Raw genomic sequence first — 144,179 nt, forward strand, 5'->3', positions numbered from 1 at the left:
AATCATCTGATATCAGAACCAGGGACTCTCTTCCTGGACAAGTATGATTGGTCCTGAAGAGGATAACAAGTGTTTTGCTCTGGGTATGAAGCACCCAACAGGAAACTGAAGACTTTGTGTGTGACAAAGAATGACACAGGCAACATAACCTAAGTAAATGCTAGATAAGTGGTATCATCCCCAGGAAATGTCAGAACATTCTAACCCCTCAAAGAAAATGCCAGAATACTGGTTTAAGTACAGACCATAGAGGAGCCAGTGGGGAATGCTACATAAGAAAAAAAAACATCCACAGTGAAAATGCCAGGGCACAGACATTTATCACACCACACGCATCAAACTCTGGTAAAATACGAGGTTATCTGTTATATTACAGATGCCATCCTCTGAGGAAATGTCAGAGCAGAGGCATCAACCCCTGGGCAAGTGTTAGATCAGCTGCTATAAACCCAGAGGAAATGCCAGATCACAGACTTTTCCTCAGAGGCTAAAGTCTGTGATCTGACATTTCCTCAGGGGAAGGAGTATAAGCTCTGACATTTCCTCAGGGGAAGGAGTATATGTGCTGACATTTCCTCAGATGCTAATGTCAGAACTTATACTCCTTCCCCTGAGGAAATGTCAGAACTTATACTCCTTCCCCTGAGGAAATGTCAGAACTTATACTCCTTCCCCTGAGGAAATGTCAGAACTTGTCTGTGATCTGACATTTCCTCAGAGGCTAATGTCAGAACTTATACTCCTTCCCCTGAGGAAATGTCAGAACTTATACTCCTTCCCCTGAGGAAATGTCAGAACTTGTCTGTGATCTGACATTTCCTCAGAGGAAGGAGTATAAGTTCTGACATTTCCTCAGGGGAAGGAGTATAAGTGCTGACATTTCCTCAGGGGAAGGTGTATAAGTTCTGACATTTCCTCAGGGGAAGGAGTATATGTTCTGACATTTCCTCAGAGGCTACTGTCAGAACTTATACTCCATCCCCTGAGGAAATGTCAGAACTTATACTCCTTCCTCTGAGGAAATGTCAGATCACAGACTCCAACCCCTGAGGAAATGTCAGAACTTATACTCCTTCCCCTGAGAAAATGTCAGATCACAGACTCCCACCCCTGATGAAATGTCAGAACTTATACTCCTTCCCCTGAGGAAATGTCAGAACTTATACTCCTTCCCCTGAGGAAATGTCAGAACTTGTCTGTGATCTGACATTTCCTCAGAGGAAGGAGTATAAGTTCTGACATTTCCTCAGGGGAAGGAGTATAAGTGCTGACATTTCCTCAGGGGAAGGTGTATAAGTTCTGACATTTCCTCAGGGGAAGGAGTATATGTTCTGACATTTCCTCAGAGGCTACTGTCAGAACTTATACTCCATCCCCTGAGGAAATGTCAGAACTTATACTCCTTCCTCTGAGGAAATGTCTGGTCACAGACTCCAGCCCCTGAGGAAATGTCAGAACGTATACTCCTTCCCCTGAGGAAATGTCAGATCACAGACTCCAGCCCCTGATGAAATGTCAGAATTTATAATCCTTCCTCTGAGGAAATGTCAGATCACAGACTCCTGCCCCTGAGGAAATGTCAGAACTTATACTCCTTCCCCTGAGGAAATGTCAGATCACAAACTCCAGCCCCTAAGGAAACATCAAAACGTATACTCCTTCCCCTGAAGTAATGTCAGATCACAGACTCCAACCCCTGAGGAAATGTCAGAACTTATACTCCTTCCCCTGAGGAAAAGTCAGATCACAGACTCCCGTCCCTGATGAAATGTCAGAACTTATACACCTTCCCCTGAGGAAATGTCAGATCACAGACTCCAGCCCCTGAGGAAACATCAAAACTTATACTCCTTCTCCTGAGGAAATGTCAGATCACAGACTCCTTCCCCTGAGAAAATGTCAGAACTTATACTCCTGCCCCTGATGAAATGTCAGAACTTATACTCCAGCCCCTGAGGAAATGTCAGAATTTATACTCCTACCCCTGAGGAAATGTCAGAATTTATACTCCTACCCCTGAGGAAATGTCAGAATTTATACTCCTGCCCCTGAGGAAATGTCAGATCACAGACTCCAACCCCTGAGGAAATGTCAGAACTTATACTCCTTCCCCTGAGAAAATGTCAGATCACAGACTCCCACCCCTGATGAAATGTCAGAACTTATACTCCTTCCCCTGAGGAAATGTCAGAACTTATACTCCATCCCCTGATAAAATGTCAGAACTTATACTCCTTCCCCTGAGGAAATGTCAGATCACAGACTCCAGCCCCTGAGGAAACATCAAAACTTATACTCCTTCTCCTGAGGAAATGTCAGATCACAGACTCCTTCCCCTGAGAAAATGTCAGAACTTATACTCCTGCCCCTGATGAAATGTCAGAACTTATACTCCAGCCCCTGAGGAAATGTCAGAATTTATACTCCTACCCCTGAGGAAATGTCAGAATTTATACTCCTACCCCTGAGGAAATATCAGAATTTATACTCCTGCCCCTGAGGAAATGTCAGATCACAGACTCCAACCCCTGAGGAAATGTCAGAACTTATACTCCTTCCCCTGAGAAAATGTCAGATCACAGACTCCCACCCCTGATGAAATGTCAGAACTTATACTCCTTCCCCTGAGGAAATGTCAGAACTTATACTCCATCCCCTGATAAAATGTCAGAACTTATACTCCTTCCCCTGAGGAAATGTCAGATCACAGACTCCAGCCCCTGAGGAAATGTCAGATCACAGACTCCAGCCCTTGAGGAAACGTCAGAACTTATACTCCTTCCCCTGAGGAAATGTCAGAACTTATACTCCTGCCCCTGAGGAAATGTCAGATCACAGACTCTAGCCCCTGATAAAATGTCAGAACTTATACTCCTGCCCCTGAGGAAATGTCAGATCACAGACTCCAGCCCCTGAGGAAATGTCACAACTTATACTCCTTCCCCTGAGGAAATGTCAGAGCACAGACTCCTTCCCCTGAGGAAATGTCACAACTTATACTCCTTCCCCTGAGGAAATGTCAGATCAGACTCCAGCCCCTGAGGAAATTTCAGCACTTATACTCCTACCCCCAAGGAAATGTCAGAACTTATACTCCAACGTATACTCCTTCCCCTGAGGAAATGTCCGACCACAGACTTCAGCCAGAAAAGGAACATCAACCCATAGGGAAGTGCCAGATCAGCTGCTATAAACCAAATGAAGATGCCAGATCACAGCTTACTCACCCAAGAGAAATGCCATTTTTACCTGCCCCAGTAGGGAACATACTGACGATTTACCAGGAAATGAATCACTAGATTTCTCTGAGTTACTTTCTGTTTTGTGATATATTTGAGCCGGTATCAGAACCGTCTGTATTTATTCTACTTGATATGACTGTTGCGCTATTAGGACATAAACCTTCCCAGCTTCTCTCTGCACTGCCCTGGGTAACTGATGGACAATAACTGGAGATTATTTGTATAAAAACTGTTAAACTCACATTTGTAGAAATGTTCTAAATACTAAACTCTCATGGCCTTAAAATGTGATGCTACCCCCCAAACCATCTTGTTGTTTAAGCAGTGATCAGGGTGGAATTAAAGCTTCTTTTATCCTGTCCCTGGCGGAATGTGACGCTATGATCGCTTCTTCTTAAAAGGCGGCTGCATTCTCTAGTTCAAAGATTCTGTCAAAATAACAAATAGCATTTATCACAGTGGCTTGTATGGTAATAGTATAAGGATAGGCCGCTCTTAATACAGAGGGACATGATATAATACAGAGGGAAGTAATGTATACAGGGGATAATAATGTAATATAAGGAGAGGCTGCACCTAATACAGAGGGATGTAATGTATACAGGGGATAATATAATATAAGGAGAGGCTACACCTAATACAGAGGGATATAATGTATACAGGGATAATAATATAATATAAGGAGTGGCTGCACCTAATACAGAGGGATGTAATGTATACAGGGGATAATAATATAATATAAGGAGAGGCTGCACCTAATACAGAGGGATGTAATGTATACAGGGGTTCACTTAAAACTGTAATTAGTCAGTTTCAGGGTCCAGGTGAATGACCATAAGTCCTCAAACTTGTTTAGGTTTCTGGAAATAGTATAAATGACTTCCATAGCTGAATTCATTTGGCACACACTGGGTTAAGTGTGTCACGTTAATGACTGATACTATGGTGATAGTTTGGGGACAATTTGTGATTTCCAGGTGTAATAAGCAGCTAAAAATCCCCTTTGTGATGTGAGGGAAACTTATTTTATTGTGAAAAAAAGTAATGTGCCTTTAACACGAATGAGTTATTGTGTTGTGTGAAAAGTGCAATAAATGTGTCATTTTTTAAATTAAATTGTTATATTTATCTCTTCCAAACACTTCTTGTAACACCAAAGATCAAGTTCTCAAATATTGAAAAAAAAAACAGAAATGTCAAAATTTCACTCTCTCTATATTAGAAAAAAAATCTCACTTTAGTTCACTATTGAAGGGAAAAAAGTTAATAGTTTAATATTAAATATAATATAGATGGGACTACAAGTCCCACAGTCCTCTGCTGCCAAATTGCTACAGAGCACGTTCTTGGTTTATTTTTTCAGCCGTTTGCTTCTACTGAGCATGCTCAATATATATATATTCATCTAAGGATATCTCAGCAACCACTTATTTTTTTCACCATTTTTTCTTTAGATTTGAATAATTGTTTATCTCATTACATAGTAAAGTCCAGAGGACTTGAAAAACAGCATTTAACATTGAACAGGCAATTGGACGGTATTATTTTAGACTTCTTTTTTAGAGATTGGTTTTAAGAATAAATACACAAAATAGAAACTTGTTTTATTGCACTTTATTCTTTATTGCCAACACTAAAACTGTAAAGTAATCAGACATGGACTGCTGGCATTTAAACACATACTGACAAATTTAATGTACAAGAAAACAAATAGGCAGCAGTTAGAACATTTACCACTAGGAGGAGACATTTTACCGTTTCAAAATGAAATGCCATAATAGAATTTTCGTGTGTGTTTAGCAAGCGCTCTTCTAGTCACCTCTGATTCGGTATTTTACCACCTATAATTAGTAATGAGATTTTATCATTCAAGGCTGGAAAAGCAGTATATCTGAGTTATAGATTTTGTTTTTAAAGCGTCTTCTAAAACTAAACAATTAGTAGATTTGAGATCTGCTAGAAATTTATTTTCCCATTGAAAATGACCATTGTTTTTCCAATATTAGATGTACTTGGGTGTGTGAGATGTTAAATTTTTGCTCTGGTTCTGCGTCCTACTAAAACAGCACTAGAGTGCTCACCTACATCAGGCAGAGAGATAAACCCTGGCATGTGTCACTACCTGCCCAGAGATCGTCATGCATTGCTACACGCGACAGCTGAAGCGATAAGCCCTGGCATGCATCGCTACCTACGATAATCACAGAAATAGGCCCCCGGCATGAACTGCTACATGAGACAGCTGAAGAGATATGCGTGGGCATGCATCACTACCTGAGACAGTCACAGAAATAAGCCCCCAGCATGAATTGCTACACACGACAGCTGAAGAGATAAGCCCGGCATACATCGCCACCTACGATAATCACAGAAATAGGCCCCCAGCATGAACTGATACGAGACAGATGCAGAGATGGGCGTGGGTATGCATCACTACTTGAGACAGTCACAGAAATAGGCCCCAAGCATGAATTGCGACACACAACAGCTGCAGAGATAAGCCCCGGCATGCATCGCTACCTACAATAATCACAGAAATAGGTCCCCGGCATGAATTATGACACACAACAGCTGCAGAGATAAGCCCCAGCATGCATCACAACCTACAATAATCAAAGAAATAGGCCCCCGGCATGAACTGCTACATGAGACAGCTGCAGAGATGGGTGTGGGCATGCATCACTACCTGAGACAGTCACAAAAATAAGCCCCCAGCATGAATTGCTACACACGACAGATGCAGAGATAAGCCCTGGCATGCATCGCTACCTACCATAGTCACAGAAATAAGCCCCCAGCATGAACTGCTACATGAGACAGCAACAGAGATGGGCGTGGGCATGCATCGCTACCTACCATAAGCATGAACTGCTACATGAAACACATCTACTACCCGAGACAGTCACAGAGATAGTCACCGAAATAAGCTTCCAGCATGAATTGCTACAAACAAAAGCTGCAGAGATGGGCCTGGGCATGCATCACTACCTGAGATAGTCACAGGAAAAAGCCTCCAGCATGAACTGCTACATGACACAACTGTAGACAAGGGCTTGGGCATGCATCACTACCTGAGTCACATGAATAAGCCTACAGCATGAATTGCTACATGCGAAAGCTGCAGGCATGGGCATGCATTACTACATACGACATGCATCCCTACCAGCAACAGCCACTGAGGTAGGCCCCAGTTGTGCAGCTCTACCTGCAACAGCCACAAAAACAGCATGCAACACTATCTGTGACAGCTGCAGAGAAAGGCCTCAAATATGCATCACTACCTGAAACAAATGCAGCGATAGGCTACTGGCATGCACTGCTACCTGTGACAGTTGCATGGATATGTTCTTTACCTACATGCAAAAGATATACATCTATCCTGCATCTCTAGCTGCGACAGCCACAGGTGTATACACCGGCATGCATTATTACCTTCAAAAGCCACAGCTATACACACCGGCATGCATCATATTTACCTATAACAGCCTCAGCTATACACATCGGCATGCATCATGACATTTACCTATAACAGCCTCAGCTATACACATCGGCATGCATCATGACATTTATCTATAACTCCCAGCTATACACACCGACATGCATAAGTTACGTATGATAGCTGAAAATATACGCATCTGCATATTTATCATTTACCCACAACAGCCAGACATATGCGCAGACATGCATCATTTACCTGGAACAGCTGCAGATATACACAGCATCTGAATGATTTACCTGTAACAGCTGCTGCTATACACACTGTCATGCTGCAGATATAAGCAGTGGCATGCATCATTACCGCTGACAGCCATAGAGACACCCCCCAGTATGCACAGAGAATGGCTGGGGCCTGCAAAATACAGTGGGAATGCAGTATTCCTGACGCCAGCACTCTACAAAGGATTTAATATACAACTATAGTGCTATTTAATACTCTGGCCTTGTCTGAAACAAAAGCAACATTGCACCTCTGTCTGACGCTGAAGTAGTTTGTCAATGTCACTCTCTGATCAGCAGCATTAACTATTAATGTGCTACTTTACTCTGTATAATTGTGCTTTTAACTCCAAAACCCGTACAATCTCATCTTAAAAAGATATATATATATATATATTTATATTTATTTATTTCATACATACCCTGACTTTCCTCTTTTAAGCAATAAATAAAAAGAGAGAAGCGCTCAACCTGGGAACGAACAATAGCATAATAGCTTGTTCTATGGCTAGTTAACACCCAAGAAGCAGTCTCTTTTTGCTCAACATGTGCCTTTCACAGAGAAGAACTTTCCTGAAGCATATCAGTCTGATCCTGACTTCACAGTACAGTCCAGCCCCGAAATACCAGGCAATCCCTTTCTGAACGAGAGAAACAGCAATGCCTTGCGTTTGGAATTGACACAAATAAGGGCTATACACGGTTAATATGCATTATTTCTCAAATGACACATATCTGTAAATGACACATAACAATGGGATCTCCAAGACAAAAGCACTGGGTTTGTGGCACATTCTAGGGCTGATACGGTTATGGAATGAGAGGAGACAAAAGGGGGGAGTGGGGACCCTAGAAATCTAGTCTCTGAGTCACAACGTATCCACCAAACACTGTCTTGTTCTACCAATTCACCAGCCACAAACAGATCTAAAAGTCTCTTTAGATGAGACAGTCACTGGCTTATGACAACGGAACTCAGACAACAATTAGAAATTATTCTGCTCTTTATCTTAAAGGGAAATACAATGGTAACAGTAAAATGTGTTATTGGTCAGCAATGCTGCAATAGGAAAATGTTCAGTGAGTTTAACGCATGCAAACAAATTACTTTGTAGCGTAAGTGTGACATAACTCATGGCCGGGTCATGTGACGGCCTCTGCTGATTGGCTCCTTGTCATGTCTGCTCATCACCAACTGTTCTCCGTGTACATTAAAGGGATATGAAACCCAACATGTTATGTTTATGATTCAGATGGAGCATGTGACTTTAAATAAGTTTCCAATTTACTCCTATTATCTAATTTGAGTTGGTCACTTGGTGTCAGTGAATCAGCGTACATTGGGGTCAGCTTTATGTCACTTTAACTGTTTGTTTAATCCTTTGCAAGGGTTAAATACATAGACTTGCAGGGTCAGTAGTGCTCTAATGACTTAGATATTGTAATGCTAAAATGACATGTCAGCTAAAGGCCGCCGGCAATGCGCTACTAGCCCAGATCTAAGACAGAGGTGGCATATGTGCATATTCACCAATCAGCAGCTGTAACAGAGGGGGCATATGTGAATATCCACCAATAAGCTGCTGCGACAGAGGGGGCATATGTGAATATCCACCAATCAGTAGCTGTGACAGAGGCGGCATATGTGAATATCCACCAATCAGTAGCTGTGACAGAGGCGGCATATGTGCATATCCACCAATCAGTAGCTGTGACAGAGGGGGCATATGTGAATATCCACCAATCAGCCGCTGTGACAAGGGGCATATGTGAATATCCACCAATCAGTAGCTGTGACAGAGGCGGCATATGTGCATATCCACCAATCAGCAGTGTGCTTAGCTCTGTGCTAGTAATGCAGACAGAACACCGGAGCTGACTTCAGCACATAAACGTATTATCACTTGGTTATGTCTTTTTAATTCCAGCTTAAGCTGAAGTGGCTGCACATTTTATAAATTGCCTTTAGGTTAATTCTATGATTAATACATTTCTGCATAGGTTTTGCAACAAGGCGACGTCACAGCTTTTCCAAAAACATGATGTAGAATTAACATTTATATTGCAAAGCGTCTGCAAATACAAAGCCGCTCTCTGCTCCACGGAGAAAACCGTGTGAGAGCACAGCGCAGGAAATAAAAACACAAAAGTTTTATATAAAATGTGAATTCTATATTGTAATCGTGCGCAGCAACTCCCCTATACCAGCGGTTTCTTCATCTAAAATCTGGCTGAGTATTTAGATATTTATGATACCAAATCTTCTGCTCAATATATTTAAATATCAGAGACGCCTAACACAAGAACAATATATGACTGTTCTGTAAGTGGATTTGTGTAATCTTGTGACGTTTATATATTTATTATTGCGTTTTGTAACTAATCCCAAGAAAAAAGTTCTGGGGAGAAATCTCTAGCACATAAAGCAGCAGAAGCTCAGATGGACAGTTCATAAGCTCACAGTATTTTATTTGACCCATAATGCTTGAAAAAAAATAAAAACAAATGATAGATCCACGTAAGTTGGGCAATAGAAAATGCCACTTTATATCAGTAAGCCACATATATGCATTTTGGATTGACGGGTATAAAAAATAGCCATAGAAAGAACTTGGCATCTGTCATTGAGTTAAACTAAAATCTTAGAAAACACCAATTCATGGACATTTCTGCTAAAAGACAGAATTGAAACCAAAAAAAAAAAAAAGAAAGGACCCCTGTGGAACCATGGAGAACGGCTTCTATCTGCCATGCCCCCAGCCTGGATGCCCTATGTCTGCAGAATTTGCTTGCCCAATGCCAGATCACAAGATGTTGGTGGCCGTACTGATGACACAGCTAGCAAACAGCTCCAGATCTTTCGGACAGCTTGAACCAGCCCATAGCTTCCTCTTCCTTCCTCTGGTGGGACATAATACCGAGAACAATCTTTAGAAATACCTCAACCAGAAACTGGCTCAACCTCTCCAGAAGATCTGGTGCCATTGTGGTAACTATAGACGCTGGGTCAGCACGGCAGTTTTGTGCATCCTTTGGTCCCCACCACCTGCCAACATATTGGGCGCTTCCTAGGAGCTGATCATTTGTCCTGACCATGTCTCGTGTTTTGTGTGAGGCGACAGGTGAGTGAGGACAACATCCACGGCTTGGAATTTCTGGTTCTTGGGTGGTATTGGACACATTTTGTATGTGACCTCGTCTCCCTCCACTGGTACATACTCCCCCTCGATGCTGAAAGAAGAAAACAATTTAAAACATTAGAAATAAAACAAAAACTAAAATCTTCCACAGTTTATGGAGGTCGAAGATGTCAGATGAGCAAATGCTTAAGAAATTAGTACCTGGAAACTTAGTGCATACCCCTTCCCCTGGTACAGACGGCTACCGCAGGGCAGACTGGGCACAAAACCAGCAAGGAGTTAACCAAACAACTGACACTTCTGTGCAGCTGGCACTAATCCTTACAACTGGTAAATCTAGTTAAAGCTTCTGGACAAGAAATGGTTATGTTTATTTAACAGCGGTGCTCTCCCCAGGACCTTTTTAGAGGATGCACCACCCAGCGGATTTCACTGACCACTCGGCTAACATTTTAGCCAATATTAAACTAAAATTAGCTAATATTTAAAATGAACAATTTTTATTGCACAAAGTATAATTAAATACAATTATGTTAAATTATGCAATTCATTTGTGCTTTGTATACCTGAAAATGATAAAATAGTAGAAAATATTACACTGCCCCCACACACTTCATAATGCCACCCAGCTACTTCATAATGCCACCCAGCTACTTCATAATGCCACCCAGCTACTTCATAATGCCACCCGGCTACTTCATAATACCACCCGGCTACTTCATAATACCACCCGGCTGGCAAAATTTTCTGTGGAAAACACTGAACAGTTACTACATTTATTGGTAACTATAACCATCCTGTATGTGTGTCTGGGAAAATGAAGAGCTGTTAATTGTAAAACTATATTATGACGAGGGACGTGCAATCGTTTTAATGAAATAAAAATTGGCTGTGGTCGGCAGCAGTGTTCCCTCCAAGGACACATTTTGTGAGCGGCCCAGCAGTGAAACAATTAGGGAACCGCACCCTGCAGTTAGCAAACACTACACAAAGCAGACAGTAAGATATGGTTCCCTTATTACCTGTTTCACTGCTGGGCCGCTCACAAAATGTGGTCTTAGAGGGAACAATGGTCTGCAGCATTTTGATGTGAGATTTATTAGCGCACGTACAGTGGATTTATTAGCGCACCTACAATGATTTATTAGCGCACCTACAGAGATTTATTAGCGCACCTACAGAGATTTATCAGCGCACCTACAGAGATTTATCAGCGCACCTACAATGATTTATCAGCGCACCTACAGAGATTTATTAGTGCACCTACAGAGATTTATTAGCGCACCTACAGAGATTTATTCGTGCATGTACAGAGATTTATTAGCGCACCTACAGAGATTTATTCATGCATGTACAGAGATTTATTAGCGCACCTACAGAGATTTATTCGTGCATGTACAGAGATTTATTAGTGCACCTACAGAGATTTATTAGCGCACCTACAGAGATTTATTCGTGCATGTACAGAGATTTATTAGCGCACCTACAGAGATTTATTCGTGCATGTACAGAGATTTATTAGCGCACCTACAGAGATTTATTCGTGCATGTACAGAGATTTATTAGTGCATGTACAGAGATTTATTAGCGCACCTACAGATTTATTAGCGCACTTACAGAGATTTATTAGCGCACCTACAGAGATTTATTAGCGTACCTACAGAGATTTATTAGCGTACCTACAGAGATTTATTAGCGTACCTACAGAGATTTATTAGCGCACCTACAGAGATTTATTCGTGCATGTACAGAGATTTATTAGCGCACCTACAGAGATTTATTCGTGCATGTACAGAGATTTATTAGTGCATGTACAGAGATTTATTAGCGCACCTACAGATTTATTAGCGCACTTACAGAGATTTATTAGCGCACCTACAGAGATTTATTAGCGCACCTACAGAGATTTATTAGCGCACCTACAGAGATTTATTAGCGTACCTACAGAGATTTATTAGCGTACCTACAGAGATTTATTAGCGTACCTACAATGATTTATCAGCGCACCTACAGAGATTTATTCGTGCATGTACAGAGATTTATTAGTGCATGTACAGAGATTTATTAGCGCACCTACAGATTTATTAGCGCACTTACAGAGATTTATTAGCGCACCTACAGAGATTTATTAGCCCACTTAGAGATTTATTAGCGCACCTACAGAGATTTATTAGCGTACCTACAGAGATTTATTAGCGTACCTACAGAGATTTATTAGCGTACCTACAGAGATTTATTAGCGCACTTACAGAGATTTATTAGCGCACTTACAGAGATTTATTAGCGCACCTACAGAGATTTATTAGCGTACCTACAGAGATTTATTAGCGTACCTACAGAGATTTATTAGCGCACCTACAGAGATTTATTAGCGCACCTACAGAGATTTATTAGCGTACCTACAGAGATTTATTAGCGCACCTACAGAGATTTATTAGCGTACCTACAGAGATTTATTAGCGCACCTACAGAGATTTATTAGCGTACCTACAGAGATTTATTAGCGTACCTACAGAGATTTATTAGCGCACCTACAGAGATTTATTAGCGTACCTACAGAGATTTATTAGCGCACCTACAGAGATTTATTAGCGTACCTACAGAGATTTATTAGCGTACCTACAGAGATTTATTAGCGCACCTACAGAGATTTATTAGCGTACCTACAGAGATTTATTAGCGCACCTACAGAGATTTATTAGCGTACCTACAGAGATTTATTAGCGTACCTACAGAGATTTATTAGCGCACCTACAGAGATTTATTAGCGTACCTACAGAGATTTATTAGCGCACCTACAGAGATTTATTAGCGTACCTACAGAGATTTATTAGCGTACCTACAGAGATTTATTAGTGTACCTACAGAGATTTATTCGTGCATGTAGAGATTTATACGCGCACAGAGATTTATTTGCGCATGTACAGAGATTTATTAGCGCCCAAATCTGTAAAACACACAAGCGCAAACAGACTCAAGTGTAGGTAAGTACTTGAGTCTGTTTGCGCTTGTGTGTTTTACAGATCTGGGATTCTATTTTACTCCGGGAGGCACGAAGAACACCCTTGGTCAATTTGCTGCAGCAGGTCTCGTATAAATATTATTATATATTTGCACTTGATTGCATAGTTTTTTTATTTTAGGATATTTGTTTGCCACATATAGTATAGGTGTAATATTTCTTTTACATTTTTGTATTTCTATCTGCAAACTTTTCAGTACCTGATTATTATATGTGCCCTACATATACGTTTTTGAATATATGCTTGTTAAGATAGACATTTATTTTAGGTGGTGCTATAAACAAAATATATATATATTTTTTATCTTTACACTCACATTTTACTTTGTGTTTATTGATCTATATTATAGAGATAGTGAATCATCCCTGGTAGTTAGCGCTGTCTAATCAGTGTGTTTAGTAGATTTATTCGTGCACGTACAGAGATTTAGTCGCGCACGTACAGAGATTTAGTCGCGCACGTACAGAGATTTCTGGCACCAAAATGATCTGACCAGCAGCCATTTTCAGTATTTGTTACACTAATAAATGCTGAATTATAAAATGTTGCACATCCCTAATAATGACTAACACGCTGTTATTTACGGTTTGCACAGCCCATGTCCCTGTCTGAAGTGTCAGTACAGCCTTATGTATGCCCCGGGCAATCTGTTACATTACCACCTCTACCGGACGTATGTTCTGTGCACCGACCACCCCTTTTGTAAAGAAGCGTTTCTGCACAAAACAACTTAACCTGCTGCCCTCCTGTCTCAGGGCCTCTTGTTCTGGTGCTGCTGTGACAAACACTTTCAGTGTCAGCTTTATTATATCCCTTAATACACACAACAGTTTCTATCACATCCCCTTTTAGTTATGCATTGTTTTAAATGTTATTTGCATTCTGGGTGGTGGAAACCCCACAATAAAATGTACAATTATAAAGAGACAGCACGGAATTATAGAAACTGCTTAGCAATGCAAGGGTTAATACCCCATGATGCAGCAGACTACACAGGCCGTCTGGAGAAATCAGCGTTTCTAAAAGGGAGGATTTTCAGGTTTCCAATGAAATCCATGATTTATAGAAATGATTTTCTGCTCATATCAGACCTATTTATAGCAATTAAAGCAACAAGTACTAAGGGATAATTGATACGTCCAACTCACTCAGAAATGTGCACAAAAATGTCCTCTGATCCATTTTCAGGGGTGATAAATCCATGACCCTGCGAGCGGCAGAACTGTTTGCAAACCCCTTTGTAGCAAGGACCTGCAGTGGCTCGTGCAGTGCTGTAACACAAAACACAGAGAGCACTCAGTGTGTTTACAGAGGATTCCAATACAGCCTATAGCAGGTGTAACAGGAGACACAATACAGCGTATAGCAGGTGTAACAGGAGACACAATACAGTGTATAGCAGGTGTAACCGGAGACACAATACAGTGTATAGCAGGTGTAACCGGAGACACAATACAGTGTATAGCAGGTGTAACCGGAGACACAATACAGTGTATAGCAGGTGTAACCGGCAACACAATATAGCGTATAGCAGGTGTAACAGGAGACACAATACAGTGTATAGCAGGTGTAACAGGAGACACAATACAGCCTATAGCAGGTGTAGCAAGAGACAATACAGTGTATAGCAGGTGTAACAGGAGACACAATATAGCCTATAGCAGGTGTAACGGGAGACACAATACAGTGTATAACAGGTGTAACAGGAGACACAATACAGCCTATAGCAGGTGTAACAGGAGACACAATACAGTGTATAGCAGGTGTAACAGCAGACACAATACAGCCTATAGCAGGTGTAACAGGAGACACAATACAGTGTATAGCAGGTGTAACAGGAAACACAATACAGTGTATAGCAGGTGTAACAGGAGACACAATACAGCCTATAGCAGGTGTAACAGGAGACACAATACAGTGTATAACAGGTGTAACAGGAGACACAATACAGCCTATAGCAGGTGTAACAGGAGACACAATAGAGTGTATAGCAGGTGTAACAGGAAACACAATACAGTGTATAGCAGGTGTAACAGGAGACACAATACAGCCTATAGCAGGTGTAACAGTAGACACAATACAGTGTATAGCAGGTGTAACAGGATACACAATACAGTCTATATCAGGTGTAACAGATGGGTATTTTAGGGGGTCCTAATACAGCATATATATAACTTGCTTCCAGTGTATAGGGCATGTAAGAAGGGAAGCAATTTATTTTACATGCTGTGCAAGAGGCCAGTCCGTTACAAGTATATAGGGATGTAAGGATTCACATTACACTTACGCTGAATAAGTTCGTGTCCTCTTGGTTGGGAGGGGGCTGGGCAAATCCCCCAATAGGAGGTGGTTCCTCTCCCACAGCCGGCTGCCCTCTCTGTGGAAAGGATATGAGGGGGTCACCGGGGATTTTGGGGACTGTAACGGCTGAGTGGGGGTTGTGGGATTTGACGACATCTTTGCACGTAAGGTGAGTAGCGGCCCAATCGTCCGCCGTCACTGGTCTCTCACAGGGAATTTCCTGGGGACAAAAATGACAACACAGAGCATTATAAATGTCAGAGTTACTAGAAATCTATCTGCAACGCGTTGCAATCACTGGCCACGTGACGTCAAACTCATTTTATTTATATGTTCACAGATTATATCAGCAAATACCCACTGCACTGCAAGAAATACATATGCATAGTATATATCGGTAATTAAGTGCTGCATTACATAAGGTCTGCACACACAATAAATGTTTATATATGCACAGTATATATCGGTAATTAAATGCTGCATTACAAAAGGTCTGCACACACAATAAATGTTTATGCACAGTATATATCAGTAATTAAGTGCTACATTACAAAAGGTCTGCACACACAATAAATGTTTATATATGCACAATATATATCAGTAATTAAGTGCTGCATTACATAAGGTCTGCACACACAATAAATGTTTATATATGCACAGTATATATCAGTAATTAAGTGCTGCATTACATAAGGTCTGCACACACAATAAATGTTTATATATGAACAGTATATATCAGTAATTAAGTGCAGCATTACATAAGGTCTGCACACACAATAAATTTTTATATATGCACAGTATATATCAGTAATTAAATGCTGCATTACATAAGGTCTGTGCACACAAACGTTTATATATGCACAGTATATATCAGTAATTAAATGATGCATTACAAAGGGTCTGCACATGCAATAAATGTTTTATTATGCACAGTATATATCAGTAATTAAGTGCCACATTACAAAAGGTCTAAACACACAATATATGTTTATATATGCACAGTATATATCAATAATTAAGTACCACATTACAAAAGGTCTGCACACAATAAACATATTTAAATTGTAAATGTGTTTGCATAATGTGTATTGTTTCAGTCCAGAGACACACTCTTTAAAAACTTTTTGAGAATGTCTAACTTATCTCTTTTGCTGATGCCAGTTAGTGACAGATATAAATGATCTGCTGCACTGATCAAGCAATCTCAGTTTTACTAAACATGATTTAATATTTTATAGAAAAACATAATTTATGTAAGAACTTACCTGATAAATTCATTTCTTTCATATTGGCAAGAGTCCATGAGCTAGTGACATATGGGATATACAATCCTACCAGGAGGGGCAAAGTTTCCCAAACCTCAAAATGCCTATAAATACACCCCTCACCACACCCACAATTCAGTTTAACGAATAGCCAAGCAGTGGGGTGATAAGAAAGGAGTAGAAAGCATCAACAAAGGAAATTTGGAAATAATTGTGCTTTATACAAAAAGTCATAACCACCATAAAAAAGGGTGGGCCTCATGGACTCTTGCCAATATGAAAGAAATTAATTTATCAGGTAAGTTCTTACATAACTTATGTTTTCTTTCATGTAATTGGCAAGAGTCCAAGAGCTAGTGACATATGGGATATCAATACCCAAGATGTGGATCTTCCACTCAAGAGTCACTAGAGAGGGAGGGAATAAAAATAAAAACAGCCATATTCCGCTGAAAAAAATTAATCTACAACCCAAAAAAACATAATTTATGCTTACCTGATAAATTTATTTCTCTTGTAGTGTATCCAGTCCACGGATCATCCATTACTTGTGGGATATTCTCCTTCCCAACAGGAAGTTGCAAGAGGATCACCCACAGCAGAGCTGCTATATAGCTCCTCCCCTCACTGCCATATCCAGTCATTCGACCGAAACAAGACGAGAAAGGAGAAACCATAGGGTGCAGTGGTGACTGTAGTTCAATTAAAATTTAGACCTGCCTTAAAAGGACAGGGCGGGCCGTGGACTGGATACACTACAAGAGAAATAAATTTATCAGGTAAGCATAAATTATGTTTTCTCTTGTTAAGTGTATCCAGTCCACGGATCATCCATTACTTGTGGGATACCAATACCAAAGCTAAAGTACACGGATGATGGGAGGGACAAGGCAGGAACTTAAACGGAAGGAACCACTGCCTGTAGAACCTCTCTCCCAAAAACAGCCTCCAAAGAAGCAAAAGTGTCAAATTTGTAAAATTTTGAAAAGGTGTGAAGCGAAGACCAAGTCGCAGCCTTGCAAATCTGTTCAACAGAGGCCTCATTTTTAAAGGCCCAGGTGGAAGCCACAGCTCTAGTAGAATGAGCTGTAATCCTTTCAGGGGGCTGCTGTCCAGCAGTCTCATAGGCTAAGTGTATTATGCTCCGAAGCCAAAAGGAGAGAGAGGTTGCCGAAGCTTTTTGACCTCTCCTCTGTCCAGAGTAAACGACAAACAGGGCAGATGTTTGACGAAAATCTTTAGTAGCCTGTAAGTAAAACTTCAAGGCACGGACTACTTCCAGATTATGCAAAAGACGTTCCTTCTTTGAAGAAGGATTAGGACACAATGATGGAACAACAATCTCTTGATTGATATTCCTGTTAGAAACCACCTTAGGTAAAAACCCAGGTTTGGTACGCAGAACTACCTTGTCTGAATGAAAAATCAGATAAGGAGAATCACAATGTAAGGCAGATAACTCAGAGACTCTTCGAGCCGAGGAAATAGCCATCAAAAACAGAACTTTCCAAGATAAAAGTTTAATATCAATGGAATGAAGGGGTTCAAACGGAACTCCCTGAAGAACTTTAAGAACCAAGTTTAAGCTCCACGGGGGAGCAACAGTTTTAAACACAGGCTTAATCCTAACCAAAGCCTGAGAAAATGCCTGGACATCTGGAACTTCTGCCAGACGCTTGTGCAAAAGAATAGACAGAGCAGAGATCTGTCCTTTTAAAGAACTAGCTGATAAGCCTTTGTCCAAACCCTCTTGGAGAAAGGACAATATCCTAGGAATCCTAACCTTACTCCATGAGTAACTCTTGGAATTCACACCAATAAAGATATTTACGCCATATCTTATGGTAGATTTTCCTGGTGACAGGCTTCCGAGCCTGTATTAAGGTATCAATGACTGACTCGGAGAAGCCACGCCTTGATAGAATCAAGCGTTCAATCTCCATGCAGTCAGTCTCAGAGAAATTAGATTTGGATGATTGAAAGGACCTTGTATTAGAAGGTCCTGCCTCAGAGGCAGAGTCCATGGTGGAAGAGATGACATGTCCACTAGGTCTGCATACCAGGTTCTGCGTGGCCACGCAGGCACTATCAGAATCACCAATGCTCTCTCCTGTTTGATTTTGGCAATCAGTCGAGGGAGCAGAGGAAACGGTGGAAACACATAGGCCAGGTTGAAGAACCAAGGAGCTGCTAGAGCATCTATCAGCGTTGCTCCCGGGTCCCTGGACCTGGATCCGTAGCAAGGAAGCTTGGCGTTCTGGCGAGAAGCCATGAGATCCAGTTCTGGTTTGCCCCAACGATGGACCAGTTGAGCAAACACCTCCGGATGGAGTTCCCACTCCCCCGGATGAAAAGTCTGACGACTCCTCCTTCTCTACGCCTGGGATGTGGATCGCTGACAGGTGGCAAGAGTGAGACTCTGCCCAGCGAATTATCTTTGAGACTTCTAACATCGCTAGGGAACTCCTGGTTCCCCCTTGATGGTTGATGTAAGCCACAGTCGTGATGTTGTCCGACTGAAATCTGATGAACCTCAGTGTTGCTAACTGAGGCCAAGCTAGAAGAGCATTAAATATTGCTCTTAACTCCAGAATATTTATTGGGAGGAGTTTCTCCTCCTGAGTCCACGATCCCTGAGCCTTCAGGGATTTCCAGACTGCTCCCCAACCTAGAAGGCTGGCATCTGTTGTTACAATCGTCCAATCTGGCCTGCGAAAGGTCATACCCTTGGACAGATGGACCAGAGAAAGCCACCAGAGAAGAGAATCTCTGGTCTCTTGATCCAGATTTAGTAGAGGGGACAAATCTGAGTAATCCCCATTCCACTGACTTAGCATGCATAATTGCAGCGGTCTGAGATGCAGGCGCGCAAATGGCACTATGTCCATTGCCGCTACCATTAAGCCGATTACTTCCATGCACTGAGCCACTGACGGGCGTGGAATGGAATGAAGGACACGGCAAGCATTTAGAAGTTTTGATAACCTGGACTCCGTCAGGTAAATTTTCATCTCTACAGAATCTATAAGAGTCCCTAGGAAGGAGACTCTTGTGAGTGGTGATAGAGAACTCATTTCCACGTTCACTTTCCACCCATGCGACCTCAGAAATGCCAGAACTATCTCTGTATGAGACTTGGCAATTTGAAAGCTTGACGCCTGTATCAGGATGTCGTCTAGATACGGAGCCACCGCTATGCCTCGCGGTCTTAGAACCGCCAGAAGTGAGCCCAGAACCTTTGTAAAAATTCTCGGGGCAGTGGCCAACCCGAAGGGAAGAGCTACAAATTGGTAATGCCTGTCTAGAAAGGCAAACCTTAGGAACCGATGATGATCTTTGCGAATCGGTATGTGAAGGTAGGCATCCTTTAAGTCCACTGTGGTCATGTACTGACCCTCTTGGATCATGGGTAGGATGGTCCGAATACTTTCCATTTTGAATGATGGAACTCTGAGGAATTTGTTTAAGATCTTTAGATCCAAGATTGGTCTGAAAGTTCCCTCTTTCTTGGGAACCACAAACAGATTTGAATAAAATCCCTGTCCTTGTTCTGTCTGCGGAACTGGATGGATCACTCCCATTACTAGGAGGTCTTGCACACAGCTTAGGAATGCCTCTCTCTTTATCTGGTTTGATGATAACCTTGAAAGATGAAATCTCCCTTGTGGAGGAGAAGCTTTGAAGTCCAGAAGATATCCCTGAGATATGATCTCCAACGCCCAGGGATCCTGAACATCTCTTGCCCACGCCTGGGCGAAGAGAGAAAGTCTGCCCCCCACTAGATCTGTTTCTGGATAGGGGGCCGTTCCTTCATGTTGTCTTGGGGGCAGCAGCAGGCTTCCTGGCCTGTTTGCCCTTGTTCCAGGACTGGTTAGGTTTCCAGGCCTGTCTGGAATGAGCAACAGTTCCCTCTTGTTTTGAAGAGGAGGAAGTTGATGCTGCTCCTGCCTTGAAATTTCGAAAGGCACAAAAATTAGACTGTTTGGCCTTTGATTTGGCCCTGTCCTGAGGAAGGGTATGACCCTTGCCTCCAGTAATGTCAGCAATAATTTCCTTCAAGCCAGGCCCGAATAAGGTCTGCCCCTTGAAAGGAATGTTGAGTAATTTAGACTTTGAAGTCACGTCAGCTGACCAGGATTTAAGCCATAGCGCCCTACACGCCTGGATGGCGAATCCGGAATTCTTAGCCGTTAGTTTAGTCAAATGAACAATGGCATCAGAAACAAATGAGTTAGCTAGCTTAAGCGTTCTAAGCTTGTCAATAATTTCATTCAATGGAGCTATCTGGATGGCCTCTTCCAGGGCCTCAAACCAGAATGCCGCCGCAGCAGTGACAGGCGCAATGCATGCAAGGGGCTGTAAAATAAAACCTTGTTGAATAAACATTTTCTTAAGGTAACCCTCCAATTTTTTATCCATTGGATCTGAAAAAGCACAACTGTCCTCAACCGGGATAGTGGTACGCTTTGCTAAAGTAGAAACTGCTCCCTCCACCTTAGGGACCGTCTGCCATAAGTCCAGTGTAGTGGCGTCTATTGGAAACGCCACTAATAATTGCTAATAATTTCTGTAAGCCTTTTAGGTATAGGAAAAACGTCAGTACACACCGGCACCGCATAGTATCTATCCAGCCTACACAATTTCTCTGGAATTGCAACTGTGTTACAGTCATTCAGAGCAGCTAATACCTCCCCAAGCAATACACGGAGGTTCTCAAGCTTAAATTTAAAATTAGAAATCTCTGAATCAGGTTTCCCTGAGTCAGAGATGTCACCCACAGACTGAAGCTCTCCGTCCTCATGTTCTGCATACTGTGAAGCAGTATCAGACATGGCACTTACAGCATTTGCGCGCTCTGTATCTCTCCTAACCCCAGAGCTATCGCGCTTGCCTCTTAATTCAGGCAATCTAGATAATACCTCTGACAGGGTATTATTCATGATTGCAGCCATGTCCTGCAAGGTAATCGCTATGGGCGTCCCTGATGTAATTGGCGCCATATTAGCGTGCGTCCCCTGAGCGGGAGGCGAAGGGTCTGACACGTGGGGAGAGTTAGTCGGCATTACTTCCCCCTCGACAGAACCCTCTGGTGATAATTCTTTTATAGATAAAGACTGATCTTTACTGTTTAAGGTGAAATCAATACATTTAGTACACATTGTCCTATGGGGCTCCACCATGGCTTTCAAACATAATGAACAAGTAGGTTCCTCTGTCTCAGACATGTTTAAACAGACTAGCAATGAGACTAGCAAGCTTGGAAAACACTTTAAAACAAGTTTACAAGCAATATAAAAAACGTTACTGCGCCTTTAAGAAACACAAATTTTCCCAAATTTTGAAATAACAGTGAAAAAATGCAGTTACACTAACAAAATTTTTACAGTGTATGTAATAAGTTAGCAGAGCATTGCACCCACTTGCAAATGGATGATTAACCCCTTAATACCAAAAACGGTTTTTAAACAGTCACAACAACTGCCACAGCTCTACTGTGGCTTTTTACCTCCCTCAATACGACTTTTGAAGCCTTTTGAGCCCTTCAGAGAAGTCCTGGATCATGCAGGAAGAAGCTGGATGTCTGTGTCTGTAATTTTTGCTGTGCAAAAAAAACCCCAAAATAGGCCCCTCCCACTCATATTACAACAGTGGGAAGCCTGTAAAAAACGATTAAACATGCCAGCAAACGTTTTAAAATACACTTTTATAAGAGTATGTATCTCTATTAATAAGCCTGATACCAGTCGCTATCACTGCATTTAAGGCTTTACTTACATTACTTCGGTATCAGCAGCATTTTCTAGCAAATTCCATCCCTAGAAAAATATTTTAACTGCACATACCTTATTGCAGGAAAACCTGCACGCTATTCCCCCTCTGAAGTTACCTCACTCCTCAGAATATGCGAGAATAGCAAAGGATCTTAGTTACTTCTGCTAAGATCATAGAAAACGCAGGCAGATTCTTCTTCTAAATACTGCCTGAGATAAACAGTATACTCCGGTACCATTTAAAAATAACAAACTTTTGATTGAAGAAATAAACTAAGTATAAAACACCACAGTCCTCTTACGACCTCCATCTTAGTTGAGAGTTGCAAGAGAATGACTGGATATGGCAGTGAGGGGAGGAGCTATATAGCAGCTCTGCTGTGGGTGATCCTCTTGAAACTTCCTGTTGGGAAGGAGAATATCCCACAAGTAATGGATGATCCGTGGACTGGATACACTTAACAAGAGAAAATAAGTTTATTTTCATTTTTGAAAGAAAAAAACTTAAATAAAAAGGCAGAAGAATCAAACTGAAACAGCTGCCTGAAGAACTTTTCTACCAAAAACTGCTTCCGAAGAAGCAAATACATCAAAACGGTAGAATTTAGTAAATGTATGCAAAGAGGACCAAGTTGCCGCTTTGCAAATCTGATCAACTGAAGTGGAGACCGATCTAGTAAAATGAGCTGTAATTCTCTGAGGCGGGGCCTGACCCGACTCCAAATAAACTTGATGAATCAAAAGTTTCAACCAAGAAGCCAAGGAAATAGCAGAAGCCTTCTGACCTTTTCTAGGACCAGAAAATAAAACAAATAGACTGGAAGTCTTCCTGAAATCTTTAGTAGCTTCCACATAATATTTCAAAGCTCTTACCACATCCAAAGAATGTAAGGATCTCTCCAAAGAATTCTTAGGATTAGGACATAAGGAAGGGACAACAATTTCTCTACTAATGTTGTTAGAATTCACAACCTTAGGTAAACATTTAAAAGAAGTCAGCAAAACTGCCTTATCCTGATGAAATATCAGAAAAGGAGACTCACAAGAAAGAGCAGATAACTCAGAAACTCTTCTAGCAGAAGAGATGGCTAAAAGAAACAACACTTTCCAAGAAAGTAGTTTAATGTCTAAAGAATGCATAGGTTCAAATGGAGGAGCCTGTAAAGCCTACAGAACCAAATTAAGACTCCAAGGAGGAGAAATTGACTTGATGACAGGCTTAATACGAATTAAAGCCTGTACAAAACAGTGCATATCAGGAAGTATAGCAATCTTTCTGTGAAATAAAACAGAAAGAGCGGAGATTTGTCCTTTCAAGGAACTAGCAGACAAACCCTTATCCAAACCATCCTGAAGAAACTGTAAAATTCTAGGAATTCTAAAAGAATGCCAGGAGAATTTATGAGAAGAACACCATAAAATGTAAGTCTTCCAAACTCTATAATAAATCTTTCTAGAGACAGATTTACGAGCTTGTAACATAGTATTAATCACAGAGTCAGAGAAACCTCTAATTTCCATACCTTTAAATTTAATGATTTGAGATCCTGATGGAAAAACGGACCTTGAGATAGTAGGTCTGGCCGTAACGGAAGTGGCCAAGGCGGGCAACTGGACATCCGAACCAGATCCGCATACCAAAACCTGTGTGGCCATGCTGGAGCCACCAGCAACACAAAAGACTGTTCCATGATGATCTTGGAGATCACTCTTGGAAGGAGAACTAGAGGCGGGAAGATGTAAGCAGGATGATAACACCAAGGAAGACCCCACATCTGAACAATCTGAGAAAACACATCCGGATGGAGAGACCACTCCCCTGGATGTAAAGTCTGGCGGCTGAGATAATCTGCCTCCCAATTGTCTACACCTGGGATATGCACCGCAGAGATTAGACAGGAGCTGGGGACTGCGAGTCCCACCCTGATTATTAACATAAGCCACAGTTGTGATATTGTCTGTCTGAAAACAAATGAACGGTTCTCTCATTAGCAGAGGCCAGAACTGAAGAGCCCTGAGAATTGCACGGAGTTCTAAAATATTTATTGGTAATCTCGCCTCTTGAGATTTCCAAACCCCTTATGCTGTCAGAGATCCCCATACAGCTCCCCAACCTGAAAGACTCGCATCTGTTGAGATCACAGTCCAGGTTGGCCGAACAAAAGAAGCCCCTTGAAATGATGGTGATCTATCCACCATGTCAGAGAGTGTCGTACATTGGGATTCAAGGATATTAATTGTGATATCTTTGTATAATCCCTGCACCATTGATTCAGCATATAAAGCTGCAGAGGTCTCATGTGAAAACGAGCAAAGGGGATCGCATCCGATGCTGCAGTCATGAGAACTAAAACTACCATGCACATAGCCACTGAAGGGAATGACCGAGACTGAAGGTGCCGGCATGCTGCGACCAATTTTAAACGTCTCTTGTCTGTTAGAGACAGAGTCATGGACACTGAATCTATCTGGAAGCCTAAAAAGGTGACCCTTGTCTGAGGAATCAAGAAACTTTTTGGTAAATTGATCCTCTAACCATGTTTCCGAAGAAACAACACTAGTTGATTCGTGTGAGATTCTGCAGAACGTAAAGACTAGTAGCAAGATATCGTCCAAATAAGGAAACACTGCAATACCCTGTTCTCTGATTACAGATAGTAGGGCACCCAGAACCTTTGAAAAGATTCTTGGAGCTGTTGCTAGGCCAAATGGAAGAGCAACAAATTGGTAATGCTTGTCTAGAAAAGAGAATCTCAGAAACTGATAGTGTTCTGGATGAATCGGAATATGAAGGTATGCATCCTGCAAGTCTATTGTGGACATATAATGTCCTTGCTGAACAAAAGGCAGAATAGTCCTTATAGTCACCATCTTGAAAGTTGGTACTCTTACATAACGATTCAAATTTTTCAGATCCAGAACTGGTCTGAATAAATTTTCATTCTTTGGTACAATGAATAGGTTTGAATAAAACCCCAAACCTTGTTCCTGAGGAGAAACTGGCATGATTACCCCTGAAGACTCCAGGTCTGAAACACACTTCAGAAAAGCCTGAGCTTTTACTGGATTTACAGGGATACGTGAGAGAAAAAAAATCTTCTCACAGGAGGTCTTACTCTGAATCCTATTCGATACCCTTGAGAGACAATGCTCTGAATCCAATGATTTTGGACAGATTTTTTCCAAAAATCCTTGAAAAACCTTAATCTGCCCCCTACCAGCTGAGCTGGAATGAGGGCCGCACATTCATGCAGACTTAGGGGCTGACTTTGGTTTCCTAAATGGCTTGGATTTATTCCAATTTGAGGAAGGCTTCCAATTGGAAGCAGATTCCTTGGGGGGAGGATTACGTTTTTGTTCCTTATTCTGACGAAAGGAACGAAAACGGTTAGAAGCCTTAGATTTACCCTTAGGTTTTTAATCCTGAGGCAGAAAAACTCCTTTTCCCCCAGTGATAGTTGAAATAATAGAATCCAACTGAGAACCAAATAAATTATTACCTTGGAAAGAAAGAGATAGTAATCTAGATTTAGATGTCATATCAGCATTCCAAGATTTAAGCCACAAAGCTCTTCTAGCTAATACAGCTAAAGACATGGATCTAACATCAATTTTGATAATATCAAAAATGGCATCACAAATAAAATGATTAGCATGCTGCAGTAAGCGAATAATGCTAGATATGTCAGAATCCAATTCATGTTGCGCTAAATTCTCCAACTAGAAAGTTGATGCAGCCGCAACATCAGCCAAAGAAATAGCAGGTCTGAGAAGATGACCTGAATATAAATAGGCCTTCCTTAGATAGGATTCAAGCTTCCTATCTAAAGGATCCTTAAAGGAAGTACTATCTTCCATAGGAATAGTGGTACGTTTAGCAAGAGTAGAAATAGCCCCATCAACTTTGGGGATTTTGTCCCCAAAACTCTATAGATTTTGCTGGTAAAGGATACAATTTTTTAAACCTTGAAGAAGGAATAAAAGAAGTACCTTGCTTATTCCATTCCTTAGAAATCATATCAGAAATAGCCTCAGGAATAGGAAAAACCCCTGGAGAAACCACAGGAGGTTTAAAAACAGCATTTAAACGTTTATTAGACTGAATGTCAATAGGACTGGTTACCTCACTATCCAAAGTAATTAACACTTCTTTTAATAAAGAACGCATATACTCTATTTTAAATAAATAAGTAGATTTGTCAGTGTCAATGTCTGAGGAAGGATCTTCTGAATCAGATAGATCCTCATCAGAAGAGGATAAATTATTATGTTGTTGGTCATTTGAAATTTCATCAGCTAAATGAGAAGTTTTAAAAGACCTTTTACGTTTATTACAAGGTGGAAATGCAGACAAAGCCTTCAGTCAGAAACAAATTCTTTAAAATTTACAGGTATATCATGCACATTAGTAGTTGAAGGAACTGCAACTGGCAATGTACTATTACTGATACAAACACTATCTGCATGTAAAAGTTTATCATGACAACTATTACAAATGACATTCAGTGGAATAATTTCTACAATTTTACAACAAATGCACTTAGCTTTGGTAGAACCGATGTCAGGCAGCAATGTTCCAGCAGAAACCTCTGAGACAGGATCAGATTGGGACATCTTGCACAAAAAACAACATATAAAGCAAAATTATCTATTTCCTTATATGACAGTTTCAGGAATGGGAAAAATGCAATAGCATAGGCCTCTGATAGAGAAAAAAAGCAAGAGGCAAACATACAAGGGGTTTTGAAATAATGAAAAAGTTTGGCGGCAAGTATGACGCACAACGTAATGTAAACTTTTTTGGCGCCAAAAATAACTGGAAATGACACACTTGCGTCACTGATGACGCCGCCGTGTGAAAAGTCTCGGCGTCACGTATGACACCGGAAATGACGAAATTGCGTCATAAACTTATTTTTTCGTGCCAAAAATATTTTCGCGCCAAGAATGACACAATAAAGTTTAGCATTTGACGCACCCGCGGGCCTAATACCCACAACTGCAAAAAGTAGTCCATTTGAAAAAAGGCTAAACCCCAGGTAAGAAATACATTTCTTAAAATGTTTATATTCCCAAATATGAAACTGACAGTATGCAGAAGGAAATACATGAACCTGACTCATGGCAAATATAACTACAATACATATATTTAAAACTTTATAAAAATGCATAAAGTGCCAAACCATAGCTGAGAGTGTCTTAAGTAATGAAAACATACTTACCAAAAGACACCCATCCACATATAGCAGATAGCCAAACCAGTACTAAAACAGTTATTAGTAGAGGTAATGGTAAATTGAGATTATATCGTCGATCTGAAAAGGGAGGTAGGAGATGAATCTCTACGACCGATAACAGAGAACCTATGAAATAGATCCCCGTTAGGGAAATCATCGTATTCAAATAAGTGATACTCCCTTCACGTCCCTCTGACATTCGCTGTACTCTGAGAGGAATCGGGCTTCAAAAATTTTGAGAAGCGTATATCAACATAGAAATCTTAGCACAAACTTACTTCACCACCTCCATAGGAGGCAAAGTTTGTAAACCTGAATTGTGGGTGTGGTGAGGGGTGTATTTATAGGCATTTTGAGGTTTGGGAAACTTTGCCCCTCCTGGTAGGATTGTATATCCCATATGTCACTAGCTCATGGACTCTTGCCAATTACATGAAAGAAATGTAATTTGCATTATTTAAAGGGGCAGGAAACTCAAACAAATTGTCATTGCAAGTTGTCCTGGTCTCTGACTTTTGCCTCTGTGGCAGGGAAGAGGTTAAGTGCAGTTATCTGGCTATGTTTAGACTTGTGTGATGTGCACAAGATTTGTCTCTGGCAGGGAAGAGGTTAAAAGTGCAGTTATCTGGCTATGTTTAGACTTGTGTGATGTGCACAAGATTTGTCTCTGGCAGGGAGGAGGTTAAGTGCAGTTATCTGGCTATGTTTAAACTTGTGTGATGTGCACAAGATTTGTCTCTGGCAGGGAAGAGGTTAAGTGCAGTTATCTGGCTATGTTTAGACTTGTGTGATGTGCACAAGATTTGTCTCTGGCAGGGAAGACGTTAAGTGAAGTTATCTGGCTATGTTTAAACTTGTGTTATTTGCACAAGATTTGTCTCTGGCAGGGAAGAGGTTAAGTGAAGTTATCTGGCTATGTTTAAACTTGTGTTATGTGCACAAGATTTGTCTCTGGAAGGAAGAGGTTAAGTGAAGTTATCTGGCTATGTTTAAACTTGTGTTATGTGCACAAGATGTGTCTGGCAGGGAAGAGTTAAAAGTGCAGCTATCTGGCTATGTTTAGACTTGTGTGATGTGCACAAGATGTCTCTGGCAGGGAAGAGGTTAAGTGCAGCTATGTTTAGACCTGTGTGATGTGCACAAGCTGACAGGTCGCATGTACATTGCTACCATTAATCACAACACAAACCCGCAGGCCACTGCTTCTGAGCATATCCCCGGACAAATATTACTATTACTACTAAACAAACCCTGGATCATGAAATGTTTATACATGCACAGTATATTTCAGTAATTAAGTGCTGCATTACAAAAAGGTCTGCACACACAATAAATGTTTATATATGTACAGTATATATCAGTAATTAATGCTGCATTACATAAGGTCTGCACACACAATAAATGTTTATATATGCACAGTATATATCAGTAATTAATGCTGCATTACATAAGGTCTGTACACAATAAATGTTTATATATGTACAGTATATATCAGTAATTAATGCTGCATTACATAAGGTCTGTACACAATAAATGTTTATATATGCACAGTATATATCAGTAATTAATGCTGCATTACATAAGGTCTGCACACACAATAAATGTTTATATATGCACAGTATATATCAGTAATTAATGCTGCATTACATAAGGTCTGTACACAATAAATGTTTACATATGCACAGTATATATCAGTAATTAATGCTGCATTACATAAGGTCTGTACACAATAAATGTTTATATATGCACAGTATATATCAGTAATTAATGCTGCATTACATAAGGTCTGTACACAATAAATGTTTATATATGCACAGTATATATCAGTAATTAAGTGCTGCATTGCAAAAGGTCTGTGCACACAATAAATGTTTATATATGCACAGTATATATCAGTAATTAAGTGCTGCATTACATAAGGTCTGCACACACAATAAATGTTTATATATGCACAGTATATATCAGTAATTAAGTGCTACATTACATAAGGTCTGTGCACACAATAAATGTTTATATATGCACAGTATATATCAGTAAGTGCTATGTTACAAAAGCTCTGAGCACACAATAAATGTTTATATATGCACATTATATAACAGCAAGTGCTGCGTTACAAAAGGTCTGTGCACACAACAGAAACAGAATTTATTTTAGGGTTAAGTTACAGGGTGAAAATTAAATTGTGTGTTTACTGTCTCTTTAATACACTTCCCAAATATGGACTGCTATGTGTTCCTCCTTATGTATCCAATAAGTTTACAGACACACACTGTTATCACACTGCCATCACATACCTACATGCAATTATATACCTAAACTGTAATCATATACCTACACTGTAATCACATACCCACATGCAATTATATACCTACACTATACCTACACTGTAATCACATACCCACATGCAATTATATACCTACACTATACCTACACTGTAATCACATACCCACATGCAATTATATACCTACACTATACCTACACTGTAATCACATACCCACATGCAATTATATACCTACACTATACCTACACTGTAATCACATACCCACATGCAATTATATACCTACACTATACCTACACTGTAATCACATACCCACATGCAATTATATACCTACACTGCAATCACATTCCCACATACAATCACATTCCCACACTGTAATCACATACCCACATGCAATGCCTACACTGCCATCACACTGCAATGTATATATATATATATATATATATATATATATATATATATATATATATATATATACAGATATATATATGTGTGTGTGTGTGTATCCAACAGAGATCACACACACCGGACTTGTTCCAAAACAAAAATCACCTAGTTAATGTGACGTTTTGGGTTCTCCCCCTTTATCAAACATATACATATATATTTGATAAAAGGGGGAGACCCCAAAACGTCCAAGTCCGGTGTGTGCAGTCTCTGTTGGATGTTTTGTATGTTTATATATATATATATATATATATATATATACACCTGCACCCCGGCAATACTGACAATAACGTGAGTGCTTGGTTCTGGACTTTTGAGATGTATGTGTGCGCGTGTATATATATATATATATATATATATATATAGAGGGGGGAAAAAAGGAGGCAAGTCCGAAGTTGTGAAAACCTTGGTCAATTGTGTAGTTTATTCAGCAATGTTGCAGTACACAGGTGAATAGGCAGATGAACAACTGACGCGTTTTGCGCATGCTCACATGTGCTTCATCAGAGCCCTGCCTCTGCTAAAACAAAGAGCCGCTTACACTTATCCTGCTTTGGGTACCTGTGGACCTTCTGTGTGACGGCGCGCAGACCTCTGATGACAGAGAGAGCAAACTTGCCATTGAGGACGGCGTGTGGTGACGACACGGCCATTTCCTGCTGACGGGACTGGCGGGTTACCTACCTGCCCAGGAACATCGGCAGAGGTTGTCCGTATCTGACACACACACGGAGCGGTCCAGTCCACGGCCTAAGAGAAGTTTTTGTGATAACTTTCTACACTTGGTTATCTGTGGCTCTTTTGGAAAGCAGCAGGAACAAGATAAGTATCGGCTTTATTTATTGCTTTACAGTAACTTTTTCTGGACATACTTTATGGACTCAGTTGGTTACTTGCTGATTTACACATTGCTCAGCATCTATTTGCGGGACTTATTCCAAGTCACTAGTCGGAGTTACCATCCTGCATATGAATACTCAGCACGACTCTAAGGAACTTTCCATTAAGCAATTTAGCTGATTTTACTTGCTTTATTCATCTGCTAACAGTTCTGTTCTTAATGCATCTCTCTCTCTCTCTCTATATATATATATATATATATATATATATATATATATATATATATATATATATATATATATATATATATATATATATACACACACACACACACTGTATAAATGTGTGTTAAACATCTACCTCACATAAACGATTTAAACGGAGTAATATGTAACCTGATAAGTCACACAGATGTACCAGATTTACACGCACTGTCTAACGCACTCACTTTGTACTAATTTTACTCACGTGATATTTAGCTTGAATTTCACAATACAGAGCGGGTGAGTGTGTTTAGTTCTGTAATTTAATAATCACACCATGCATCCCTATATAGTGCTGCATCTGGTATTGAGCAATATTTACATTGTTTATCCTAAGGGTACATTTGACCCCTTGGCTGCCAGAAGGTAAGGGGTTACCTGCTACACTCACGCCCTGTTCCCTCCCTCTTGTGCAATAACATGACAGGAAGGGTTGTTTTCCCTCTGGCTTGTAACGCTGTAACTTACAACACAACAGAGAGAGGTGCCCCTGTAGCACGGCTGTGACCCCTCGGATGTGCCAGCCGGTGCCCACTGGGCAGTCAGTGCTGCTATATAATGACTGCGATCATTGGGTACACAGCAGACCATGTGCATGGCAAAGAGACACGGCCCTACGTGTCTATGAAACAACCATTTAAACACATCAGAAACATTAAACACGTTTATATTGATTTTACATCTAAAGAGAAAAGTGCAGCTTTTTGTAATTCTGGTCTGAGAGCAGGAAGCTCACTGGCTGATAACAAAACCTCCCACTAGTGTATTGGTGGGCAGTGATACACCCCACAGGCAGAAAAACAGGTTTTGTTCAGTACAGGAACATCCATTTGAATTAAAAAAACAAAAACTAAAATACTATAATACAGCAAAATGGTGTTTTAGATGCAGAAAATGACTGGACGTGAAAGGGAAACGACAGTCAAAAATCAAACTTCCATCCATCAGATAAAGCAAGAATTTTAAGAGAATTTACTACTATTAAAATTCTCTTGCTATCTTTTGTTGAAAAGCATACCTAGGTAGGCTCAGGATCTTCATACATATATATGCCTCTTGTCATTGACTTACCTGATGTGCTCAGCTAGCTCCCAGCAGTATATTGCTGCTCTAGGCGGACTTTGCACACAAAAAAATAAATATATATATATATATATATATATATATATATATATATATATGTATATATACACACACACACACACACACATAATAATGCTCTAACACAAATTTGCATTTTGTTTTGCCCATTGCACACTAGAAGCAATGTTACATAATCACACAAAGCAACTCCCTTGTGTATTGCATAAGGCACCTTATAATAAAACACAAAGTATTACTGACAAACGACACAAAACTACTCTATACACAGTACAGGAGAGTAATAAACACTTCACACTACTGAGGTACAAACTTTATATAGGAAATTCATCATAAGTCATTTGTACTTATAGATGCACATTACATATATCAGCAATTAACCCATGCATTGCAAAACATCTGCACACACAATAAATGTTTATATATGCACAGTATATATCAGTAATTAAGTGCTGCATTACAGAAGGGCTGCACACACAATAAATGTTTATATATGCGCAGTATATATCAGTAATTAAGTGCTGCATTACATAAGGGCTGCACACACAATAAATGTTTATATATGCACAGTATATATCAGTAATTAAGTGCTGCATTACATAAGGTCTGCACACAATAAATGTTTATATATGCACAGTATATATCAGTAATTAAGGGCTGCATTACATAAGGGCTGCACACACAATAAATGTTTATATATGCACAGTATATATCAGTAATTAATGCTGCATTACATAAGGTCTGCACACACAAATGTTTATATATGCACAGTATACATCAGTAATTAAGTGCCTCATTACTTAAGGTCTGCACACCAAATGTTTATATATACACAGTATATATCAGTAATTAAGCTCTGCATTACAAAAGGTCTGCACACACAAATGTTTATATATGCACAGTATATATCAGTAATTAAGCGCTGCGTTACAAAAGGTCTGACAAAAAAAATAAATGTTTATATATGCACAGTATATATCAGTAATTAAGTGCTGCATTACATAAAGTCTGCACACAATACATGTTTATATATGCACAGTATATATCAGTAATTAAGTGCTGCATTTCATAAGGTCTGTACACACAATAAATGTTTATACATGCACAGTATATATCAGTAATTAAGTGCAGCATTACATAAGGTCTGTGCACACAATAAATGTTTATATATGCACAGTATATATCAGTAATTAAGTGCAGCATTACATAAGATCTGCAAACACAATAAATGTTTATATATGCACAGTATATATCAGTAATTAAGTGCTGCATTACATAAAGTCTGCACACAATACATGTTTATATATGCACAGTATATATCAGTAATTAAGTGCAGCATTACATAAGGTCTGCACACACAATAAATGTTTATACATGCACAGTATATATCAGTAATTAAGTGCTACATTACATAAGGTCTGTGCACACAATAAATGTTTATATATGCACAGTATATATCAGTAATTAAGTGCAGCATTACATAAGATCTGCAAACACAATAAATGTTTATACATGCACAGTATATATCAGTAATTAAGTGCTGCATTACATACGGTCGGCACACACAATAAAATGTTTATATACGCACAGTATATATCAGTAATTAAAGGGACATAAAACCCAATTTTTTTTCTTCCATGATTTAGAAAGAGCATACAATTATAAATAAACTTTCTAATTTGCTTCTATTATCTAATTTGCTTAATTCTCTTGATATTCTTTGCTGAAATGCATATCTAGATATGCTTAATAGCTGCTGATTGGTAGCTGCACATAGATGCCTCCTGTGATTGGCTCACCATGTGCATTGCTATTTCTTAAATAAAGGATATCTAAAGAATAAAGCAAATTAGATAATAGAAGTAAATTGGAATGTTGTTTAAAATTGTATTCTCTACCTTAATCATGAAATATTTTTTTTTAGGGTATAGTGTCCCTTTAAGTGCTGTATTACGAAGGGTTTGCACACACAATACATGTTTATAAATGCACAGTAAATATCAGTAATTAAGTGCCACATTACATAAGGTCTGCACACACAATAAATGTTTATATATGCACAGTATATATCAGTAATTAAGTGCCACATTACATAAGGTCTGCACACACAATAAATGTTTATATATGCACAGTATATATTAGTAATTAAGTGCCGCATTACATAAGGTCTGCACACACAATAAATGTTTATATATGGACAGTATATATCAGTAATTAAGTGCTGCATTACATAAGGTCTGCACACACAATAAATGTTTATATATGCACAGTATATATCAGTAATTAAGTGCTGCATTACATAAGGTCTGCACACACAATAAATGTTTATATATGCACAGTATATATCAGTAATTAAGTACTGCATTACATAAGGTCTGCACACACAATAAATGTTTATATATGCACAGTATATATCAGTAATTAAGTACTGCATTACATAAGGTCTGCACACACAATAAATGTTTATATATGCACAGTATATATCAGTAATTAAGTACTGCATTACATAAGGTCTGTACACAATACATTTCTTTCATGTAATTAGCAAGAGTCCATGAGCTAGTGACGTATGGGATATACATTCCTACCAGGAGGGGCAAAGTTTCCCAAACCTCAAAATGCCTATAAATACACCCCTCACCACACCCACAAATCAGTTTTTACAAACTTTGCCTCCTATGGAGGTGGTGAAGTAAGTTTGTGCTAGATTCTACGTTGATATGCGCTCCGCAGCAGGTTGGAGCCCGGTTTTCCTCTCAGCGTACAGTGAATGTCAGAGGGATGTGAGGAGAGTATTGCCTATTTGAATGCAGTGATCTCCTTCTATGGGGTCTATTTCATAGGTTCTCTGTTATCGGTCGTAGAGATTCATCTCTTACCTCCCTTTTCAGATCGACGATATACTCTTATATACCATTACCTCTACTGATTCTCGTTTCAGTACTGGTTTGGCTTTCTACTACATGTAGATGAGTGTCCTGGGGTAAGTAAGTCTTATTTTCTGTGACACTCTAAGCTATGGTTGGGCACTTTTATATAAAGTTCTAAATATATGTATTCAAACATTTATTTGCCTTGACTCAGGATGTTCAATGTTCCTTATTTCAGACAGTCAGTTTCATATTTGGGATAATGTATATGAATAAATCAATTTTTTTCTTACCTTAAAATTTGACTTTTTTTCCTGTGGTCTGTTAGGCTCGCGGGGGCTGAAAATGCTTCATTTTATTGCGTCATTCTTGGCACGGACTTTTTTGCCGCAAAATTTTTTTTCTGTTTCCGGCATCATACGTGTCGCCGGAAGTTGCGTCATTTTTGACGTTTTTTGCGCCAAAAGTGTCGGCGTTCCGGATGTGGCGTTATTTTTGGCGCCAAAAGCATTTAGGCGCCAAATAATGTGGGCGTCTTTTTTGGCGCTAAAAAATATGGGCGTCACTATTGTCTCCACATTATTTAAGTCTCATTATTTATTGCTTCTGGTTGCTAGAAGCTTGTTCACTGGCATTTTTTCCCCATTCCTGAAACTGTCATTTAAGGAATTTGATCAATTTTGCTTTATATGTTGTTTTTTCTATTGCATATTGCAAGATGTCCCAGATTGACACTGAGTCAGAAGATACTTCTGGAAAAACGCTGCATGGTGCTGGATCTACCAAAGTTAAGTGTATCTGCTGTAAACTTGTGGTATTTGTTCCTCCAGCTGTTGTTTGTAATGAATGTCATGACAAACTTGTTAATGCAGATAATATTTCCTTTAGTAATGTTACATTACATGTTGCTGTTCCGTCAACATCTAATACTCAGAGTGTTCCTGTTAACATAAGAGATTTTGGCCTAGATTTGGAGTTTGGCGGTAGCCGTGAAAACCAGCGTTAGAGGCTCCTAACGCTGGTTTTAGGCTACCTCCGGTATTTGGAGTCACTCAAAAAAGGGTCTAACGCTCACTTTTCAGCCGCGACTTTTCCATACCGCAGATCCCCTTACGTCAATTGCATATCCTATCTTTTCAATGGGATTTTTCTAACTCCGGTATTTAGAGTCGTGTCTGAAGTGAGCGTTAGAATTCTAACGACAAAACTCCAGCCGCAGAAAAAAGTCAGTAGTTAAGAGCTTTCTGGGCTAACGCCGGTTCATAAAGCTCTTAACTACTGTACTCTAAAGTACACTAACACCCATAAACTACCTATGTACCCCTAAACCGAGGCCCCCCCACATCGTCGCCACTCGATTACATTTTTTTAACCCCTAATCTGCCGACCGCCACCTACGTTATCCTTATGTACCCCTAATCTGCTGCCCCTAACACCGCCGACCCCAATATTATATTTATTAACCCCTAACCTGCCCCCCACAACGTTGCAGCCAGCTACCTACAATAATTAACCCCTAATCTGCCGACCGCAAAGCGCCGCTACTTAAGTTATCCTTATGTACCCCTAATCTGCTGCCCCTAACACCGCCGACCCCTATATTATATTTATTAACCCCTAATCTGCCCCCCTCAACGTCGCCTCCACCTGCCTACACTTATTAACCCCTAATCTGCCGAGCGGACCGCACCGCTACTATAATAAAGTTATTAACCCCTAATCCGCCTCACTAACCCTATAATAAATAGTATTAACCCCTAATCTGCCCTCCCTAACATCGCCGACACCTAACTTCAATTATTAACCCCTAATCTGCCGACCGGAGCTCACCGCTATTCTAATAAATGTATTAACCCCTAAAGCTAAGTCTAACCCTAACACTAACACCCCCCTAACTTAAATATAATTTAAATCTAACGAAATTAATTAACTCTTATTAAATAAATTATTCCTATTTAAAGCTAAATACTTACCTGTAAAATAAATCCTAATATAGCTACAATATAAATTATAATGATATTATAGCTATTTTAGGATTAATATTTATTTTACAGGTAACTTTGTATTTATTTTAACCAGGTACAATAGCTATTAAATAGTTAAGAACTATTTAATAGCTAAAATAGTTAAAATAATTACAAAATTACCTGTAAAATAAATCCTAACCTAAGTTACAATTAAACCTAACACTATACTATCATTAAATTAATTAAATAAAATACCTACAATTACCTACAATTGAACCTAACACTACACTATCAATACATTAATTAAATACAATACCTACAAATAACTACAATGAAATAAACTAACTAAAGTACAAAAAATAAAAAAGAACTAAGTTACAAAAAATAAAAAAATATTTACAAACATAAGAAAAATATTACAACAATTTTAAACTAATTACACCTACTCTAAGCCCCCTAATAAAATAACAAAGACCCCCAAAATAAAAAATGCCCTACCCTATTCTAAATTACTAAAGTTCAAAGCTCTTTTACCTTACCAGCCCTGAACAGGGCCCTTTGCGGGGCATGCCCCAAGAAGTTCAGCTCTTTTGCCTGTAAAAAAAAACACATACAATACCCCCCCCCAACATTACAACCCACCACCCACATACCCCTAATCTAACCCAAACCCCCCTTAAATAAACCTAACACTAAGCCCCTGAAGAACATCCTACCTTGTCTTCACCTCAGCCAATCGGAATTCGAGGGACGCCATCTTGGATGACGTCCCTTAAAGGAACCGTCATTCTTCAGTTGGACGTCGCCGGATGAAGATGGGTCCGCGGTGGAGGTCTTCAGGATGGAGCCGGTCCTCATAGGATGAAGATAGAAGATGCCGCTTGGAAGATGATGGTTGCCGGTCCGGATCTACTCTTCTTCCCGGATAGGATGAAGACTTTGGAGCCTCTTCTGGACCTCTTCAGCCACCGGATGATGGATCGCCAGCCCCCGCTTGGGTTGGATGAAGATTTTGGAGCCAGGACCGATCGGTGATACCCGGTGAGGTGAAGACAAGGTAGAATGCTCTTCAGGGGCTTAGTGTTAGGTTTATTTAAGGGGGGTTTGGGTTAGATTAGGGGTATGTGGGTGGTGGGTTGTAATGTTGGGGGGGGGGTATTGTATGTGTTTTTTTTTACAGGCAAAAGAGCTGAACTTCTTGGGGCATGCCCCGCAAAGGGCCCTGTTCAGGGCTGGTAAAGTAAAAGAACTTTGAACTTTAGTAATTTAGAATAGGGTAGGGCATTTTTTATTTTGGGGTCTTTGTTATTTTATTAGGGGGCTTAGAGTAGGTGTAATTAGTTTACAATTGTTGTAATATTTTTCTTATGTTTGTAAATATTTTTTAATTTTTTGTAACTTAGTTCTTTTTTATTTTTTGTACTTTAGTTAGTTTATTTCATTGTAGTTATTTGTAGGTATTGTATTTAATTAATGTATTGATAGTGTAGTGTTAGGTTTAATTGTAGGTAATTGTAGGTATTTTATTTAATTAATTTAATGATAGTATAGTGTTAGGTTTAATTGTAACTTAGGTTAGGATTTATTTTACAGGTAATTTTGTAATTATTTTAACTATTTTAGCTATTAAATAGTTCTTAACTATTTAATAGCTATTGTACCTGGTTAAAATAAATACAAAGTTACCTGTAAAATAAATATTAATCCTAAAATAGCTATAATATCATTATAATTTATATTGTAGCTATATTAGGATTTATTTTACAGGTAAGTATTTAGCTTTAAATAGGAATAATTTATTTAATAAGAGTTAATTAATTTCGTTAGATTTAAATTATATTTAAGTTAGGGGGGTGTTAGGGTTAGACTTAGCTTTAGGGGTTAATACATTTATTAGAATAGCGGTGAGCTCCGGTCGGCAGATTAGGGGTTAATAATTGAAGTTAGGTGTCGGCGATGTTAGGGAGGGCAGATTAGGGGTTAATACTATATATTATAGGGTTAGTGAGGCGGATTAGGGGTTAATAACTTTATTATGATAGCGGTGCGGTCCGCTTGGCAGATTAGGGGTTAATAAGTGTAGGCAGGTGGAGGCGACGTTGTGGGGGGCAGATTAGGGGTTAATAAATATAATATAGGGGTCGGAGGTGTTAGGGGCAGCAGATTAGGGGTACATAAGGATAATGTAAGTAGCGGCGGTTTACGGAGCGGCAGATTAGGGGTTAAAAATAATATGCAGGGGTCAGCGATAGCGGGGGCGGCAGATTAGGGGTTAATAAGTGTAAGGTTAGGGGTGTTTAGACTCGGGGTACATGTTAAAGTGTTAGGTGCAGACGTAGGAAGTGTTTCCCCATAGCAAACAATGGGGCTGCGTTAGGAGCTGAACGCGGCTTTTTTGCAGGTGTTAGTTTTTTTTTCCAGCTCAAACAGCCCCATTGTTTCCTATGGGGGAATCGTGCACGAGCACGTTTTTGAGGCTGGCCACGTCCGAAAGCAACTCTGGTATCGAGAGTTGAAGCTGCGTTAAATATGCTCTACTCTCCTTTTTTGCAGCCTTTATGTGGACTCTCAATACCAGAGTTATTTTTATGGTGCGGCCAGAAAAAAGCCAGCGTTAGCTACGCGGGTCCTTACCGACAAAACTCTAAATCTAGCCGTTAGTTTCTAAATCCATTAAGAAGGCTATGTCTGTTATTCCTCCTTCTAGTAAACGTAAAAGGTCTTTTAAAACTTCTCATTTTTCAGATGAATTTTTAAATGAACATCATCATTCTGATAATGGTTCCTCTGGTTCAGAGGATTCTGTCTCAGAGGTTGATGCTGATAAATCTTCATATTTATTCAAAATGGAATTTATTCGTTCTTTGCTTAAAGAAGTCTTAATTGCATTATAAATTGAGGATTCTGGTCCTCTTGATACTAAATCTAAACGTTTAAATAAGGTTTTTAAATCTCCTGTAGTTATTCCAGAAGTTTTTCCTGTCCCTGATGCTATTTCTGAAGTAATCTCCAGGGAATGGAATAATTTGGGTAATTCATTTACTCCTTCTAAACGTTTTAAGCAATTATATCCTGTGCCATCTGACAGATTACAGTTTTGGGACAAAATCCCTAAGGTTGATGGGGCTGTCTCTACTCTTGCTAAACATACTACTATTCCTACGGCAGATAGTACTTCCTTTAAGGATCCTTTAGATAGGAAGATTGAATCCTTTTAAGAAAAGCTTACTTATGTTCAGGTAATCTTCTTAGACCTGCTATATCTTTAGCGGATGTTGCTGCAGCTTCAACTTTTTGGTTAGAAGCTTTAGCGCAACAAGTAACAGATCATAATTCTCATAGCATTGTTAATCTTCTTCAACATGCTAATAACTTTATTTGTGATGCCATCTTTGATATCATTAGAGTTGATGTCAGGTATATGTCTCTAGCTATTTTAGCTAGAAGAGCTTTATGGCTTAAAACTTGGAATGCTGATCTGTCTTCTAAGTCAACTTTGCTTTCCCTTTCTTTCCAGGGTAATAAATTATTTGGTTCTCAGTTGGATTCTATTATCTCAACTGTTACTGGAGGGAAAGGAACTTTTTTACCACAGGATAAAAAATCTAAAGGTAAATTTAGGTCTAATAATCGTTTTCGTTCCTTTCGTCACAATAAGGAATAAAAGCCTGATCCTTCACCCACAGGAGCGGTATCAGTTTGGAAACCATCTCCAGTTTGGAATAAATCCAAGCCTTTTAGAAAACCAAAGCCAGCTCCCAAGTCCACATGAAGGTGCGGCCCTCATTCCAGCTCAGCTGGTAGGGGGCAGATTACGATTTTTCAAAAAAATTTGGATCAATTCAATTCACAATCTTTGGATTCAGAACATTGTTTCAGAAGGGTACAGAATTGGCTTCAAGATAAGGCCTCCTGCAAAGAGATTTTTTCTTTCCCGTGTCCCAGTAAATCCAGCGAAGGCTCTAGCATTTCTGAAATGTGTTTCAGATCGAGAGTTGGCTGGAGTAATTATGCCAGTTCCAGTTCTGGAACAGGGGCTGGGGTTTTATTCAAATCTCTTCATTGTACCAAAGAAGGAGAATTCCTTCAGACCAGTTCTGGATCTAAAAATATTGAATCGTTATGTAAGGATACCAACATTCAAAATGGTAACTATAAGGACTATCCTGCCTTTTGTTCAGCAAGGGCATTATATGTCCACAATAGATTTACAGGATGCATATCTGCATATTCTGATTCATCAAGATTACTATCAGTTTCTGAGATTCTCTTTCCTAGACAAGCATTACCAGTTTGTGGCTCTGCCGTTTGGCCTAGCAACAGCTCCAAGAATTTTTACAAAGGTTCTCGGTGCCCTTCTGTCTGTAATCAGAGAACAGGGTATTGTGGTATTTCCTTATTTGGACAATATCTTGGTACTTGCTCAGTCTTCACATTTAGCAGAATCTCATACGAATCGACTTGTGTTGTTTCTTCAAGATCATGGTTGGAGGATCAATTTACCGAAAAGTTCATTGATTCCTCAGACAAGGGTAACCTTTTTAGGTTTCCAGATAGATTCAGCGTCCATGACTCTGTCTCTGACAGACAAGAGACGTCTAAAATTGATCTCAGCTTGTCGAAATCTTCAATCACAATCATTCCCTTCGGTAGCCTAATGCATGGAAATTCTAGGTCTTATGACTGCTGCATCGGACGCGATCCCCTTTGCTCGTTTTCACATGCGACCTCTTCAGCTCTGTATGCTGAACCAGTGGTGTAGGGATTACACAAAGATATCTCAATTAATATCTTTAAAACCGATTGTACGACACTCTCTGACGTGGTGGACAGATCACCATCGTTTAGTTCAGGGGGCTTCTTTTGTTCTTCCGACCTGGACTGTAATTTCAACAGATGCAAGTCTGACAGGTTGGGGAGCTGTTTGGGGGTCTCTGACAGCACAAGGGATTTGGGAATCTCAGGAGGTGAGATTACCAATCAATATTTTGTAACTCCGTGCAATTTTCAGAGCTCTTCAGTCATGGCCTCTTCTAAAGAGAGAATCGTTCATTTGTTTTCAGACAGACAATGTCACAACTGTGGCATACATCAATCATCAAGGAGGGACTCACAGTCCTCTGGCTATGAAAGAAGTATCTCGAATACTGGTATGGGCGGAATCCAGCTCCTGTCTAGTTTCTGCAGTTCATATCCCAGGTATAGACAATTGGGAAGCGGATAATCTCAGTCGCCAAACGTTACATCCGGGCGAATGGTCTCTTCACCCAGAGGTATTTCTTCAGATTGTTCAAATGTGGGGACTTCCAGAAATAGATCTTATGGCTTCTCATCTAAACAAGAAACTTCCCAGGTATCTGTCCAGATCCAGGGATCCTCAGGCGGAAGCAGTGGATGCATTGTCACTTCCTTGGAAGTATCATCCTGCCTATATCTTTCCGCCTCTAGTTCTTCTTCCAAGAGTAATCTCCAAGATTCTGAAGGAATGCTAGTAATGGTGGCTCCAGCATGGCCTCACAGGTTTTGGTATGCGGATCTTGTCCGGATGGCCTCTTGCCAACCGTGGACTCTTCCGTTAAGACCAGGCCTTCTATCGCAAGGTCCTTTTTTCCCATCAGGATCTCAAATCCTTAAATTTAAAGGTATGGAGATTGAACGCTTGATTCTTAGTCAAAGAGGTTTCTCTGACTCTGTGATTAATACTATGTTACAGGCTCGTAAATCTGTATCTAGGAAGATATATTATCGAGTCTGGAAGACTTACATTTCTTGGTGTCTTTCTCATAATTTTTCCTGGCATTCTTTTAGAATTCCGAGAATTTTACAGTTTCTTCAGGATGGTTTGGATAAAGGTTTGTCTGCAAGTTCCTTGAAAGGACAAATCTCTGCTCTTTCTGTTCTTTTTCACAGAAAGATTGCTAATCTTCCTGATATTCATTGTTTTGTACAAGCTTTGGTTCGTATCAAACCTGTCATTAAGTCAATTTCTCCTCCTTGGAGTTTGAATTTGGTTCTGGGGGCTCTTCAAGCTCCTCCATTTGAACCTATGCATTCATTGGACATTAAATTCCTTTCTTGGAAAGTTTTGTTTCTTTTGGCCATCTCTTCTGCTAGAAGAGTTTCTGAATTATCTGCTCTTTCTTGTAAGTCTCCTTTTCTGATTTTTCATCAGGATAAGGCGGTGTTGCGAACTTCTTTTAAAGTTTTACCTAAGGTTGTGAATTCTAACAACATTAGTAGAGAAATTGTGGTTCCTTCATTATGTCCTAATCCTAAGAATTCTAAGGAGAGATCATTGCATTCTTTGGATGTAGTTAGAGCTTTGAAATATTATGTTGAAGCTACTAAGAATTTCCGAAAGACTTCTAGTCTATTCGTTATTTTTTCTGGTTCTAGGAAAGGTCAGAAGGCCTCTGCCATTTCTTTGGCATCTTGGTTAAAATCTTTAATTCATCATGCTTATGTCGAGTCAGGTAAGACTCCGCCTCAAAGGATTACAGCTCATTCTACTAGGTCAGTTTCTACTTCCTGGGCGTTTAGGAATGAAGCTTCGGTTGATCAGATTTGCAAAGCAGCAACTTGGTCCTCTTTGCATACTTTTACTAAATTCTACCATTTTGATGTGTTTTCTTCTTCTGAAGCAGTTTTTGGTAGAAAAGTACTTCAGGCAGCTGTTTCAGTTTGATTCTTCTGCTTATAATTTCAGTTTTTTTCATTATAAGATTTAAACTTTATTTTGGGTGTGGATTATTTTCAGCGGAATTGGCTGTCTTTATTTTATCCCTCCCTCTCTAGTGACTCTTGCATGGAAGATCCACATCTTGGGTAGTCATTATCCCATACGTCACTAGCTCATGGACTCTTGCTAATTACATGAAAGAAAACATAATTTATGTAAGAACTTACCTGATAAATTCATTTCTTTCATATTAGCCATGAGGCCCACCCTTTTTTGTGGTGGTTATGATTTTTTTGTATAAAGAACAATTATTCCAATTCCTTATTTTTTATGCTTTCGCACTTTTGTCTTATCACCCCACTTCTTGGCTATGCGTTAAACTGATTTGTGGGTGTGGTGAGGGGTGTATTTATAGGCATTTTGAGGTTTGGGAAACTTTGCCCCTCCTGGTAGGAATGTATATCCCATACGTCACTAGCTCATGGACTCTTGCTAATATGAAAGAAATGAATTTATCAGGTAAGTTCTTACATAAATTATGTTTTTTATATATGTACAGTATATATCAGTAAATAAGTGCTGCATTACATAAGGTCTGTGCACACAATAAATGTTTATATATGCACAGTATATATCAGTAATTAAGTGCTGCATTACAAAAGGTCTGTGCACACACAAATGTTTATATATGCACAGTATATATCAGTAATTAAGTGCTGCATTACGTAAGGTCTGCACACACAAATGTTTATACAGTATATGCACAGTATATATCAGTTATTGGATGCTGCATTACATAAGGTCTGCACACACAATAAATGTTTATATATGCACAGTATATATCAGTAATTAAGTACTGCATTACAAAAATTAATGTGCACACAATAAATGTTAATATATGCACAGTATATATCAGTAATTAAAGGGACAGTAAAGTCCAAAATAAACTTTCATTATTCAAATAGGGTGTGTCATTTTCAACAACTTTCCAATTTTATCACCAGTTGTGCTTTGTTCTCTTGGTATTCTTAGTTGAAATGCTAATTTCTTAAACCTTGAAGGCTGCCTCTAATCTGACAGTTTTTCACCACTAGAGGGCATTAGTTCATGTGTTTCATATAGATAATATTGAGCTCACACACGTGAAGTTTTACATAGGAGTGAGCACTGATTGGCTAAAATGCAAGTCTGTCGAAATAACTGAAATAAGGGGGCAGTTTGCTGAGGCTTAGATACAAGGTAATCAGGGGTAAAAAGTATATTAATATAAATAAGGAGCAGTCTGCAGAGGGTTAGATACAGGGTAATCACAGCGGTAAAAAGTATATTAATATAACTGAGATAAGGGACAGTCTGCAGAGGCTTAGATACAGGGTAATCACAGAGGTAAAAAGTATATTAATATAACTGAGATAAGGGGCAGTCTGCAGAGGCTTAGATACAGGGTAATCACAGAGGTAAAAAGTATATTAATATAACTGAGATAAGGAGCAGTCTGCAGTGGCTTAGATACAGGGTAATCACAGCGGTAAAAAGTATATTAATATAACTGAGATAAGGAGCAGTCTTCAGAGGCTTAGATACAAGGTAATCACAGAGGTAAAAAGTATATTAATATAACTGAGATAAGGGGCAGTCTGCAGAGGCTTAGATACAGAGTAATCACAGAGGTAAAAAGTATATTAATATAACCGAGATAATGAGCAGTCTGCAGAGGCTTAGATACAGGGTAATCACAGAGGTAAAAAGTATATTAATATAACAGTGTTGGTTATGCAAAACTGGGGAATGGGTAATAAAGGAATTATCTGTCTTTGTAAAGAACAAAAATTTTGGTGTTGACTGTCCCTTTAAGTGCTGCATTACAAAAGGTCTGTGCACACAATTAATGTTTATATATGCACATTATATTTCAGCAAGTGCTGCGTTAGAAAAGGTCTGTGCACACAATAAATGGTTTATATATGCACAGTATATATCAGCAAGTGCTGCGTTACAAAAGGTCTGTGCACACAACAGATGTTTATAAGCATTAAAAGTGTTACTTAAAAAAAAAATAATAATAATTTTTATCTTATCTCCTTAGCTTTTAGTTGTGGCTAATTAGGGACATATAAAGATGAGCCTCTGCGCTGATCAAGTGAACACTGTGTAGTATGTTGCAGGGTCAGTTTCTAGAACTTGCAAGGTACACTCTGGCCTTTCTGGAGGCAGCAGAATTTTTTTTAGGGTTAAGTTACAGGGTGAAAATTAAATTGTGCGTTTACTGTCTGTTTAATACACTTCCCAAATATTTACTGCAATGTATTCCTCCTTATGTATCCAATAAGTTCAGACACACACTGTTATCACACTGCCTACACTGCAGCCACACTGCAATCACATACCCACATGCAATTATATACCTACACTGCAATCACATACCTACACTGTAATCATATACCTACACTATACCTACACTGTAATCACATACCCACATGCAATTATATACCTACACTGCAATCACATACCTACAATATACCCACACTGCAATCACATACCCACACTGTAATAACATACCCACACTGTAATCACATACCCACACTGCAATCACACTGCCTACACTGTAATCACATACCCACACTGCCTACACTGTAATCACGTACCCACACTGTAATCACACTGCCTACACTGTAATCACATACCCACACTGCCTACACTGTAATCACATACCCACACTGCCTACACTGTAATCACGTACCCACACTGTAATCACACTGCCTACACTGTAATCACATACCCACACTGCCTACACTGTAATCACGTACCCACACTGTAATCACACTGCCTACAATGTAATCACATACACACATGCAATTATATACCTACACTGTAATCACATACCCACATGCAATTATATACCCACACTGTAATCACATACCCACATGCAATTATATACCCACACTGTAATCACATACCCACACTGTAATCACATACCCACACTGCAATCACGCAAAATTTTAAACTGCTCACTTGCAAAAAGAACCCTGTGCTAACACGCCCCATACAGTTCAATGGTATTTTTCTCTTACACAGCACCCAACGCTTGTACAAATGTCCCAAAAATAAATCACCATAGTAACCACAGATCTATGGCTCTGTCCGTCTACATTGATCACCAGTCAGGAATTCTAATACAGCCCTGGCACTGAACAGGTTAACCAAGCCTCTTCCCTCCCAGTCATCACATCAGAGACCAGCACTGCACCCCCAAATAGCCTACAGTAACCCCCAACCCAAACTAAATATAGAACAGAAGAAATAACCAGCAATAAGGAGGGTATCACCCCTCCCCTATTATCCCTGCAGGCACACCATTATTAGGGAGGGGTGAGGATTCTCTTCCATGGGAATTTACCCTTTCATCACCAATGCAAGATCTTCCCTTATCACTACACACAATCCCATTAAGATAGTGTAGTATCTGACACTAACTGGGGATACATATGTCACGCAGACAACTAAAGCTCTTTGTGTCTCATTATGGTTCAGCTGAGATGACCCTGCTCCCACTAATTGCCTTTAAATACAGCCAGGAGACAGTAGCTATTAGTCTTTACCAGCTGCTCACAAGGTGCATTCTGAAGCACTCACACCTCTTGCTCTGCTGGGAATCCGCCCATATCTGTAGGCTTACCAGAAGTCCCACTTTTACTGGGATTGTCCCGGTTTGGAGGCGCTGTCCCAGTGTCCCACCCAGTTGTTCATTCTGTCCCAGTAGGGTCGCCACCTCCAGGTTTCAAATCATGCGTCCGGGTTCCAGCCCACCTGAAACCCAGACACATTATTCAAAATGACTGGACTGTGGCTCTCCAGCATAGTTGGATGCTGGTACTTTGTTACATACAGCCCTGCTTTGCTTAACGTTCATGTCCTTCAAAGTTTACATTTAGTAATACAGGCTGAGTGAGCAGCATAGGTTTTTTTTATTTTGTAGTACTACTTGGTATATTTTTCTAAGAATTTAACACCCCCCGAACCCCTGGTGACATTGCCGGTAATACACCTTTAGGGGAATCATATGGGTATGACTAGGAAGTACAGACAGGCAGGATTTTTGGCGTGGATCTTGCTTTACTGCATGCAGGATAGCATTTTGGCTATAATCTTCCTGCATTATGGTATAGAGTAGCCTCTTAAACAGCTTTAGCAGGTATGTGTTTCTTTTTTACTTTCATTCAATGTTGTATTTATGCCTTATCAGTATTTGGCTCTGTTCCTTAGACACATAAAACACATATTACACTGCAGATATTAAATTGTGAAATTGATAATTATGAAAGTGATAATTATGCTTGATGTTTGGCATTATTTAGAATCTGAGATTTAGATTAATGATTTATTTGCCATGACAACATAATGGTGCCTTTTTCACTAGGGGGCGGTGTTATGGTCTATTTAAACTGTGTGATTCACTTGTTTGACTGAGGAAGGGTAGAGTATCCGCGAAACATTACACACATAAAAGCTACTACTTTAAAAGGACCGGTAATTGCCATGCCCCCTTGACCACGCTCCTGACCACACCCTCACTGGCACCGCACCAGGTGGTCCCAGTTTCACCTCTAAAAATGATGGTAAGCCTACATATCTGGCAAAACAGAAATATTTGCAGCCACACCACAAAACAAAAAAACTGGCTTCTCACTGTCTCCTAAATACAGATCTTATACTGTTGGGATTAATGCTGCTTTCTGCTCCCCAGATCCCTGATCATTTATAGCAGAAATCTATGTACAAAATACCCTAACCTGCAGCCACTGATATACTGGATATCACAGACAATATATGTTACTTCTCATTTCATGCCAGCTATAGATTTCTGTCACAGTATATTCCTTATCCCCAGGATGCCCCAACACCCCCACCCCTTTACTGGCAGCCCAATCTATCCCCCTCCTCACCTCCGAGAGCCACCTATAGGGTACGTATGTCTCCCAGTCTTAGCCTTCCTTGTTATTTTGCATATAAATTCCCCTTCACACCCCCAGCCTGACGTGCTGGGTAGGAGGGGTCAGTAGAAGGATGTCCCTCGGTTAAAGCTGCAGACGGAATAACAATGTGCCAGTGTGCATGGGGCATATGCTTATGCTGAAGGCAAGTGACGAGCTGCAGCCTATATCTGTCACTGGCTCACATCATGTCACCTTTATATAGAAGGTGCATCTGTCACTCCCATGCATGTATATTTATAAAATCACAATGCTGCAATGTCTAATGATATACAGTATGTGTCCTCGTCTCTCTCTGTACCAGTCTCTTCCCCAGTGTCTGTCTCTCTCTATGTGAATGTCTCTTCCCCAGTGCCTGTCTCTCTCTATGTGAGTGTCTCTTCCCCAGTGCCTGTCTCTCTCTATGTGAGTGTCTCTTCCCCAGTGCCTGTCTCTCTCTATGTGAGTGTCTCTTCCCCAGTGCCTGTCTCTCTATGTGAATGTCTCTTCCCCAGTGCCTGTCTCTCTCTATGTGAGTGTCTCTTCCCCAGTGCCTGTCTCTCTCTATGTGAGTGTCTCTTCCCCAGTGCCTGTCTCTCTCTATGTGAGTGTCTCTCCCCAGTGCCTGTCTCTATGTGAATGTCTCTCCCCAGTGCCTGTCTCTCTATGTAAGTGTTTCTTCCCCAGTGCCTGTCTCTCTCTATGTGAGTGTCTCTTCCCCAGTGCCTGTCTCTCTCTATGTGAGTGTCTCTCCCCAGTGCCTGTCTCTATGTGAATGTCTCTCCCCAGTGCCTGTCTCTCTATGTAAGTGTTTCTTCCCCAGTGCCTGTCTCTCTCTATGTGAGTGTCTCTTCCCCAGTGCCTGTCTCTCTCTATGTGAATGTCTCTCCCCAGTGCCTGTCTCTCTCTATGTAAGTGTCTCTTCCCCAGTGCCTGTCTCTCTCTATGTAAGTGTCTCTTCCCCAGTGCCTGTCTCTCTCTATGTAAGTGTCTCTTCCCCAGTGCCTATCTCTATCTATGTGAGTGTCTCTTCTCCAGTGCCCGTCTCTCTCTATGTGAGTGTCTCTTCCCCAGTGCCTGTCTCTCTCTATGTGAATGTCTCTCCCCAGTGCCTGTCTCTCTCTATGTAAGTGTCTCTTCCCCAGTGCCTGTCTCTCTCTATGTGAGTGTCTCTTCCCCAGTGCCTGTCTCTCTCTATGTGAGTGTCTCTTCCCCAGTGCCTGTCTCTCTCTATGTGAGTGTCTCTTCCCCAGTGCCTGTCTCTCTCTATGTGAGTGTCTCTTCCCCAGTGCCTGTCTCTCTCTATGTGAGTGTCTCTTCCCCAGTGCCTGTCTCTCTCTATGTGAGTGTCTCTTCCCCAGTGCCTGTCTCTCTCTATGTGAGAGTGTCTCTTCCCCAGTGCCTGTCTCTCTCTGTGAGTGTCTCTTCCCCAGTGCCTGTCTCTCTCTATGTGAGTGTCTCTTCCCCAGTGCCTGTCTCTATGTGAGTGTCTCTTCTCCAGTGCCTGTCTCTCTCTATGTGAGTGTCTCTTTCCCAGTGCCTGTCTCTATGTGAGTGTCTCTTCCCCAGTGCCTGTCTCTCTCCATGTGAGTGTCTCTTCCCAGTGCCTGTCTCTCTCCATGTGAGTGTCTCTTCCCCAGTGCCTGTCTCTCTCTATGTGAGTGTCTCTTCCCCAGTGCCTGACTCTATGTGAGTGTCTCTTCCCCAGTGCCTGTCTCTCTCTATGTGAGTGTCTCTTCCCCAGTGCCTGTCTCTATGTGAGTGTCTCTTCTCCAGTGCCTGTCTCTATGTGAGTGTCTCTTCCCCAGTGCCTGTCTCTCTCCATGTGAGTGTCTCTTCCCCAGTGCCTGTCTCTCTCTATGTGAGTGTCTCTTCCCCAGTGCCTGTCTCTATCTATGTGAGTGTCTCTTCCCCAGTGCCTGTCTCTATGTGAGTGTCTCTTCCCCAGTGCCTGTCTCTATGTGAGTGTCTCTTCCCCAGTGCCTGTCTCTATGTGAGTGTCTCTTCCCCAGTGCCTGTCTCTATGTGAGTGTCTCTTCCCCAGTGCCTGTCTCTATGTGAGTGTCTCTTCTCCAGTGCCTGTCTCTATGTGAGTGTCTCTTCCCCAGTGCCTGTCTCTCTCCATGTGAGTGTCTCTTCCCCAGTGCCTGTCTCTCTCCATGTGAGTGTCTCTTCCCCAGTGCCTGTCTCTCTCTATGTGAGTGTCTCTTCCCCAGTGCCTGTCTCTCTCTATGTGAGTGTCTCTTTCCCAGTGCCTGTCTCTATGTGAGTGTCTCTTCCCCAGTGCCTGTCTCTCTCCATGTGAGTGTCTCTTCCCAGTGCCTGTCTCTCTCCATGTGAGTGTCTCTTCCCCAGTGCCTGTCTCTCTCTATGTGAGTGTCTCTTCCCCAGTGCCTGTCTCTCTCTATGTGAGTGTCTCTTCTCCAGTGCCTGTCTCTCTCTATGTGAGTGTCTCTTCTCCAGTGTGTCTCTATGCAAGTCTCTTCTCCAGTGCCTGTCTGTCTCTCTCTATGCGAGTGTCTCTTCCCCAGTGCCTGTCTCTATGTGAGTGTCTCTTCCCCAGTGCCCGTCTCTATGTGAGAGTCTCTTCCCCAGTGCCTGTCTCTCTCTATGTGAGTCTCTTCCCCAGTGCCTGCCTGTCTCTCTCTATGTGAGTGTCTCTTCCCCAGTGCCTGTCTCTCTCTATGCGAGTATCTCCTCTCCAGTGCCTGTCTCTCTCTATGTGAGTGTCTCTTCTCCAGTGTGTCTCTATGCAAGTCTCTTCTCCAGTGCCTGTCTGTCTCTCTCTATGCGAGTGTCTCTTCCCCAGTGCCTGTCTCTATGTGAGTGTCTCTTCCCCAGTGCCCGTCTCTCTCTATGTGAGAGTCTCTTCCCCAGTGCCTGTCTCTCTCTATGTGAGTCTCTTCCCCAGTGCCTGCCTGTCTCTCTCTATGTGAGTGTCTCTTCCCCAGTGCCTGTCTCTCTCTATGCGAGTATCTCCTCTCCAGTGCCTGTCTCTCTCTATGCGAGTGTCTCCTCTCCAGTGCCTGTCTCTCTCTATGTGAGTGTTTCTTCTCCAGTGCCTGTCTCTCTCTATGTGAGTGTCTCCTCCAGTGCCCATCTATCTCTATGTGAGTGTCTATTCTCCAGTGCCTGCATTTCTCTATGGGAGTCTCTTCCCCAGTGCCTGTCTCTATGCGAGTGTCTCTTCCCCAGTGCCTGTCTCTATGCGAGTGTCTCTTCCCCAGTGCCTGTCTCTCTCTATGTGAGTCTCTTCCCCAAAGCCTGTCTCTCTCTTTGTGAGTGTCTATTCCCCAGTGCCTGTCTCTCTTTATGTGAGTGTCTCTTCTCCAGTACCTGTCTCTCTCTCAGTGAGTGTCTCCTCCAGTGCCTGTCTCTCTATGCGAGTGTCTCTTCCCCAGTGCCTGTCTCTGTGAGTGTCTTCTCCAGTGCCCATCTCTCTCTATGTGAGTGTCTCTTCTCCAGTGCCTCTTCTCCAGTGCCTGTCTCTCTCTATGTGAGTGTCTCCTCCAGTGCCTGTGTCTCTATGTGAGTGTCTCTTCTCCAGTGCCCATCTATCTCTATGTGAGTGTCTCTTCTCCAGTGCCTGCATCTCTCGATGCAAGTCTCTTCCCCAGTGCCTGTCTCTATGGGAGTGTCTCTTATCCAGTGCCCATCTCTCTCTATGTGAATGTCTCTTCTCCAGTGTCTGTCTCTCTCTATGCAAGTCTCTTCTCCAGTCCCTCTCTCTCTCTATGTGAGTGTCTTCTCCAGTGCCTGTCTCTCTCTATGTGAGTGTCTCTTTTTCCGTCTAATATATATATATATATATATATCCCCTTTCTTTTCTCTATCTGTACCTGTCTCTTCCCAATGCCTGTCTCTCTCTGAGTGTCTCTTTTTAGTCTAATATATAGATGTCCTCCCTTGTAACTATCTGTACCCGTCTCTTCCCCAGTGTCTTTCTCTATGTGGAGTGTCTCTTTTTCAGTCTAATATATATATATATGTCCTTTCTTTTCTCTATCTGTACCTGTCTCTTCCCAATGCCTGTCTCTCTCTGAGTGTCTCTTTTTCAGTCTAATATATATATATATATATATGTCCTCCCTTGTAACTATCTGAACCTGTCTCTTTCTTTGTCAGTCTAATATATATGTTCTCATCACTTGTCTCTCAGTGTCTCTGAGCGTCTTTGTCACTAATAATTTGTATCTGCCTCTCTCTTGCTTCTACTCTGTTCGTGTCTCTCTTTTTCAGTCAATATACATTTTCTTGCTTGTCTCTATCTCTACCTGTCTCTCTCCATGTGAGTGTCTCTTTGTCAGTCTAATATACTGTATGTCCTTTCTTTTCCCTCTGTTTCCCAGTGCCTGTCTGTCTCTTTTTCAGTCTAATAATATATATGTCCTCACTTATTTCTCTCTGTCTCTTTATCCCTATGTCCACGATATTCAAAGCATCGTCAGACCGAAGAGAAACTGCCTTTTTGGCCGTGTTGGCCTCGCAGTCCGAAGATCTTTCAATATTTTAAAAATGGAGCAAACCCGCAAAGTGCCGGCAGTGGTGATGTGTCTTCCATAGAATATAATGGGGAGCTCTAAATCAGCTAAACATCGCCACTTGTCGGCACTTTCAGTGGGCGGGGGGTGTATTTGAAGTGTTCCTACACAGCGCACTCACTGAAACCAAACACGTTTTCTGTGTCAGAATATTTCAGATAATGCCTGTGTAACCTAATTATAACTACACCACCTGCCTCAGACTGTAAAGTCTCACCACTGAAAAGGTGACGAGACAAACATGGCCGACGCCCTACTCACAACCTGTACTTTAGAGATTGGAATATACTGCACTGCTGGCGATGTATCCCAATCAAAGTGCAGGTTACTCCCCCTGGAACGCCAGGCTAACTCCATAATACTGCCTACACCCAAGTAATTTCTAATATACACTACCCAAAAACGTGAACCTAACTCCCACAGACAGTCTAAATCATGTCTTCCCTATACTCCTCATGGAACGCCTGGCTAACTACCACAGACAGCCTACATCTACATCATGTCTTATCAATACTCCTCATGAAACGACCGTCTAACTCCCACAGACCGCCTACATCTACATCATGTCTTCCCAATACTCCTGATGGAACACCGCCTGGTTAACTACCACAGACCGCCTACATCTACATCATGCCTTCCCAATACTCCTCATGGAATACCCGGCTAACTCCCACAGATTGCCTACATCTACATCATGTCTTCCCAATACTCCTCATGGAACGACCGACTAACTCCCACAGACCGCCTACATCTACATCATGTCTTCCCAATACTCCTCATGGAACGACCGACTAACTCCCACAGACCGTCTCCATCATGTCTTCCCAATACTCCTCATGGAACGACCGACTAACTCCCACAGACCGCCTACATCTACATCATGTCTTCACAATACTCCTCATGGAATGCCGCCTGATTAACTCCCACAGACCGCCTACATCTACATCATGTCTTCCCAATACTCCTGATGGAACGACCGACTAACTCCTACAGACCGCCTACATCTACATCCTGTCTTCCCTATACTCCTCATGGAGCGCCCGGCTAACTCCCACAGACCGCTTACATCTACATCATGTCTTCCCAATACTCCTGATGGAACGACCGACTAACTCCCACAGACCGTCTACATCATGTCTTCCCTATACTCCTCATGGAGCGCCCGGCTAACTCCCACAGACCGCCTAAATCTACATCATGTCTTTCCAATACTCCTGATGGAACGACCGACTAACTCCCACAGACCGCCTACATCTACATCATGTCTTCACAAAACTCCTCATGGAATGCCGCCTGATTAACTCCCACAGACCGCCTACATCTACATCATGTCTTCCCAATACTCCTGATGGAACGACCGACTAACTCCTACAGACCGCCTACATCTACATCCTGTCTTCCCTATACTCCTCATGGAGCGCCCGGCTAACTCCCACAGACCGCTTACATCTACATCATGTCTTCCCAATACTCCTGATGGAACGACCAACTAACTCCCACAGACCGCCTAAATCTACATCATGTCTTTCCAATACTCCTGATGGAACGCCGGCTGGTTAACTCCCACAGACCGCCTACATCTACATCATGCCTTCCCAATACTCCTCATGGAATACCCGGCTAACTCCTACAGACCGCCTACATCTACATCATGTCTTCCCAATACTCCTGATGGAACGACCGACTAACTCCTACAGACCGCCTACATCTACATCCTGTCTTCCCTATACTCCTCATGGAGCGCCCGGCTAACTCCCACAGACCGCTTACATCTACATCATGTCTTCCCAATACTCCTGATGGAACGACCGACTAACTCCCACAGACCACCTACATCTACATCATGTCTTCCCTATTCTCCTCATGGAGCGCCCGGCTAACTCCCACAGACCACCTACATCATGTCTTCCCAATACTCCTCATGGAACAACCGACTAACTCCCACAGACCGCCTACATCTACATCATGTCTTCCCTATTCTCCTCATGGAGCGCTCGGCTAACTCCCACAGACCACCTACATCTACATCATGTCTTCCCAATACTCCTCATGGAACGACCGACTAACTCCCACAGACCGTCTCCATCATGTCTTCCCAATACTCCTCATGGAATACCCGGCTAACTCCCACAGATCGCCTACATCTACATCATGTCTTCCCAATACTCCTCATGGAACGACCGACTAACTCCCACAGACCGCCTAAATCTACATCATGTCTTTCCAATACTCCTGATGGAACGCCGCCTGGTTAACTCCCACAGACCGCCTACATCTACATCATGCCTTCCCAATACTCCTCATGGAATACCCGGCTAACTCCCACAGATAGCCTACATCTACATCATGTCTTCCCAATACTCCTCATGGAACGACCGACTAACTCCTACAGACCGCCTACATCTACATCCTGTCTTCCCTATACTCCTCATGGAGCGCCCGGCTAACTCCCACAGACCGCTTACATCTACATCATGTCTTCCCAATACTCCTGATGGAACGACCGACTAACTCCCACAGACCGCCTACATCTACATCATGTCTTCACAATACTCCTCATGGAATGCCGCCTGATTAACTCCCACAGACCGCCTACATCTACATCATGTCTTCCCAATACTCCTGATGGAACGACCGACTAACTCCCACAGACCGCCTACATCTACATCATGTCTTCCCTATACTCCTCATGGAGCGCCCGGCTAACTCCCACAGACCGCCTACATCTACATCATGTCTTCCCAATACTCCTCATGGAACAACCGACTAACTCCCACAGACCGCCTATATCTACATCATGTCTTCCCAATACTCCTGATGGAACGCCGCCTGGTTAACTCCCACAAACCGCCTACATCTACATCATGCCTTTCCAATACTCCTCATGGAACACCCGGCTAACTCCCACAGACTGCCTACATCTACATCATGTCTTCCCAATACTCCTCATGGAAAGCCCGGCTAACTCCCACAGACCGCCTACATCTACATCATGTCTTCCCAATACTCCTCATGGAACGCACGGCTAACTCCCACAGACCGCCTATATCTACATCATGTCTTCCCAATACTCCTCATGGAACACCTACACTATTAACCCCTAATCTGACTTAACCTAAAGACCTAACCACCTCCTAAACCTATTAACCCCTACACCACCACAACCCCCCACGCAATAAGTCCCCTTACCTATTTATCCCAATGCCGCCACAACCCCTAACGCAAACTACCCCTACACTACTTAACTACCTAACCCCCCCAACATCTAAGCTAAAAAACCCTAAGCTACAAAAAATAAACACTAAATTTACAAAAAATAATAAAACCTAACATTACAGAAAACAAAAACAACACTACCAAAAAAAAACACACACACAGCTATGCCTATTACTAAAACTAAGGCCCCCTTTAAAAAAAAAAAAAAAAAACCACCCAAATTAAAAAACACTAAAAGGTACTATAAAACTAGGGCATTGTCCTAAAGTGTCACAGCTCTCTTTCAAATAAATACTACAACCCCATTCTACAATAAAAGTAACCCCCTCCTCAAAAAAAGGCCTAATCTAAAAAAAGTAAACTAAAAAAATACCCTATCCTAGAAAAAGATTGCCCTGATGCATTGTAACCTAAAGGTAATTTTATATAATGTTGAATACATTTGTATACATAGCACCCTCAGAAAGATACTTACAGTACTGTAATCACAAAAGGTAATAATTGTGGTTTTAAATAAAGACTATTTTTGCATTTTTAACAGTAAACCAGACCAAAGATACAGGTAGAGAAGATTTTGATTTACATGCAGGAAAAATAGTACTTTTTAAACATTTTAGTTCTTAAAAATATTAATTAAAAAGTTTAGATTTTGGAATTCCGGATTTGGACCTGTATAGAATATTTAATTATTTGTAGTAAAGAGCAAAATACCTGTGCAATACACTTTACTTTGTGCGGAATATAACAATGTTAAATGGATTTTAAAAATCGTATTTGTTTTTTTCCCCTTTCTTTCTTTTTTTTATTTTTATTTAAAGAAACACAGGTACGGATATTATAACCCACATTCACAAGCAAAGAATGATACCAATCTTATTTTCTTCACAATAATAATAATAATGTGCAACTTAATATGCATAAAAATAATATCGTATGCAAGTCAATAACAATTGTTTAAGTCTGGAAAATATATATATATATATATATATATATATATATATATATATATATATATATATATATAAACACAATAAACAACTAAATCAAATGATATAAAGAATTTATAGAATTGCATAGTGGATTCTACATAGAATATTCATTATACGTAATACTTATAAATATAACGGATCTGCTCCCTTCTGACTGAGCACGTATAACGTATAAATATCTCATGAGGAGTTTGAAAGATAAACACGGTCACACCTCACCTCAGGCCGTGTACATTTTTCCAATTTGTTTTATTACCACAAACAATACAAAGCGATATTACAAAAATGAGGCTCAGTAACAGTATCCACTATGCATAGAAATATAAATTGGCTGCCTTCCATTCAGTATATATCTAAAATCTATATTTCTTTATTTGTTAACCTCAAGTTGGAGAGTAAATCTACTGAACTGAATTTCCAAAAAAACAAACAAAAAAGGATAACTAGACTCCCCAGTCAGTCCCTTCCCCTATTCCCTCTGACTTTTTTTAAAAGTTCTCTCCATTTTTGACTAAACAATTATTACAGTAAAGCAGGGGAGTTTCTGAATTAGCTTATAATTTGTTTTTGTACCTCTGCTGGATAATATTTAAAGGGTCAGTCAAGTCCAAAATAAACGTTCATGATTTAAATAGGGCATGTAATTTTAAACAACTTTCCGATTTATTTCTATCACCAATTTTGCTTTGTTCTCTTGGTATTCTTTGTTGAAAGCTAAACCTTGGAGGTTCATATGATAATTTCTTAGACCTTGATGGCAGCCTCTAATCTGAAAGCATTTTAACAGTTGTTCACCACTAGAGGGTATAAGTTTATGTGTGTCCTATAGATAACATTGTGCTCATGCACGTGAAGTTACCTAGGAGTCAGCACTGATTGGCTAAAATGCAAGTCTCTCAAAAGAACAAATAAGGGGGCAGTCTGCCGAGGCTTACATACAAGGTAATCACAGAGGTAAAAAGTATATTAATATAACTGAGGTAAGGAGCAGTCTGCCGAGGCTTACATACAAGGTAATCACAGAGGTAAAAAGTATATTAATATAACTGAGATAAGGGGCAGTCTTCAGAGGGTTAGATACAAGGTAATCACAGAGGTAAAAAGTATATTAATATAACTGAGATAAGGGGCAGTCTGCAGAGGCTTAGATACAAGGTAATCACAGAGGTAAAAAGTATATTAATATAACTGAGATAAGGGTCAGTCTGCAGAGGGTTAGATACAGGGTAATCACAGAGGTAAAAAGTATATTAATATAACTGAGATAAGGGGCAGTCTGCAGAGGCTTAGATACAAGGTAATCACAGAGGTAAAAAGTATATTAATATAACTGAGATAAGGTGCAGTCTGCAGAGGGTTAGATACAGGGTAATCACAGAGGTAAAAAGTATATTAATATAACTGAGATAAGGAGCAGTCTGCAGAGGCTTAGATACAGGGTAATCACAGAGGTAAAAAGTATATTAATATAACTGAGATAAGGGGCAATCTGCGGAGGCTTAGATACAAGGTAATCACAGAGGTAAAAAGTATATTAATATAACAGTGCTGGTTATGCAAAACTAGGGAATGAGTAATAAAGGGATTATCTTTCTTTTTATACAACAAAAATTCGGGTGCTGACTGTCCCTTTAATGAAGTATTTCTGTTTAATTAGGAATCTTCTACAACTGACTCTTTATCGTGCTCTAATTGTTTAAATATCATAATATCGAATAACTTATTCTTAATACTTTCTATATTCGGTATCCTTTGAGATTCCGTGTCACTGATACCAAATACACAAAACTATGTTTTCTCTTAGTTTTTTACCTTCACAAAGAAAAACGATTTCATAACCATTTACTTCTTCCGTTTCGTTAAGCACAATCGATGACCAGGGTTTCAGTTTTGACCACATTTTTTACATTTGTGGGCAATCAAATACACAATGATCTAACTTCGCTTTTGAAAACAAAGGATATCAAGAGAATGAAGCACATTTGATAATATAAGTAAATTGGAAAGTCATTTAAAATGTTTGTTCTCTGAAAAGTTTGGGCTTTATGTTCCTTTAAAGGGACATGAAACCCAAACTGTACCATTCAGGATTCAGACAGAATATACATTTTTAAACCACTTTCCAATTTACTTCTATTACCTAATTGGCTTCATCCTCTTGGTCTCCTTTGCTGAAAATGCAGCAATGAACTACTGGGAGCTACTAAATGCACTGGGTGAGCCAATAAGATGAGGCATAAATGTGTAGCCACCAATCAGCAGCTCCTGAGTCTGCCTAGGTATCCTTTTCAACAAAGGATATTGAAAGAACATAATAGATAACAGAACTAAATTGTAAAGTTGTTTAAAATTACACTAAATTGTGAAAGAAAATTTTTAAATGTCATCTTATTTAAGTGCAGATCATTGTACATGATCATCTGCACAACGTGTGAAATGCAGAAGGCTACTAAGTCATCCTGAGGGGGAGGTGTTCTCAGTGCTGATCATGCCCCCCCCCCCCTTTTACTCTCTGACCTAAAGGAGAGGGCTGTGGTTGGTATAAACAGCGGATCCAGTGAAGCCAGTTACATCACCATGCAATAGGCCTTGGCACTCCAGCTGTTTGAGAACTACATTTCCCATGGTGCTTAGAAAGTCCAGTCGAGTATCATGGGTAATGTAGTTCTGAAACATCTGGAGTTGTCAAGGTCCGCCATCACTGCAATAGGCTGCCAAATAGTGGGTAATTTGGGGGAAAAGTCTAAGCATAAAAACAAAATCCCACCCTTTCTGCAGATTGGGGGGTCTCTAGGCATTTATAACAGCCCATCAGGGTTCAGAGACCCCCAAAGTCCCCTTGTTATAAAGCCAAGAAGTCCCTCTACAAAATAAAGCCCCTATATAAGTTTTAACCCCTTCACCACAGAGAAAAACTTGCCCAAAATATCGAAGCATTTTTACTATCACTCCATTTAAACAGAAACTTTCTAATTTACTTCTATGACTTATTTTGCCTTGTTCTTTTGGTATCTTTTATTGAAGGAGCAGCAACGCACTTCCGGGAGTTAGCTGAAGACATCTGTAAGCTAATGACAAGAGGTATATATGTGCAGCCACCAATCAGCAGCTAGTTCCCAGCTCATGAGCCTACCTAAGTGTGCTTTTCAACAAAGTATACCCAGAGAATGAAGCAAATGAGAAAATAGAAGTAAATTGGAAAGTTGTTTAAAATTGTATGTTCTGTCTGAATCATGAAAAAACCTGAAATGCACCCATGGGGATTCGCTAGATTAAAGAGAACCGAGATAGCACACAGAGTCTCTATAGAAGTGCGCAAATGATCACAGCATATGGCTAATGGCGGATTCGGCAAACGGCAATCCAGGCAGCTCTCTCAGGAATGATGAGTGGACAACGGGAACCTGTGGATGACAGATGGAAGAGGCGCCTCATGGGACAAGTATCGTTTTAGACAGCAAAGGGACACACATAAGCGGCGAGCCCCCCACACAGAGTGTTACGCACAAGAGCGGCGGTACAGACGTGTACCCAGACCGGCAGGACGGAACCAAAAGTCGCCCGTCAGACAGGCGTAAGCTCGGTACGCTAGGCAAACGTCACTCAGCAAGCAGCGTCAGAGTAAACCCAGCAGGGGAACCAATAGAGTCGAAGGGAACTCGACACAGCGGACCTCCAAAGGGGATCAGGAACGTAACCAAATTTCTCCAGCGGCAATGGTAATAGAAAACAGGCAGGTGTGATGTACTCAGAGATACATTTATTGAGTACAAACAGATAAAAACAAGCGTACAGCAACGCGTTTCTCAACAAATAGTCGTTTCATCAGGCTGATACTAATACATGAAAATATCTGCTCTATTTATAACACACCTGTGTCAATCACAGAGCTCCTGCTACTGACACACCTCCAGGTGGACATGACTGATGATAGAATGTGAATCAAGTAGGAGGTGTCCCAGGAGCCGGAGCTAAGGATGAACTACCAACAACAAATAACATACACAAATATTTCATACATTCTGAATTATATGTTTGTAATTGGTCTGTCCTTACAGTGAATATACACATTCAGATCATACATATAATAAATATTATTGTAACAATATGCAACATATGAAGAATTAAAAAATTAAAACGCTCACAAATTAAGATCGTAGATGGGGATTCCAATTTTATCTCGAATATTCCTTTAAATTATGCAAATAATTTGTGCTTTGGATAGCAGAAAATGTTATATTAGAAGCTTTTACACTGCCCTCTCCCGGCTACTTATGTCACCTGGCTACTTTATAATGTCACCTAACTGGCAACATTTTCTGTGTCCCTGGTGTCCCTGCCAGTCTCCATACTCTCCCAGCATCCCTTGCACTCTCATTCTTCATATCACCTTTCCTTGTCACTGCACTCCCTGTGTCTCCTGTCACAGACGCACATCTCTCCATAGTGGTCCTTACACATAGCAAATAAACTATATAGTACCAGGCACTGCAGTAACTGAGGGTAAACCGTGTCATCACAGAGATTCAGGTTAAGCCTGTCCTGATTCCCTACAGTTGCCAGGGCTATCAGTTTATTAGCAATGGTTCTCGGACAGAATGCCGAGGCACATTTGTCCGTCAGGCATATGTCCGAGAGACGGCCGAGGGCAGATACCCTCCAGAATGCTCTGTTCGGGCGCCATAACCTCCTCTGGGGACCTAACCATGGGTCCCACCCCCCCACATGTTTTTAACGCACGTACAGAATGCGTGAGTGCTGTTCTTGTGGTTCTATCTTTCGATCTGTATCTATCCTTATCTATCTCGTGGCTGAACTGTTATCCGACAGAATATTATCAGTCACACAAATGTCCGTCGGATAACAGTCCGGTCATGATTAGCCCTATAGCACCTCACGTGTACCCATCTGGCATCCCAAGCACAGCTTTTACTAACACTAATGGTGCTTTACCTCCCAGTGAGCTGCAGCCCTGGGCGTTTCACCCCAACCCTACCAAGCAGCTCAAACAAGGAGAGCAGGTATCACCTTCCCCTATCCCGAGACCCTGAAGTCACGATACACCCGACACAATAATTATACGCTCTTCATGCTATTGCCCACTCTCCTCAGACACAGTCTCTTTACATCAGGCAATGCCCCCTCATTGGCATGCTGCCATACTAACTGGCATAAACTTGTGTAACAGCTCTGCTTCCTGTGATATTTGTGTGTGTAGCTCCCACTCGACAATGGAAACCACAATCCATGAGACTACATCTGAGGTTAAAGGGCAAGCACCCTACACTGGCACAAGCAGCCTATAGTGTAACACTGAGTCTGCACTCATGTTGGTACAGAGAACTGTGCACTGGCCTGTGAATAATATATTATGTAATAGAGACCATCATTAGCTTTTTAATGGTTTTAGTGCAGAAAGTTTTATTTGTGCAGCAAATGGATCTCTTCTAAGCTCTGGAAAATACTTCTGGTGTTTAGTGTCATAGAGTTGTCTATATGTAGTCTATATGTAGCCTATATGTGATATAATATATATAGGACATCTGGTCATGAAACAAAAGCAAAAGGTTTTACTGCTGCAATGTGACTTTAGTGCAGGTACAGGGGAATTAAAGGGACATAAAACCCATAGCTTATCTTTCATGATTAAGATAGAGCAGCTATTAAACTTTCTAATTTACTTCTATTAGTAATGTATTTTCGTTCTCTTGCTATCTTTTGTTGAAAAGCAGGAAGGTAAGCTCAGGAGTGTGCACGTTCCCGGAGCACTATATGGCAGCAGTTTTGCAAGAATGTTATCCATTTGCTAGAGAACTAGAGGGCAGCACTGTATCCTGTCATGTAGTGCTCCAGCTGCTACCTTGGTATCTCTTCAACAAAGAATACAATGAGAACAAAGTAAATTTGATAATCAAAGAAAATTAGAAACTTTTTTTAAAATTGTATTCCCTGCCTAAATTACAAAATAGATGTTTTGGGTTTCATATCCCTTTAAGGGAAAAATCAATTTTCATGGATCAAATGAAGAAGCAATTTTTAAAGACTTTTCTATTATCAGGTTTACTTTGTTCTCTTGGAATCCTTTCTTGAAAGCATACCAAGGTAGGCTCAGGAGCAGCAATGCACTACTGGGAGCTAGATGGTGATTGGTGGCTACACATTTTGCCTCTTGTCATTGGCTCACTAGAAGTGATCAGCTAGCTCTCAGTAGTGCATTGCTGCTCTGGAGCTGGGTTGACCTGATTTAACACATTACAGCATGAGATGTGAGAGTGATAGAAAGAGGGGGGCGACTAAGACAGAATAAGAGACGAGCACAATACGGGGAACAAGGAGAGGTGAGACTGAGGGGAAGAGATGAGAAATTAACTCCTTGCTCACACATAATCAGACACAGCAAACCCCTCTTGCTACTGTGTAAAAGCCACACTTGTTCTGCTCACTGACCTGAGCCCCCTGCTGCTCACTGACCTGAGCCCCCTGCTGCTCACTGACCTGAGCCCCCTGCTGCTCACTGACCTGAGCCCTCTGCTGCTCACTGACCTGAGCCCTCTGCTGCCCACCGACCAGAGCCCTCTGCTGCCCACCGACCAGAGCCCTCTGCTGCCCACCGACCAGAGCCCTCTGCTGCCCACCGACCAGAGCCCTCTGCTGCCCACCGACCAGAGCCCTCTGCTGCCCACCGACCAGAGCCCTCTGCTGCCCACCGACCAGAGCCCTCTGCTGCCCACCGACCAGAGCCCTCTGCTGCCCACCGACCAGAGCCCTCTGCTGCCCACCGACCCGAGACCCCTGCTGCCCACCGACCCGAGACCCCTGCTGCCCACCGACCCGAGACCCCTGCTGTCCACGGACCCGAGACCCCTGCTGCCCACTGACCCGAGACCCCTGCTGCCCACTGACCCGAGTCCCCTGCTGCCCACTGACCCGAGTCCCCTGCTGCTCACTGACCCGAGCCCCCTGCTGCTCACTGACCCGAGCCCTCTGCTGCTCACTGACCCGAGCCCTCTGCTGCTCACTAACCCGAACCTTCTGCTGCTCACTAACCCGAACCTTCTGCTGCTCACTAACCCGAACCTTCTGCTGCTCACTAACCCGAGCCCTCTGCTGCTCACTGACCCGAGCCCTCTGCTGCTCACTGACCCGAGCCCCCTGCTGCTCACTGACCCGAGCCCCCTGCTGCTCACTGACCCGAGCCCCCTGCTGCTCACTGACCCGAACCTTCTGCTGCTCACTGACCTGAGCCCCCTGCTGCTCACTGACCTGAGCCCTCTGCTGCTCACTAACCTGAGACACGGGCCAATTAGATGGGCACTGTAATTCACCCATCTTCACTATTTGTTTTTGCCTCTGCCTAGGGGGAGGCGCCCCGCTGATTTTCTGGCATTCACCCCAAGTGAGCAAACAGCACTCATAGCACATGCTCATTGACCTAAGCCCCTGCTGCCCACTGACCAGAGCCCCCTGCTACTCACCGACCTAAGCCCCCTGCTGCCCACCGACCCGAGCCCTCTGCTGCCCACCGACCAGAGCCCTCTGCTGCCCACCGACCAGAGCCCTCTGCTGCCCACCGACCAGAGCCCTCTGCTGCCCACCGACCAGAGCCCTCTGCTGCCCACCGACCCGAGACCCCTGCTGCCCACCGACCCGAGACCCCTGCTGCCCACCGACCCGAGACCCCTGCTGCCCACCGACCCGAGTCCCCTGCTGCCCACTGACCCGAGCCCCCTGCTGCTCACTGACCCGAGCCCTCTGCTGCTCACTGACCCGAGCCCTCTGCTGCTCACTGACCCGAGCCCTCTGCTGCTCACTGACCCGAGCCCTCTGCTGCTCACTGACCCGAGCCCTCTGCTGCTCACTGACCCGAGCCCTCTGCTGCTCACTGACCCGAGCCCTCTGCTGCTCACTGACCCGAGCCCTCTGCTGCTCACTGACCCGAGCCCTCTGCTGCTCACTGACCCGAGCCCTCTGCTGCTCACTGACCCGAGCCTTCTGCTGCTCACTGACCCGAGCCCTCTGCTGCTCACTGACCCGAGCCCTCTGCTGCTCACTGACCCGAGCCCTCTGCTGCTCACTGACCCGAGCCCTCTGCTGCTCACTGACCCGAGCCCTCTGCTGCTCACTGACCCGAGCCTTCTGCTGCTCACTGACCCGAGCCTTCTGCTGCTCACTGACCCGAGCCCTCTGCTGCTCACTAACCTGAGCCCCCTGCTGCTCACTGACCTGAGCCCTCTGCTGCTCACTGACCTGAACCTTCTGCTGCTCACTGACCTGAACCTTCTGCTGCTCACTGACCTGAGCCCTCTGCTGCTCACTGACCTGAACCTTCTGCTGCTCACTGACCTGAGCCCTCTGCTGCTCACTGACCTGAACCTTCTGCTGCTCACTGACCTGAGTCCCCTGCTGCTCACTGACCTGAACCTTCTGCTGCTCACTGACCTGAGCCCTCTGCTGCTCACTGACCTGAGCCCTCTGCTGCTCACTGACCTGAGCCCCCTGCTGCACTGACCTGAACCTTCTGCTGCTCACTGACCTAAGTTCCCTGCTGCCCACTGCTGCTCACTGACCTAAACCTTCTGCTGCCCACTGACCTGAGCCCCCTGATGCTCACTGAGCTGAACCTTCTGCTGCCCACTGACCTGAGCCCCCTGATGCTCACTGAGCTGAACCTTCTGCTGCTCACTGACCTGAGTGCCCTCCTGCTCAGTGCTCACTACCTTGAGCTTCCTGCTATCTGCTCTCTCGCTCTGTGTCATGTGAGCACAGCGGTCACGTGTTTGATGTGACGTCACTGGTCCTATAGTCGGATAGGAACTAGCTGCTATGGTCACGCTGTCAATGTGCGAGTGATTGAGGCATCTGCTCACACAGGTAGGCGGTGAGGATGAGGTTGGTAAAAGGTTAACACAATCAAGTGATGTTTAAGATAGTGAAATCCTTGGGGTGAGGTTTGGGCCTCCACGAAATGGATAAAAGGGGTGCCTGTGGTGACGTACAGGGGCTACTGGGGGTGAGGGATATGCGCAGGGGTCACTGGAAGTTAGGTTCAGGGGTCACGGGGTGAGGAAGATGTGCAGGGGTCTCTGGGAGTTAGGTTCAGGGGTCACGGGGTGAGGGAGATGTGCAGTGGTCACTGGGAGTTAGGTTCAGGGGTCACGGGGTGAGGAAGATGTGCAGGGGTCACTGGGAGTTAGGTCCAGGGGTCACGGGGTGAGAAAGATGTGCTGGGGACTTGGGTTAGCTGCAGGGGTTATTGGGGGTGACATAGATCTGCTGGAGACACTGGGGATTAAATGCAGGGGCCACTGGGGGTGAGAGAGATCTGCTTAGGACACTGGGGGTTAGATGCTGGGGACACTGGGGTTTAAATGCAGGGGTCACTGGGGGTGAGAGAGATCTGCTGGGGACACTGGGGGTTAGGTGCAGGGGTCACTGGGGGTGAGTGAGATCTGCTGGGCAATTGGGGGTTAGATGCAGGGGTCACTGAGGATGAGAGAGATCTGCTGGAGACACTGGGGTGAGAGATCTGCTGGGGACACTGGGGGTTAGGTGCAGGGGTCACTGGGGTGAGAGAGATCTGCTGGGGACACTGGGGTTTAGGTGCAGGGGTTACTGAGGGTGTGAGAGATCTGCTGGGGACACTGGGGGTTAGGTGCAGGGGTCACTGGGGGTGTGAGAGATCTGCTGGGCAACTGGGGATTAGGTGCAGGGGTCACTGGGGGTGTGAGAAATCTGCTGGGCAACTGGGGGTTAGGTGCAGGGGTCACTGGGGGTGAGAGAAATCTGCTGGGCAACTGGGGGTTAGGTGCAGGGGCAACTGGGGGTTAGGTGCAGGGGTCACTGGGGTGAGAGAGATCTGTTGGAGACACTGGGGATTAGGTGCAGGGGTCACTGGGGGTGAGAGATCTGCTGGGGACACTGGGATGAGAGACATCTGCTGGGGACACTGGGGGTTAGGCGCAGGGGTCACTGGGGGTGAGAGAGATCTGCTGGGGACGCTGGGGGTTAGGTGCAGGGGTCACTGGGGTGAGAGAGATCTGTTGGAGACACTGGGGATTAGGTGCAGGGGTCACTGGGGGTGAGAGATCTGCTGGGGACACTGGGATGAGAGATATCTGCTGGGGACACTGGGGGTTAGGTGCAGGGGTCACTGGGGGTGAGAGAGATCTTCTGGGAACACTGGGGGTTAGGTGCAGGGGTCACTGGGAGTGAGATCTGCTGGGGACACTGGGGGTTAGGTGCAGGGGTCACTGGGGGTGAGAGAGATCTGCTGGGGACACTGGGGGTTAGGTGCAGGGGTCACTGGGGGTGAGAGAGATCTGCTGGGGACGCTGGAGGTTAGGTGCAGGGGTCACTGGGGGTGAGAGAGATCTGCTGGGGACGCTGGGGGTTAGGTGCAGGGGTCACTGGGGGTGAGAGAGATCTGCTGGGGACGCTGGGGGTTAGGTGCAGGGGTCACTGGGGGTGAGAGAGATCTGCTGGGGACGCTGGGGGTTAGGTGCAGGGGTCACTGGGGGTGAGAGAGATCTGCTGGGGACGCTGGGGGTTAGGTGCAGGGGTCACTGGGGGTGAGAGAGATCTGCTTAGGACACTGGGGGTTAGATGCAGGGGTCACTGGGGTGAGAGATCTGCTGGGGACACTGGGGTTTAAATGCAGGGGTCACTGGGGGTGAGAGAGATCTGCTGGGGACACTGGGGGTTAGGTGCAGGGGTCACTGGGGGTGAGTGAGATCTGCTGGGCAATTGGGGGTTAGATGCAGGGGTCACTGAGGATGAGAGAGATCTGCTGGAGACACTGGGGTGAGAGATCTGCTGGGGACACTGGGGGTTAGTGCAGGGGTCACTGGGGGTGACTGATCTGCTGGGGACACTGGGGGTTAGGTGCAGGGGTCACTGGGGTGAGAGAGATCTGCTGGGGACACTGGGGTTTAGGTGCAGGGGTTACTGAGGGTGTGAGAGATCTGCTGGGGACACTGGGGGTTAGGTGCAGGGGTCACTGGGGGTGTGAGATCTGCTGGGCAACTGGGGATTAGGTGCAGGGGTCACTGGGGGTGTGAGAAATCTGCTGGGCAACTGGGGGTTAGGTGCAGGGGTCACTGGGGGTGAGAGAAATCTGCTGGGCAACTGGGGGTTAGGTGCAGGGGTCACTGGGGTGAGAGAGATCTGTTGGAGACACTGGGGATTAGGTGCAGGGGTCACTGGGGGTGAGAGATCTGCTGGGGACACTGGGATGAGAGACATCTGCTGGGGACACTGGGATGAGAGACATCTGCTGGGGACACTGGGGGTTAGGTGCAGGGGTCACTGGGGGTGAGAGAGATCTTCTGGGAACACTGGGGGTTAGGTGCAGGGGTCACTGGGAGTGAGATCTGCTGGGGACACTAGGGGTTAGGTGCAGGGGTCACTGGGGGTGAGAGAGATCTGCTGGGGGTTAGGTGCAGGGGTCACTGGGGGTGAGAGAGATCTGCTGGGGACGCTGGGGGTTAGGTGCAGGGGTCACTGGGGGTGAGAGAGATCTGCTGGGGACGCTGGGGGTTAGGTGCAGGGGTCACTGGGGGTGAGAGAGATCTGCTGGGGACGCTGGGGGTTAGGTGCAGGGGTCACTGGGGGTGAGAGAGATCTGCTGGGGACACTGGGGGTTAGGTGCAGGGGTCACTGGGGGTGAGAGAGATCTGCTGGGGACACTGGGGGTTAGGTGCAGGGGTCACTGGGGGTGAGAGAGATCTGCTGGGGACACTGGGGGTTAGGTGCAGGGGTCACTGGGGGTGAGAGAGATCTGCTGGGGACGCTGGGGGTTAGGTGCAGGGGTCACTGGGGGTGAGAGAGATCTGCTGGGGACGCTGGGGGTTAGGTGCAGGTGGTCACTGGGAGTGACATGGATCTGCTGGGCAACTGGGGGTTAGGTGCAGGTGGTCACTGGGAGTGACATGGATCTGCTGGGCAACTGGGGGTTAGGTGCAGGGGTCACTGGGGGTGAGAGAGATCTGCTGGACAACTGGGGGTTAGGTGCAGGGGTCACTGGGGATGAGAGAGATCTGCTGGGCAACAGGGGGTTAGGTGCAGGGGTCACTGGGGGTGAGAGAGATCTGCTGGAGACACTGGGGGTTAGGTGCAGGGGCCACTAGGGGTGAGAGAGATCTGCTGGAGACACTAGGGTTAGGTGCAGTAGTCACTGGGAGTGAAAGAGATCTTCTGGGCAACTGGGGGTAAGAGAGGTCTGCTGGGGTCACTGGGGTGAGAGATCTGCTGGGGATACTGGGGGTTAGGTGCAGGGGTCACTGGGGTTGAGAGAGATCTGCTGGGGACACTGGGGGTAATAGAGATCTGCTGGGCAACTGGGGGTTAGGTGCAGAGGTCACTGGGGGTGAGATATACCTGCTGGGGTCACTTGGGTTAGGTGCAGGGGTCACTGGGGTAAATAGAGATCTGCTGGGTCCACTGAGTTGAGAGAGATCTGTTGGGGACACTGGAGGTTAGGTGCAGGGGTCACTGGGGGTGAGAGAGGTCTGCTGGGGTCACTGGGGGTGAGAGATCTCCTGGGGGTTAGGGTCAGTGGTTATTGGGGTGAGATAGATCTGCTAAGGGACACTGGGGGTTAGGGGCAGTGGTTACTGGGGTGAGAGAGATCTGCTGGGGACACTGGGGGTTAGGTGCAGTGGTCACTGGGGGTGACATAGATGTGCTGGGCAACTGGGGGTTAGGTGCATGGGTCACTGGGGGTGAGAGAAATCTACTGGGCAACTGGGGGTTAGGTGCAGGGGTCACTGGGGGTAAGAGAGATCTGCTGGGGACACTGGTGGTTAGGTGCAGGGGGTCACTGGGGGTGACATGGATCTGCTGGGCAACTTGGGGTTAGGTGCAGGGGTCACTGGGGTGAGAGAGATCTGCTGGACAACTGGGGGTTAGGTGCAGGGGGTCACTGGGGGTGAGAGAGATCTGCTGGGCAACTGGGGGTTAGGTGCAGGGATCACTGGGGGTGACAGATCTGCTGGGCAACTGGGGGTTAGGTGCAGGGGTCACTGGGGGTGAGAGAGGTCTGCTGGGGTCACTGGGGGTGAGAGATCTGCTGGGGACACTGGAGGTTAGGGGCCGTGGTTACTGGAGTGAGAGAGATCTGCTGGGGACACTGGGGGTTAGGTGCAGGGGTCACTGGGGGTGAGAGATCTGCTGGGGTCACTTGGGTTAGGTGCAGGGATCACTGGGGGTGACAAATCTGCTGGGCAACTGGGGGTTAGGTGCAGGGATCACTGGGGGTGACAGATCTGCTGGGCAAATGGGGGTTAGGTGCAGGGGTCATTGGGGGTGAGAGAGGTCTGCTGGGGTCACTGGGGGTTAGGTGCAGGGGTCACTGGGGTAAATAGAGATCTGCTGGGGCCACCGGGGATGAGAGAAATCTGTTGTGAACACTGGGGTTTAGGCGCAGGGGTCACTGAGTTGAGAGAGATCTGCTGGGGACACTGGGGGTTAGGTGCAGGGGTCACTGGGGTTGAGAGAGATCTGCTGGGATCACTGGGGTAAGAGAGATCTGCTGGGCAACTGGGGGTTAGGTTCAGGGGTCACTGGGGGTGAGAGAGACCTGCTTGGGTCACTTGGGTTAGGTGCAGGGGTCACTGGGGTAAATAGAGATCTGCTGGGGCCACTGGGGTTGAGAGAGATCTGTTGTAAACACTGGGGGTTAGGTGCAGGGGTCACTGAGTTGAGAGAGATCTGTTGTGGACACTGGGGGTTAGGTGCAGGGGTCACTGGGGGTGAGAGATCTGCTAGGGTCACTTGGGGTGAGGAAGATGAGCAGAGAATGCTGGGGAGGTGTACTGATCTAATTAGTAGGTGCTGCAGGACACAGAGGAGGGCACTGGGACACTGCTGATCACTTCTTTATACACTAAATATTTACACCATGTCAGACACGTTAGTGTCAGTCTTGTGCCCGGCTGCCTTGTGTGTGTTGCGCCGGTGCGTGTAGACTTTGTGATCTTACAGACAAAGGCTGAGAATAGAAATAGTAATACAGTAAATGTGCCATAAATAACTGCAGCTAACAGGACCTTAAAGGAAAACAAAACCCAAACATTTTATTTTATGATTCATTGAATAAAATTTTAAGAACGTTTCCAATTGGCTTCTATTATCACATTTGCTTTGTTCCCAGGTTATTCTTTGTTAAAGAGATACCTAGGTAGGTGTGTGGAACACTATATGGCAGAAAATAGTGCTGCCCTCTAGTGCTCTTGCAAATGTATAACATTTTGCTGCCATATAGTGCGCTAGACACCTGCACGCTCGTGAGCTTACACCACTGGCTTTCAACAAAAGATACTAAAATAACAACGACAATTTGGCACGAGAAGTAAATTAGAAAGCTGCCCACTGAGCTGAACCCCCTTATGGGTTTCATGTCCCTTTAAGGACCGATTGCTCACTGGCTGGTAAGCTGAACTCCCTTATGGGTTTCATGTCCCTTTAAGGACTGATTGCTCACTGGCTGGTAAGCTGAATTCCCTTATGGGTTTCATGTCCCTTTAAGGACCGATTGCTCACTGGCTGGTAAGCTGAACTCCCTTATGGGTTTCATGTCCCTTTAAGGAACGATTGCTCACTGGCTGGTAAGCTGAACTCCCTTATGGGTTTCATGTCCCTTTAAGGAACGATTGCTCACTGGCTGGTAAGCTGAACTCCCTTATGGGTTTCATGTCCCTTTAAGGAACGATTGCTCACTGGCTGGTAAGCTGAACTCCCTTATGGGTTTCATGTCCCTTTAAGGAACGATTGCTCACTGGCTGGTAAGCTGAACTCCCTTATGGGTTTCATGTCCCTTTAAGGACCGATTGCTCACTGGCTGGTAAGCTGAACTCCCTTATGGGTTTCATGTCCCTTTAAGGAACGATTGCTCACTGGCTGGTAAGCTGAACTCCCTTATGGGTTTCATGTCCCTTTAAGGAACGATTGCTCACTGGCTGGTAAGCTGAACTCCCTTATGGGTTTCATGTCCCTTAAAGGAACGATTGCTCACTGGCTGGTAAGCTGAACTCCCTTATGGGTTTCATGTCTCTTTAAGGACCGATTGCTCACTGGCTGGTAAGCTGAACTCCCTTATGGGTTTCATGTCCCTTTAAGGACTAATTGCTCACTGGCTGGTAAGCTGAACTCCCTTATGGGTTTCATGTCCATTTAAGGACCGATTGCTCACTGGCTGGTAAGCTGAACTCCCTTATGGGTTTCATGTCCCTTTAAGGACCGATTGCTCACTGGCTGGTAAGCTGAATTCCCTTATAGGTTTCATGTCCCTTTAAGGACCGATTGCTCACTGGCTGGTAAGCTGAATTGCCTTATGGGTTTCATGTCCCTTTTAGGACTGATTGCTCACTGGCTGGTAAGCTGAACTCCCTTATGGGTTTCATGTCCCTTTAAGGACCGATTGCTCACTGGCTGGTAAGCTGAACTCCCTTATGGGTTTCATGTCTGATTGCTCACTGGCTGGTAAGCTGAACTCCCTCTGCTCACTTGGTGCAAGGTAGGGCAATTCTTAGAAGCTTTTAGGCAAAACCCTTTGTGTTTTGCTTTGTGTTTTGCTTTGTGTTGTGTTAGTACAAGAGCACTTGTTTGTTGTTTATCTAAGGAGAAATGTGATGCCACTTTGGATTTTGTTTCTCCCTTATCTGACCACCATGAGATCCTCATTAGATGATGGAGATAAAGCATTACTTCTGCCCTTACCAGGACGATGAAAGAGAGCTTTGGCTTTATCAGTGTACAGGCATCGGAATGGTTGCTGCACGAAATAGAACCAATTGCAAGACACCAGTTTATTGAGTAGTGTAACTGATGGGCAGTTGTGTATGAATGTGAGTGAACGTCAAATGAAAATTTTCCAAGTGCTTTTCAGTTTTGTGTTGTTTAGTTGCTAAGTATTTTCATTGTATCTTTTCTTACAGTTGTGTCAAGTGCAGCACCTTTTTATCTGTACTCATTCTTACAAGTGTGCACATTAGTGAGCATTACGGTAGTGGTGTGGCTTTAATAACACAGGGCTCACCGGTTTATCATCACTAGTATTGGATCTTCCCATCTAAGTAACGGGCCACTTAAATGTCATCAATAAAATGTAACCAAAATAAATGTGTGCGTTAAAGGGACAGTCTAGTCAACATTAAACTGTCATGATTCAGAAAGGGCAGCAATTTTAAATAACTTTCCAATTTCGTTTTATCATCAAGTTTGCTTTGTTCACTTGGTATTCTTTGTTGAAAGTTAAACCTAGGTAGACTCACATGCTAATTTCTAAGCTCTAAGTTGTACAGTTTTTCACAGCTAGACAGTGCTAGTTCACGTGTGTCATATAGATAACATTGTTCTCACTCCCGTGGAGTTACTTATGAGTCAGCACTGATTGGCTAAAATGCAAGTCTGTCAAAAGAACTGAGATAAGGGGAGAGTCTGCAAAGGCTTAGATACAAGGTAATCACAGACGTAAAACGTATATTAATATAACCGTTGGTTTTGCAAAACTGGGGAATGGGTAATAAAGGGATTATCTATCTTTTTAAACAATAACAATTCTGGAGTAGACTGTAACCTACTTCCATTCTCTGATTTGTAGCCTCAAACTTTGCCACCATGTTCGTCTTAGTAGAGATGGTGGATACTGTGCGGACTACGCCCTGGCAATTTGACCGCAAGCTCAATGATTCCATAGTGGAAGAGCTGAACAAGAAATTAGCCAACAAGGTGAGTTATAATATGGGCATTTCCATGTTTCTCAGCAGGTAGACACCTCATGGCACCATGTCTAGAATCAAAAGAACCTATTTCAAATCTAAATATATATTTTTTTGTAAAGTTGTTTAAGGTGACAACCTTCAGGCTTGAATACCTTGATATCTCTATCTAAGAACTGGTCATGTTGGTCCCTATTTGATTTGTGGGGTAATGTGAGGTCAGAGATTGCACCTTGCTACTGTTTCTATAACATAAGGGTCCTTTTCTGATAATATCCAAAATGCCTGCAGCCCCATATTACAGATCCAGTTGCTTTGTTTATTAGTGGGGTGACATATCCCGTTACTCTGACATTATTACTACAGGGTTTGACAAATTTGTTCAAAATCTAGACACCAGCCCACTAATTTAGAAACCAGAAACGTGTATATATATTCATATTCATATATAATGTGTGTGTAGCAAAATACATATGCTTTATAGTGGGACCCACAGTGTTCTGTGCTTGTCACATGTCATGTTAATGCAGACTTCCCACTGCTACAAACTGAGCAAGTGCTTTATTATATTATTGATATGGCGCATCTGTACGTCACTGTCTCCTTCGCTCGGCAGGTGGTGTATAACGTGGGTCTCTGCATCTGTCTCTACGACATCACCAAGCTAGAAGACTCCTACATCTTCCCTGGAGACGGAGCGTGTCACACAAAAGGTTCCTGTCTAAATGATCTCATTAAAGGGACAATGTATTTAGTTTCTTTATTAGTTTATTCTAAAAGAGAGTGGTTTACAATGAATTGCAGTAAAATACCTACCTTTCTAATCGGACTAAATAAACCTACCTCTCTAGTCTGACTAAATAAACCTACCTCTCTAATCAGACTAAATAAACCGATCTCTCTAGTCTGACTAAATAAACCTACCTCTCTAGTTTGACTAAATAAATCTATCTTTATAGTCTGACTATATACACCTACCTCTCTAGTCTGACTAAATAAACCTACCTCTCTAGCCTGACTTAATAAACCTACCTCTCTAGCCTGACTTAATAAACCTACCTCTCTAGCCTGACTAAATAAACCTACCTCTCTAGCCTGACTAAATAAACCTACCTCTCTAGTCTGACTAAATAAACCTACCTCTCTAGTCTGACTAAATAAACCTACCTCTCTAGTCTGACTAAATAAACCTACCTATATAATCTGACTAAATGAACCTACCTCTCTAGTCTGACTAAATACACCTACCTCTCTAGTCTGACTAAATACACCTACCTCTCTAGTCTGACTAAATACACCTACCTCTCTAGTCTGACTAAATAAACCTAACTTTCTAGTCGGGCTAGGATGGGGGGGGGGGATACTAGAGCGGCTGCAAAGGCAACAATTGGATTATTTTTATGCAGTTAGCAGCGTAACAAAATCATTTACAGTTTAGGGTCTCTTTAATGGAACAGTAAATACATTGTCATGCACCTCCCTCTGTTCATGGGAGCTGCCATTTTGGAACCTAAGTTACACTGCAGGCATATGAAGGACAGTTACTGCACATGCGCAAACACGTCAGCACTGGAATGTAGTGAAATAGATTGCTACATGGCAGCCCCGTGGTTAGAGAGAGACTGGGAATAACTCAATACTATGCTTGTACAATGTGTTCAGTGTTTAATGTCCCTTTACATTTTAACATCTGTAACTTAAAGGGACACTGAACCCAAACTTTTTATTTTGTGATTCAGATAGAGCATGGCATTTTAAGCAACTTTCTAATTTACTCCTATTATCAAATTTTCTTCATTCTCTTGGTATCTTTATTTGAAATGCAAGAATGTAAGTTTAGATGCCGGCCCATTTTTTATGTCCTTGCTGATTGGTGGATAAATTCATCCACCACTAAAAAAGTGCTGTCCAGAGATCTAAACCAAAAAGCTTAGATGCGTTCTTTTTCAAATAAAGATAGCAAGAGAACGAAGACAAATTGATAATAGGAGTAAATTAGAAAGTTGCTAAAAATGTCATGCTCTATCTGAATCACAAAAGAAAAAAATTGGGTTCAGTGTCCCTTTAAAGGGACATAAAATTGGAATGTGAAATACTCAGGAGTGCATTTGAGGTCACACTAAAACCATTGGTGCAGTATACTTGTATTTGAAAACATCAGTTACTTTAGAAAGAATAACGCCACCTGTGCACGTACATATAGCGCATTTGCATGTGCACGTCTGCATCCATATCAGCAGCACATCGCGTACATGTAAAACGTTAGCGCTAAATGAGAACTTTCCAAAGAAGCAAAGAAAATACTTCTCACAGCTGCACGTTCTACATAAGACTTTTTTGCTGGTTACACGTATGTGGGGATTGGTTTTGTTTTTAACCTACAGTGCACCGTTTCTATTTCATTATCCTGCAGTCTGGCACATCTGATCATAACAAATAATCTGCACAGTAAACCATTTTCCTTTAAAATAATCTTCTACCACATTAAAGGTACAGTCTAGTCAAAATTAAACTTTCATGATTCAGATAGGGGCAGTAATTTTAAACAACTTTCCAATTTACTTTTATCATCAAATTTGCTTTGTTGAAAGCTAAACCAAGGTAGGCTCATATGCCAATTTCTAAGACATTGAAGGCCGCCTCTTGTCTCAGGGCATTTGACAGTTTTTCACAGCTAGACAGCACTAGTTCATGTGTGTCATATAGATAATGTGATTACTCCAGCACAGTTATTTATGATTCAGCACTGATTGGCAGTGAAGTGGTCAGCAAATCTGTTCAACATTTAGGAAGCAGTTAGAATATTTAGGAGCCAGACAGTGGTCTTTGTATATAGATATATGGAGAATAATTTAAAAGTTAGGAGCCAGGGGTAACATTCTAGGAGTCAGTGCCGTCCTGGCACCTGGGTTTGTTGAGCCCTGGGCTAAAATGCAAGTCTGTCAAAAGCACTGAGATAAGGAGCAATCTGCAGATGTTTAGATACAAGGTAATCACAGAGGTAAAAAGTGTATTAACCCCTTAAGGACCACAGCACTTTTCTATTTTCCAACCGTTTGGGACCAAGGCTATTTTTACATTTTTGCGGCGTTTGTGTTTAGCTGTAATTTTCCTCTTACTCATTTACTGTACCCACACATATTAGATACCGTTTTTCTCGCCATTAAATGGACTTTCTAAAGATACCATTATTTTAATCATATCTTATAATTTACTATAATTTCTTTTATAAAATGGAAAAAAAACCCTCACTTTTTCTAACTTTGCCCCCCAAAATCTGTTACACATCTAAAAACACCCATGCTAAATAGTTTCTAAATTTTGTCCTGAGTTTAGAAATACCCAATGTTTAAATGTTCTTTGCTTTTTTGTAAGTTATAGGGCAATAAATACAAGTAGCTCTTTGCTATTTCCAAACCACTTTTTTCAAAATTAGCGATAGTTACATTGTAACACTGATATCTGTCCGGAATCCCTGAATAACCCTTCACATGTTTATATTTTGTTTTAGTAGACAACACAAAGTATTGATCTAGGCCCATTTTGGTATATTTCATGCGACCATTTCACCGCCACATGCGATCAAAGAAAAAAAAATCGTTTACTTTTTCACAATTTTTTTCACAAACTTTCGGTTTCTCACTGAAATTATTTACAAACAGCTTGTGCAATTATGGAAACAAATTGTTGTAAATGCTTCTCTGGGATCCCCTTTGTTCAGAAATAGCAGACATATATGGCTTTGCTTTTTGGTAATTAGAAGGCTGCTAAATGCCGCTGCGCACCACACGTGTATTATGCCCAGCAGTGAAGGGGTTAATTAAAGAGCTTGTTGGGCTAATTTTAGCTTTAGTGTAGTAGACAACCCAAAGTATTAATCTAGGCCCATTTTGGTATATTTCATGCTACCATTTCACCGCCAAATGCGATCAAATAAAAAAAAACATTTACTTTTTCACAAACTTTTTCACAAATTTTAGGTTTCTCACTGAAATTATTTACAAACAGCTTGTGCAATTATGGCACAAATGGTTGTAAATGCTTCTCTGGGATCCCCTTTGTTCAGATATAGCAGACATATACGGCTTTGGCGTTGCTTTTTGGTAATTAGAAGACGTTAACTGCCGTGGCGCATCACATGTGTATTATGTCTAGCAGTGAAGGGGTTAATTAGGTAGCTTGTAGGGTTCATTTTAGCTTTAGTGTAGAGATAAGCCTCCCACCTGACACATCACACCCCCTGATCCCTCCCAAACAGCTCTCTTCCCTCCCCCACAATTGTCCCCGCCATCTTAAAGGGACAGTATACTGTAAAATAGTTTTTCCCTTAATGTGTTTACAATTGCTTTTTTTACCAACTGCAGAGTAAAAAATGTATGAAAATTAGCTTTTTAAGGCGTATTTGTGTATATTAAAGCTCTGATTTTTTGTTTTGAAGCCACAACCTAATAAAATGGGTTGAGCTTGTAGGTATAATCAGATCTCATTACTGTATCACATTGTGTACATATACCTACTTCTTTATCTTATATCTGTCCTTAAAACAATCACCAGTACTTTGAGAGAACAATGGAAAATCAACATTGTATTACCTTATCTCTGCTATATCCGACTGGGAGTATAATTTCTTCTGCTGGCTGTGTTTACAAAGCTTATCTATAGCTGGTACGCGCGGCCACAAACTTTCAGAATAGGTGGGGATACCACATGCTAAATTAACAATGTCAAATGCCAATATAAGGGTAAAGGAGCTACTTGTAAACAATTTAATACACTCCAGCAGGTAAAGTGGATCATTGGGAACAAATTAAAGGGGAGAAAATTTTTGAGTAAACTGTCCCTTTAAGTACAGGCAGAAAGTCTGCCAGTACTAAAATAAAAGGGTTTTTTTTGTTGTTTTTTTAAAAAACACAACCTCCCCCCCATAATTCTGCTGTCTAGGACCCCCCCATAGCTGCCAACCTCCCTGACCCCCCAAACAGCTCTCTAACCCTCCCCCTCTACCTTATTGTGTGCCATCTTGGGTACTGGCAGCTGTCTGCCAGTGCCCAGTTTGCCATAAAACATGGTATTTAAAAAGAAAAAGTTTTTATTATAAAAATGTTTGTAGTGGAGCTGCCCCCCCTCAATATCCAACCCACCACCCCCTCCCAGATCCCTTAGCTGAACACTCCCAACCTCGCCAGTCCTCTCTCCCACCTTAGCAATATGTATTACTGTGCCATAGTGTAGCGTTCCCCCGCCCCCGTGCACACGATCCCGCCCCCCTCCGACGCACTTCCTGCACTGATGGCCGCCCACCCGCCTCCCTGCATCAGCTCCCACCCACCAACGATCATGGCCATCAATGGCCGATGCAGAGAGGGCCACAGAGTGGTCTGCATCAGACTTTTAAAAAATGTTATTGCAGGATGCCTCAATATCGAGACATCACTGCAATAACATGAAAGTGGCTGGAAGCGATCAGGGTCGCTTCCACTGCTTGGAAAGGGTAACAATGTACAGGGTACGTCCTTGGTCGTTAAGGACCTTTTTTTGTAGGACGTACCCTGTACATCATTGGTCCTTTAAAGGGACACTGAACCCACATTTTTTCTTTTGTAATTCAGATAGAGCATGACATTTTAAGCAACTTTCTAATTTACTCCTATTATCAATTTTTCTTCGTTGTCTTGCTATCTTTATTTGAAAAACAATTCCATCTAAGCTTTTTTTTTAGTTCAGAACTCTGGACAATTTATCCACCAATCAGCAAGAACAACCCAGGTTGTTCACCAAAAATGGGCCAGCATCTAAACTTACATTCTTGCATTTCAAATAAAGATACCAAGAGAATAAAGAAAATTTGACAATAGGAGTAAATTAGAAAGTTGCTTAAAATGTCATGTTCTATCTGAATTGCGAAACAAAAAATGTGGGTTCAGTGTCCCTTTAAGGGGTTAATATAACAGTGTTGGTTATGCAAAGCTGAGGAATGGGTAATAAAGGGATTATCTATCTTTTTAAACAATAACATTTTTCAAGTAGACTGTCCCTTTAATTATTCAGATAGAATATGCCATTTTAAATAACTTTCCAATGTACTTCTATTATCTAATTTACTTTATTCTCTTGATATTATTTGTTGAAAATCATACCTAGGTAGGCTCGGGAGCACATTGCTCTACTGGGAACTAGCTTCTGATTGGTGGCTGCACATTTTCGCCTCTTGTCATTGGCTCACTAGATGTATTCAGCTAGCTCCCAGTAGTTTGCTCCGGAGCCGACCTTGGTGTGTTTTTAAATAAAGGATAACAAGATAAGGAAGCATAGAGGCCAACTCTAAAGAATCTCAAAAACATAAAAAAGAAACCTTGCCTCTGAGGAAACAAAAAAAAAAAAACTTGCACTCTCTGAGATCCCCAGACAGCACCCCCATCCTGAAAGACTTGCATCTGTAAAGAATCCAGTAGGATAAACGGAAGGAGCCCCCCGTGAGAAAATAACTGATGATACAGTCACTGGCTTGATCTGAAATCTAGACGAATCCTTGAAATAGCAGAGTAAGACCCCTGTATCACTGACGAAGCATACAAGAGGCTTCATGAGAAAGCATCTGAAGCCGCCAATATGCAACCCAATGCCTCCATGCAAAGAGCAACTGAGGGAAAAGAAAGAGAGAAGGTATAGACAGACAAAGAATCATGGAAACTGAATCTGAGAAACAACAAACCTAGTCTGAGGAACCAGTGAACTCTTTGGTAAAAAAAAAAAAGACTTTTCCAACCATGATGCTGAAGTAACAACAGTTTGATGAAGAGAGAATCTGCTAAATAAAAGACGACATTTGAAACAAAAAAATCTTTCAGAAAAGGAAACGCTGCAATACCCTGAGTTTTAATTGCAGACAAAAGGGTACCCAAGACCTAGGAAAATTTACTGGGAGCTGAACCCAGACCAAACGGTAGAGCAACAAGCTATAAATACTAGACCTGAAAGGCAAACCTAGGAAACTGAGGTTGTTCCTAGAGAATAGGAACATGTAGATGAACTATTATGGACATAAACTGACCCTGCAAAATAAAAGGTCGAAAAATCCAAATCGTCAATATTTTGAAAATAAAACTCTAAAAGATTAGTTCAAAGCCTTTAGATCAAGAACTGGCCTGAAAATTCCTTCCTATAAAGGATTAAACCCGATTACCTGTACTAACAAAGGAACAGGAACAATCACTCCCAGAAAAGTGACCAAAAAAAAAGTCCCAAGCCTTCACAGGAATTCACAAAACAAAGGACAGGAAGGCCTTATTCTGAAACCGATTCATTAACACTGAGAGACTATATTAAAAACCCAGGGATCCTGGACAGACTCAAACTAAACTCCTGCCCCCAACCAGAGTTTCTGGAACAAGAGCTGCACCTTCATGCTAACTGAGATAATGGAGTAGATTAGTTGGACTGCTCATACATGTTCCAGTTAGAGCTTGTCTTCCACACAGAACCAGAGGAACCAGCTTCTGAGAGAAGGAATCACATTTCTGCCCTGTTCTGAGGAAAGGAACAAAAACGATTAGGAGATTACCCCTGGACTTCTAGTTCTTTACCTTCCATTACATGAGAGATAATAGAATCCAAACCTGAGCCAAATGACATCTTTCCCTGAAAAGAAAGACATAAAAGTCTGGATTTCGAAACCATATCAGCAGACCAAGACTTAACAAACAAAAAGCATTAGAAAGTACTGCCAAAGACATGTCTAAGCACATTTGCCAAAAGGGATTAACCAGTCTTTACTAGCAGAATTGTCAGAAAACTGCCCAAAAAGAAATAAAAAGAATCAGCAGACATATCAGTAATAGATACTACTGATCTAAAATGATAACCTGCTTAAAAAACTCTCTCTTTCTCTCTCTTTTCTTTTTCTCTCTCTCTCTTTTTTTTCTTTCTCTCTCTCTTTTTCTCTCTCGATCAGAGGTAGAACCAAACCTCTTTCTCTAAAGACATAGCAGCTTCATGACTAGAAACATTAACCACAGGAGGCTTAGAGCTAGTAGAAGGTACATTTTTACCTGACCTTTTACACTTACTTGAAGGAGGCATAGCCACCAACATTTCAGACACCAAAGACTATACAATCTTTGATTCCATGATTCAGTAGAATTCTCTTGCAAAAAACAAACAGAAGGAGCAGTAGCACCCTTAGAAGCAAGAGCAGTGTTGGATAGGTCAGAATGCATTAGAATATTAATACATTTATTGCATAAATTAGCCTGAGTTTAAATTCTCCACTTATAAACACTTAACACTAAAGAAAAGCGTTCAAATTACCCAGCTTCTAAGGTAGATTTAGGGACAGAGACAGGAAGCTCCATAACTGCAAGGAACTTATACAGAAGTGCAGAAAAAAACAAGCATACAGCTAAATGGTAATATCCCCATTCCAAAAAGCTTTAAAGAAAGGGTAACACTTTACCTCTTCGGAAAATAACTCATAAAAATATATAAATTCAAAAAAATTATAAAAGCAGAGATGCGTTAGTACATAGTTTACCTGTTCTCTAAATAACATAAATAAGAAAGGAGGCGGCGTGTCAAACTTACGTCATATAAAGTAAAGCATCTCTCCAAAATGTAAGCCATCATGCCCACGTGCGTTTAAAAATATACTCTTGTGAAAAGCTTATAAGCGTACAAACATGTAAGGGGCCAAAAACATGACAGGAAATAAAGGGGAATTACCAAAAAATATATAACTTTCCCAAGGTCATATACATATATAATACATATATATATATATATATATATACAAGGTCATATACATATATAATATATATATATATATATATATATATATATATATAGCCATAACCTAGCAGGCTTATAGAGTGCCAAATATACTACTGGAGGAGACCAATGGGAAGCCAAAACCAGTGCTGAAACATAACAGCAGATGATCTAGAATAGGAATATATTGACAAACTAACAGAGGGAGGCAAAAGACAAGTCCCTGCAACATTCGTGGAAAGGCTTGTGACCAAATCCCAATAGGTGAAATACATGCCACTAACAATACTCCAGATACATCCCTCCAACAATCACTCAAACCCCTCTCACTGAGGAATCAAATGCACATCTTCATTCTTCAACCTCCTCCAGCGGAGGCAAAGACAAGACTGAGGTTCCTGTGAGGTGGGAAGGGGTTTTATAGAGCTCCTGAAGTTTGGGAATCTTTGCCTCCTCCTAGTGGTAGGGAAGAGTAATTCCCAGGAGTAATGGATCGTGGACTCTCACTACCTGTATGAACAAAGATTGTTTTTTGTTTTTTTTGCAATGTATACAAAAATGTATAATTATATACATGCAGCAATGCTAAATATAAGGAGATAAATGTTGCTTCTGTCATCTACTCTGGCATTGTTTACCTCATACTGTGCATGTATTTAGGGCCTAAGGAAAGGATTAGAAATCTTGTGGCCGGCGTCAGACGGCAGATGTTGTCTTACACTCCCAGTTGTTGTCTTTTTCAGTCCATTTTCGCTACATCGTTTTCCGTCCCTTCCTTGATGAAATCCTGATGGGAAAGATCAAAGGCTGCAGCCAGGAGGGCGTTCACTGTGCGTGAGGTTTGCTACAGCATTCCATGCTGCTGCCATCTTGTGTCATGTGTTTGTTTGGTCCCATAATAGCTTCTGTAAGATTCCAGTTTACCACCGAGCCTACAGCATTATTGTTTTACATACTGTGTATTGGTTTATGTTTCCCTGGGGTGAATGGTGCCTGTGTGGGAGATAATGTTTTACATCAGTACACTAAGACTTAGCTTGTGCTTCCTCTTCTGCAGTGTCTCTTGGCTTCTTTGATGATATTTTGATACCTCCAGAGTCCTTGCAACAGCCGGCTAAATTGTATCCTTTATATTATGCTCCGCACCCCAAATACACAATGCTTTGCAGCCAATGGGCTTTTAGAGTATCACTGATTAGTTTATCTGACTCTTGCTTCTGATTTAGTTCCTTGACATCAACACCATTAGTGATGAGGCAGAGCAGGTTTGGGTGTGGGAATATGAGACGGAGGAGGGGGCTCACGATCTTTACATGGACATAGGGGAGGATATACAATTCAGAGTTGTGGACGAGACTTTCTTAGACACTTCTCCAACTGGACCCACTGCTACAGATGCCTCATCTGGAGAGGCCCCAGAGGAAGTTCAGCGCAAGGAAGCACCTTACACGTTGGTGGTGAGTGTTCCCTCTCTGCCTTTTAAAATATTTTTATATAGTTATATAAATGCCTTTTAAATCATTTCTAAGTATTAACAGAACTACTTATTCTTAAACAAATCATGAGATGACTGTTGGTTTACCAGTGAGCCTCAGTAAACCTTTTTTACACAGGTTCTAATCCATACAGGGGTTGCAAATAATTGATTTGGGTATCAATTTGTGTTCTAAACTGTTGAGTATCACCTTAGTAATAATTGTGCTCTATAAATAGTTGTATTTCCTTTTGATAACTGTAATTTAGACTGGTACAGTAAAATCTTATATTTGTGTCATCTGTTTATTGTTAAGACTGTGATATGCGTAAGGCTTTCCTGAGTGTTGATTAAACTTACACTTCAGAAGGAAATATGAGCTGACTCAACAGCCTTCTGGGTTTTATCTGCTGTGAAACATGTTTCAATGTGAATCTGTGTCTGCCTCATAAACCAAAGTCAGATTTGATGAATTCTCTGTTTCCTATTCTCAGGGCTCTATAAGTGAGCCAGGACTGGGGCTGCTCTCCTGGTGGACCAACAACTAACCAAGGAATTCGGAGTTCTGGACTTTAGATGTTGTCAACCATTCAGGTTGCAGAGATTTCCAGGATACGTGTGCGGAGAACGGTGCCAAGTGATGGCTGGGACCAGCAACATCTGGAAATAAAACAGCTGAAAGCAGTCTGCAGGAGGAAGAACGTACTGTTCACAACAAAGCCACCTCTTATCTGTTATACAAGTGGGGTGAACTCACGTTGTGCTAAATGTATATATATTATTTTTGTATTTAGTTTTATTAAATGGACTTCATATGGAAAGCAGCACATTCTGTAACTAGAGCTGTTATCTATATTTTGGGAATGTCAGCTTTTGTAACCTTCCTCATGCTTCATGTTACTGTAGGACACATAAGAGTATTAAGCACTTTGGGACTGCTGGGTAATAGGCACTTCCTGCTCACACTCCCCGCAAAAGGGGGGTGCGCTGTAGGTTGAGCAGAGAGTGAATATGGGGTGACTCAGGCTTCCTCTCCATACAGAGATTTGCCTGTGCATTAGATCACCTTCTTGCTTGGTGTCCCTGGGGCTACAAGGCCAACCGCAACTAAATAAAACCCACTTAACTACAATAAACCCACATGTGTGTTGCTTCTTGGGCAGAAAACCATCTCTGGGTATTTTACATTATACCTGTGTGCCCCCTTTATTTAATCTCAGATTCTTGCTTCTTCATAAGGAAAACAAATAAATAATAACCAGGATAGTCATGCCACAGTGTCACCAGTCACCACTAATGGGCACTCACACGCATGATACTGGTATTTCTGTAGCCCTGCTTTCTGGGTGTTGGGAGGGGGGAGGAGAAGAGAGAAATTACCCATAGGTACTTGTGCAGAACTAGATCTAGCAGGCGCATGGTGCCAAGCAGAGAGAACTGGGTAACCTGGCAGCAGCATTTATTGTGACGTGTCCAGCATTAAAGAAAATAAACAGTCTAGAAATATAGTAACAACTCACAGGTAAAATGTCCTGTTTCAATTACATTAAAGCTACAAAAAAAACTTGTAGGTAAGAAAGGGCAAAAACTACACGTTCCAGATACTAACAGGAAGTGAATGTTTGTGTGAACCTCATCTATAGGGATAGACCTCAAAATGAACTATACATAAACACAGGAATATCGGGGGGGGGGGGGTGTTGTTTATGCTTTTATTAAATATGGATTAAAATGTTTTTTAGATGCATTAGAAAACAAATTACTTTAAATGTTTCCTGTGTTTGCTTTACCTTGGTGCTTTCAAATTCTTGCTTGGTGATGTCTGCGCACCATTATGCATGAAATGCATCACATGTACAACTTTTTGTTTTAATAAACGTATTGTCAGTATATGACCGGGTTACAATACAATATATTTAATAATTATCCTTTAAAATAAACCCCCAGTAAAATGCATATACAAAACAATAAAATGAATGTAAATTCCTAAATTCTTTATATTAGTTAAAATTTATAGACACATTGAAATATATTTGTAAAAACCCAGATCTGAATCAAACTATACATGTTTAAACTGTTATAATGTGCTATGCAGAGATCACAAAAGTTACCTTATTTATTAACCTTATCCGCAGTTGAATTTCATTAAAATACCACAATAAGATACCAAGATATGAGCCACAACTTTTACAGTGCTTAGTTAAACAATAGAACAATACACTTTACCAGTCAATTTCTATGCTAAATTATCTGAGATGAAATAAATTCTTAAGCAGCAATAAAGTAAATTCTAAAATATAGATATATATATTTTTTTAAAGATAAATTACTTAGCATACAAAAGACAAGCTTAACACTATACAGGACTATGAAACACAAATTGTCCTTTTAAAATTACTTAACTGCAATTTGACTATGGTCTTACCAACTACCTTTATCTAAAATAATAATGATAAACAGTCATACATTACCAACATGAGCGAATTAAATATTTTAACTTCCAGAGTTTCTCCAATCAATCCAATTTCACTTCATAAATTGAAAGAGGTCATTTTTGCAAGATGGATAAAAAAGATATGCCCAGGTTGCTTTATAATAGACTGGATCGCAGCAGTTTTAGTCAGTCCAAAATTCAGCACAGAGTGTTCTCTTTTTTTTTTTTTTCTTGCTTGGGATTATATTTTGCAATATAGTCCCACCCCTTTTTATTCTAATCATCGTGAAATTGGAAACGCACAATGGAAGCTTAGCATGGATTGGCCCTTCGAGTTGAAACATTTGATTGGCTACTGGGGTTTGCATATGTTCTTATTTTAAAAATCTTTATTTATATTCCAAAAGTATAAGTACACAGCCTGTCAATTGGGCTTACCTTTCACCTCGCAGGGTGTTTTACCGATTCCAAAAAAATAAGCAGCCTCTCATTTGGCCTTACAATTCACCCTACAAAAAAACCTCTCATTCAGGCTTATATTTCACCTCGCAGGGTGTTTTACTAAATCCATACATGATTTAAAAAAAAAAACTATACACAGTGACAATGTAAATTGCTTTCTTTAAACGTTACTTGGAGTAATATAAACCTCCCGATATTCCATCCTTATACTTTTGGTATTTTTAACCTATAAGAGTAAAAAACACAATAAGAACAAAACAAAACCAAACACACAAAAAAAAAAGAGAAAGACAAACCATAACTATTCCTCCTTGCCAGAAATCTCAATTCAGGCTACCACTGTATTCCTAAAGGGGTGCCAAAACTGTTCCTGTAGAATACTTGTGAATGAATGTATAAACTTTCCCCATTTATTCAAATACTCTGTAATTGCGTACTCATTGAAATCTTGTATATCGAATTGTTCAATAATCGCTTGTTTTATCAAAAAGTTCTTCCATTCTGCAAAATTAAGTTTTTACTATTCTTCCAATTTTTTAAAATGATGCTCCTAGCCGCTAATACTGATATGTTGAATAATTTCCAGGCTCTCCCCAAGTCCTTAATCCTAGATAGAAACAGAACTTGTTCTAACTGAATATTACTGAGTCTCTTTAAAATCTTATGTAGCCAATATTCAATTTTAAACCAAAACTGTCTGACTATGGGGCATTCCCAAATCATATGTATCAAATCCGCTGCATATTTGCTACACTTTAGGCATTTACTAAACTGTCTATTGGGGTTTGCATATGTTCTAATAGATAATTCATTTGGCTGTCATACCATTTTAATCCCCTAGACAACCAGCAAATACAGTCTCGCCATCAATCACTGCTAATCCAAATATCTCCCTATATAATGATTATTTAACATACTATAACTTATTGTATTAATCACTTACAATATTGATTATAGATGGGGTAATATAATGTCATTTTCCTGATTACTCCAATACCAAATACAGTATGTTTCTATTGATCATATTATTATTATCTTAAAATCCACTTAAAATTGTATTTGATTATCCCCTTATATTCATATAAAGACATAGCATATTTCACATTCCCAACAATTGTTGAATACACAGATCCATATTCATAGCTAACATTTATGGGATATCTTAAATTGACTGTATTGTTATTTATTAACTCAGCATATGTATCCCAATTTGTCCTTTAGATGTCTGAAATGAAAAAAAAATGTTATACAAATAGGCATTCTTATATCCATTTATGTTCTTCCTGTCATTTTCCATTAGCTTCCTGGAATACAGAGAAACTGTATTTATTTTTAAATAACTTAAGCATTTTATATATACTAATGCAGTTATTCATTTAATTTATTACAATCTGAATTGCATTTCCCCAGATCCCTATGTAGACATTTAATATAGTATTTAAAATTATATAAGCTGTATTTTAAAATGAAACCAAGAGTTACAATGCAAGACGTGCTTTTGCTTAGTTAATCTTTCTCTAGACGTAATGTCTAAAATTTGTGGATTCAATACAACAGGGACAATATAATACATAGGAGACACTCAGTCATTTCCTCAGACAAAAATTTGCCCTACGAATCTCATTAAGCCTCAAAGAAAAATCCCAGACACCACGTGTCCATCAATCCAGGGTTTCCCGTGACCTAGGTAATGAGACAGATGCAACCTTTTGAACTGTTAAATGCTATGTTAATTAGGAAGAAGGGGGTATCTCACCCAGCCAAGACCATTTGGCAGAGAGGACTGCAATCTACAGTAAATAGAACTGATGCAAATAGTCTCATATATAATTAATCCTGTGGTCTTAACCATATATATGAAAATTATATATATATATATATATATATATATATAATTTTCATTTAATAATCTTCACAGATACCTTGACAGTATCCTGTTTATTACTAATATTACACTCATACCCATTGCTTTTCCTGCTCTGACACAGCGACAGACTTAATGAAGGTGAGGACAGAAACGGTCTTTATAAGACTAGAGACACATGAGAAGTAGAGGAGGAGATAATTAGAAAATGAAGGGGCAGCAAAAATTTCTGACAATAACTATCATCTAAAAATCTGAGTCCTAGACATAACCCCCCCCCCCCACACCTGAAATACCTCTGAAGTGGAAGAAATGAGACCTGAACCCACACTTCCATATGGGGACAAGAAGATACTGATCTTGAGACTGGCTCCAGAAACATAAAGGAACAGCCCTACAAGGATTCCACTTTAGATATCCAGTCTGATATAAAAGATAAACAGATAAAGGTAGAAAACTCAGAGCTTGAAGAAAAAGCAACCAAGGTTAAGAGACGTAACAGCCTTACATTTCATGAAGCAAGAAGACTGAACCCTCAGTTTCCAAGGCCTACGTAACACTAAGCCTTAAAGCTCAAGATATCAACACTACCCCTTTATCAGAATACCCTGAGTAAAGGTGGTTAAATAAGCAGTGTTAAGATATCCAGAAAACTGACCTTCAAGAAGCAACACAATATTGCTGGATATCTCAGGACTGCCACTGATCTAAAGCCATAACTGCGGCATAGAAATAAATGCAACAGAAAACAAACAGGTACCGCAGAGTACCACATAGCTGCACTACAGGACATAAATAGATACTGTGGTATACCTGATAACTAACACATGGTTGAGACAGTTACTGTAGTATAGCATTGCAATACGAGAATAAGCAGACATAACGGTATACATTAAAACTGCAATATAATATATAACCCTATACTATAAACGCTAGAGACTGCAATACAGTATTGACGCAGAAACTACAACATATTCTAGACCTGCAATACAAAACATGGCAGATACTGTGGAATACACTAGAGCCACAGTACAGGATATAAATAGATATGGTGGTATACCTGATAACTGTAACACATGGTAGTGACAGTTACTGTAGTATAGAATAGAATTAGAACTGCAATACAATTTATAATTCTATACTATAAACACTAGAGACTGCAATACAGTATTGACGCAGATACTGCGGTCTATCTAAACCCTCAATACAGGCTTTAAACAATTACTGTGGCATACCTCAAAACGGTGATGCCGGCTTTAAGCAGTTTCTGCAGCATACCTCAAAACAGTGATGCCGGCTTTAAACAATTACTGCGGCATACCTCAAAACTGTGATGCCGGCTTAAAACTATTTGTGCAGCATACCTCAAAACTGTGATGCTGGTTTTAAGCAGTTACTGCGGCATACCTCAAAATGGTGATGCCGGCTTTAAGCAGTTACTGCGGCATACCTCAAAACGGTGATGCCGGCTTTAAGCAGTTACTGCGGCATACCTCAAAACGGTGATGCCGGCTTTAAGCAGTTACTGCGGCATACCTCAAAACGGTGATGCCGGCTTTAAGCAGTTACTGAGGCATACCTCAAAACGGTGATGCCGGCTTTAAGCAGTTTCTGCGGCATACCTCAAAACAGTGATGCCGGCTTTAAACAATTACTGCGGCATACCTCAAAACAGTGACGCCGGCTTTAAACAATTACTGCGGCATACTCCGAACTGCAATATCAGAGGGAAGCAGCTACTGTGGTATATACTGAAACTGATACAGAATTTCACCAGATAAAATGATATACCTCAAAACTGTGGTGCTGGCTTTAAGCAGTTACTGCGGCATACCTTAAAACGGTGATGCCGGCTTTAAGCAGTTTCTGCGGCATACCTCAAAACTGTGATGCTGGCTTTAAGCAGTTACTGCTGCATACCTTAAAACGGTGATGCCGGCTTTAAACTATTTCTGCAGCATACATCAAAACTGTGATGCTGGTTTTAAGCAGTTACTGCGGCATACCTCAAAATGGTGATGCCGGCTTTAAGCAATTACGTTGGCAAACCTCAAAACTGTGATGCCGGCTTTAAACAATTACTGCAGCATACCTCAAAACTGTGATGCCGGCTTTAAACAATTACTGCGGCATACTCCGAACTGCAATATCAGAGGGAAGCAGCTACTGTGGTATATACTGAAACTGATACAGAATTTCACCAGATAAAATGATATACCCCAAAACTGTAATACAGAACTGAAGAAAGTACTGTGGAAACCGCCAGACCTGCAATACCAAGAAAAGAGATATTGTGGTCTACACAAGGACTGGGAAACAGTGTCAGAAGGGCTGTCATTCAAAGGCGCTGATCCGGGTATTTATACTAATGAGATCAGGACCGGGATTTCCAACCAGTAAAGAGTAAGGTCCAATAAAATATTGCAGAATATACTAGACCTGCAATACAATACATGGCAGATACTGCGGAATACACTAGAGGTGCAGTACAGATTTGACACAGATATTGTGGCACACACTAAATCTGCAATACAGAATTAAAGCAGACGTAATAAACACCAGACCTACAATGTAATTAGATAATGCAGAATACAGTAGAACTGCAACCCAAAATTTCAGCAGATATTGTGGAATACACTAGGGGGCCTATTTAACAAAGGTCTGTTGGACCCGATCCGACAGTGCGGATCAGGTCTGACAGAACTCACTGAATGCAGAGAGCAATACGCTCTCCGTATTCAGCATTGCACCAGCAACTCTTGTGAGCTGCTGGTGCAATGCCGCCCCCTGCAGATTCGCAGTCAATCGTCCGCCAGCAGGGAGGTGTCAATCAACCCGATCGTACTCGATCGGGTTGAATTGCGGCGATATCTGTCCGTCTGCTCAGAGCAGGCGGACAGGTTATGGAGCAGCGATCTTTAGACCGCTGCTTCATAACTGGTGTTTCTGCGAGCCTGCAGGCTTTCTAGAATCACGGGCCCTCAAGCTCCATCCGGAGATGGATAAATGGGCCCATAGACCTACAATGCAATATAAAAGCAGATACTGCAGTACACCTAGAACTGCTATACAGAATGAAGGCAGATATATATACGGCATCAATAGAAAATTATCCCAGGCGAAACAAAACACACTCTAGTGGATATCTAAACTTCGGTTTAAAATGTCACTTTAAGGCAATGTTCCGTGAAAAACAGGCATATAGGCTTAACATACACACCCCCCAAGGAAGCTTCAACAACCTCAATCCTCCAAGGCATCCACTGATGCGGAATAGGGTGAAAGTAAAAGACTCACCCTTCTGCCATAGGAGGTTTCTTGTCGGCCCAAAAGAAACTTAGTGGCGAACTCCTCAGAGGTATAATCCTAAATGGGGACAATCTGCGGCTAAAGCCGCCGGTTCACCTATAGGAATTAGCTCCTCTCCGTACCGCTTCTAATTTCAAATGTCGGGCCTCCGCAGCTTGGCGTGTGACGTCATCGGGGTTGTGCGTAGTTGGGGGTGTGCCGCCTTCAGCCTATCACCATCCAGGAGACACGGTGCTTGCACTGTATTGACTTCACAGTGGAAACCGAAGTTTGAGGATCTTCGAAGGGACAAACTGCCAAAGAACAGGGACTCCTTGTCATCCCAAAGTAAATAGATAGCAAAAGATGAGGCAGCAGTCGGTTCCTTGTATACGTAAAAACCAATTCTTTATTCTTCTTGTTTAAAACATTACTTCACATCACAGCAAACAGGTAAAAGGAATGCAGGTGGTTGACTAGTTTCGGCAATGCCGTAATCATAAACCTGCATTCACTTAAGAGGTGAACATATTTAAAGGGATTGCTTAACACAGTGATTGGTCAATGTTAATGGGAGGTTACAACCCCTCCCTTACATATTAACCTCTTACTAGTAAATTACTTGTTGCATCTAAATGCAGCTTTTAACATGAAAATATTCCAACTATGGCTATAGAACATCAATTAAATCGCTTGTTTAATACAACATACAATTTATAAATTTATAAAATGCAATGATCTAGTTATCTTGAAAGCTGACCTGCAGGTTAGAGCCCTATGTAATGAGCGGAGAAAACCTTTTCTAATAGATGTAGAACCTTTCATTTAGAGCTATGGTGTATCAAAATCATGTCAGAAATAGCAATAGTTAATTATTCAACACTCAATAGGCTGTTAATGAATATATTTCCAACGATATACAAAAATATATATATATATATATATATATGGTTACTAAGCTAGTAAGGGCCATCTTAAATTTTACGCCTAGTTTAGAAAACGTAGATGCCATCAATAATAATAGGACCATTCTCATGATAAACAAATATTGCTGTAAACCTTAAAATATTTTGGCAGATGTGTGGTGATTAATAACACCAACAAATTCATTTGCCATAAGAGCTATTATTTAGGAAAAACATGGGAAAACTATTTGATAATGATAGCCATTAAATATTTTCTAACACATGTATGTTACTATTGAGTATGTTTAAACACATTCAAAGTGCCCATAGTAATGTATATTATATATATAGCCAGTACATGAGTTTGAATCTATAGAGCAGAAACCAGCTTGTCAATCACAATATTGCAACAATATATGTGTGTGTTTTGTTTTCAAAAGAAACTAGTGCCAGATCAGTCACGGTGGAAGATTGGCAGTATTACAAATATTACAACTATTATGATTGTTACAAATATGGTCTAGTGGGCACCAGTCCAAATCAATGGGATAAATATGTAAAGGGTAACAGTGTAGGTAATAATGGAACTCTCAGCAGACCTCTGAAAAGACCCTTTATATATAAGCTCAAAAATAAATATCAGATAAAGTCAGAGTGGAAAATATTCATTAATGCCAATGATTGATGAGATCAAACTCAGAATTGAAGCCCTCCGGCACCTGTGTACGGAGTTTGAAAATCCAGAAGGCTTCCTGTCTGGCTAGGATCTCATCTTTATTACCCCCTCTTGAGGGTTGCTTAATCTGTTCAATTGCCCTCCAATTAAATGTACTGACATCTCCGTCGTGTACCTCAATGAAATGCTTTGCCAAAGCCGAACAAGTTTTTTCATTTTTGATATATCCTAGATGTTCTCGTATCCTCGTACGGACATCTCTCGTAGTCATACCTACATATTGCCGGCGATGTTGAGTGCATTCAATGAGGTACACGACGAATTGGGTTGAGCACCTGATGCATCCTTTTGTATCAAATGCATCATTGGTTACATAAGAGTAGAATCTTTTTCCCTCTGTTATAAAGTCACACGCCTTACATCTGCCACTGCTGCATTTGTATGTACCATTCACAGCTAGCCATGTGGCTGATGTCTCCTTTTGGGGTAAAAGGGATGGAGATAAAATGTTACCTAGAGTTGGACCCCTAGAGTAAACACAATTGATACCCTTTTCCACTGTCTTTTTTAAGGTCTTATCCCCATATAACAATGGGAAATATTTTCTTATGATATTACAAATGTCATTATATTCAGAAGAGTATTGAGTAACAAAAAGGATTTTATTATCACCCTTTTTGTTTGGTCTACTTCTGAAGGTATCACGTCTATCCACTTTCCTCACCTCCTTAGCCACATTTTCCACCATATTGGGCTGGTACCCTCTCTCTATCAATCGATTTACCATGTGTGTACTCTCTTCCTCAAAGTCTGTCTCAGTATTACAGATACGTCTTGTCCGCAATAGCTGACCTTTGGCTATCCCTCGGAAAACATGCTTCGGGTGAGCACTTCTGCTATGCAGGAGTGTGTTACCCGAAATAGGCTTCCTATAGAGGCGGGTGATGACCTTTCCTGTGTCAGCAACCCCTCTAAGGGTGACATCCAGATAGTTAATGGTTGATTTATTCCACTCAAAAGTGAAATTCACACCATTTTCACTTTCATTAAGGTAGCGCACAAAGTCACTTGCTTCTGCCTCACTCGATTTCCATATCAGAAGCAAATCGTCAATAAAGCGCCTATACAGGCTGATATGTCTCCTATAGGGATTACTATCTGCATAGACAAAGCACCTTTCCAGCCAACCCATGAAGATGTTGGCATAGGAGGGGGCAAATTTTGCCCCCATTGCCGTGCCCTGTCTCTGCAGATAGTAAGTGCCCTCAAAAAGGAAGTAGTTGTGCTGCAGCAAAAAGGTAGTAACCCTAAGTATGTAATCCATTAGGTATTCCTCCATGTTGTAGTGCAGCTCCAGAAAATATTTGATGGCTTTTACTCCCAAATCTTGTGGAATACTGGAGTATAATGATACCACATCCACCGCCAACCAACTATGGTCTGTGGTCCATATGAAATCATCTAGGAGCTGCAATACATGTGTCGTGTCCCTGATATAACTATGTAAGTCAAGGACAATTGGTTGGAGGATGGCGTCCAACCATTCAGACAATGGCTCCAAAAGGGAGCCAATGCCTGAAACGATTGGGCGCCCCTTTACATCGAAGAGACATTTATGAACTTTGGGCAGGTGGTGAAACACTGGAGTGATAGGATTAACCACATATAGATATTTCAGTGTTTCACCATCCAAAATGCCATACTGCATGCCATCATCCAATAAACTGTAGAGTTCTTTTTGAAACCTATTAGTTGGGTTACTAGTTAGAGTGACATATGTAGTAGTATCTTCTAGCTGTCTTTTAGCTTCTGAAATATATGCTGTTTTGTCCATAACAACAACACTTCCTCCCTTATCGGCTTTTCGGTCGGCACTAAAACAACCGAGAGGAGGAGGGAGAGGCCACACCCAGATACAGCACAGGTATACCCTCAGGGAGAACAAGAACGGCAACAAAATAAAATAGGTAGTGTGGTTAATTTATCAACACACGAGCTTACAAAAGCAGAATATAGTGTTTTGAATTATGGATTGGGATTCTGTCCCAATAATAATTTCAATCTGTTTAACACCATTATTGATCTAAACAAATTTATTAGAAAATTGACCCTAGACAAACATTTTTCTACAAGTGCTGACACAAATGAAATCATGACAGAACAAATAGATGAAGTATATAATGTAACAAGTAGCACTAGAGAGAACAGGGATTTTTCAGAGACATGTGATATTATCACTTTGGAAAGTCTTTTACAAGATACTGATAATGGTGAAAGTCCAAATTTGATTAATTTTCCCAGATTTAAAAAACAGACAACCTTTTATCCCATACATAGCCGAGGGAAAGCACTTGAGTTGTTCCATAAATGTGTAGTTGATGATCTCACTAGTCTACACCAGTCAAACAAAGTCAGAAGTCATAATTTAACAGTAAATGAAAAATTGGCACTAAACAGCCTCAAAAGTAATGAATCTATCGTCATAAAAAAAGCCGATAAGGGAGGAAGTGTTGTTGTTATGGACAAAACAGCATATATTTCAGAAGCTAAAAGACAGCTAGAAGATATTACTACATATGTCACTCTAACTAGTAACCCAACTAATAGGTTTCAAAAAGAACTCTACAGTTTATTGGATGATGGCATGCAGTATGGCATTTTGGATGGTGAAACACTGAAATATCTATATGTGGTTAATCCTATCACTCCAGTGTTTCACCACCTGCCCAAAGTTCATAAATGTCTCTTCGATGTAAAGGGGCGCCCAATCGTTTCAGGCATTGGCTCCCTTTTGGAGCCATTGTCTGAATGGTTGGACGCCATCCTCCAACCAATTGTCCTTGACTTACATAGTTATATCAGGGACACGACACATGTATTGCAGCTCCTAGATGATTTCATATGGACCACAGACCATAGTTGGTTGGCGGTGGATGTGGTATCATTATACTCCAGTATTCCACAAGATTTGGGAGTAAAAGCCATCAAATATTTTCTGGAGCTGCACTACAACATGGAGGAATACCTAATGGATTACATACTTAGGGTTACTACCTTTTTGCTGCAGCACAACTACTTCCTTTTTGAGGGCACTTACTATCTGCAGAGACAGGGCACAGCAATGGGGGCAAAATTTGCCCCCTCCTATGCCAACATCTTCATGGGTTGGCTGGAAAGGTGCTTTGTCTATGCAGATAGTAATCCCTATAGGAGACATATCAGCCTGTATAGGCGCTTTATTGACGATTTGCTTCTGATATGGAAATCGAGTGAGGCAGAAGCAAGTGACTTTGTGCGCTACCTTAATGAAAGTGAAAATGGTGTGAATTTCACTTTTGAGTGGAATAAATCAACCATTAACTATCTGGATGTCACCCTTAGAGGGGTTGCTGACACAGGAAAGGTCATCACCCGCCTCTATAGGAAGCCTATTTCGGGTAACACACTCCTGCATAGCAGAAGTGCTCACCCGAAGCATGTTTTCCGAGGGATAGCCAAAGGTCAGCTATTGCGGACAAGACGTATCTGTAATACTGAGACAGACTTTGAGGAAGAGAGTACACACATGGTAAATCGATTGATAGAGAGAGGGTACCAGCCCAATATGGTGGAAAATGTGGCTAAGGAGGTGAGGAAAGTGGATAGACGTGATACCTTCAGAAGTAGACCAAACAAAAAGGGTGATAATAAAATCCTTTTTGTTACTCAATACTCTTCTGAATATAATGACATTTGTAATATCATAAGAAAATATTTCCCATTGTTATATGGGGATAAGACCTTAAAAAAGACAGTGGAAAAGGGTATCAATTGTGTTTACTCTAGGGGTCCAACTCTAGGTAACATTTTATCTCCATCCCTTTTACCCCAAAAGGAGACATCAGCCACATGGCTAGCCGTGAATGGTACATACAAATGCAGCAGTGGCAGATGTAAGGCGTGTGACTTTATAACAGAGGGAAAAAGATTCTACTCTTATGTAACCAATGATGCATTTGATACAAAAGGATGCATCAGGTGCTCAACCCAATTCGTCGTGTACCTCATTGAATGCACTCAACATCGCCGGCAATATGTAGGTATGACTACGAGAGATGTCCGTACGAGGATACGAGAACATCTAGGATATATCAAAAATGAAAAAACTTGTTCGGCTTTGGCAAAGCATTTCATTGAGGTACACAACGGAGATGTCAGTACATTTAATTGGAGGGCAATTGAACAGATTAAGCAACCCTCAAGAGGGGGTAATAAAGATGAGATCCTAGCCAGACAGGAAGCCTTCTGGATTTTCAAACTCCGTACACAGGTGCCGGAGGGCTTCAATTCTGAGTTTGATCTCATCAATCATTGGCATTAATGAATATTTTCCACTCTGACTTTATCTGATATTTATTTTTGAGCTTATATATAAAGGGTCTTTTCAGAGGTCTGCTGAGAGTTCCATTATTATTCTACACTGTTACCCTTTACATATTTATCCCATTGATTTGGACTGGTGCCCACTAGACCATATTTGTAACAATCAAAATAGTTGTAATATTTGTAATACTGCCAATCTTCCACCGTGACTGATCTGGCACTAGTTTCTTTTGAAAACAAAACACACACATATATTGTTGCAATATTGTGATTGACAAGCTGGTTTCTGCTCTATAGATTCAAACTCATGTACTGGCTATATATATAATATACATTACTATGGGCACTTTGAATGTGTTTAAACATACTCAATAGTAACATACATGTGTTAGAAAATATTTAATGGCTATCATTATCAAATAGTTTTCCCATGTTTTTCCTAAATAATAGCTCTTATGGCAAATGAATTTGTTGGTGTTATTAATCACCACACATCTGCCAAAATATTTTAAGGTTTACAGCAATATTTGTTTATCATGAGAATGGTCCTATTATTATTGATGGCATCTACGTTTTCTAAACTAGGCGTAAAATTTAAGATGGCCCTTACTAGCTTAGTAACCATATATATATATTTTTGTATATCGTTGGAAATATATTCATTAACAGCCTATTGAGTGTTGAATAATTAACTATTGCTATTTCTGACATGATTTTGATACACCATAGCTCTAAATGAAAGGTTCTACATCTATTAGAAAAGGTTTTCTCCGCTCATTACATAGGGCTCTAACCTGCAGGTCAGCTTTCAAGATAACTAGATCATTGCATTTTATAAATTTATAAATTGTATGTTGTATTAAACAAGCGATTTAATTGATGTTCTATAGCCATAGTTGGAATATTTTCATGTTAAAAGCTGCATTTAGATGCAACAAGTAATTTACTAGTAAGAGGTTAATATGTAAGGGAGGGGTTGTAACCTCCCATTAACATTGACCAATCACTGTGTTAAGCAATCCCTTTAAATATGTTCACCTCTTAAGTGAATGCAGGTTTATGATTACGGCATTGCCGAAACTAGTCAACCACCTGCATTCCTTTTACCTGTTTGCTGTGATGTGAAGTAATGTTTTAAACAAGAAGAATAAAGAATTGGTTTTTACGCATACAAGGAACCGACTGCTGCCTCATCTTTTGCTATCTATATATACGGCATATACTAGAAATGCAACACAGATATTGCAATATAAAAGTTTTGCAATCACTGTGGTATTGACCAGACAGCTGTATTGTATTCAGTAACAATCTTACAAGTATATATTAGGGGTCTGTCCCAGAATACCATATATAACACAGAATAATGAGATGCAATAAGCATCATTCACATGAATTACAATGAGCTGAGCATTCACAAGAAAGGCAGAGAAGCAATTGACTAAACTATAGATGCAGGGGCATTGGTACAAACCAGTTAATCACAATGGTTAGAATTAGCAGCTAATCCCTGTACTAAAGTTATGCACTTATATACTTGTATATAGCCTTCAGCAGCTGCCCTGGTACATAACCACAGTGTACCTAGCTAGACCCATAGTCCCAGTCTCCTCCATAAGTGCCCGACTGTAGAATAGAATGTTATTCCTGCACCTCCCATTGCATACTGAGGCTAATGTGATCCTTCTCTAGCACTCGGGCATGACTGGGGACTACGTAACAAGGAACTCACATAAACCATAAGGGTAGAAGCTAAAGGCTGCTCTGTGACTCCCTCAAGGACAACCTGAGAATAAGACAGCCCCTGACATAGCTATGGCGAAGAAGCGAGCGAAGACCAGTAATGGCAGGAAGGGCTAAAAGGGATATGAAACCCACATTTTCTCTTTTATGACTCCGATAGAGCAGCACATTTAAGCAACTTTCTAATTGACTCCTATTATAATTTTTGCTTCATTCTCTTGGTATCATTTGTTGAATGAGCAGCAATGCACTACTTGTTGCTGACTGAACACATGGGTGAGCCAATGAAAAATGTATGTATATATATATATATATATATATATATATATATGCAGCCACCAATCAGCAGATAGGACCTAGGTTCTTTGCTGCTCCTCAGATTTCCTAGATAAATCTTTCAGCAAAAGATAACAAAAGAAAGAAGCAACTTAAAGGGACACTGAATTCGGATAGAGCATGCAATTTTAAGCAACTTTCTAATTTACTCCTATTATCATTATATTATCAATATTATTATTTTTCTTCGTTCTCTTGCTATCTTTATTTGAAAACGAAGGCATCTAAGCTTTTTTATTAGTTCAGAACTCTGGACAGCTTTTTTTAATTGGTGGATGAATTTATCCACCAATCAGCAAGAACAACCCAGGTTGTTCACCAAAAATGGGCCGGCATCTAAACTTACATTCTTGCATTTCAAATAAAGATACCAAGAGAATGAAGAAAAATGTGATAATAGGAGTAAATTAGAAAGTTGATTAAAATGTCATGCTCTATCTGAATCACAAAAGAAAAAATGTGGGTTCAGTGTCCCTTTAAATAATGGAAGTAAACAGGAAAGTTTACCGTGGTTTGATAGGAGCTCCCCTGATGTCAGACTGACCAACATGAGAAAGCTGCAGAGCGAGAGCCACTCCGTAAAGCAGGCGCTGCGCTCTGACCTAACACCACTGACTAATGTGAAAAGGAGCCATAGCTGAACAAGTGCTTCCCGGCATCAGATGTGCCCCACAGAAGAACTCCAGCCGGGAACAGCAAAACAAGTGCAGCGCCATAAGGCGCCATCTAACGTAAAAGGACTAATCACATTACACAGCAATAGAATAAAATATCTTCTCAGTGTTAGGGAAACAAATTGTACCTTGTGATACACAGATCCATAGAAGAGTTGTACCCAATTGGCTTGTGGGAACTTCTACGCAGACCCGGTGTATGGAAAATGCCTTAACTATAGCCACACTCCCCTAAAGCCATACCTTGTTAAAGTGCATAACACTGTTAGTATGTTCCTAGATTTAACATATAAGTGTGTGATTGGCTAACAAAATATACAACTTATGTAACGTTAGCCAGCTGCCTATGTGCGAGAAACGGTACTTACTCCGGAAAATGCCCACTCCACTGATCTTACCCAAAAATATTCCTGAGATTGCATCAGAGAGCCCAATTAATCCTGTAACTAACAGCAGAGGATATACTTGCAGAGTCAATCTTCATGGCCGAGGAGGTGGCTAAGAAACTATCCCCAGCAATTCTCCTTGGTATTGCACAGCCAATACTCCTCATAAGTCCCTCTCTTCCAGGAAACTATCCACTTGAGGGAAAGTGTTGTGGGACAATATTCCTGTACATCAAATAAATCATCCTTAACACCTCTCCTTGACAAGGCAAAGAACTACAGGGAAGTAGGAGAGATATTTGAAGACTCTGGTATAGGGCGTCTTTGCCTCCTCCTGGTGGCCAGGTGTTGTACTTCCCATGAGCAAGGATTTTGTGGACTTTCACCACCATAAAATAAAACTAGAGGCAAAACAAGACACTGATCCAAACTCAGTGTCTATATTTCTCTGTGTCCCTCAGGGTCCGATAGTGAAACTTCACTATCATGGAGAGAGATCACACAAACATTCTGGGGCTTTTGTGGAATATTATAGTGTAAAGTATTTGTTTCCTAACCCAGAACCTGCAGAGTGAATAACAGCTCTCAAGCTAGAAGGTGCCATTATACAGAGACCTCACTGTACCGAGATAGATAATGCAGAGCTTTAGATCATCCAGTACTCAGCGCATGTGTATTGCTCACTCCTTTACATTTACTTTATAAAGGGTCAAATTAACCCCCCCAAGCCTAGTTGCTGGTCTCCAATGTGCTCCTCCAACACTGTGCCCAGGCACTTAGCTCCTGCAGAAATAAACACTTTGGGGTAGATTCATCAATGTGCCGGCGGATCATGGTCTGGTGTAGCGTATCATGTCCGCCACACATCGATAAATGCAGACAGTATACGCTGTCTGCATTTATCATTGCACAAGCATTTCTAATGAAATGCTTGTGCAATGCCGCCCCCTGCACATTCGTGGCCAATCAGGCACTAGCCGGGGGTGTCAATCAAACCGATCGGGCTGATTGCTGTCCACCGCCTCAGAGGTCGCGGACGATTTAAGGAGCAGCTGCTTGTTAACTTACGTTTCCGGCGAGCCTGAAAGTACAGGGGTAGATAACAGCATCCCCTGCTTGGTAAATCTACCCCTATACCTGCACACACAGCTGCACTCACAAAGCAGCTTCATACAAGATCTCACTAGTCTAACGCTGCAGGCTGTTGGCAGCACAACCGTATGGGCAGGGCCCTGTGTACGGCATTATCTCTGCACAAGTTGTGGCCGAGATGCACCAAGCAGTGCGCTCCCTGCACAGTGATTACAGGACTGGCAGGGAGGAAATGCACCAAGCAGTGCGCTCCCTGCACAGTGATTACAGGACTGGCAGGGAGGAAATGCACCAAGCAGTGCGCTCCCTGCACAGTGATTACAGGACTGGCAGGGAGGAAATGCACCAAGCGCTGCGCTCCCTGCACAGTGATTACAGGACTGGCAGAGAGGAAATGCACCAAGCAGTGCGCTCCCTGCACAGTGATTACAGGACTGGCAGGGAGGAAATGCACCAAGCAGTGCGCTCCCTGCACAGTGATTACAGGACTGGCAGGGAGGAAATGCACCAAGCGGTGCGCTCCCTGCACAGTGATTACAGGACTGGCAGAGAGGAAATGCACCAAGCGTGCGCTCCTTGCACAGTGATTACAGGACTGGCAGAGAGTAAATGCACCAAGTGGTGCGCTCCCTGCACAGTGATTATAGGACTGGCAGAGTGGAAATGCACCAAGCGGTGCGCTCCCTGCACAGTGATTACAGGACTGGCAGAGAGTAAATGCACCAAGCGGTGCGCTCCCTGCACAGTGATTACAGGACTGGCAGAGAGGAAATGCACCAAGCGGTGCGCTCCCTGCACAGTGATTACAGGACTGGCACAGAGGAAATGCACCAAGCGGTGCGCTCCCTGCACAGTGATTACAGGACTGGCAGAGAGTAAATGCACCAAGCGGTGCGCTCCCTGCACAGTGATTACAGGACTGGCAGAGAGTAAATGCACCAAGCGGTGCGCTCCCTGCACAGTGATTACAGGACTGGCAGAGAGTAAATGCACCAAGCAGTGCGCTCCGTGCACAGTGATTATAGGACTGGCAGAGAGTAAATGCACCAAGCAGTGCGCTCCCTGCACAGTGATTACAGGACTGGCAGAGAGGAAATGCACAGCTTAAGACACTGTGCATATGCACTGGAGAATCCTCCACTAATAAAGCTTCTGTAAGTTATATTTATGCACATAACACACACAGCTGTAACTCAAAGGGTTAAATGAAAACAAAATGAGTTAACCCTTTATTGTCCAGATCATTCAGGGCAAGCAAAGGGTTAAAGGGATATGAAACATTTTCCAATTTACATCTATTTTCAAATTTGCTTCGTTCTCATGTTATTCTTTGTTGTAGAGATATCTAGATAGGTAGCGTGCACGTTTCGAGCACTACATGACAGGAAACAGTGCTGCCATCTAGTGCTCTTGCTAATGTATAGCACTTGCAAAACTGCTGCCATAGAGTGCTGCAGACACGTGCACGCTCCTGAGCTTATCCTCTGTTTTCTTGTTCTTTCTACTTTTCAACAAAGAAATTTAATAGAAGTAAAATAGAAAGTTTTTTTAAAATCCTATGTTCTGTCTGAATCATAAAACGAAATTTTGGGGTTTCATGTCCCTTTAATTCACAGCTGCAAACCACACAAGGTAGTGATTGTATCCTGTGATTGCTCCCAGCAGTGCTCAGTTATCTGTGTGTAAATTCTGCTATTTCATGCGCCTTTTCCCTTTTTTAGAACACGTCCCTTTAAATTATACAAATGTGCACAACAGTTTAAAGGGACAGTCTAGTATAAATTAAACTTTCATTATTCAGATAGGACTTTTCATTTTAATCAACTTTCCAATTTACTTTTATCATCAAATTAGCTTTTTTCTCTTGGTATTCTTAGTTTAAACTAAACCTAGGTAGGCTCATTTGCTAATTTCTAAGCCTTTGAGGGCTGCCTCTTATCACAGGCTTTTTAAATCTCTTTTCAACACAAAGAGACAGAAAGTACACGTGGGCCATATAGATAACACTGTTCAGGCACAGGGGGTTATTTAAGATTTAGCACAATGCAATGCTAAATTTAAGACAATAGAAAATAAACAGTCAGTCATGTGATCAGGGGGCTGGAAGAAGGTTCTTAGATACAAGGTAATCACAGAGGTAAAACATATATTAATATAACTGTTGGTTATGCAAAACTGGGGAATGGGTAATAAAGGGATTATCTATCTTACAATTCTAAGGTAGACTGTCCCTTTAAAGCAACAGTCTGCACAGGACAATAAAATGGCGTCCTGCTTCCATAACTGGAGAACACACACAGAATATGTTCCCATAATGCACTTCTGTACTTTATACAAAGGAATCAGCAGATTTAGTAAATGAGTCATTCTGTACAAACTACACATAACCCAGCAGTGAAGACCTCTAACTGCAAATCCTCCTATTCTGCTGCTTTAAAGGGACAAAACACTTTTTTTTCCGGATTCAGATTCTAATGATCAAATTTACTTTGTTCTGTCAGTATCTTTTGTTGAAAACCAGGTAGGTAGGTAGGTAGGTAGACAGACTCAGGAGGGCGATAATGCTTTCAACAGTGGTTACATTTGTGCACATTGCCTATCTAGATATGCTCTAAAGCTTTCCAATCTGAATCCTGAAAGAAGAAGAGCATCTGGTAGGCGTGGTAAATGCACAAGCGGCAAGTTCTGAGCCGCACTGACGAAAGAGATTTGCCTCATTGCTGTGCTACTTTCGTTGGCGGTCTGTGGGAAAAGAACCCGCCAAAGGTCTAGCACTCATACACCGGGGCTGAGCACTCATCGGCAAGAGGTGGAGGTAGAAGTCGCCCTGTTAGGGGAGAGTACCAACGAAGAGCAAAAGAGGGACATCAAATCCGCTGTTCTCTTCCAGCTTGACTGATCCGGACCTACCGTGTTGTTAAAGAGAAATTGGAAGAGGCCTTCCCACCTGCGACTCTGCAGATAAGTACTGTATCACTTGTCTGATTGTTTTCTACCCTAAGAGGGGCAGAGGGATATGTACAGGTAATTTGGGTGTAGAACTTCTGCAAATATAAGAGAAGCTCCTGCGAAGTAGGGCCCAAAGGTGAATGTGTAAATACCCATAACACTGCACAATAAGACATACCGGCTCTGTCAGAGAATATTTAAAGGGAACTCTCTGGCAATAATGTTTAACCATTTGTGGTGAAAAAATAATGATCCCTGCCATATGCACATATCCTCGGACAGGAGAATAAACCCCCTGGCCTTGTTGGTGAAAGGTTGAAAAAGGAGTAAAGTACTGTATCTCTGGTCTGATTATTTTCTACCCTAAGAGGGGCATCTCCGCAGATGGGCATATACACGTAATTTGGGTGTAGAACTTTTTGCAATATAAGAAAAGCTCCTGCGAAGTAGGGTCCAAAAGATGAACGTGTAAATACCCATAACACTGCACAATAAGATATACCAGGCAATAATGTTTAACCAGTTGTGGTGAGAAGATAATGATCTTTGCCATATGCACATATCATTGGAGAGGAGAATAAACCCCCTTGGCCTTACTGGAGAAAGGTTGAAAAGGAGTAAAAATTAATGGGCTTAACTGTTGGCAGAAGACACACCGAATTGTATATACATTAGATCCCAAGGGTTATATTTATTATAGTGCAGACGGACATGATACGCCGCACATCGATAAATGCAGACAGCATACGCTGTCAGCATTTATCATTGCACCAGCAGTTCTTGTGAACTGCTGGTGCAATACCGCCCCCTGCAGATTCGCGGCCAATCGGCCGCTAGCAGGGGGTGTCAATCAACCTGATCGTATTCAATCGGGTTGATTTCAGTCCGCCACCTCAGAGCAGGCAGACAAGTTATGGAGCAGCGGTCTTTAGACCATACAGAGCTTGATAAATTGACCCCCAAGACTCTTCATGTGCTTTTAAAAATCGTTTGCTCTTAAAGAAACAGTTTACCAGATTTTGATAACGTTAACATGAGTTTAAGTTATCACCTTTACAAGTGGATTATACCTACTTACAGTTAGTGTTACTAACGCTACGCAGCACAAGCTTTTGGTATCCACTTGGGAGGATAGCGATCCTGATCAAAAATGACAAGGCCGAATATCTGTTGGAATATGAGAATATATATGCAGCAATACACGCATACACTTGATATACCAATTTGCTAATTCTAGGGGTATTAGGAAGGACCATAAAAACATAATTTATGCTTACCTGATAAATTCCTTTCTCCTGTAGTGTAGTCAGTCCACGGGTCATCCATTACTTATGGGATTATGTCTCCTCCCTAACAGGAAGTGCAAGAGGATCACCCAAGCAGAGCTGCTATATAGCTCCTCCCCTCTACGTCATACCCAGTCATTCGACCGAAAACCAAACGAGAAAGGAGAAACTATAGGGTGCAGTGGTGACTGGAGTATAATTTAAAATTTAGACCTGCCATAAAAACAGGGCGGGCCGTGGACTGACTACACTACAGGAGAAAGGAATTTATCAGGTAAGCATAAATTATGTTTTCTCCTGTTAAGTGTAGTCAGTCCACGGGTCATCCATTACTTATGGGATACCAATACCAAAGCTAAAAGTACACGGATGACGGGAGGGACAGGCAGGCTCTTTACACGGAAGGAACCACTGCCTGAAGAACCTTTCTCCCAAAAACAGCCTCCGAAGAAGCAAAAGTGTCAAATTTGTAAAATTTCGAAAAGGTGTGAAGTGAAGACCAAGTTGCAGCCTTGCAAATCTGTTCAACAGAGGCCTAATTTTTAAAGGCCCAGGTGGAAGCCACAGCTCTAGTAGAATGAGCTGTAATTCTTTCAGGAGGCTGCTGTCCAGCAGTCTCATAGGCTAAACGTATTATGCTACGAAGCCAGAAAGAGAGAGAGGTAGCCGAAGCTTTGTGACCTCTCCTCTGTCCAGAATAAACGACAAACAGGGAAGAAGTTTGGCGAAAATCTTTAGTTGCCTGCAAATAAAATTTCAGGGCACGGACGACGTCCAGATTGTGCAGAAGTCGTTCCTTCTTTGAAGAAGGGTTAGGGCACAATGATGGAACAACAATCTCTTGATTGATATTCCTGTTAGTGACTACCTTAGGTAAGAACCCAGGTTTAGTACGCAGAACTACCTTGTCTGAATGAAAAATCAGATAAGGAGAATCACAATGTAAGGCCGATAACTCAGAGACTCTTCGAGCCGAGGAAATAGCCATCAAAAACAGAACTTTCCAAGATAACAGCTTGATATCAATGGAATGAAGGGGTTCAAACGGAACACCCTGTAAAACGTTAAGAACTAAGTTTAAGCTCCACGGCGGAGCAACAGTTTTAAACACAGGCTTAATCCTGGCCAAAGCCTGACAAAAAGCCTGAACGTCTGGAACTTCTGACAGACGTTTGTGTAAAAGGATGGACAGAGCTGAGATCTGTCCCTTTAAAGAACTAGCAGATAAACCCTTTTCTAAACCTTCTTGTAGAAAAGACAATATCCTAGGAATCCTAACCTTACTCCATGAGTAACTCTTGGATTCGCACCAATGCAAGTATTTACGCCATATTTTATGGTAAATTTTCCTGGTAACAGGCTTCCTAGCCTGTATTAGTGTATCAATCACTGACTCCGAGAATCCACGCTTAGATAGAATCAAGCGTTAAATCTCCATGCAGTCAGTCTCAGAGAAATTAGATTTGGATGTTTGAAAGGACCCTGAATGAGAAGGTCCTGTCTCAGAGGCAGAGACCATGGTGGACAGGACGACATGTCCACTAGATCTGCATACCAGGTCCTGCGTGGCCACGCAGGCGCTATTAGAATCACTGATGCTCTCTCCTGTTTGATTCTGGCAATCAATCGAGGAAGCATCGGGAAAGGTGGAAACGCATAAGCCATGTTGAAAACCCAAGGTGCTGTCAGAGCATCTATCAGCACCGCTCCCGGGTCCCTGGACCTGGATCCGTACCAAGGAAGCTTGGCGTTCTGGCGAGACGCCATGAGATCCAGATCTGGTTTGCCCCAACGCCGAAGCAGTTGGGCAAATACCTCCGGATGAAGTTCCCACTCCCCCGGATGAAAAGTCTGGCGACTTAGAAAATCCGCCTCCCAGTTCTCCACTCCTGGGATGTGGATCGCTGATAGGTGGCAAGAGTGAGACTCTGCCCAGCGAATTATCTTTGAGACTTCCATCATCGCTAGGGAACTCCTTGTCCCTCCCTGATGGTTGATGTAAGCCACAGTCGTGATATTGTCCGACTGGAACCTGATGAACCTCAGAGTTGCTAACTGAGGCCAAGCCAGAAGAGCATTGAAAACCGCTCTTAATTCCAGAATGTTTATTGGAAGGAGTTTCTCCTCCTGAGTCCATGATCCCTGAGCCTTCAGGGAATTCCAGACAGCGCCCCAAATTAGCAGGCTGGCGTCTGTTGTTACTATCATCCAATCTGGTCTGCTGAAGGGCATCCCCCTGGACAGATGTGGCCGAGAAAGCCACCATAGAAGAGAATCTCTGGTCTCTTGATCCAGATTCAGCATAGGGGACAAATCTGAGTAATCCCCATTCCACTGACCTAGCATGCATAATTGCAGTGGTCTGAGATGCAGGCGTGCAAAAGGAACTATGTCCATTGCCGCTACCATTAAGCCGATTACCTCCATGCATTGAGCCACTGACGGGCGTTGAATGGAATGAAGGACACGGCAGGCGTTTTGAAGTTTCGTTAACCTGGTCTCTGTCAGGTAAATTTTCATTTCTACAGAATCTATAAGAGTCCCCAAGAAGGGAACTCTTGTGAGTGGCAATAGAGAACTCTTTTCTACGTTCACCTTCCACCCATGCGACCTTAGAAATGCCAGAACTAACTCTGTATGAGACTTGGCAGTTTGGAAACTTGACGCTTGTATCAGAATGTCGTCTAGGTACGGAGCTACCGATATTCCTCTCGGTCTTAGTACCGCCAGAAGAGAGCCCAGAACCTTTGTGAAGATTCTTGGAGCTGTAGCTAACCCGAAGGGAAGAGCTACAAACTGGTAATGCCTGTTTAGGAAGGCAAACCTTAGGTACCGATAATGATCTTTGTGAATCGGTATGTGAAGGTAGGCGTCTTTTAAATCCACTGTGGTCATGTACTGACCCTTTTGGATCATAGGTAAGATTGTCTGAATAGTTTCCATTTTGAACGATGGAACTCTTAGGAATTTGTTTAGTATTTTTAAATCCAAGATTGGTCTGAAGGTTCCCTCTTTTTTGGGAACCACAAACAGATTTGAGTAAAACCCTTGTCCTTGTTCCGACCGCGGAACCGGATGGATCACTCCCATTATTAAAAGGTCTTGTACACAGCGTAGAAACGCTTCTTTCTTTATCTGGTTTGCTGACAACCTTGAAAGATGAAATCTCCCTTTTGGAGGAGAAGCTTTGAAGTCCAGAAGATATCCCTGAGATATGATCTCTAACGCCCAGGGATCCTGGACATCTCTTGCCCAAGCCTGGGCGAAGAGAGAAAGTCTGCCCCCCACTAGATCCGTTTGCGGATCGGGGGCCCTCACTTCATGCTGTCTTAGGGGCGGCAGCAGGCTTTCTGGCCTGCTTGCCCTTGTTCCAGGACTGGTTAGGTTTCCAGCCCTGTCTGTAGCGAGCAACAGTTCCTTCCTGTTTTGGAGCGGAGGAAGTTGATGCTGCTCCTGCCTTGAAGTTACGAAAGGCACGAAAATTAGACTGTTTAGCCCTTGGTCTGGCTCTGTCTTGAGGCAGGGCATGGCCCTTACCTCCAGTAATGTCAGCGATAATCTCTTTCAAACCGGGCCCGAATAATGTTTGCCCTTTGAAAGGTATGTTAAGCAATTTAGATTTAGAAGTCACATCGGCTGACCAGGATTTAAGCCACAGTGCTCTGGAGACCCCTGGGCTCTGTAGAGACGTCCTGGATCGTTGGAGGAAGAAATAGGAAGACTATGACTGAATTTTTACTGCGCAATAAAGCGCCAAAATAGGCCCCTCCCACTCATAATACAACAGTGGGGAAGCTCAGTAAACTGATTTTATTCAAAATAAACGACAGCCAAGTGGAAAAATAATGCCCATAAAGTTTTATCACCAAGTACCTCAGAGAAAAAACGATTAACATGCCAGTAAACGTTTTAATGTAAAATTAATAAATGTTATTAAAAAGCCTGCTGCTAGTCGCTTTCACTGCAGTAGAGGCTTAAATATAAGTTAGATGTATACAGTATTTTCTTAGTGAAGTTCCATTCCCTAGAAATACTTCAGTGTAAACATACATACATATTAGCCTGATACCAGTCGCTATTACTGCATTTAAGGCTGCACTTACATTATATCGGTATCAGCAGTATTTTCTCAGTCAATTCCATTCCTTAGAAAATAATATACTGCAACATACCTCCTTGCAGGTGAACCCTGCCCGCTGTCCCCTGTTCTGAAGTACCTCTCTCCTCAGAATGGCCGAGAACAGCAAGTGGATCTTAGTTACGACCGCTAATATCATATACAAACTCAGCTAGATTCTTCTTCTAATACTGCCTGAGACAAAACAACACAATCCGGTGCTGTTTAAAATAACAAACTTTTGATTGAAGAAATAAAAACTAAGTATAACAACCACAGTCCTCTCACACGTCCTATCTATTAGTTAGGTGCAAGAGAATGACTGGATATGACGTAGAGGGGAGGAGCTATATAGCAGCTCTGCTTGGGTGATCCTCTTGCACTTCCTGTTAGGGAGGAGACATAATCCCATAAGTAATGGATGACCCGTGGACTGACTACACTTAACAGGAGAAATATACACACCAGTCAGAGGTCAATTAAATATTTAAGCGGTAGCTGCAGTGCAACGATACCGTTGCTCTTAAAGAAACAGTCCACCTGATTTTTATAACATTAATATCAGTTCAACTTATCACCTTGATGAGTGGATTATACCTACTTACAGCTATTATTACTAACGCTACACAGCACTAACTTTTGGTATCCACTTGGGAGGATATTGATCCCGCTTCAAATTTATAAGGCTGAATATTTTTGGGAATATGAGAAGATATGTGCAGCAATACATGCAGACACTTGATATACCAATTTGCTAAATTCCATGGTTATTAGGAAGTTCCAGCATAATATAGGAGTATATCCACGATGTATATACTTATTTTGAGCCTAATTTGGTCCCTCTAATAAAGCATTACTGCCTATCTAACGAGCAAACCCTTTATCATTACGTTACCATACTATAAGTTTTACCTGTACAGGGGCGGACTGATAGGTCGGGCAAATCGGCCCTGGACCGAGGGCCCTGCCTCTAAGAGGGGCCCCATGCCATGTATCATACTGCAGCAGGATTTAAAAAAAAAAAAAAATAATTTTAAATGTAATAAATAAAAAATTTGATGGCTTGATTTTGTACTGGTGGGAGGGGGGGGATCTCACGTGTCACTGTGTCAAATGATTAATACCCCTACCCAATACACCCTGTGGCTCCTGCTCAGCTCAACAGGGCTCCACCCGCCCACACGCCGGCCATGCGCACACAATTTTAACTGCACTGAAGTAGTACAGTGTGTGTGGCCACGTGTGGTGAAGGAGCTGAAGCCAGAGGAGGACTGAGTCAGACGAGGTCGCAAGAGATGAAGCCACCCGCCGGAGGTAACGGTAAGTCACCTGGGAGGCCCAGCCCACACTCTCAGTCATGTTTGCTTTGTCCGGCTGAATGAATCAGAGTTAGAACAGGAGGGCTGGCTGGAGCAGCCGGCAGCTAAGCAGATTAGACTCAGGGAAACCGGACCGGTAGGAGAGGAGGAGTGAGAGCAAAGCAGCAAACGGCTGACTGTATCTCTTATTGGGGAGAGGGAGTTATCTATGTGAGCTAATCTTTATTTTGCAGATTACAAAACTAAGGCAGTTATGCAAATTTGATGATCGTGAGAGAGATGCGTTTACTGCAGAGGCCAGTATGTGAGTAAACTACTTTGTTAACAAAGTAGTTTACTCACATACTGGCCTCTGATTATTTGCAGATACAGAGATTTCTAATAAGCAGCTCTCCTAAATGATCATCAACACTACAGTAAACTCATCTCTCTCACTAGCATCAAATCTGTGTAACTGGCTTAGATTTAAGTCATTGTGAACCTTGTAATCTGCAAAATATGTGATCTAACACAGCCCCGGTAAACACAGTCACTTCTTCACCCTTGACCCTTGAATTTCCTTAAAAAAACAAAACTCCGTAACATGCTGAAAACAGTTTAACTCCCTGGCTCCCAGAAAGGACTGCAGTTTATTCCTAATCCTAAACAGTTTATTGCAGCCCTTTTTGGTAGCCATGGGGTTAAATTGTGAATCAGTGTTATCCTATGAATGCTGCAGGGCAGGAGGTCATGAGGGAGAAGATGCTCTCCGGTTTAAATTTACAACTACTGCACGGCACTTGAAGCAGCATCTATGTGATAGAGGTCAGTCAGTCTGTGAGTTAGTTGCTAGAAGTTCTTATGCTCTAAAGAAATACAAAAAATACTGTATGTACTGTGGCACAAATAAGGGTTAAGATTTAAATGAGCTAGAATGGATATCCAGTTTAGAAAAAGTCCCAAGAGTATTTAAAATATATATATATATATATATATAAAACCATGCATGTCCCTGCATATATATGTGTATGTCTGTCTATATCTGTGTGTGTGTGTGCATCTCTGCATGTATGTGTGTGCTTATATCTGTGCATGTATGTATGTGTCAGTGTGTGCATTTCTGCATGTATGTGTGTGTGTGTATATCTGTGCATGTATGTATGTGTTAGTGTGTGCATCTCTGCATGTATGTGTGTGTATATCTGTGCATGTATGTATGTGTTAGTGTGTGCATCTCTGCATGTATGTGTGTGTATATCTGTGCATGTATGTATGTGTTAGTGTGTGCATCTCTGCATGTATGTGTGTGTATATCAGTGCATGTATGTATGTATGCATGTATGTATGTATGTGTCAGTGTGTGCATCTCTGCATGTATGTGTGTGTGTATCTCTGTGCATGTATGTATGTGTTAGTGTGTGCATCTCTGCATGTATGTGTGTGTATATCTGTGCATGTATGTATGTATGTGTCAGTGTGTGCATCTCTGCATGTATGTGTGTGTGTGTATATCTGTGCATGTATGTATGTGTTAGTGTGTGCATCTCTGCATGTATGTGTGTGTATATCTGTGCATGTATGTATGTATGTGTCAGTGTGTGCATCTCTGCATGTATGTGTGTGTGTATATCTGTGCATGTATGTATGTGTTAGTGTGTGCATCTCTGCATGTATGTGTGTGTATATCAGTGCATGTATGTATGTATGTGTCAGTGTGTGCATCTCTGCATGTATGTGTGTGTGTATCTCTGTGCATGTATGTATGTGTTAGTGTGTGCATCTCTGCATGTATGTGTGTGTATATCTGTGCATGTATGTATGTATGTGTCAGTGTGTGCATCTCTGCATGTATGTGTGTGTGTATATCTGTGCATGTATGTATGTGTTAGTGTGTGCATCTCTGCATGTATGTGTGTATATCAGTGCATGTATGTATGTATGTGTCAGTGTGTGCATCTCTGCATGTATGTGTGTATATCAGTGCATGTATGTATGTATGTGTCAGTGTGTGCATCTCTGCATGTATGTGTGTGTATATCTGTGCATGTATGTATGTATGTGTCAGTGTGTGCATCTCTGCATGTATATATGTATGTATGTGTGTGTGTGTGTATCTCTGTGCATGTATGTATGTATGTGTCAGTGTGTGCATCTCTGCATGTATGTGTGTGTGTGTGTATATCTGTGCATGTATGTATGTATGTGTTAGTGTGTGCTTATATCTGTGCATGTATGTATGTGTTAGTGTGTGCATCTCTGCATGTATGTGTGTGTGTGTGTATCTCTGTGCATGTATGTACTGTATGTCCTGTGGCACAAAGAAGGGTTAAGATTATGAATACACTTCTACTGTTATGGACATTTAAATGAGCTGGAATGGACCTCCAGTTTAGAAAAATATGTATGTGTGTATCTCTGTGCATGTATGTATGTATGTGTTTGTGTGTGCATCTTTGCATGTATGTATGTGTGTGTGTGTGTATCTGTGATTCTGTGCATGTATCTCCCTCCCTTACTCTCTCCCTCCCTCCCTTCCTCTCTCTCTCCCTCCTTCCCTTACTCTCTCCCTCCCTCTCCCTTCCTCCCTCTCCCTCCCTCCGTTCCTCTCTCTCCCTCCCTCCGTTCCTCTCTCCCTCCCCCTCTCTCTCCATCCCTCCCCCTCCCTCTCTCTCTCTCTCTCTCTCTCTCTCTCTCTTTCTCTTTCTCTCTCTTCCTCCCTCTCTCTCCCTTCATCTCTCTCACTTCCTCTCTCTCCTTTCCTCCCTTCCTCTCTCTCCTTCCCTCCCTCCCTCCCTCTGTCTCTCCCTTCCTTCCCCTGTCTCTCCCTTCCTCTGCATCTCCCTCCCTTCCTCTGCCTCTGTCTCTCCCTCCCTGCCTCTGTCTCTCCCTCCCTTCTTCTGTCTCTCTCTCCCTCCCTTCTTCTGTCTCTCTCTCCCTCCCTTCTTCTGTCTCTCCCTCTCTCCTTCTGTCTCTCCCTCTCTCCTTCTGTCTCTCTCTCCTTTCCCTCCTTCACTTGCACATTTACAATATTTAGTTCTTATTAAAAATATTTAAGGGAATTTTTTTTGTCTCTTTATATGGCAATTAAAAACATGATGGGGAGGGGCAATGGATGTGGGAGAGGCATAGGAGATGGGAGGGGCAATAGGGTAGAGGAGGGGCGGAAAAAGTATTTAGATGAAGCAAAGAGGAGGTGGGGGCCCCTCCAACACTTTTGCCCGGGGGCCCTGGTTGGTCTCAGTCCGCCCCTGTACCTGTATATTTAGCGTTAGTGCTGCTTATTTGCCCATCTTTTCAGCATCTACTGGTGATACTTACATACTGTTAGGTATCGAGAGTGCAAGTGGATTTGACTTGAGACTATCTTAAATGCCTGCACACCTTTACATCTAGTACCACTTACAGTACACCACTAATAACCTCCAACCAGAGGTAGTGGTAAGCACCATAACTGACTCAAACCCTGAACATCGATGATTATTATTGTACCAACATTACTTTTTCCATCTTGATTTGAGGAGATTAGACGTATGTGTGTTTATTGGATTCATTTAAACCCTAGATACACTATAGTCACACATACCCAAACCAAGTGAGTGACAGTATCGACGGATTGTGCATAGCCATCTAGATACTAGTAGTATAGGCACTATTTCAGGGACGTGCGGACCTGTTTGCACCAATAATTCCCTGCTATTTTGCCTTACCTAGATACCCACCCACCATCTACTCTTCCTGAGTACACACCTTAGTTTAGTTTCCCCATTGGGGATATATATTACTATTAGTGTACCAGCAGGACATTCTGTCTGTGGGACACCTGTCACTCCCATTCTCTCCTACTGTGGTTTTAATATTGCATTTTTTTTTTTACATTAGTATTAAAAGTTAAGTTTTAAACCCTCCATTCTTTAGGCCTTTTACCTCAGCAGAAATATGTGGCTCATTCTCACAGTGATGGGACATGAAACCCAAATTTTTTCTTTCATGATTTAGAAAGAGCATGCAGTTTTAAACAGCTTTCTAATTTACTTCTATTATCTAATTTGCTTCATTCTCTTGATATTCTTTGCTGAAAAGCATATCTAGATATGCTCAGTAGCTGTTGATTGGTGGCTTCACATAGATGCCTCGTGTGATTGGCTCACCCATGTGCATTGCTATTTTTCAATAAAGGATTATTAAAAAATTAAGCAAATTAGATAATAGAAGTAAATTGGAATGTTGTTTAAAATTGTATTCTCTGTCTGAATCATGAAAGAAAAGTTTTGGGTTTAGTGTCCCTTTAAGTACATTCTTCTCAATTGCGCTAGCAATTGTTGTTTTACCTAATTGAGGATGCACCTGAGAAAAATATACCTCCAAATCACACTAATTTAGAGTTACTGAAACAAATGAATGCTTTATTTTCACCCAAACGGGATCTCTTTCAGGATAGTATTACCACGCTATCGAATAAAAGGTAAAATTATATGCCAATAGGTTAACACAAGTTGAACAAAGAGTTTCTGATCTGGAAGACAGAGATACATCTAGAGAGGAGATAACTCAAACCTTTATAAAACAAGTACAGGTATACCTCACTTTACAGCGCTTCGCTAATACAGCGCTTTGTGGAGCTGGAGTTCAACCTCCAAGGATTTTGAAACAGTGCTGTAATCATCGTGAGATTGCGAGAAATGTGACTGGCACCATTTTGTTATGCTTAGTTCACTGTTTACAGCATTACAGTGCAATCTGTGGCTCAGTACTATAATTTGGCAAATTGTACTACAGTAATTGTCACTATTTTACAAGTACAGTTTTTATTGAATACAAATTGAATACTGTGCTGTGCTAGTGTTAAACTAAACGTATCCCTATTGCACCCCTAATATATGTTAGTTCAAACATGTTTTCACGCTTTTAAACACACTGGCAAGTGAAAAGAAAGCTAAAACTGCCTTGTTTCACTTTAAGGCGGTTTTGACTTTACAGCGGGGCTCCGGTCCCTAACCCGCTGTATGAGCAGGGTATACCTGTAGATAATATCAAAGTTAAGCTAGAAGAATTAGAAAACAGGGCTAGACATAACAATATGAGAATTATAGGGCTACCAAAATATATTCCAGACAAGGACTTACAAAATTTTGTTGAGAAAGAGTTGCTTATTTTACTAGTGTTAAATGAGAATTATTTCCTCCCTATAATTGAAACATAAATTATGCTTACCTAATAATTTTATTTCCATCGTGGGGAGGAGAGTCCACGGCTTCATTCATTACTTTTGGGAAATAAGAACCTGGCCACCAGGAGAAGGCAAAGACACCCCAGCCAAAGGCTTAAATACCTCCCCCACTCCCCTCATCTCCCAGTCATTCTGCCGAGGGAAAAAGAAACAGTAAGAGAAATATCAGGGTATAAATGGTGACAGAAGATAAATTAAATTTAGGTCCGCCCACTGGAGTTATGGGCGGCAGCAGTGGACTCTCCTCCCCACGATGGAAATAAAATGATCAGGTAAGCATAATTTATGTTTTCCATCTAAAGGGGAGGAGAGTCCACAGCTTCATTCATTACTTTTGGGAAACATATACCCAAGCTTTAAAGGACACTGAATGAAACCGGGAGGGTAAAAAGGCCGACCCTAATCTGAGGGCACCACAGCCTGTAAAACCTTTCTCCCAAAAACAGCTTCCGCAGAAGCAAAAACACCAAATTTGTAAAACTTTGTAAAAGTGTGTAAGGAGGACCAGGTAGCCGCCTTACAAATCTGCTCCATAGAGGCCTCATTCTTGAAGGCCCAAGATGAAGCCACAGCTCTAGTTGAATGAGCCGTTATCCTCTGAGGAGGCTTATGTCCCGCTGTCTCATAGGCCAAGCGAATCAAGCTTCTCAACCAAAAGGACAAAGAAGTAGAAGAGGCCCTCTGCCCCTTTCTCTTCCCTGAATACACCACAAAAAGAGATGTAAACTGTCTGAAATCCTTCATAGCCTGTAGATAGAACTGTAAGGCCAGAACCACATCCAGATTATGAAGTAACATTTTCTTAGAAGAAGAAGGGTTAGGACATAGAGAACAAACAATTATTTACTGATTGATGTTACGGTTAGACACCACCTTGGGAAGAAACCCCAAACCAGTGCGAAGAACAGCCTTATCCGCATGAAAGACCAGATAAGGAGGCTCGAATTGCAAGGCAGCCACCTCAGATACTCTGCGTGCCTATGCAATGGCCAACAGAAAGAGAACCTTCCAGGACAGAATCTTAATGTCAATAGAATGCATAGGCTCAAACAGAACCCTTTGCAATACCTTAAGGACCAAGTTCAAGCTCCATGGGTGAGCAGACTGCCTAAAGACAGGTCTGATTCTAGACAGAGCCTGAACAAAAGATTGAATGTCAGGATGCTCAGCGAGTCTCCTGTGCAACAAGACTGATAAAGCCGAAATCTGTCCCCTTAAGAAACTGGCGGCAAGACCCTTCTCCAAACCTTCTTGGAGAAAAGACAGAATCCTGGATACCTTCACCTTGTGCCAAGGATATCCGTGTCTCTCACGCCAGTCCTCCACACCTTATAGTAGATGCGACGAGTGACTGGCTTTCTTGCCTGAACTTTAGTGTCAATCACACTTTCAGAAAAACCTCTCTTGGCTAAGACTAAACGTTCAATCTTCACGCAGTCAGCCTCAGAGAAACGAGATTTTAATGTTGAAAGGGACCCTGTTCCAGCAGATCCCTGTGAAAGGGTAACCTCCATGATGGAGAGGATGACATCCCCACCAGATCCACAAACCACGTCCTCCGCGGCCACGAAGGAGCAATCAGGATGGCCGAAGCTCGCTCCTGCTTGATGAGTGCCACTACATGAGGTAGAAGTTGTAATGGTGGAAAAATGTAAGCTAGGCTGAATCCCCAAGGCACCAATAGGGCATCTATCAGCTCTTCCTGGGGATCCCTTGACCTTGACTCGTATCGGGGTAGCTTGAAATTGAGTCTGGATGCCATGAGATCTATCTCCGGCGTTCCCCATCTGAGACAAATCTCCGCAAACACTTCGGGTTGAAGAGACCATTCCCCTGGATGGAAGGATTGCCTGCTGAGAAAGTCCGCTTCCTAGTTGTCCACACCTGGAATGTGGATTTCTGAGAGCGAGCAGCTGTGGGACTCCGCCCACTCCAAAATCCTAGACACCTCCCTCATTGTTAGGGAGCTCTTCGTTCCCCCCTGGTGGTTGATGTAAGCCACCGAGTTAAAGTTGTCGGTCTGGAATCTGATGAAGCTGAACGACCCCAGAGGAGGCCACATCCTCAGAGCATTGTAGATTGCTTGAAGTTCCAGAATATTGATCGGAAGGAGAGACTCCTCCCAGATCCGCTTTCCTTGTGCCAATCTGGCACCCCAAACAGCTCCCCATCCTGCCAGACTCGCGTCCATGGTCACAATCTCCCAGGACGGTCTCAGGAAGGATGTTCCCAGGGACAGATGCTACGGACGGATCCACCAAGATAGGGAGTCTCTGGTCTGAGCATCCATGGATATCTGCTGTGATAGATCTGAATGATCGCCGTTCCACTGTCTCAACATGCACAATTGAAGAGGTCTGAGATGGAACCTGGCGAAAGGGATGACGTCTATGCTGGAAACCATGAGCCTGATCATCTCCATACAGCTACCGAAGAGCTTGAGTAAGACTGACGGGCCAGACAGGTGGACGCAATCTTCCTGCATCGTTGATCATGGACATAGAGTCTATTATCGTGCCCAGGAACTCCACCCTGTTGCTAGGAACCAGGGAACTCTTTCCTGAGTTGATCTTCCAACCGTAAGATTGGAGCAATAAAAGTAGAGCCCTCAAATGATCCTCTGTGAGGCTGAATGACAGCACCTGGACTAGGATGTCATCCAAATAGGGCGCTACAGCAATGCCCCTGGATCTGGCCACTGCAAGAAGCACCCACAGGACCTTCGTGAAGACTCTCGGGGCCGTCGCCAGGCTAAAGGGGAGTGTTGGTCCAGAAACGCAAATCTTAGGAACTTGAAGTGGTCCCTGTGAATTGGAACATGAAGGTTAAGCATCCTTCAAGTTTATTGTTGTCATGAACTGCCCCTCTTTAACTAGGGGCAGAATAGATCTGATTGTTTCCATTTTGAAAGATGTAACAGCCAGAAACTTGTTTAAACACTTTAGGTCCAGAATCGGGCGGAACGTGCCCTCCTTTTTGGAACCACAAAAAGATTTGAATAGTACCCTAGACCCCTCTCTGCTTGGGGTACTGGTACGATAACACCTAGAGAGGAGAGATCCCTCACACATTCTAGAAAGGCCGCTCTCTTTTCCAGTCTTGAAGACAGGTTTGACAAGAGGAATCTGCCCCTGGGCGGATGGGACCTGAATCCTATCCTGTAACCCTGTGCGACAACCTCCAGAACCCAAGGGTCCTGAACGTCCTGCAACCAGGCTTCAGAGAAGAGAGACAATCTGCCCCCTACTTGGTCCGGGGAACAGTCGGGGGCCGCCCTCGGCGGGATTCTTGTTCTGCTTGGACTTGTTCCAAGACTGAGCAGGCTTCCAAGTTCCCTTGAACTGATTCGCTTTCGTGGTGGGCTGCTGGCACTGGACCTTGTCCGCACGGAAAGGAAGAAAAGTAGATCCTTTAGGCTTAGCCTTCTTATCCTGCGGTGGGAAAGCTCCCTTGCCTCCCGTAACCGTGGATATGATTGAATCCAAACCTGAACCGAACCAAATCTTTCCTTGAAAAGGCAGGGACAACAGCCTCGACTTAGAGGTCATGTCCGCAGACCAAGACTTTAGCCACAGAGCCCTGCGAGCTAAAACAAAGAATCCTGAAACATTTGCGTATTGCATATTGGCGTCACAAATGAAAGAATTGGCAACCTTTAACGCCTTAATCTTATCCTGTATATCGTAGATGGAAGTCTCCCTCTCGACCATATCACACAGGGATTCACACCAATATGTTGCAGCTCCGGAAACCGTGGCTACAGCCAATGCCGGTTGAAAAACAAACCCTGTTTGTTGAAACATTTTCCTTAACATGTTTTCCAACTTTTTATCCATGGGCTCTTTAAACGACGAACTTTCGTCCAGAGGAATAGTCGTCCGCTTTGCAAGCGTAGAGATGGCACATCCACCTTAGGGACAGTCCCCCACAGCTCGAGCTGAGAGTCCGGAATGGGGAACAGTTTCTTAAAGGAAGAAGAAGGGGAAAAGGAAGAATCTAATCGCTCCCATTCATTGTTAATAATATTAGCCATGTTAACAGGAACCGGAAAGATCTGAGGCACCACCCTGTCCTTGTATACCTTATTAAGCTTAGGAATCGCAGGTTCCTCCGGAAGTTACGGTTCAGGGACCTCCAGAGTTACAAGCACTTGCTTTAGCAAAAAGTGCAAATTCTACATCCAAAACCTAAAGTCAGGCTCCTCCGTAGCCGGAGGATGAGATGACACGGACTCCGACCCAGAAGGAGCCTCCTCCGAAGAGTCAGAGTGGGCCTCGTCATTGTATAAAGCCTCTGATATTTCCATAGGCGTAGATAACCCTGGGCTGGGCCGCCATGATACTCCCTATGTTTGCGCTTAGCAGAACTTGGTAAGGCATGGATCACTTTCGATACAGCCGTTTGCAATTGATCCACAAAATCTGACGGCCAACGAATCTCTCCCATAAGAGTAATGGTTGGACCCTGGGGCGCTGCATGTGCACTCGGAGATGAAAGCAGGGAACGCACCTCACGGGATGGGGAGCCCTCAGAGGTGGACGGCTCAGTAGTACTAGACATCCCCTTAGTTTTAGATGTCGCAACTTTATCAAGGCATGTGGAACATAGTTGAGCAGGCTGATCTACAAGAACCTGAGCACAATAAACACAGGAATGAGACTTTGTTAAAGAGGGAGTACCATCTAACGTGTTAGAGTCCTACATAGCTTGCGCTTTTATTATGGACTAGACTAGCTTAAAAAACAGGAACCTTTATACCTCCTATGACCTGGACTACAGAAACCGCTTTGTCTCCTATGCTGCTGATCAACAGAGGAAGTGAAAACTCACACCCAGTCACCTGGGATGCCTCGCAGGACCGTCCCTGCACTAAGGAGAAAACGCGCCAAATACTCCCGGAAGTTCAACCATTGCCAGAGCCACATCTCACACATAATGCAGCAATAACACAATAAGCAATATGATGTATAAACCCCCCTGGTCAATAATCCCCTCACTAGGAATATTAACCCTCGATTCCTTAAGATAAAAGGCGCCACACTGTGACCCTGTCTTCTGTGTTATCATTATGTATAAAAAATGAAACGATCTTACCAGAATCAATGCCGTGGAACAGGAACACGGCCCTTCAAGTGTGACAGGTAGAAGCATCGCTCCTGAAATGGACTTGAGTGCAGAAAGCAGGCAGCGAAACTTGTCAACGCTGATTGCTTGTGGAGCTGTTAATAGAGTCAGGATGGTTTTGCAGAAAGACTCTCCCTGCATCTCCGGACTCTAACTTTCATCCAGGCTCTCACTGAGAGGCTGACAGAACTACTTAAAACTCCAGTCCCATTGCGAAGAGCACTACCCTCCATAAGAGACTACTCTGAATCTTCTGCGCTTATTTTTAAATAACATTGCTCAGATTTTCAGACTCCTAACCAAGTTTTATGAGAATACCGTCAGCTACCTTCTCCAGCTTGCTACTGTTTGTGTAAATGGTCTTTTCATATGCAAAAGAAGGGGGAGGGAGGAGTATCTTATTTGCCACTTGCAGTGGGCTTTCCAGCTACCTTTCAACAGAGCTAAATGGAGTTTTTTTTTTTTTTTAATCTTCTTTTTATTGAAAACTTAAATATTCACAATAACATATGTCAATATGGAAATGATTTTACAATATCAAATATTGCTAATTAAAGCTATATGTTCATGAGTTCCGTTGCTGCTTTATAAGCTGTAGTTCCATATTTGTAATGCAGTTAGTCCATGTAGTTTAAATAACAAGTAAACAGATAAACAAACAAACTAATCAATAAAATAAATATGATATCTTACGTCTGCATGTCTTTATCCGGATCGTCACTGGCTCTTGGAGTAAATGTTCAACTAAGTTTTAGTGTAATCTGTTCGCTACATAAAGAAGGTTTATATCTTTTTTGTTTAGTGGTAGTTGGTATAATCAACTAGGGAGAAGGAGTGGCATTCCTAGGGTTATGTGGGAGAAGTGTTGTGTGTAGGGATTCCTGCCATATGAATTTGGCATCTAGTAGGGTGTTTACTTTGTTACGGCACAGGTAGCCGTATTGTTCTAATGTGAATTGTTCTTCTACTTCTTCAAGCCACATTGCTTTAGAGATGGTCAGGTGTTTCTTCCAGTTACGGGCTATTAATTTCCTCGCGCTATTAAGGCCTATTTGGAGCACTAAAAGTCGCAAGCGACACGGTAAGTTAGGGAGGTCATTGAGTAATGCTATTTGTGGATTTAGTGTAAATTCAGCTGAAAGACTTTGCCTGAAATGTTGTTCTACCGCCTTCCATAGGGGGCGTACTTTGGGACATCGCCACCACATGTGAAGTAGGCTACCATGTCTCTTGCCGCAGCGCCAACATCTATCTGATAAGCTTGGGTAAATGCTGCTTAGTTTTGATGGGGTTAAATACCATCTCATTATAATCTTGTAGTTAAGCTCTAATATTACTGGTGAGGTTGAGGATTTTTTAATTAACTTGAATATGTTGGCCCAATTATCTTTTGATATGTGACTACCTATATCTGCATTCCATTTAGCTGAATATGGAGGTAGGGTGTCTTTAGTGTCCTTGATTAAATGTTTGCGGGAGAGCGAAAGTGTTCCTCTTGGTATGATCCCTCCATGGCACAATGTTTCAAATGTGGTAGGTGTTCTTAGTAAGTCCATTTTGAATGGGGAGGTATGTACGAAGTGATGTAATTGTGCGTATTTTAGCCAATTATTGTATTTGCCTTGTGCTATGTTGGTTAATTTGTCCCTTTCTAGTAGTTTGCCTGCCTCCGTGAAATTTAGTAAAGGAATGGTATAGTCCCATTCAGAAAGCCTCTGGAATCCTTTGTCAAGACCACCCACCATCTCTATGTTTAGAACAATCGGAAAAAGGGGAGATCTGGAAGTTGAAATGTACGGTCTGGATGTTATTATTTGATCCCAAGTCTGAAATAAGTGTTTGTGGATTTCTAGTTGTCTACACTGAGGTGGTCTTAATTTGCTAGGTACCCAGCATAACGCATGTACCAATGGAGCTCTGAGTATATGAGAATCTAATGCAACTCGCGCCTTACATTCCTGTTTCCCATGCCAATCAAGTATTCTTTGTAATGTAACCGCTAGGTAGTACTCTTCAATTTTTGGCAGTCCTAGTCCTCCATCAGTAGTTGACCTATACATTGTATCTCTATTAACTCTAGGCTTATTTTTCCCCCATACAAAGGAATTAAGACAGTTCTGGAGACGGTTCAAATACCAACAGGGTAAGTGCATAGGTAATGTCTGTAGTATATATGCAATCCTAGGGAGTGTGGTCATTTTTAAGGCTTGGATTCGACCCCACCATGAGAGAGGTTTGCTCGCCCGTGTCTGAAGGTCTTGTTGAGTGTTGTTTAATAAAGTTACGTAATTTTTGTCAAAGAGTGTTGTTTGTTTGGGGGCGAGGTGAATCCCTAAGTATTTTATAGAGTCCTTTCTTAATTTTAATGGGCATATCTTCGATAGTGATTGAAATTTAGCTTCTGATAAGCTAACATTCAAGATCTCTGACTTTTGTTTGTTGACTAGAAAGTTTGAATACCGTCCATATCTGTCTAATTCTGTTAAGAGTTCTGTGACAGTTGTTAGGGGTGAGGTAACTGAGAATAATAAGTCGTCAGCAAAAGCTGCGATTTTATAGGATTGATTGTTGAACGATATTCCTTTGATGTTTTGATTTTTACGAACATGAGAAGTGAGGACCTCCATCGTTAAAACAAATAAGATCGGGGATAGGGGGCAGCCCTGGCGTGTGCCATTGTGTATTGGGAATGTGTCCGACAATATACCATTAGCTTTTATTTTTGCATTTGGGTGTGAATATAGATTAAAGATTCTGTTAACTATTTTTGGGCCAAATCCAATGTTTTTAAGGGTTTCTAGAAGGAACTGCCAATCTGTTCGATCGAATGCCTTTTCGGCGTCGATGGCTATCATTACAGATTCTATTTTGTGGGTCTTAGCATATTCTATGAGGGTTAAGGCTCTGATAGTATTGTCCCTGGCCTCTCGGCCAGGGACAAATCCTACTTGATCTGTGTGGACAATGTCGTTAAGAATGGAGTTTATACGATTTGCTAAGATTTTCCCTAAAATCTTGAGATCTGTGTTTAGTAGCGATATAGGTCGGTAACTACCTGGGTCTTCTTGTGGCTTTTCTGGTTTCAGAATTACAGATATATGGGCTGTTAGAGATTCTATAGAGAGTTGTGTGCCTTCATCTAGGGATTTAAAAAGATTTAATAAATGTGGAGCTAGAGTAGGACAGTGTGTTTTGTAGTATTGATTGGTTAATCCGTCGGGTCCTGGGCTCTTGCCTGTTGGAAGGCTCTTAATAGCTTTCACTATTTCTGCTAATGTTATATCTGCCTCTAAGTCGGTTACTTGGGTTTGTGTTAATTTGTTTAAATCTGCTGAAGCTATGTACGCTTTCATGTTTTGTATGTGGTCGTGTGGAGTGGTTTTTGTCAGGTTGCATAATTGTTGATAGAAGCTACGAAAGTGGGCTGCTATCTCCTTGTTGTCAACTACATAGTCACCCTGTTTAGTTTTGAGCTTGTGAATATGTGTAAGGGTATTCTTATCTCTCAGGGTGTTAGCAAGGATTTTGCCTGGGCGGTTTCCTTCATAATAGTATTTCTTTCTCAGGTTTAGCATTTTTCTTTGGGTTTCAGTGTACAGTAGTGTATTAAGTTCTTTTCGTGTGGCTGTCAGCGTTGTTAGAAGGGTTCTGTCTGTGGGGGATTGCTTGTGTTGAGTTTCTAGGTCGTTGAGTCTGTTAGTAAGAGCGTTTAGCTGGGTGTTGTATTGTTTTTTGATGTATGCTTTGTGTTTTATACACTCTCCGCGTATTACTGCTTTATGTGCTTCCCATACATACATCGGGTGAGTTTCTAGGTTAGCGTTTAGGTCAAAGTATTCTGTTAGTGCTGTCTTGAGTTTTTGGGCTGTTAGTGGGTGGGTGGTGCAGAGCTAAATGGAGTTTTTAAACAGTTTTATACTAGATTTTTATATCAGTATCTGGGAATCTTATTCTTTATAGTAGTGTCTATTACATGCAGTTATATGAAAATGAGTGTATACTGTCCCTTTAAGTAAGTTTCAATTCCTAGTTTCATGTAATATCAAGAAGAGTTTACCTCTAGATAGTGCATTTAGTGAAGTATGGCACACAAGGTTTGTGCCTACACTTATGAATTAGATTAAGCACGATTCATACAATAAATGAGAGTTCAATTAGGGAAACCACTGTGAAATAAATGTATGATTATTTCACAATGTAATCCACAAGACCCTAATTGACAACATAATATAATTTTAATATAGTTAGCCAGTATAGTAAAATACAGGCACTCCCAATTATTAAATAACTATTAATATTTGTAAAAGAGAATATATACATAGATTCAAAATACTATATACAGGAAGTTGTCTATAGAGGTCTTTCGGATCCATTTATTACAAACAAGCATTTGGTATTTAACAAGAACATTATTATACATAGAGAATGTGGTATACATTATTGATTGTACAATTAGCAAGGCTATTTTGCAATGAATGAGTTAACTAGCCAATTATACCTTAGCGAATCAGATGTTATTAATTCCCCTTAAATAGCCCTTTGAAGAGAGGAAAGACAGAGAGCTATGAGTACGGCGTAATGCCGAAACGCGTAAGCTTATTTGTGTACTAAGGGTATATGAAGCTTGTACATTATTTGTGTTCCTGTTTTAATGAAAGCTGAATGATGCTGAATAAAGAAAAAGATAATTGATACTACTTTCTTTTCCTTTGACTCATAGAACGAAACGTGAAGCATTAATTTTAAAACAGATAAGAACATTTTTTAAAATTACAGGATATCTGGAGAACTATGCATCCAGACGAAATAAATTTTACATGCCTCTCTAAAACTTTTGGTGTACTATCAAGAATAGATGTTTTCCAGTGGAATCTTACCACGGATAGGCTTAAACGCATATACCCCAATACCAACGCGTCCTGCTGGAGGGGGTGTGGGTCTCCTGGCACAATGGCCCACATTTGGTGGCACTGTCCGAACCTACTTCCCTTCTGGGAAGATATCACTAATTGCCTGAAAATTGTTATGGGGGAACAATTTAGCTTGTCCCCCACCACAGCCCTCCTTAGCTATAAGCCAAGTAAGATGTGCAAAATTAAATGGAGACTTCTGCAATATAGCCTCAACAGCGCTAGATTACTCATTGCACGTAAGTGGAAATCCCTTTCTGCCCCCACCATACAGGAATGGTTACACAACACATCAGAGCTTCTTGCAGTGGAGGAATACTCATATTTCAAAAATGGTAGTCTACCACTATTCCACAACATTCAGTTTCATTGGCAAACGCTTCTTTGTTCACCTGCTAGACCAGTTTAGTGCAAAGGTATAGGGTAACTTATGTCTCAATCGGACTATCTATCCCTCCCTTCCCCCCTCCATCCACCCTTTTTCTTTTTACTTCATATATATATATATATATATATATATATATATATATATATATATATATATATATATATATATATATATATATATATATGAGTTCCACCTCTCCACTTTACGGAGAGAGTGGACTGCTTGGAATAGTTTAAAGTTTCTTGTTATTTAAACTGTATAGTGCAATTGCCTATGTATGAAGACCTTCAGTTTCTAAATGAGTAGACGTACTAATGATCTTTACGTTAGCTCCTGCAGTAGGAACCCTTAATACGCTATTTACATTTTTGAGGAGCTGCCTCGTTTGGACAAAGTGACTTGAACAAATGCGAGCTAAAGAGGTCAGCCTGAACTTTTATGTCTCTAAAGTTTTAATGAGACCTTCCTACGTTTCCTCTCTACTTGTTAACTCGTAGGGACCATTCTATTGATGAATGTAAGCCTATTTATGTTCGGCTGATGTCTGGCATATTGTATTGTGTTTTTATTTCAATAAAAATTTATTTAAAAAAAAAAGAATAGATAGGTTTTTAATTTCAGAAAAATTAGTTAATATGATTAAAGATACTAGAATTGATCAAATTACCATTAAGTCATAGCAGAGGGGGGAACTTCTCCTTTCCCAAATTCCTACTTAATTACCCAGAATGTATTAACTGTATTCAAACTAAATGGGAAATGTATAAACAACATCATCTAGAATATTTAGGAAAAGCTTATATTTTTTGGCAAGCACGAAAAGCAGTATTACGCAGGGAAATTATGGCTTTTAACTTTAAAAAAAAATTAAATCAAAGAAAGTTACAAATATCAAACCAGCTAATAAATGCATACACCAGATATATTAGGGACAAAGGTAGGCAAAACTGGAAGAAATATATCTGCGCTAAGAAACAAAGAGATTACTTTTTCACTAGGTTGACTATTATGGAAGAGATTTTATAATGCATCTAAATATTACAGATTTGGTAGTAAGTCGGGTAGACTGCTAGCACAAATTAATAAGAATCAAAAAAGTCCTTCCTTTATCTCTAAAATAAAACATCAGGGGAAAACATTGATTGAAACTGAGAACATTACAGAGGTTTTAAGAGACTATTTTGAGAAGTTATACTCCACTCCCAACATCAATTTTGAAAAGAGGAACCAATTTTGGAGTGCCGTTAACAAGCCAAAAATTAGTACGGCAGATTTAGAAAAAATGAATGCGCGAATTCTAGAAACCGAAATTAGAAAGATCATTAAAGAACTAGCAAATAATAAAGCAGCTGGCCCTAATGGCCTACCAGACGAATGTTACAAAATCCTTTTAAAAGATATCGCAGGAATACTGACTACAATGTATAATAAATTCTGGTCCAGTCAGATGACACCCCCTATGGATTTTAACAAACTAGGAAAGGACCCTGCATCTAGGGATTCATATAGACCAATATATTTATAAAATTTAGACTATATTTTTAACTAAATTAATAGCAAAGATAATTCAACCCTCTCTGGGTGGCAAAGAGCACTACAGCAAAGCTGTTAAATATCACCTCCCTTCCCTCCCACCCCAGTCATTCGACGTAAAGGAAAGGAAGTAGCAAGGTGCAGAGGTGTCTGAAGTTTACAACATACTAACAACCTGTCTAAATAACAGGGCGGGCCGTGGACTCATCGTGTCAAAAAATAAATAAATTTATCAGGTAAGCATAAAATTTGTTTTCTTTCTAATGACACAATGGATCCACGGATCATCTAATTACTATTGGGAATCAATACCCAAGCTAGAGTACACAGATAAGGGAGGGACAAGACAGGGAACCTAAATGGAAGGCACCACTGCTTGAAGAACCTTTCTCCCAAAAGCGGCCTCAGCTGAGGCAAAAGTGTCAAATTTATAGAATTATGAAAAAGTGTGAAAAGAGGACCAAGAAGCTTCATTTTTTTAATGCCCAGAAGGAAGAAACAACCCTCGTAGAATGAGCCGTAACTCTCTCCGGAGGCTGCTGTCCAGCAGTTTCATAGGCAAAGCGTATGATGCTCTTCAACCAGAAAGAAAGAGTAGCTGTAGCTTTATGTCCCTTTTGTTTTCCAGAGAAAACCACAAACAAAGCAGAAGGCTGACGGAAATCCTTAGTCGCCTGTAAATAGAATTTTAGTGCACGTACCACGTCCAGATTGTGCAGAAGTCGTTCCTTCTGAGAAGAAGGATTAGGACACAAAGAAGGAACAATAATCTCCTGATTAATGTTCCGATTAGAAACTACTTTAGGGAGAAACCATAATCTGGTACATAAAACTAACTTATTCGAATGAAAAATAAGGTAAGGAGACTTATACTGTAAAGCCGAGAGCTCTAACACTCTACGAGCGGAGGAAATAGCGACAAGAAACAAAACTTTACAAAATAACTTAATATCTAAGGAATGCATAGGCTCAAACGGAGCCCCTTGAAGAACCTTAAGAACTAAATTAAGACTCCAGGGAGGAGTAACTGGTTTGAACACAGGCCTTATCCTGACCAAGGCCTGACAAAACGATTGCACGTCTGGTTCATCTGCCAGACGTTTATGTAACAAAATAGACAAGGCAGATATTTGACCCTTTAGGGAACTTGCCGATAATCCCTTCTCCAAACCTTCTTGGAGAAAGGACAGAATTTTAAGAATCCTAGTTCTACTCCAAGAGTAGCACTTGGATTCACACCAATATAGATATTTACGCCATATCTTGTGGTAAATCTTTCTAGTCACAGGTTTACGAGCCTGAATCATGGTCTCTATGACCGATTCTGAAAATCCCCGCTTGGATAAAATTAAGCGTTTAATCTCCACACAGTCAACTTTAGAGAAACTAGATTTAGAAGAAGGAAGGGCCCTTGAAGTAGAAGGTCCTTCCTCAACGGAGGTCTCCAAGGTGGAAGAGATGACATGTCCACCAGATCTGCATACCAAATCCTGAGAGGCCAGAGCAATGAGGATCACTGACGCCTTCTCCTGCTTGATTCGAGCAATGACCCGAGGTAGAAGAGCGAACAGGGGAAATAGGTATGCAAGACTGAAATTCCAAGGTACTGCCAGGGCGTCTATCAGTACATCCTGAGGGTCCCTTGACCTCGACCCGTAACTCGGAAGCTTGGAATTCTGCCGAGATGAGATCCAATTCCGGCTGACCCCATTTGAGAATCAGGCTGGAAAACACCTCCGGATGGAGTTCCCACTCCCCCAGTGAAAGGTCTGCCTGCTCAGGAAGTCCACCTCCCAGTTGTCCACCCCTGGGATGTGGATCGTCGACAGACAGCAATTGTGGGTCTCCGCCCACCGAGTTATCTTGGCTACTTCTGTCATGTCTAAGGAACTCTGTGTTCCTCCCTTATGGCTGATGAAAGCCACTGAAGTTATGTTGTCCGACTGGGACCAGGCCAGAAGAGCATTGAAGATTGCTCTCAGCTCCAGAATGTTTATGGGCAGAACAGACTCCAACTGAGTCCAAGTTCCCTAAGCCTTTAGAGAGCCCCAGACTGCTCCCTATACCAGATGGCTGGCGTCTGTTGTCACAATTACCCAAGAGGGTCTGCGAAAGCAGGTTCCCTGGGAGAGATGATCCTGAGACAATCACGAAAGAAGAGAATCCTTTGTCTCCTGTTCCAGCTGTATTCATGGAGACAAATCCGCATAATCTCCGTTCCACTGACTGAGCATGTCTAACTGCAGAGGTCTGAGGTGGAAACGGGCAAACGGGATGATGTCCATAGCCGCTACTATCTGCCCGATTACCTACATGCACTGAGCCACTGATGGCCAGGAGAGGACTGAAGCGCTAGGCAAGAATCGAAAATCTTTGATTCCCTGACTTCTGTCAGAAAAATCTTCATTGATAAGGAATCTATTATGGTTCCTAAAAAGATTACTCTCGAATTTGGAACTAAGGAACTTTTTTCCAAATTTATCTTCCACCCGTGAGATCGCAGGAAGGATAACATTTGTGTGGGATCTTGCTTGTTGGAAGGATGGTGCCTGGACCAAGATGTCGTCCAAATAAGGCACCACTGCAATGCCCCGCAATCGGAGTATCGCCAACAGGGATCCCAGAACCTTCAAGAAAATTCTGGGAGACGTGGCAAGACGGAATGGAAAAGCCACGGACTGGAAGTGTTTATCTAGAAATGCAAACCTTACAAACTTGCGATGGTCCCTGTGGATGGGAACATGGAGGTATGCGTCCTTTAAATCCACGGTTGTCATAAATTAACCCTCTTGGATCAAAGGAAGAATGGAACGAATAGTTAACATCTTAAAAGTACGCAACTCTGAGGAATTTGTTTATACTCTTGAAATCTAAAATTGGTCTGAAGGTTCCCTCCTTTTTGGGAACCACAAACAGACTGGAATAGAACCCCAGACCCTGTTCCTGCATCGGAACAGGAACTATCACTCCCAGGTCAGAGAGGTCTCATACACAGTGTACGAACGCCTCTCTTTTTGTCTGGTCTACAGATAATCTTGAAAGCAGAAACCTGCCCCTGGAAGGAAAGTTCTTGAACTCTAGTTTGTATCCCTGGGACACGATTTCCACCCCCCAGGGATCCTGAACATCTCGAACCCAAGCCTGAGTGAAGAAGGAAAGTCTGCCCCCTACAAGATCCGGTCCTGATCGGGGGCAGACCCTTCATGCTGTTTTTTATTCAATAGCAGGCTTTTTGGATTGTTTTCCCATGTTTTAAGACTGATTAGGTCTCCAAGGTGGTTTGGACTACTCCTGCTTGGAAGAGGAAGTGGAAGAATTTCCCTTGAAATTTCGAAAGGAACGAAAATTACTCTGACGTCCCTTTTGTTTATTTCTCTTATCCTGAGGGAGAAAATTACACTTTTCTCCCGTAATGTCAGAAAGTATTTCTGTCAAACCCGGTCCAAACAAGGTCTTTCCCTTGTAAGGAATCGCCAAAAGTTTAGACTTAGTTGACACATCAGCAGACCAAGATTTTAACCATAAAGCTCTGCGGGCTAGCACAGCAAAACCCGAAATCTTTGCTCCCAGCTTAATAACCTGTAGGGAAGCATCCGTAATAAACTTAAGAGCCTTTATCCTATCCTGGATCTCTTCAAGGGGAGTATATGTCCTAATAGAATCTTACAATGCATCAAACCAGTATGCCGCCGCACTAGCGACGGTAGCAATGCACACTGCAGGTTGCCATGGTGTACATACATCTTCTTGAGTAACCCCTCTAATTTTCTTGTCCATAGAATCCTTAAAAGCACAATTATCCTCTATGGGGATAGTAGTTCTCTTAGCTAGAGTGGAAATTGCCCCTTCCACCTTGGGTACTGTCTGCCAAGACTCCTTGATAGAGTCCGCTATGGGAAACATCTTTTTAAATATAGGGGATGGAGAAAAAGGAATACCCAGTCTCTCCCATTCCTTAGCAATAATCTCAGTAGCTCAATCTGGTACAGGAAAAACCTCCACCATGGAAGGTACATCAAAATATTTGTTTAGCTTAATGGATTTCTTAGGATTAACTACGACCGTGGTGTCGCTGTCGTCCAATGTAGCTAAAACCTCCTTAAGTAACAGACGGAGGTGTTCTAGCTTAAACCTGAAAGATACAACTTCAGTATCAGCAGGAGGAATTACACTGTCAGAATCTGAGATCTCACCCTCAGATGCTACCGAAGCATCCTCCTCCTCAGGCTTCTGGGAGGGGGGCATTCGAAATAGCAACAACTGCATCAGTAACCTTGCTTACTGAATGTTTATTTTTCCTCTTGCGGTTTCCCTGCAGCATGGGAAAAGCAGACAACGCATCAGAAACTGCAGATGACATAAGGGAAGCGATGTCTTGCAACGTAACTCCAGGGGGAGTTAAAGAGGAAGCGCAGGGCACTGCATGTGTGGGCGATAAAAGTTGGGACGCTTGAGGAGAAAGCTGCGGCATATACTGAACATTGTCATTTGACTCCTGAACAGCATCCGCGTTAGAAAATGTTGGCTCAGAAAAAAGTCTATCCCTATAATTTAAAGTACTCTCAATACATGAGGAATAGAATGGGATTGGTGGTTCCACATTGGCATCAAAACAAACAAGTGACATTTTGCAGGGCCTCTTGGTCCATTCTGCATCACAATGGATCAAATTAACTTACATTTTTAATAAAAATTAAAACAGAAAAAAACGTTACTGTCTCTTTAAAATTTAAATGTAACTTTTTTACTTTTCTATGCAGAGAGGACTAAATAGCTATGCAAATACTGCAGAACACCTCTACACCTCTGCTTAACTTTGCTGAGGTGCCTACCTGCCCTGCTGACACCGGCTACCAATCCCCTCAGCAAAACGATCCGGGACTCGGCTGTAGATAATAATGAACCGCTGTCAAGTCCTAGAAACGCATGCCTCTAATCAAACATGCGGAATCCTGACTGAAATTAGTCTCTCATTCCTCCCGATCTCAGGTGATGACAAAGTGGCACGCAACACAAATTGCCGCCTCACATAGCTCTGTCCATCATGGTCGTTTAAAAAAAAAAAAAAAAAGTAATCTCCCGGTCAGCATCTTATTACTAAAGTTAAGCTGCCGGGAGCAGGGAAACCACCAAAAAAAAACAACTGAGCCTAAAACACTTCCTCAGCCCCAGTGCCTGCCTAAATTGCTGCCTACATAAGTCCCCTCCTTTTATCCCTAGGAGGATTTAAGTGTCCCATGAAATAAAGTGCTCCAACTTTTTCTGAGTTCCTCTTGTTTTTCCCAGACCCAGAAAAATAAAGTCAGCACTTACCTCATAGATCTGCCAGACAGCAAGGCAGTTCACTAGGTTTGAGAGGTCCTCTCCCTCACATAGACCTGTGGAGAAAAAGATAAAGACTGAGTAATCTTACTCAGGCTTTCAGAGTTAGGGCAGCATAAATTACATGGGAGAAGCAGTGAGAATTATGTCCCACAAGTTCCCATTGCTCTAAAGCCACCACTGCTCTACTGAAGAGACTGATATGGACTACGGCTACACCCTAGACAAAGCAGCACAATCTTGTACTACTTAATAAAATCTTGCTTGAAGAATCTTTTCTATTTTACCACTTCCTTGCTCTAACGTAGGCAAAGACAATGACTGGGGTGGGAGGGAAGGGATATGATATTTAACAGCTTTGCTGTGGTGCTCTTTACCGCCTCCTGCTGGGCAGGAGTGATATATACCAATAGTAATGAGATGATCCGTGGACTCATTGTGTCATTAGAAAGAAAACAAAATTTATGCTTACCTGATAAATTTCTTTCTTCTCTCTTCAATTACTGTTAGGAATATCTCTCCTGGCCAGAACTGTTGAGTATCACTCCCTTACCCACAACTCCCAGTCATTCGACCGAAAGGAAATGGAGAAAAAAGAAGCAACACAAGATGCAGAGGTGCCCGAGGTTTTAGTTAATAACTGGCTTAACATAATGAGCGGAGCCGTGGACTCACCATATCCGGAAAGAAAGACATTTCTCAAGTAAGCATAAATTTTGTTTTCTTTCCTACGATATGGAAGGTATCATCTTCAATTACTGTTGGGAATCAATACCCAAGCTAGAGGACACAGATGATTAGAGAGGGACAAGGCAGGTAACAAACAGAAGGCAACACCGCTTGAAGAACCCTTTCTACCCAAAGAAACCTCAGCCAAGGCAAAAAAAACCCCAAAATTTATGCTTACCTGATAAATTTATTTCTCTTGTGGTGTACCCAGTCCACTGGTTCATCCATTACTTGTGGGATATTCTCCTTCATAACAGGAAGTTGCAAGAGGACACCCACAGCAGAGCTGTCTATATAGCTCTTCCCCTAACTGCCACCCCCAGTCATTCGACCGAAGACAAGCAAGAAAAAAGGAGAAACTATAGGGTGCAGTGGTGACTGTAATTTAAAAATAAAAAAACCTGCCTTAAAATGACAAGGCGGGCTGTGGACTGGATACACCACAAGAGAAATAAATTTATCAGGTAAGCATAAATTTTGTTTTCTCTTGTAAAGGTGTATCCAGTCCACGGGTTCATCCATTACTTGTGGGATACCAATACCAATGCTTTAGGACACGGATGAAGGGAGGGACAAGGCAGGAACTTAAACAGAAGGCACCACTGCCTGTAAGACCTTTCTACCAAAAATAGCCTCTGAGGAAGCAAAAGTATCGAATTTGTAGAATTTAGAAAAGGTATGAAGCGAAGACCAAGTCGCCGCCTTACAAATCTGTTCAGAGGCCTCATGTTTAAAAGCCCATGTGGAAGCTACTGCTCTAGTAGAATGAGCTGTAATTCTTTCTGGAGGCTGCTGGCCAGCAGTCTCATAAGCTAAGCGGATTAAGCTTCTTAGCCAAAAAGAAAGAGAAGTTGCCGAAGCCTTTTGGCCTCTCCTCTGTCCAGAGTAGACAACAAACAAAGCAGATGTTTGACGAAAATCCTTCATAGCTTGTAAATAAAACTTTAAAGCACGAACCACATCAAGATTGTGTAATAGACGTTCCTTCTTTAAAGAAGGATTAGGACATAATGAAGGAACAACAATCTCCTGATTGATATTCTTATTAGATACCACCTTAGGAAGAAACCCAGGTTTGGTACGTAAAACTACCTTATCTGCATTGAAAATCAGATAAGGGGAATCGCACTGTAAATCAGATAACTCCGAAACTCTTCGAGCCGAGGAGATAGCTACTAAAAACAGAACTTTCCAAGATAAAAGTTTAATATCTATGGAATGCAAAGGTTCAAACGGAACCCCTTGAAGAACTAAATTTAAACTCCATGGCGGAGCGACAGGTTTAAACACAGGCTTGATTCTAACCAAACCCTGACAAAACGCCTGAACGTCTGGAACCTCAGCCAGACGATTGTGCAAAAGAATAGACAGAGCAGAAATCTGTCCCTTTAAGGAACTAGCTGACAATCCCTTCTCCAATCCTTCTTGGAGAAAGGATAATATCCTAGGAATCCTGACCTTACTCCATGAGTAACCGTTGGATTCACACCAATGAAGATATTTACACCATATCTTATAATAGATTTTCCTGGTGACAGGCTTTCGAGCCTGAATTAAGGTATCAATGACTGACTCGGAAAAACCACGCTTTGATAAAATCAAGCGTTCAATCTCCAAGCAGTCAGACGCAGAGAAATTAGATTTGGATGTTTGAAGGGACCTTGAAGTAGAAGGTCCTGCCTCAGCGGCAGAGTCCATGGTGGAAAGGATGACATGTCCACCAGATCTGCATACCAAGTCCTGCGTGGCCACGCAGGAGCTATCAAAATCACTGAAGCTCTCTCCTGCTTGATCTTGGCAATCAGACGAGGGAGCAGAGGAAATGGTGGAAACACATAAGCCAGGCTGAAGGACCAGGGCGCTGCTAGAGCATCTATCAGCGCTGCCTGGGGATCCCTTGACCTTGACCCGTAACAAGGAAGCTTGGCATTCTGACGAGACGCCATGAGATCCAGTTCTGGTTTGCCCCATAGTTGAATCAGCTGGGCAAATACCTCCAAATGGAGTTCCCACTCCCCCGGATGAAAAGTCTGCCGACTTAGAAAATCCGCCTCCCAGTTCTCTACTCCTGGGATATGGATAGCTGATAGATGGCAAGAGTGAACCTCTGCCCATATAATTATCTTTGAAACCTCCAACCTTTCCAGGGGGCTCCTTGTTCCCCCTGATGGTTGATATAGGCTACAGTCATGATGTTGTCCGACTGAAATCTGATGAACCTGACCGCAGCTAGCTGAACCCAAGCCTGAAGAGCATTGAATATCGCTCTTAGTTCCAGAATGTTTATTGGAAGGAGGGCTTCCTCCTGAGTCCACGAACCCTGAGCCTTCACAGGGAGTTCCAGACTGCGCCCCAGCCCAGAAGGCTGGCATCTGTCGTCACTATAGTCCATTCTGGCCTGCGGAAACTCATTCCCCTGGACAGATGGACCCGAGATAGCCACCAGAGAAGAGAATCCCTGGTCTCTTGATCCAGATTTATCCGAGGAGACAAATCTGTGTAGTCCCCATTCCACTTATTGAGCATGCAAAGTTGCAGTGGTCTGAGATGTAGGCGGGCAAACAGAACTATGTCCATTGCCGCTACCATTAGGCCGATTACTTCCATACACTGAGCCACTGACGGCCGAGAAGTGGAATGAAGAGCACGGCAGGAAGTTAGAAGTTTTGACAACCTGACCTCTGTCAGAAAAATTTTCATTTCTACTGAATCTATCAGAGTTCCTAGGAAGGAAACTCTTGTGAAAGGGGGAGAGAGAACTCTTTTCTTCGTTCACCTTCCACCTGTGAGACCTCAGGAATGCCAGAACAATGTCCGTATGGGACTTGGCGATTTGAAAAGTCGACGCCTGTATCAGAATGTCGTCTAGGTAAGGAGCCACCGCTATGCCTCGTGGCCTTAGAACCGCCAGTAGGGACCCTAGAACCTTTGTAAAGATTCTTGGTGCCGTGGCTAACCCGAAGGGAAGAGCCACAAACTGGTAATGCCTGTCTAGAAAGGCGAACCTGAGGAACTGATGATGATGATGATCTCTGTGTATCGGAATGTGGAGATAAGCATCCTTTAAGTCCACGGTAGTCATATATTGACCCTCCTGGATCATAGGTAGGATGGTTCGAATAGTCTCCATCTTGAAGGATGGGACCCTGAGAAATTTGTTTAGGATCTTGAGATCCTAGATTGGTCTGAAAGTTCCCTCTTTTTTGGGAACTATAAACAGATTTGAATAGAAGCCCTGCCCCTGTTCCTCCCTTAGAACTGGGTGGATCACTCCCATAACCAGTAGGTCTTGAACGCAACGTAAGAATGCCTCTCTCTTTATCTGGTTTGCAGATAATTGTGAGAGATGAAATCTCCCCTTTGGAGATGAAGCTTTGAAGTCCAGAAGATATCCCTGGGAAACAATCTCCAGAGCCCAGGGATCCTGGATGTCTCTTGCCCAAGCCTGGGCGAAGAAAGAAAGTCTACCCCCAACTAGATCCGGTCCCGGATCGGGGGCTATTCCTTCATGCTGTCTTAGAGGCAGCAGCAGGTTTTTTGGCCTGCTTCCCCTTGTTCCAAGCCTGGTTAGGTCTCCAGACTGGTTTGGACTGAGCAAAATTTCCCTCTTGTTTTGCATTAGAGGAAGTTGAAGCTGCGCCACTCTTGAAGTTTCGAAAGGAACGAAAATTAGTCTGTTTTGTCCTAAATTTGTTGGACCTATCCTGAGGAAGGGCGTGACCTTTTCCTCCAGTAATATCAGAAATGATCTCCTTCAGTCCAGGCCCGAATAGGGTCTGCCCTTTGAAGGGGATGTTGAGAATCTTAGACTTTGAAGTAACGTCAGCTGACCAGGATTTAAGCCATAGCGCCCTACACGCCTGAATGGCAAAACCTGATTTCTTAGCCGTTAAGCTTGGTTAAATGAAAAACGGCGTCAGAAATAAAGGAATTAGCTAACTTAAGAGCTTTAATCCTGTCTAGAATATCATCTAACGGGGTCTCCACCTGTAGAGCCTCCTCAAGAGACTCGAACCAGAAAGCCGCTGCAGCAGTGACTGGGGCAATGCATGCAAGAGGCTGGAGAATAAAACCTTGTTGTATAAAGATTTTCTTAAGGAAACCCTCTAATTTTTTATCCATTGGATCTAGGAACGCACAACTGTCCTCGACGGGGATAGTTGTACGCTTAGCTAGGGTAGAGACTGCTCCCTCCACCTTAGGGACCATCTGCCACGAGTCCCGTGTTGCGGCATCTATGGGAAACATCTTTTTAAAAGCAGGAGGGGGAGAGAACGGTACACCTGGTCTATCCCATTCCTTAGTAATAATTTCTGAAAACCTCTTAGGGACTGGAAAAATGTCAGTGTAAACAGGCACTGCAAAGTATTTGTCCATTTTACACAATTTCTCTGGGACTACAATGGGGTCACAGTCATCCAGAGTCGCTAAAACCTCCCTGCGCAACAAGCGGAGGTGTTCAAGCTTAAATTTAAATGCTGTCATTTCAGAATCAGACTGAAGTAACGCCTTCCCTGAATCAGAAAGGTCACCCACAGATAGAAGCTCTCCTGCTTCGGCTTCTGCATATTGTGAGGGTATATCGGACATAGCTACTAAAGCGTCAGAAAGCTCTGTATTTGTTCTAGCCCCAGAGCCATCTCGCTTTCCTTGTAACCCTGGCAGTTCTGACAATACCTCTGTGAGGGTATTAGTCATAACCGCCATGTCTTGTAAAGTAAACGCATTGGACGCGCCAGATGTACTTGGCGTCACTTAAGCGGGAGATATAGGTTCTGACACAAGGGGAGAGCTAGGTGGTTTAACCTCCCTTTTGTCAGTCTGAGAAACCTCTGGTGATAAATCTTTAAATGCCATAATATGGTCTTTATAACTTATAGAAATATCAGTACATTTGGTACACATTCTAAGAGGGGGTTCCACAATGGCTTCTAAACATAATGAACAAGGAGTTTCCTCTATGTCAGACATGTTTAACAGACTATTAATGAAACCAGCAAGCTTGTAAAACACTTTAATAAATGTGAAACAGCAATTAAACAAAAACGGTACTGTGCCTTTAAGAGAAAAAAACTACCACATAAACTGCAAAACAGTGTTAAAAAGTAGTAAACTCTACGAAATTTTTACAGTGTGTATAAGGGACTAAAGCAGCATTGCACCCACTTGCAAATGGATGATTAACCCCTTAGGCCCCAAACCGGATTTGAAAACCGTTAAAACCGTTAATAAACAGTCAAACACACTGCCACAGCTCTGCTGTGGCTCCTACCTGCCCTTAAACACGATTTTTGCAGGGAAAAAAAAAACCCTCTATAGTGGTTCTAGATGCCAGAGGACTCCTTTAGGGAAGCTGGATGTCTCAGACTGAATATCAACTGCGCATTTAGAGCGCAAAAATAGGCCCCTCCCACCATGCACTCGATGTCAGAGGGTCTTAAAAAAGTACTCCTAGGAGTAATCTGACTAGGCATGTGGAAAACTAGGCCCCAAATAAAGATTTATCACTCTCAGAGAAAAAACGTTTTTTCTATAAACCATGCAAACGTTTTGACACTAAGTAATATGAGTATTAACATGAATATTACCCTTTTTTGTAAGCATGATTCCAGTCGTTAAATCACTGCATCAGGCTTACCTCAAATATACAAGGCTCTGTCAGCATTTTCTAGACCTTATCTCTCTAGAAATAAATATACTGAACATACCTCAAAGCAGGTAAAGTTTTCTTTCCATACTCTTCAGTTATGTGTGAGAACAGTAATGGACCTTAGTTACAAACCGCTAAGATCATCAACCTCCAGGCAGATTCTTCTTCTAATTTCTGCCTGAGAGTAAAACAGTACAACGCCGGTACCGTTAAAAAATAACAAACTCTTGATTGAAGGTAAAAACTACACTAAGTCACCACATCTCTCTTATACTTCCTATATTGTCGAGAGTTGCAAGAGAATGATTGGAGGTGGCATTTAGGGGAGGAGCTATATAGACAGCTCTGCTGTGGGTGACCTCTTGCAACTTCCTGTTGGGAAGGAGAATATCCCACAAAGTAATGGATGAACCCGTGGACTGGATACACCTTTACAAGAGAAATCAAATTTATAAAATTTTGAAAAACATAATTTATGCTTACCTGATAAATTTATTTCTCTTGTGGTGTATCCAGTCCACGGATCATCCATTACTTGTGGGATATTCTCCTTCCCAACAGGAAGTTGCAAGAGGATCACCCACAGCAGAGCTGCTATATAGCTCCTCCCCTAACTGCCATATCCAGTCATTCGACCGAAAACAAGCGGAGAAAGGAGAAACCATAGGGTGCAGTGGTGACTGTAGTTTAAAATGAAAAAAATACCTGCCTTAAAATGACAGGGCGGGCCGTGGACTGGATACACCACAAGAGAAATAAATTTATCAGGTAAGCATAAATTATGTTTTCTCTTGTAAGGTGTATCCAGTCCACGGATCATCCATTACTTGTGGGATACCAATACCAAAGCTAAAGTACACGGATGAAGGGAGGGACAAGGCAGGAACTTAAACGGAAGGTACCACTGCCTGTAAAACCTCTCTCCCAAAAATAGCCTCCGAAGAAGCAAAAGTATCAAATTTGTAGAATTTTGAAAAAGTATGAAGCGAAGACCAAGCCGCCGCCTTGCAAATCTGTTCAACAGAAGCCTCATTTTTAAAGGCCCATGTGGAAGCCACAGCTCTAGTAGAATGAGCTGTAATCCTTTCTGGAGGCTGCTGGCCAGCAGTTTCATAGGCTAAGCGGATTATGCTTCTTAGCCAAAAAGAGAGGTTGCCGAAGCCTTTTGACCTCTCCTCTGTCCAGAGTAGACAACAAACAAAGCAGATGTTTGACGAAAATCTTTAGTAGCTTGTAAGTAAAACTTTAAAGCATGAACCACGTCCAGATTGTGTAATAGACGTTCCTTCTTTGAAGAAGGATTAGGACACAAAGACGGAACAACAATCTCTTGATTGATATTCTTATTAGATACCACCTTAGGTAAAAACCCAGGTTTGGTACGCAGAACTACATTATCTGCATGGAAGATCAGATAAGGAGAATCACATTGTAAGGCAGATAACTCGGAAACTCTACGAGCCGAGGAAATAGCTACCAAAAAGAGAACTTTCCAAGATAAAAGTTTGATATCTATGGAATGAAGAGGTTCAAACGGAACCCCCTGAAGAACTTTAAGAACCAAATTTAAGCTCCATGGCAGAGCAACAGGTTTAAACACAGGCTTGATTCTAACTAAAGCCTGACAAAATGCCTGAACATCTGGAACATCTGCCAGACGCTTGTGCAAAAGAATAGACAGGGCAGAAATCTGTCCCTTTAAGGAACTAGCTGACAATCCTTTTTCCAAACCTTCTTGGAGAAAGGATAATATCCTGGGAATCCTGACCTTACTCCATGAGTAACCCTTGGATTCACACCAATAAAGATATTTCCGCCATATCTTATGGTAAATTTTCCTGGTGACAGGCTTTCGTGCCTGTATTAAGGTATCAATGACTGACTCGGAGAAGCCACGCTTTGATAACATCAAGCGTTCAATCTCCAGGCAGTCAGTCTCAGAGAAATTAGATTTGGATGATTGAAAGGACCTTGTAGTAGAAGGTCTTGTCTTAACGGCAGAGTCAAAGTTGGAAAGGATGACATGTCCACTAGATCTGCATACCAGGTCCTGCGTGGCCACGCAGGCGCTATCAAGATCACCGATGCTCTCTCCTGTTTGATCTTGGCAATCAGACGAGGGAGCAGAGGAAACGGTGGAAACACATAAGCCAGGTTGAAAGACCAGGGCGCTGCTAGAGCATCTATCAGCGTCGCCTTGGGATCCCTGGACCTGGATCCGTAACAAGGAAGCTTGGCGTTCTGGCGAGACGCCATGAGATCCAGTTCTGGTTTGCCCCAACGATGAATCAATTGTGCAAACACCTCTGGATGGAGTTCCCACTCCCCCGGATGAAAAGTCTGACGACTTAGAAAATCCGCCTCCCAGTTCTCTACACCTGGGATATGGATAGCTGATAGGTGGCAAGAGTGAATCTCAGCCCAGCGAATTATCTTTGAGACTTCTAACATCGCTAGGGAACTCCTTGTTCCCCCTTGATGATTGATGTAAGCCACAGTCGTGATGTTGTCCGACTGAAATCTGATGAACCTCAGAGTTGCTGAGGCCAAGCCTGAAGAGCATTGAATATCGCTCTCAGTTCCAGAATATTTATTGGAAGGAGTGACTCCTCCTGAGT

At 42.0% G+C, this 144,179-nt stretch overlaps 2 protein-coding genes across 4 annotated transcripts; one reads left to right on the forward strand and one right to left on the reverse strand.

Moving 5' to 3' along the window:
* Positions 1-4,841: 4,841 nt before the first annotated feature.
* CSDC2 (cold shock domain containing C2) lies at positions 4,842-66,566 on the reverse strand. 3 transcript variants are annotated; one of them, XM_053721322.1, is made up of 4 exons: positions 66,545-66,566; positions 15,410-15,643; positions 14,271-14,393; positions 4,842-10,190 (listed from the first exon to the last, which is right to left on the reverse strand). In XM_053721322.1, the coding sequence occupies exons 2-4, from the start codon at positions 15,577-15,579 to the stop codon at positions 10,028-10,030; spliced, it is 456 nt and encodes a 151-aa protein (XP_053577297.1). In that variant the 5' UTR covers positions 15,580-15,643; positions 66,545-66,566; the 3' UTR covers positions 4,842-10,027. The 3 variants fall into 3 exon arrangements, with proteins under 3 accessions (XP_053577297.1, XP_053577294.1, XP_053577296.1); XM_053721319.1 differs by lacking the exon at positions 66,545-66,566 and adding an exon at positions 49,085-49,241; XM_053721321.1 differs by lacking the exon at positions 66,545-66,566 and adding an exon at positions 30,963-30,981.
* Positions 66,567-66,657: 91 nt separating this feature from the next.
* POLR3H (RNA polymerase III subunit H) lies at positions 66,658-86,699 on the forward strand. Its single transcript, XM_053721323.1, has 7 exons — positions 66,658-66,728; positions 74,455-74,582; positions 75,189-75,285; positions 84,079-84,165; positions 84,393-84,456; positions 84,585-84,792; positions 85,304-86,699. Exons 2-7 carry the CDS (start codon positions 74,472-74,474, stop codon positions 85,355-85,357), a joined length of 621 nt encoding a protein of 206 aa, XP_053577298.1. The 5' UTR covers positions 66,658-66,728; positions 74,455-74,471; the 3' UTR covers positions 85,358-86,699.
* The last annotated feature ends 57,480 nt before the right edge of the window (positions 86,700-144,179 follow it).

Source organism: Bombina bombina, chromosome 7, assembly GCF_027579735.1.
Source record: "Bombina bombina isolate aBomBom1 chromosome 7, aBomBom1.pri, whole genome shotgun sequence".
In the NCBI taxonomy this organism is placed as follows: domain Eukaryota; kingdom Metazoa; phylum Chordata; class Amphibia; order Anura; family Bombinatoridae; genus Bombina; species Bombina bombina.

Coding starts and splice junctions, on each gene's coding strand:
- CSDC2 (XM_053721322.1), bottom strand. CDS start 15,579: ATGTCGTCAAATCCCACAACCCCCACTCAGCCGTTACAGTCCCCAAAA. Junction 14,394..15,409: donor AGGACACGAACTTATTCAGC/GTAAGTGTAATG, acceptor TTTGTGTTACAG/CACTGCACGAGCCACTGCAG. Junction 10,191..14,270: donor ATTTTTGTGCACATTTCTGA/GTGAGTTGGACG, acceptor TTCTTCTTTCAG/CATCGAGGGGGAGTATGTAC.
- POLR3H (XM_053721323.1), top strand. CDS start 74,472: ATGTTCGTCTTAGTAGAGATGGTGGATACTGTGCGGACTACGCCCTGG. Junction 75,286..84,078: donor CGGAGCGTGTCACACAAAAG/GTTCCTGTCTAA, acceptor TGTCTTTTTCAG/TCCATTTTCGCTACATCGTT. Junction 84,166..84,392: donor CAGCCAGGAGGGCGTTCACT/GTGCGTGAGGTT, acceptor CCTCTTCTGCAG/TGTCTCTTGGCTTCTTTGAT.